This window comes from Myxocyprinus asiaticus, chromosome 29 (assembly GCF_019703515.2).
Source record: "Myxocyprinus asiaticus isolate MX2 ecotype Aquarium Trade chromosome 29, UBuf_Myxa_2, whole genome shotgun sequence".
NCBI classification, from domain to species: Eukaryota; Metazoa; Chordata; class Actinopteri; order Cypriniformes; family Catostomidae; genus Myxocyprinus; species Myxocyprinus asiaticus.
In genome coordinates, this window is record NC_059372.1 from 16,001,662 (window position 1) to 16,145,840 (window position 144,179).

A 144,179-nucleotide genomic window follows, 5' to 3' on the forward strand; every position below is an offset into this window, starting at 1 on the left:
CAAAATTCATTACCCAAAAGCATAGTTTCTGCCCATCTCTCCAAATTTACCTCAGACAGGTTCTTTCCATCTCCTGTGGGTCTCTCTCCCTGCTGCCACCGCTGAAGGAACCATCGGAGTTGCAGAGTGAGCAGCACTAGGCTATCCTGATTACATCCTTCATTCCTGAGATGAATTCTGGGATGAACAGTATTTCCTTCACCTGGACGTTCCTGTTTTGCTTGATTCTTTGTGTCCTTCTCTTCAATCGCACAATTTAAAGTCTTTTCTAGATCAGGTTCAGTGCGCTCTGAGGCGAAGTTTGACAGTACCTCCAACTTTTCTACAAGAACACCCAACTGGGCCTGTAGCACCTCTAGTCCATTGGTTAAGGGACTCAACATGGGGTCCAAAAGCCATTGATGTGTATTGCACTGAGGATCCATCTCTGTTTTGCTTAGGTAGAGGGCATCGGGTGTGGTCTTATGGGTAAATGTAGGTGAGAAGCCATTTTTTGCCAGGCCTGTCAGGAACTGGATGTTTGATCTGACAAGCATTGCCTGGTCGTGTATGGCCAGTAGAACCCCTAGGTCCATCACACCAAGTGTGCATCCTGCCTTTGCTTTCATTTCTTCCTCCCCACTGTGAGAGGACAGCTCCTGCTCTACTGTTGGGTCACTGTCCCCATCGATCGGCCCCTCTCTGTGCATGTGGCTGATAGAAGAGTTCTGTGAATGTTTTTGATTCACCTGAATATTAGTTTGTGTAGCCACCCCTTCTGAATTCTCAAGATGTCCACCTCTAATCGGCTGTTCCATCTCCCACTGCTCTCCTAATCCTTCACTTGCTCCCTTCATGGACTCTTCTTCCTCCAGGCTTCCTCCTCCTCTCTCTCGCAGTTCACTCATCTCTGCCCGCAGCCCGCGGTTCTCCACCTCTAGCTCCACAATTCGTCGACTCAGCAGTGTGGCTTCTTCTTCAACCAGACGCAAGTGAACCTTGACCTCTGCTTCTCGGGTGTGGGAAGAGTTCATAGTGCCTTCTGCGATCTGGGTTTCATCCACCTCACCATAAAGCAGATGATATTTGGCAAGCTCCTCCTGCATTGTCTCACTCTCCATGGCAATCTTGGTCAGCTTCTTGCACATGAGCGCTGACTCCTCTTTGGCAAAGTGGAGCTGGCATTTCAAATCAGCACTGTCATCCTGAAAATGGGTAAATATATGTAAAAATTAAAATTCTGTCATTATTCACTCAACCTCATGTCACTCAAAACCTGAAGAATCTTCAAGCAGCCTTTTTAAATACTAAGTGAATAGTGACTAAGGACTGTCAAGCTCCAGAAAGCACAAATAGTTTGGACATCAAATGTCATTGGTCTCACAAGTCTTGTGAACAATCATTATTATGTCAAACCTATGCCATGTTTCATTTGGGGGCTACATATTAGGGCTTATCACACTTGAACTTGTTAACCTTGGGAAATCTTGGGTTATCTTGTTTTAAATACACTGTTCATACTTTACCCTGGGTTTGGAATTAATCCTGGGTATTCAGGTTCCAAGGTTTCACTCTGTGTATTTGTAAATCCTGCAATAACATTCTTATTTGCATATTTATGAGGACAATAACAATGATTGGAAAAATACAGCTCGAGACGGGCCTGCAACCTGCGTTAAAGAGAGAGTTCAGTTCACCCAAAAAATGAAAATTCTCTCATTATTTACTCTCCCTCATGAAATCCCAGATATGTATGACTTTCTTCTGCTGAACACAAAGATTTTTAGAAGAATATTTCAGCTCTGTAGGTCCTTACAATGCAAGTGAATGGGTACCAACATTTTGAAGCTCCAAAAGCACGTAAATGCAGCATAAAAGTAATCCATGAGACTCCAGTAGTTAAATCCATATCTTCAGAAGCGATATTACAGGTGTGGGTGAGAATCAATCAATCTCCACTTTCACTTTCACTTTTCACATTCTTCTTCTTTTGTTTTTGGCAATTCGCATTCTTCGTGCATATCACCACCAACTGGGCAGGGAGGAGAATGTAAAGTAAAAAATTACTTAAATACTGAACTCTATCTCACCCACACCTATCATATCACTTCTGAAGATATACTGTAGAATAAACCACTGGAGTCTTATGGATTACTTTTACAATGCCTTTATGTGCTATTGGAGCTTCAAAATCTTGGTACACATTCACTTGCATTGCGACAACCTACAGAGCTGAGATCTTCTCCTAAAAATCTTTGTGTTCAGCAGCAGAAATAAAGTCGTACACATCTGGGATGGCATGAAGGTGAGTAAATGATGAGAGAATTTTCATTTTTGGGTAAACTATCCCTTTTATAACTGCTTATCAAAGGAACTGCTTATTTGTGGAAATGTCACCAAACAAATCCGCTCTGTTTATCTTTCGTCTTCTGAAACATACTACAGAAACACATGCAAAAGGAGTACTGTCTCTTCATAACATGTTTCTGCGACTACAAAGCTGGTGAACATTAAATGAGGTAAGCATTAAAGCATTAAATGATTGGTTGTCTGTTGCTAAACAACTTTCTGTAACAATTTAACACCACATCATTTTGCACTGTACACCTTTGGCACAGCAAAAGCATTGCTAACCTTGCTCTGGGGCCATAACACAGGGTTAAAAGCAGTGCTAAGCCCCTTTCAAAATTACAAGTGTGAAGCGTTGTTTTACCCGGGGTTAAAAGTTGGGCTTAAAAAGACAATAACCCAGGGTAAAAGCACAGCTGCATGAGTTATTTATTTAATTGAATGTTGAATGAGGGAATGTTGACTTAAATTTCAGTTTGTTCATCACACAAAGCTATTGTATGTCTTCAGAAGACATGGAATAAAGTGCATATGTTGTATATAGACTACTTTTGTGGTGCTTTTTGGAGCTTGACAGTTCCATAGGTGTTCCACAGAGAAAATAACAGCATAAGGCTTGGAATGTCATGAGATTATGTAAACATTATCTAATAATATTTGGTAAAATATTACTTTAAGTAGATCATTTCCAACTGACCTGTGGAGAGAGCTTCTTTTCACTTTTGCTGGACGTTGATCTCAAACTTCTCCTCTTTAAAGAATTCTGTGAATGCACCACATCCATAATACGTCTAAAACATTTTAGCAGCTTATAATGTATATACAATTTGGCAAATTATATTGCATAGGTTGGCCATTGCTCTAAAATTCTGTCCTCCAATGGTCATGAGTGTTCATTTGTGTTACATTCATCACAGTTTGTTATTTTCCATTCTACCTTTGTCCAATGTGTTCCAAAATGAACTGAAAATACTTGACTGTAAGGAAAGCATGCACCTAGTAAACACACTCAATCATACTCATTTAGTTAGGTGGCAAGAACCCCAACTCCATTTCTACATCAAACATCCATACTGCTCTAAGTATGTCAAGAATGTTGACTAGTTCAGACTCTTGGTCTGCTGATCTGTCTAAGGGCTCGCAGAGGCTTAACCCCATAAAAGCACAAAGATGAGTAGAATGTAGACTATAATATTTTCTTCAAATGTTATAAAAATAAGTTCAGTAACAAGACTGAACTTACAGCCATAAAAAAAACAAACAAAAAAAACATTTGATTTACACAACAAACATACTATCCTTGCATATACTAAACTATACTTGCAATTTGCTTTTTTTGTTAAGATTAGTGGGTTCAACTAAAACAATTGTTTAATTATTTACAGCCTTGCACAAAACATTGGGTAAGAGTGACTACAATTTGATATGGACGAGTAACAAGTGTTCAGCTTGCATGTGGCTCATCATGTTTCAGGTGGTGTGAGGCTCACACGAGGCCTTGATAATCTGGTTGTAGCTGATTTGTTCGGTGGGAGAGGATCAGGAATGGTCAACAGCTGTCCTGAGCTGAGCTGCTAGGATCCACCTCTAAGCACTGAATCCTGGATTAAAATGCATGCGTGCTGTTTTTAAGGACCTACAGGCCTTCATAGCCAATATGGGCAGACTTTTTGCTTACTGTATGTTGGTGTAGTGGTGCCAGTCTCTCCCTTTTATTAATATTTTTTAAATAGAGGTAGCAGCTCAAAAATGTAAATTGTAAAAAGATAAAGAGTCAAATGGATGGGGGGGGGGGGGGGGCGGTGAACTATCCCTTTAAGAGGTTGGACTTCAGGTAATAAAGGTTTTAAGCACACCAGGATTTTCAGTATCTAGCAAGTGTTTTTTGACATGTAGGCCTATGTGGTAACTGCTCATGATGACACAATTTTAAGCATGTGATAACTAAATTGGTTGGACAAGGATCTTTCCTTCTGACATATTTATAGTAACATTGCCACTCTCTTTTCATCCTTGTATTTCAATTGCCCCACTTTTTTTTTTTCCTCTGTTCTCCCCCTCACTGCATCCACAAGTGAGAATGACAGCTGTAGTTTGAATTCAGACCCTTAGATCAAATGCCCTTCCCTGGCAGTCAGCTGTTGGTTACACCCACTACACAGTCAGGGTAAAGGTCAGTCTGTCATCCTAACTGCATCATGAAATTAAAGTGTCTTGGCAACAGAACCACAAGCATAGCAGTAAAGTGATATACTGTAAGAACAGGTATAAAGTATAATGACACAAAGACTAGTGTAATAAAAATAAAGGGTCAAGCCAATTTATGCTCAAATAAGACATTAGTATTAAAGAATTAGTCCACTCAAAAAAGAAAATTCTGTTATCATTTACTCACCCCGTATTATTATTTCACACCCACATGAGTTTCTTTCTTTTAAAGAACACAAAAGGAAATGCTAGCAGGGAAATATTAGGTCTCAGTCACCTTTCACTTTCATTACGTCTTTTGTAATACAATGAAAGTAAATGGTGACTGAGGTTGTTAGTGCCTCATATTTCCCTGCCAGCATTTCCTTTTGTATTCCATGGAAGAAAGAAATTCAAACAGGTTAATAACATACCCCTTAGAGGACAGGGCAGGAATTGTTTTAGAAATAGCTTTGCGTTACCTCGCAATAACTTTTGTGTTCCCTTGCGATAGTTTGCGCTCTTTTGCTATACGTTCTGTGTGCCTTCGCAATAGTTTTGCGTTACCATGGTTTTACTAAAATAACCATATTTTAACCTTGACATTCATAGTAAAACCATAGTAATAATACAGAAAAACAAACTATGGTAATAAAAAATCATAATTTTGTGGTTATTTTGATTTTACCTCAAATACCATGGTATTTGTAGTAAAACTATAGTTACTATATTAGGATATTATATGGATATAGTACACTGTAATTACACCATGGTTTCCGCCAAAAAAAAAAAAAAAAAGTAACTTAACTTACTTTTCTACTATAATTTTTCTATAGTAAAACAATTGTTTCAGTCAAAAAAAATTATAAATATGTAAATAAAAAATTATAAAAACAAAACAAAACAGTTAGCCAACAACAACCATGGTTACTACAATATTACTATAGAAAAAACATGTGGTTACTACAGCCTACAATATTGTTAGAAATTTATTATTTTTTAACATTATTAAATGCATTAGGTATCATTAACTAACAATGAACAACATATTTTTACAGTATTTATTCATCTTTGTTAATGTAAGTTAATCAAAATAAAAAAAATTTCTTGTGATATTCTTGAAATCATATTAATAAATGCTGTAAGTATTATTCATTGCTAGTTCATGTTAACTAATGTTGTTTACTAATGTTAACAAATGTAACCTAATTTTAAAGCGTTAGCACAATATTACTATAGTAAAACCATAGTTAAACTATGGTATTTGTTTAGTAAAACCATGATACCCACAAAATTATTTTTATTACCAAAGTTTTCATTTTCCTGGATTATCACTATGGTTTCACTACGAATATCACGGTTAAAATATGATCACAGTAGTAAAACCATGTGTGGGAAAACTTATTGCAAGGGCACACAGAACTATTTGAGAAAAAACTTCTGCCCTGTTCTCTAAGGGGCTCCATTATAACATGTAATTGATGACAAAAAAATTTTTTTTTGGGTGAACTATCCCTTTCCTTTCATGCAAAAGGCAGTACTGCTGAAGGAAACACTGCACAACTGTATAAATAAATCAGTGTTAGGCTGCGGTTTGGCTATGGTTAAGTGGTAGATTCTATGTAAAGAGCAGGTTTTGTGATTGTACCTCACGTGATTTATCCATCTCTGTCTGCAGGACTTGTTTGGCCACCTCCAAATCCTGTAGCCGTTCACGCAGCTCCTCATTTTCCCACTCCAGTCGAGAATTTTTCTTTTGAATGCTCTCTAGTTCACTATGCAGACGAAGGGAGACGCTTTTTGCCACCTGGGAATGCAAGATTCACATAATTTAATGTGTCCATGCTTACTGTCCTCTATAAACATTTTTAATGTTTTACCCTTTCACATGTGCAAAGTTAAGTATGACATTAAATGTATTCCCGTTAATACTACGGTATGTAGAGTCGCATGGCGCCATGCGAGGGTCGGAAGTGTGAACGACGAGCTCTGTGCACTTAGCTAGTTTTTAATTCTTTTTGTATCGTAAACCGGTGAGATTCAATACACCCTGTTACATAACTGTTCTAAGAAGTCAACATGTCAAAGAATTCAAAATCCTCTGGCTCTGGAGATATTAAAAGACACTTACGTGCTCAAGCTGATACCTCAGACAGGCCCGCAGACCAGGGACTCAGTTTGGTTGGTGCGGCAGATGAAATTCAGCGGCAACTGGTGAGCATGTCTGTAATGCTGACGAAAGTCGTAGCGTACCTGGAGGATCTTGCTGTAATACGTCGATCAATTATGGCAATGGAGACGAAATTCTCTGAGTTGGTTACAAGAATCGGAGACGTCGAGAATCATCTGAGTTATCTGGAGTCATCGGAGAGGGAATTAGCTGCTAATCCGCTAGCGATCAAGATAGACTTGGAACGCGTTTGGGAAAAACTGGAGGATTCGTAATTGGTGAAACAACGTCCGAATTGTTGGAATTCCTGAGCATGAAGAAGGTGGAGATATGGTGAAATTCCTAAACGAGCTCTTCCCAAGTATGCTCGACATAACAGGCCATAAGCTGGAAATCAAGCAAGGCATAGATCGAGGCATAGGCGAGGGATAATGGAAGGCTTTCTTGGAAAATCCACAGCATTTTCTTGTTCCCAGACTTTGCGAATTCGACAAGAGAGAAATGTGTGATCGATTCAAGGAATGCAAGAAACTCTTATATCAATGGAAGATCACTTTTGCACTGATGTTACCGGCCAAATTGAGAATGGATACTAAGAATGGCCACAAAATATTTGCAAGCACACAGCAAGCGATGTCTTTCATAAAATCGATGGATTGAGGAAGTCATGGTGTGTTTCTCACATTGCCTCCAAGTGAGCTTGTCTCACTGAACATACACTTGACTGTCTGAAGAAGCTGGGCGCCTTTTTTGTTTGTTTTTGTGCTGGTTCCGCCTTGCGGCTGGAGTTTGTTTTGTGGAATAACACTCCTTCAGGACAGTTATGGATGAATCTGCACGTGCCTTGTGTTTACGCCTCCTATTGGCTGGAGTTTGTTTTGTGGAGTATTTTTTGCAGGACATTGGAAGGATTAGGTCATCTACTTCATTCATGAACAGCCGGCTCACTGAACATTCATTTGACTGTCTGAAGAAACTGAACAGATTTTTTTTGGGGGGGGGGTTGTTTTTGTATTTTTGTGCTGGTTCCACCTAGCGGCTGGAGCTTGTTTTGTGGAGGAACACACCTTCGATACAGTTTTGTGAATGAATCTACACTTCTTTGTGTTTATTCTGCCTATTGGATGGAGTTTATTTATAGATTATTTTCTGTTATGTAATTCTGTCTCACAAAATTTGTACAGAAGCACCGGACTTGAGCAATCAGATGGCAAAGTTGTCACGGGGTCTCTCGTAGGCGTACATGGACTTTTTGAATTTAGAGGGATGGACGCCGGTTAGCGCTGTCGTGCGTGGGGTTAATGCGCACGTTTTTCTTTTTTCTGTTTATTTTATTCTGGGGGAAGTTCAGGGGTAAACTGTTGCACCAATGTGGAATGTGGTCTTTATAATTTTATTTTAACACACAATCTAATTTTTTTTAATATGTCTAAATGTCAAATGTTAATATGAGTGGATTATCTCTCTCCACGTGGAATGTGAATGGGTTGGGGCCCCCATAAAAAGGAAGGTTATTTATTTTCTTAAACGTAAGAAATATGATATAGTGTTTCTTCAAGAAACAAATCTTTCCCTGTAGGAAGCTGAACAATTTGGGAAGATATGGGGTGGACATGTTTTCTTTAGTGCTGGCTCAAGTAAGAGCAGGGGAGTCATTACATTGATAAGTAAACATCTACAATTCAAATGTCTCAAACAGATTAAAGATAAATTAGGAAGAGTCATTATTGTTTTTAGCAGACATTCAGGGGCAAAGGTTGATTTTGGCTAATATTTACGCACCTAACGTTGATGATCAGGGCATTTTTTTTATCTTGAAGGGATGTTGCAAGCCGCTGGCACCCCTCATGATATAATATTAGGAGGAGACTTTAATCTTTTAACTCAGTACTTGATCATTTTGTAGCAAAAGTGTGTAAGCCCACTAGAGCAACAATGACGCTTCACAGGATGTGTAAAAACCTTGGTCTTACAGATATTTGGAAACTTTTGAACCCATCTGACAGAGACTATAATTTTTTACATCAGTCCATAAGATCTATTCTAGAATAGATTTAATATATATCTAAGTCCCTCATTTCATCTGTTGTGGATTGCTCAATTTGAAACATTTTAGTCTCAGATTACGCCCTGGTGAGTTTAGAGGTGTTGCCACATACGGAGAAAAAGAAATCATATAATTGGCGCTTTAATGTATCCCTTTTGCAAAATCTTGAATTCCAACAAATGTTAAAGGCTGAAATTAATGTTTATATGGAGACTAACTGGTCCTCAGTATCCTCTGTGGGCGTGGCTTGTGAGGCACTTAAGGCGGTTCTTAGGGGTCAGATCATACAGTATGCCTCATTCATCAAAAAGTCCAAAGCACAAGAACTTGTGGAGTTGGAAGGGAATATTAAAAGTGCCGAGGCAGAGCTGAAGCACCGAATGTCGTCTGATGGCCTCAGAGAATTGACCCGATTGAAATACAGATATAATACTATTTTTTGCAAAAGGTGGAGTTTTGGCTATTCAGGGCAAGACAGTCATACTTTGAGTCGGGTGACAAAGCAGGGAAGTTTTTGGCTAGATATATAAAGCAGAGAGAGTCTTTTTCTACCATTCCCTCAGTTGATATTAATAATGCTTTTAAAGAATTCTATCTTGATCTTTATAGTTCCAGGTCTTTGTCTACTGATGAAGATATTAGAAACTTTGTGGAACCATTCGAACTCCCTAAAATGACAACTGAGCAAAAAAATTATCTTGATTCTGAGATAAACTTGGAGGAGCTTGACGAGGTAATTAAGACCCTGCCTACAGGCAAGGCTCCGGGGCCAGATGGCTTTGCCGCTTAATTTTTTAGATCTTATGCTACAGAATTGGCTCCACTTTTGCAAGATGTTATATGGAATCATTAAAGAATGGAAAGCTTCCACCAACCATGACACAAGCCCGGATCAGTCTGATACTTAAAAAGGACAAAGATCCAAGCGAGTGTAAAAGTTACCGTCTAATTTCCCTGATCCAGCTAGATGTAAAAATATTGTTAAAAATGTTGGCTAACTGATTGAGTAAAGTTATGACATCTCTTATATATATATATAGATCAGATGGGGTTTATTCGGGGCCATAGCTCTTCTGATAACATTAGGCGTTTCATCAATATCATGTGGTCAGTGGTGAATGATCAGACTCCGGTCGCTGCCATCTCACTTGACGCCGAAAAGGCATCTGATATGGTAGAATGGGATTATCTTTTAAAGATTTTGGAAATATAAGGGTTCAGGAATACTTTTATTGGATGGATTAAGTTACTTTATAGACACCCGGTAGCAGCGGTACAAACAAATGGATTAATTTCAGATTATTTTAATCTGGATAGGGGCACCTGGTAGGGTTGCCCCCTTTCCCCATTATTGTTCTGTCTTGCTCTGGAACCATTAGCAGCCATGATAAGAAGGGAAGATGATTTTCCAGGGGTTGTGGCAGGAGGTGTGGCGCATAAGCTTTTCTTTATGCTGATGATATTTTATTATTCGTCTCCAACCCCACTAGATCTATGCCTTGCCTTCACAGAATTATTAATACCTTTTCTAAATTCTTAGGATACAGATTCAATTGGTGTAAATCCGAAGCTTTGGATCTGATAGTGTAATGCCCAGTAACAGCTTTTTAGCCGGGCGCCTTTCAGTGGCCCAAACAGGGCATTATGTATTTGGGCATTTTATTCCCAGCACATTTGTCTGATTTAGTTAATTTTGACCCCTTAATAAAGGTTAATGTTATTAAAATGAATTGTATTCCAAACTTCAACTACCTGCTACAATCTCGCCCTGTAGATATCCCCCTCTCTTATTTCAAACAATTTGATAGCATAGCGAAGTCCTTAATTTGGAATGGTAAGCGTCCAAGGTTACATTTCAATAATTTACATAGGCCGCTTGACAAAGGTGGGCTAGGCCTACCCAAGATTTTGTTTTATTAATATGCATTCGGTCTCAGACATTTAGCTCATTGGTCTCTTCCACCTGAGAGAGCCCCTCCCTGGTTTTGTATTGAACAATAAGTTCTTGTCCCTATTTTGCCATTGCAATTCTATCAAACTAATCGGAGAAATTTGGTTACACCCCGTTTGCACTTGGTGTGGACAAAAGTGTCCAGAGTGTTTAATTCAGACATTTATTTAAATGTTGCCTCGAGCATATGGCTGAACCCCAAATTATGTATTAACAAGTCCCCTTTTTGCTGGTCAGAGTGGATTGTGACGTGGGGTTACTACACTCGGTGACCTATATGAGAGTGGAGTGTTGAGATCCTTTCAAAATTTGGTTCAATTTTTTGGGATTCCCAGATCTCAGTTCTATAAGTATTTACAGCTGTGCCACCTGCTCTGTACTGTTTTTGGGAGTGGTTTACACCCCCCAATTGTGACGGTTAAATGTTGATTCTGTTTGTTTGTGTTTTGTTTTTTTAATAGTTGAATCAATAAAAAAATGTTAATCACAAAATAAAAAATGCTACGGTATATATATATTAAGTAAAGGAAAAAGGTTCCATTTACAGACAAAAATAAATAAAAATAAATAAATACAAAAATCTATAAACATTTTTAAAAGAACATTTCAAATGTTTCTGTTGCTGCTAAGAGCTGTTGGTTGTAATGTTGGATGTGCAGATCTGGGGTTGTTGTAAGGTAATAGTTCAGGATTTATAAGGTGGGTTTGTCTATGATCCCTCTCCTTTCCTATCACCATTATGCCCTTGAACAAGGCACTCATCCCCAGATTGCTCAAGGGGTTACTAACAATTGCCAACAATGCCTAGGGAAATCGTTTAGAGTGCATGTAATTATGCCATGGCATTCGTGGCATTTCTGTGCTTTTCTTTTTTATAGCTCAGGACAAAACATAGTAATCAGTCTCAATATTGCCTTGTAGCAGTAGCCCCTGAAACTCAGGATTCTCTGAAGAGAAGAGAAGAGAAGAGGTGACATTAAATAAGATGCTCTTACATATCAGATTGCAGGACACTTCTTTGGGGGTTGCTAAAGACTAAATAACTTGAGGGAATGTTGATGCAGATGCTGAATGGTGATGGGCACACACACACTGGCCCAGTTTGTGAAAGGAGGGTATCTATTTCCCTTACATGCCTTTAAAATAGACTGGTCATGGACGTGCCCACAGCACATACAAGCAGCTGTGCTCTGACACATCCCCTGATACTGGTACAGTCCTTGACACATATACTGTACACATGCAAATACACAATTTCATTCAACGTATTTCTGTATCTTTTGTGTAAAATGTTATGTTTCTACACAATAGTAATTAAGGACTTATGCTGCATGTTCATACTGAATAAACAAGGACACCAAAGGGAATTCTTTTCATAGAATGGGGGCAGATTTAAAAAGAAAATGGGCATTTTATGTGGGTTGCCCTGCTGTGCAGATTGGTAACGTTCATTCAGGAACCTCTTTCTCTGATTGGCTGAGGAGTTTAAACCAAAAATGCTTATGCTGTGAGTGGCCCGCCACAAACTGAGCTACATGGATTGCCTGCCAAACAGAACACTGAGGGTTTTCCCCCCATTTTACCAGTAAAGTCAGCTGGACTAGTTCCAGAAATAAAACCTCTCAACACACACTTAGATGTCAGACTATAAAACAAAATCTGAGCTTGTGCCTCTGAAATGATGTTTTACCAGTCCAGTACTCGATTTGGCTCACAAACCACAGTGGTAGTATTACACAACACCTCTGAGTGCATACTGAATCATAAAAACAGAGAGAATTGACTCATATAATGACTTACTATGCAACATTTAACTGGTACTAAGCGGTAAACAATTCTGATAAACATCCTGTACTGATGAATTCCATGGACTGCATCCAAATCCCTAACAGTGGGATTTTTCCTGTACACGCGCCACTGTAGCGGTTGTTCTGTAGCTTAATTGTATCCACATCATGAAGAAAACATTTATTTAATTAAACTCTGAATGTCAATGGCAAGTTGAAGTGGTATGCTTTGTCATTTTATCTGAAATGAAGAATTCTCTCACACAAATATACTCAAGACCAGCAAACCAACAGCGAAAATGCTTCCTCACCCTAATATCATGTTCTAGCGTCCTGATAAGCTCCCCATCCACCTGCCCTGTCTGGGCTACTCGAAGGCTGCGTCTCTCTGCTTTCCTGAGCCGGTACTGAAGGATACGGCAGGCCTTGTTGGCTTGTTCCAGCTGCTGCCTGAGCTCCTGCAGCTGGTACACATCCTCCTCCATGTACATGTCCCTCATCTCCAGCATCTCTGAGCGGAGCTCTACCATCTCATCCTAAGAAGGCAAACAAGCAGGCGTTTAATACAAATTCTGTCATCATTCACTCACTCATATGTTGTTCCAAACCAGTTTGACATTCTTTCCTCAATGTAAAGAATAAAATAATGTAAAGTGTTACCCGTGCTTTTTGACTCAAAATTACATACAAATACCAATTTTATTTATTTATTTATTTACTTAGTTATTGCTTTTTTGGAATATACATTTCGCATACAAAGACTAGGCTACATGGAATTAATTGCAATCATTCCAATGAAAGATCCAATTAATACAAATTATCCTAATTGAACAATCAATAAACCTCACCTTTAAATATTCATTTTCCGATCTTAAGTCGTCAATCTCTCTCAACAGATCCTCATGCATCCCATCAGAAAAGTCTGCAAACGCGCTGATGTTCAAGCGACTGTCAAAGGACGCGTACGACCTCTGGTCTCCAGGAGAGATGCTTCCCTCTCCAAAGCCAAGCCCGGGGGACAACGTGGCACCGATCACACCATCTTCGTCTCTGTGGTCGGATATTTGCTCAGTTGAGTCGTCCATCCTCTCTTCGTCGGCTCCCCTGTGACTGGACTCTGGCTCATCAAATTGTGCATTAGTGGAATGCTTATGCTCGTCCGATGCGTCGGAGATCTCAGAGCTGCTGTCCGTGGAAGACGGTTTCCCGGTAGCACAGCCGGAGTCTTTACTCAAATCATCGGATGTGATGCTTGCATCCGATAGTTTTCTTCTCCCGGACGATTCACTACTGCGATTCAATCGGCATGGTGACTGACTGGGTTTTTCTGGGCGTTTTCTCGGCTCTGGTTTCATCTCCTTGTGCCCATCTTTTGGTGCGCGGTGCATGTTTGGCGTGCCAGACGAGCCACGCTTGGATTCCTTTGAATGAGCCTCCTTAGATTTGCTCTGCGATGGTTCAGGGTTGGTTTTGGAGAAAGCGCTCGCCTGAGGTTCTTTAGAACTAATCTGTTGCACATTACGCCGGTGGATTTGTCTTGACTGCTGGTGGCTGCTCCCGTCTCCACAGTCTTTATCCTGCCCGTCCCGTCTGTGATGGGATGAGCGTGCATAAGACGCAGGATTGGCCTCAACTTTTGTCTTTGTCATTGTTGGCACTCAAAGACGACAAACCGATAAGAGAGCTCAGATTTCCTCTCGTATACCTTTCATTATGTATAATTTAAAATAAATAAATAAATAAATAAATAATGCTTTTTTTGGGAAAAAGATTACAAGTAAAGTTTGTAATCCCAGTGATTAAATGAATGATGCAGTAGAATCCTCTAACCTAACGAATCATCTAGCGTTTGGGTAAGATGAGGTAAAGTTAAGATAAATCTGGATAAAGCTGCTAACCCATTGGTTGAGTGAGAATATCTACTGTGTGTGGCCATACGCTTTAAAAGCTTCAAAGTCTCCGCCCCGAAAACGGAAGCTCTCTTCTTCACTCCCTCTCTCTGTTGCATGCGTATAATCCATTACAGTGGTACCAAATAAATGTTTTAAGAGAATAGCATAAGGAAGTATTTACAGAGGTCCTGCTTATAACATCCTGCATGTGGAATGTTAAAATATCTGAGGGTACTTTGTCTTCTTTAATTTATACGTAGCCTCTGTATGATATCACCAACATTTTGTATTTACGAATGATAATGATGTCAGTAATAGTCTCTAAATGTTTACTAATACAATCTAATGATATAAGATAACTGATAGGACATTTGATTTGTATATGATAGTTAAATATCTTCTCTATTCTATTCTAGTGTGTTTCAAAAGGAAAAAAGTTCACAACTCCAACTCCTCAATGGCACAGTACTACAGTACCTTAGAAACTTAAAGGATCATTATATTTTTCTGCCATCTAGTGGCTTTAAAGAAATGTTGCGGGTTTAATACAAGTTAAAGGGATAGTTCACCCAAAAATGTAAAACATCTCATCATTAACTCACCCTCATGCCAGCCCAGATGTGTATGACTTTCTTTCTTCTGCTGAACACACAAACAAAGATTTTTAGATTTTTTTTTTATCTCTGTAGGTCCATACAATGCAAGTGAAAGTGACCATTTACTTTGAAGGCCCAAAAAGCACATAAAGGCAGCATAAAAGTAATCAATAAGACTTCAGTAGTTTAATCCATGTTTTCTGCAGTGATCCAAATGGTATCTAGTGCTCTGCGCATGCGTCAAGCAGTAGGAAGTGTAATCGAGCTCGAAAATCATGATCGTGCCAGGAGACGGTAATAGCAAAATGTACAGTAAAAAGGAATTACATTTTGGTCGGTTCTCACCCAAAATTGATGGATTTAACTACTGGAGTAATATGGATTACTTTTATGCTGCCTTTATGTGTTTTCTGGAGCTTAAAGGTTTTGGTAACAATTCACTTGCACTGTATGGACCAACAAAGATGAAATATTCTTCTAAATATCTTTATTTGTGTTCTGCAGAAGAAAGTCATATCTGGGATGAAAATATAATGAGAGAATTTTTATTTTTGGGTGAACTATTCCTTTAAGTTCAATTGACAGCATTTGTGGCATAATATTGATTACTACCAAAATAATTTCGACTCATCCCTTCTTTTCTTAAAAAAAAGAAGCAAAAATCAAGGTTACAATGAGGTCTTTACAATGTAAGTAAATGGGGCCAATTTTTGGAGGATTTAAAGGCAGAAATGTTATGCGCTTTTTTTAATTTATTTTTTTTATCCCATTTTCTCCCCAGTTTGGAATGCCCAGTTCCCACTACTTAGTAGGTTCTCATGGTGGCGTGGTTACTCACCTCAATCCGGGTGGAGGAGGACAAGTCTCAGTTGCCTTGGATTCTGAGACAGTCAATTCGTGCATCTTATCACGTGGCTCTTTGTGCATGACAAAGACTCCCAGCATGTGGAGGCTCATGCTACTCTCCGCGATCCACGCACAACTTACCACGTGCCCCACTGAGAGCGAGAACCATTAATCGCGACCACGAGGAGGTTACCCCATATGACTCTACCCTCCCTAGTAACTGGGCCAATTTGGATGCTTAGGAGACCTGGGTGGAGTCGCAACTCCAGGTGTGGTAGTCAGTGTCAATACTCGCTGAGCTACCCAGGCCCCCCTCAGAAATGTTATGCTTAACATTTTAGAAAAGCACTTTTATTAATTCTTCTGTTAAAACTTGTGTATTATTTGAGCTGTGAATTTGCTAAATTGTAGTTTTTGTGGCAGACTATTCAATTACCAGGTTCGCAGGGTTGGTGTTGTCGTCATGGTAACGAAGTTGTTATATTAAGTTTTGTTATTTTTTTTTTTTTTTTTTTTAGAGGGACAAGTCATTATGCTACAAATGCTGTCGATTGAGCTTAAAGGAATAGTTCACCCAAAAATGAAAATCTCATCATTTACTCACCCTCGTGCCATACCAGATTTGTATGACTTTCTTTCTTCTGCAGAACACAAACAAAGATTTATAGAAGAATATCTCCGCTCTGTAGGTCCATACAATGCAAGTGAACAGAGACCAGAACTCCAAAAGCTCCAAAAAGGAGATAAAGTCAGCATTAAAGTAATTCATAAGACTCCATTGGTTTAATCAATATCTTCTGAAGTGATCCAGTAGGTTTTGAGTGAGAACAGACCAAAATATAACTCCTTTTTCACTGTAGATCTTGACAGCAGTCTCCATAGGCATGATCATGATTTCAAGCTCGATTACACTTCCTAGTGCTTGACGCATGCGCAGACCGCTAGATGGCGCTGTAGGAAGTGTAATCGAGCTTGAAATCTTGATTGCCAAGGTGACTGATGTCAAGGGCTGCATTCCACTTCACTTTTAACATCCACTCGCTAACTCCCCTAAGCACTTCCCCTCTGGGGAATCTTCGCCACCATTTAGGAAGTCCGTTCCACTTTCTTAAGTGAGCGAGGGAAGTTTCTGTTGACAGACCCTCAACCCCTCGATTTTGACTGAGGGGGCGAGCCTACTCTGATGTACACTTCAGGCTGCTCCATATCTCACAATGCAACCCGAGTGTAACATGGCAGCAGATTGCACTTCATCAACCCCACCCCCACACAACTCTAATGTTTGATGGAAGTGAAGTTAGGTCAATTAAGCAATTTAGAAAAGTTATATTGAGATTTAACAGCATAATACTTGTAGCTACCTTAAACTGTTTACCACACCGTTATAGCCTGTGTTCATTGTTATGTTAACATTTTCGTTTGTGTAAATCTTGATTAATCCTTTATAACAATTCATTCTAATGATAAAAAAAATTAAAAAAATTAAATATACGAGGTTTATACAGAAGCCTCTGAAATCAATCTCCGAAAACATTGTTTTCTCAGGTGCAAAAATCACTAAATAATTCCACAAATTGACATCAGCCTTCAACATGCTCCAAGTGATCAAGGGTTAAAGGTGTTCCAGTTAAACCCACTGCACGTCTTCCGCCAGTAGTGGACACTTGCGCAACGTAAGCAGTGACGTACATCCGAGTCCATGAGATGGAGTGAAGTTTGCAAGGGAAGGGGATACAAATTTGAAATGGAACACAGCCAAGATGTTCAGTGAAAAAGGAGTTATATTTTGGTCTGTTCTCTCTCAAAACCAACTGGATCGCTTCAGATGACATTGATTTAACCACTGGAGTCTTATGGATTACTTTTATGCTGACTTTATATGCTTTTGGAGTTCTGGCCATGATTCACTTGCATTGTATGGACCTACAGAACTGAAATATTATTTTAAAATTCTTCGTTTGTGTTGAAAAAAGAAAGTCATACACATCTGGGATGCATGAGAGAATTTTCATTTTTAAGGTGATCTAACCCTTTAACCAAAGTCCATTTCAAAGCAAGTCAGTTCACTCGCCGTCCATCTTTGGGACACTCCTGGGCAGGCTGGGCAGCTATTTTCTATATAAACAAGCTATATAAAAGTACAGCTCATATCTACTTGTATTGGGAAAGACCGAAATCTCCAAAACGGTTGGTCAACATTACGATTAAAGAAAATATTACAAAATGTAAAATATGGGGGGTATTCCAGAAAGCAGTTTAAGCGATTTACCTGGGTAAATGTACACAAAGTGGATAATCTCAACTTTCGGTTCCAATACGAGGTAACTTTCAGGGTATGTTAGTAGCCATAGCAACTTACTCTCTGAACATAACCTGCTCCTGAGTAGTCCGCCGCATTTCCGGTGGATGGAAGGGGTCTCCCCGGTCCCCTGGCGGATGGCCGCGGCTGATCCGTTGGGGTGTATGGTAGTGACGAGAACTCTACCACGGTGCATCCCTCCTCCTGCCCGGGTTGCGGCACCAGTGTAACGGGATTAGAGGGATAAGGAGGAGGCGAGAACCAGCTTAATAATATAAATAATGACACACACACACACACACACACACGCGCGTCTATGTGTTTTCTGTTATGTTCACTTCTTTTATGTCATTAAAGTTATGTTTACTGCTCAGCCAGTTCCCGCCTCCTCCTTGCCCATCCTTACCCGTTACACTGGTGCCAAAACCCATGAAAGAAGAGGGATGTGCTGTCGTGGAGTCTTCGCCACTGCCGTCCACCAGGGGAGGATCCGCAGACCATCCACCAGGGGACGGAGGAGTCGCTGTCGGCCGTAGGATGAACCGCTGCCATTTGCCAGGAAGGGGAGGAGCCGTTCCATCTGCCAGGGATCGTGGACTCTGTGCCATCTGCCAGGGGAGTGGCTGTCGTCCACCAGAGGGTGGAGTGGCTGAAGACCAGGCGATGGCGTGTCCAGGGACCAGCGAGCAAGTTTCTTTCTCTTTCTCTTCCTCTCGCTCTTTCCCTCTCCCTCCTCTTGTCTCTCCCAGGGATCTAGAGAGGCGGGGAAGACCTGCCAGCAGAAGAACGTCCGGAAGGGCAACACCTCCCCTCCAGGAAGGGAGGGGAGGGGAGTACGTCATGCCAGAGGTTTCCCCAGCCTGAATCGGGTGGTGGAGGTGTGTGACGAGGAGGAGGGCAAGGCCAGGCCATGCACGGCCGGCGCTGAGTCACCTAATCAGCTGGGAGGGGGATAAAGACGAGCCGGTGGCACAGTTCTCAAGAGAGAGAGACACACGCGGCTGCTGTGTGTGTGTGTCTATGTGTTTCATGTTATGTTCAGTTCTTTTATGTCATTAAAGTTATGTTGACTGTTTTGCAGGTTCCCGCCTCCTCCTTCCCCATCCTTACCAAAGGATCATACTTATCACACACCAAATAAGAAAAGGACATAATGGTCACATAACTCTGTGGGCCTCCCATCATTCCCCACCTCTGTTACAGCAGATCTTCATCTTATGAATAATCATGCATGTCCTACCGATAAACATTAAATTCAATCTATGAAAAATGATGACAACTGTGGGAGGTCCTACAACTGAAATAAGGTCTATTAATGCAATGACACCTTCAGCAACTGTATAAAATTAAAGGTGATATGATTCTGAGTTTTCAGAAACCCCAATGTTAAACTAGGTATATCAAATGGTATTAAAATAAAGGAAATCCATTCAGTTCACCTGCCATACAGTAAAATAAAATGAGCACGCATAGAACATGGTAAATACCAGTCAAATTAATCTTAAAATAAAATATATAGTAAACCTATAGCCTATTATCATAATATTAATATAATATGAATGTTAGTAGTTATAATGAAGTTCAGTGCAAACAAATAACATAACGGTCGACCTGTTAAACATTAATGTAGGCGAGAGAGGTCTAATATTAGTGTTGAATTAAGCTTTTACATGTACGGTAAAACTTTATAGTTTTATTAATTTAAAAATTCACGCAATGATTCAGTATACTTTGTCAAGCAAACTTTCAGTCCTAAAGCAATCCAGCTCCTATCGCTATTACGAGTGAAGATGAAGTAATGCTCGTTTGTAGCCATTAAAACTTCATGTTCCGTGTCACTGAAATATGGCGCGCCTTTCTTCTTAGAGTCAGTTTCCATGGTGACTTGAGACTTCGAGTCGATCTGTTGAGAATGCCTCTCTGAGTTTACCGTGAACGCGCACAAACTCTTGGGTTTCAAACTCATGGTTGAGTGAACTAACCCCGCGCAGGTGTTCTGGAACACACATACTGCGAGTAAGCAAGTTTTGGGGTTAATCAACTGAGAGTTCAGTGTTTATGTCACGGTAAGTGCTATGTAAGATTGACAACAAGCGTTTCAAATGGGTGCTGCAGTCCAAATTCAAAATATTGGAGAGTTGTCTGCCCCGCCCCAGACTCGAAGCTCATGCGGGTTGCCAGAACGTTGACACGCAAATGAACCAACTCAGCATCCGTTTTAAAGGATTTCTGGGCTTTAAGCTGTCTCCATCTTCCAAAGGCATCTCCAGTATTTATCCTGTTTTACTACACCTCTGGTCATGGTGGTTTTTAGACGGATGGCGAGGCTTTTTATGTCGGGTGGAATCTGTTATCTCTGATCCAGTTCGTTTGTTAGCTTCCATGGCTGCAGTAGGCAGTGTTGTTTGCCTGCAAATTTGTTCAAATCTGGCAACCCGGCGGTGTCGAAATACTATTGGTGATTGGGCAGTGGGCGGGATCACACAGGCCAAAACATAAACAGAAATTCCGGCCGGGAATGGAAGCTTCAAAGTAGAATATAGTGGCTGTAGCATTGCTAACTGTGAAGCCAGTATTTCAGCTTAGTATGTTTCCTAATTCTCTAATGACATACACTATATTGCCAAAAGTATTCGCTCATCTGCCTTTAGACGCATATGAACTTAAGTGACATCCCATTCTTAATCCATAGGGTTTAATATGACGTCGGTCCACCCTTTGCAGCTATAACAGCTTCAACTCTTCTGGGAAGGCTTTCCACAAGGCTTAGGAGTGTGTTTATGGGAATTTTTGACCATTCTTCCAGAAGCGCATTTGTGAGGTCAGACACTGATGTTGGACGAGAAGGCCTGGCTCGCAGTCTTCGCTCTAATTCATCCCAAAGGTGCTCTGTCGGGTTGAGGTCAGGACTCTGTGCAGGCCAGTCAAGTTCTTCCACACCAAACTCGCTCATCCATGTCTTTATGGACCTTGCTTTGTGCACTGGTGCGCAGTCATGTTGGAACAGGAAGGGGCCATCCCCAAACTGTTCCCACAAAGTTGGGAGCATGGAATTGTCCAAAATCTCTTGGTATGCTGAAGCATTCAGAGTTCCTTTCACTGGAACTAAGGGGCCAAGCCCAGCTCCTGAAAAACAACCCCACACCATAATCCCCCCTCCACCAAACTTCACAGTTGGCACAAAGCAGTCAGACAAGTACCGTTCTCCTGGCAACCGCCAAACCCAGACTCGTCCATCAGATTGCCAGATGGAGAAGCGTGATTCGTCACTCCAGAGAACACGTCTCCACTGCTCTAGAGTCCAGTGGTGGCGTGCTTTACACCACTGCATCCGACGCTTTGCGTTGCACTTGGTGATGTATGGCTTGGATGCAGCTGCTCGGCCATGGAAACCCATTCCATGAAGCTCTCTACGCACTGTTCTTGAGCTAATCTGAAGGCCACATGAACTTTGGAGGTCTGTAGTGATTGAAGTTGGCGACCTCTGTGCACTATGCGCCTCAGCATCCGCTGACCCCGCTCTGTCATTTTACGTGGCCTACCACTTCGTGGCTGAGTTGCTGTCATTCCCAATCGCTTCCACTTTGTTATAATACCACAGACAGTTGACTGTGGAATATTTAGTAGCGAGGAAATTTCACGGCTGGACTTGTTGCACAGGTGGCATCCTATCACAGTACCACGCTGGAATTCACTGAGCTCCTGAGAGCGGCCCATTCTTTCACAATGTTTGTAGAAGCAGTCTGCATGCCTAGGTGCTTCATTTTATACACCTGTGGCCATGGAAGTGATTGGAACACCTGAATTCAATTATATGGATGGGTGAGCGAATACTTTTGGCAATATATATATATATATATATATATATATATATATATATATATATATATACACACACATATATATATATATATATATATATATATATATATATATATATATATACACACACACACAGATAATATATATATATATATATATATATATGTATATATGTATATAAATATAAATATAATATATATATATATATATATATATATATATATATATATATATATATATATATATATTGTATATTGTGTATTCTATATATACTTTTTTCTTTTCAATATTTATCTATTTTTTATTCAATTTTAATTATTTTTTAAAGTCTTGTTGCTGTTTTTGTATTGTTGTACACTGGAAGCTCCTGTCACCAAGACAAATTCCTTGTATGTGTCAGCATTCTTGCCAATAAAGCTGATTCTGATTCTGATTCTGATTTATATATCTTCACCGTAACCCACCCCTTCCAGAGGTTAATATCGTGCGTTCACAGAGGGGTTATTCTTTGACAATAGGTTACTTCTCCTGTCAATCAACAGTCATCCCGCCCCTCTGCGCTTTGGACCCTTCCACAGCCCTCCAATCCCATCTGTCCTCCCGTCCAGGCGAAATGTTTCCGCCCCTGTGTCAGTCTACCCAAACTGGGCGCTTGTTATTTGTCCCACCGGAGAAAGGAGTGATCGAGCTTTACGTTATTAAAAGGTAACGCAACACATGTATGTTATACAGCCTGCCGCGCGAGATTGAGGCCACAAGGCGCGTTATTTTGTGCCGTGTGGTATGTTTTAATGCGATCCAACGGGTTGTTAAGCAATATGCGTGTTTGTTATTGGCCAAGGCTAGCGGCTAACCGCGGGTCAAAACAGCTCGAGCCACATACTGCGTGCCTGCCGTCCTGAGTGGATCTAGTTTTGGAGATGCCGAGCGAGTCAAGTTATTCATAGTGTCAGTTTGGTTTGTATATCTAACAGGGCACAACCTGCATGTCAGCTTGCCCTCATGCACGGATGGTTAGGCTAGGCTATGATATGTCAGTGTACCTGGCCAGTACACTGGCTAGTGTTTTGTTATATTCATAGGTGCGTGGTTACCGCGTTCATTTGGTCACGAGCTGAGCAATGAGATCTTTAAAGTGACTGATATGTTCATCTTGAGAAATATGTGGATTAATTGAATTAACAAAAAAAAAAAAAAAAAAAAAAATTGTTTCTTAATTTGCTGGTTTGTCTCCCATAATTGCAACACATTTTGCTGTTCTAATACTACTTGTTTAGTGAAAGTGTTTAACTTTTCAGTCTGCAACATGCAAATGAATGTCACAGTTTCAACTTGGGGATCTCAAACATTGCTATTGTTGCTATTAAATCTATTACTTCTTCTAAGCACCACTTTTGGGTATCCAGAAAACTTCAATTCTGAAAAGCAGCTACTCATATGGTTGTCATAAAGGCACTATAGAGCACAGCAGTTCCCACCCACTTTTTGAGCAGTCTGGGGTTCCAGTATTTTTCCTCATTTATTTCTTCCATATTCTTTTCTTCTAAGCCTTGAACCAATCCAGCCAGTCCTAATGTGATTTACATTATAAACTGATTTAAAGAAAAAAACAATAGAAAATCTGACAAAAAGATAAAGGTGCAAGATTGCGTACTTACCGCCTTTCACAAGGGCACAAACTACAATCCCATGAAGCATTGCGAATTACGGAATTGTATAAAAAACAATAGAAATATATAAAACTAATTATTTTAGGTTGCTGATTATAAGTATAGAAACAATATATCTTTGGTTTACTGCAAAATATTCTGATATCTATTAGGGATGGGCATTTTGCTCATTTTGTATTCTCGAGTAATCTGACTAATTACTTGGCAATGTCATGTATATAACTGTATATATAATAACATGTCTGACAAACATGGCTGCTGCATTGTGCCTTGTTGTTCCAGTGTATCATTTATTCATTATTATAGGCTGTTATAAAATAATCTGTTACAAAATGTACAAAAGATTGCATAATCAAAATATAATGCATCTTATTTTGTCATTATGTGAAGATTCGCTGCCCAATTCAATGAAAGAATGTGCACAACGCTCGTCTGTCTGTTCTTACTTCAGGTTACCGTAGTAATCTTAGTAAGCGCGCACGTTTTTTTTTTTTTTGTGACTGTCAAATCGCGGTTGGCTTAACAGGAGAGTCATAACCATTGCGTTTTTTAATATGCATGTTAAGTTGAAGTTCAGTTTTGAAGACGCTGCATTCTGTTCCATTTAGCTGTGCTCTGTCTAGCGATTTGAAACACTCGCAGTGCGTTGAGTCCACTGCCACATGCCTTGTGTGTGTGTGTGTGTGTGTGTGTGTGTCCAAGTCCAAGTGTTCGCTCTTGTGAGGAAAGCTTTGATGCTCCATATTGTTGTTGCTGTGATGATTCATGAAGCATTCCATTCAGCTCAGAGAGTCTGAATTTCCACCTTTCAACTGGGGAAAGTGCAATGAAATGACACATTATGTCGGACTTCTTACTTGGAAGCATGTTCGGAAATCTTCAACTCCCATTTCGTCAAGATGTGTTACGTCACCCAGGGCAGGGAGGTTTACAGTCAGTGACAAACATTCACTTTTATTAAATAATATCCATTAACGAGTCAAAGTTCTTACATTAAAGCAGGGTTCCCCAATTAGTTTTCACCAAGGGTCAAATTCTGTCAACAATACATGTCAGGGGCCATGGCCGTCAATGTAATGACAGTTTTTTTGTGCTGCTATTATTATTTTTACTATTGTTGTTTTTATTATTAAAAGAGTCAAAATATTATTTTATTTTTTAAGAGAAAAATATTCATTTTCTTTTTATTAGTTCTTTTTCTCAGTATAAGTAGCCTGTTTTATTTAGTCAAACAATTATGAACATTTTGTTTATATACAGATACACAACACTACACAACTTTGCCTGCTGAAAAAAACCAAGAAAAACTTAAATGAACAATCTGTATCTCCATGTCCTTCATACGAGTCTGTTCCTGCTCATCTCCAAACGGGATCTCCTGCACTCTCCCTAATTGCAGGTTCAATTATTAGACCTATTAGCATTAATATTGTTATTGTTATTGTTACTTAAGGATAATATAATTTCAATGAAGAAATGACCGTGAGCACATATTTTCTTATAAATTATTTTTAATATTAGCCTATATTATATAATATGCATCATATTGTTTTCTGTACAATGTTATTCTTAATGTGCACTATTCCATGTGTATTTGTATCACAGTACCTTGTATTATATTATCCAGGCATTAATCCAGACATTATAAAAAAAGTATTTGGCTCCAGGAGTCCGTTTGTAATATACAGGTGCAGCTCAATAAATTAGAATGTCGTGGAAAAGTTCATTTATTTCAGTAATTCAACTCAAATTGTGAAACTCGTGTATTAAATAAATTCATTGCACACAGACTGAAGTAGTTTAAGTCTTTGGTTCTTTTAATTGTGATGATTTTAGCTCACATTTAACAAAAACCCACCAATTCACTATCTCAAAAAATTAGAATATGGTGACATGCCAATCAGCTAATCAACTCAAAACACCTGCAAAGGTTTCCTGAGCCTTCAAAATGGTCTCTCAGTTTGGTTCACTAGGCTACACAATCATGGGGAAGACTGCTGATCTGACAGTTGTCCAGAAGACAATCATTGACACCCTTCACAAGGAGGGTAAGCCACAAACATTCATTGCCAAAAAAGCTGGCTGTTCACAGAGTGCTGTATCCAAGCATGTTAACAGAAAGTTGAGTGGAAGGAAAAAGTGTGGAAGAAAAAGATGCACAACCAACCGAGAGAACCGCAGCCTTATGATTGTCAAGCAAAATCGATTCAAGAATTTGGGTGAACTTCACAAGGAATGGACTGAGGCTGGGGTCAAGGCATCAAGAGCCACCACACACAGACGTGTCAAGGAATTTGGCTACAGTTGTCGTATTCCTCTTTGTTAAGCCACTCCTGAACCACAGACAACGTCAAAGGCGTCTTACCTGGGCTAAGGAGAAGAAGAACTGGACTGTTGCCCAGTGTTCCAAAGTCCTCTTTTCAGATGAGAGCAAGTTTTGTATTTCATTTGGAAACCAAGGTCCTAGAGTCTGGAGGAAGGGTGGAGAAGCTCATAGCCCAAGTTGCTTGAAGTCCAGTGTTAAGTTTCCACAGTCTGTGATGATTTGGGGTGCAGTGTCATCTGCTGGTGTTGGTCCATTGTGTTTTTTAAAAAGCAAAGTCACTGCACCCGTTTACCAAGAAATTTTGGAGCACTTCATGCTTCCTTCTGCTGACCATCTTTTTAAAGATGCTGATTTCATTTTCCAGCAGGATTTGGCACCTGCCCACACTGCCAAAAGCACCAAAAGTTGGTTAAATGACCATGGTGTTGGTGTGCTTGACTGGCCAGCAAACTCACCAGACCTGAACCCCATAGAGAATCTATGGGGTATTGTCAAGAGGAAAATGAGAAACAAGAGACCAAAAAATGCAGATGAGCTGAAGGCCACTGTCAAAGAAACCTGGGCTTCCATACCACCTCAGCAGTGCCACAAACTGATCACCTCCATGCCATGCCGAATTGAGGCAGTAATTAAAGCAAAAGGAGCCCCTACCAAGTATTGAGTACATATACAGTAAATGAACATACTTTCCAGAAGGCCAACAATTCACTAAAAATGTTTTTTTTATTGGTCTTATGATGTATTCTAATTTTTTGAGATAGTGAATTGGTGGGTTTTTGTTAAATGTGAGCCAAAATCATCACAATTAAAAGAACCAAAGACTTAAACTACATCAGTCTGTGTGCATTGAATTTATTTAATACACGAGTTTCACAATTTGAGTTGAATTACTGAAATAAATGAACTTTTCCACGACATTCTAATTTATTGAGATGCACCTTTACTCGTAGCAAAATACGTGTGCAAATATAAATAGGACGTATATTTATGCAACAGCGCTCTTTAATCATCTCACTCGCATAAAAACATTGATTATATACTCAGACTGCATCAACACAATGGAAAGAACATAATGAAACAATTATGCCTCATTAGGTAAATAAATGCTTTAACAGCATTCAATATATTAATCTCTATCACTGGCTACTGGGCAGGGTAGGAGAGTATAAATGTTTGTAGAATAGCAACAGCACCGCCTACTGTACAGGGGTGAAATAATTTTTCATTTTTATTTTTTACGCACTCTGTGTATAGACCTTTCGTCGGAAGTTTGTTTCATATAATCATCATGGATTTGGTGTGAACAGGCCTTTGGCGCGGGCCAAACATTTGGGCCCGCCTATTGAGGAACACCTGCATTAAAGGATAATAAAATGGGTTTAGCAAATCTTTTGCAGAGACACTGTTAATTACACTCTTTTGTTTATTGTAACGATAGCATTGCAGCGTCATATATCCGTTTGTTTGCTGAGACTTCTCTGACAATCAATGTACCCCTCAAAATCACAATGTAATCAATCTCAAAATTAAAAATAAGCTCCCTCTTTGACACGTTTGTGTTTAGTTGTCAGGTAATTATCACTGAATTTCAAATTAAGTGAAAAGTCACATCATGTGTGATCACCATCGATTATCGTTTTCATGATCGATCATTGCTGCCACGTCCGAGTACTCATGCCCATCCCTAACATCTATACATATATACACTATATGTAGTTTGAGGGTGTAGGGAGATGGACCCTTTTCACAGATCTGTATTATCTTTTTATATTTCCAATATTTAGTGTAAATTTATAATATTGTACTTTGTATTATATCACCCTGGAATAAGTTTTAAAAAATCAGTTACCACAGCTGCAATGAGACATCTAACACAGCTGCTGAGGGAGTGACAGAAAATTTGGCCTATTTCTCTCTTCTTACTGCTGTTATCCAGTGCTGTATATTTTTATCTTCTTTTGCAAAGCTGTGAAAGCGTAATCATTGATTTTTCCTTTTGCTGTTGGAGCAAACGTGTAAGCAAAAATTAAAATAGCCGTGGTCCCCCATTCACTGCCATTCAAGTTTACCCTGCTATGTGTCTACTTCCGCTCTCCAACCCGGATATGTGAAAAGGGTCCATTGTGTCATTCACAGTGCGTCATGGAAGTGGGTGGTCGCTGCTGGACTTGTTTGGTGGGCTTTATTGGCTGTGGTTCTCTGACTGGTGGATCTTTCTCAGCTGGACCATGGGTAGTGTAGTTGTCCACCCAGAATTCCACTATTAAACACGATTTTTAAACAATGAAGTTGAAATAACATGGACTGATGGCTTCAACAAAGGCATAAACCATTGATGAACAACCTCAGAGCTCAAGGTAGGCCTGTCTTTAAAGGTTTATAGGTTATTTTTGAAAATCAGTTCATCTATGGAAAAAATGAATGGGATTTTTACATCCGGAACTAGACTGTGGCGTTCTATAGACATGTAGTTTCATTTTCCAGTGAGCTGTAAGACTAGTTTTCTCATTTCACTGTTCCAATAATAGCCCATTAGGGCTGTCAAATTAAAATTCAAAATTCAAATATTGTCGAATTTAAGAAAAAAATGCACATTCGAATGCTAAAACTGTGTATTTGAATTTTGGATGTGTGCTAGGGCTGCAACTAACGATTATTTTGATAATCGATTAATCTACGATAATAATCTAATACGATTATTAGACCGATTATTCGCCTATTCTGCGATTATTGCAAAGATTAATCATTAGCTCTTAACTGATTATTCAGCTTGTGCCCCGACTTAAAAGGTTGTATTAAACGTGCTTACTAACAATAAAGAGGACAAAATCATCTTTTAAAAATACCTCTAAATGACAGTCACTGAATTAAAGGGAAAAGTATACTTTTTATTAAGTTTAATTCAGTAAAGAAATTCACTGCAAAAAATCCTATTGTTATCAAGTGTTTTGCCTTGTTTTCCATTTAAAATTGTATAAAAATCCTTAAAAAAGATAAATTTACTTGAGAAGCAACATATAAGATATTTAGACTTGCTTTAAGAGAATGTATCTTAAATATAAGTGTATTTTGTAGGCAGATACTGTTTACTGCTCATTTCCTTAGCTTTAGCATTCAGGATTCAAGGTCTCTTTGTTCCGATCCAAAGCCATCGGTCAGTCATAACTGTCTCTTCACTCATTTTGGCTGAGCTACCTTGAATATGTTTAGGTACAAAACAGCTAGGGCTACGTGCTGCTCAGCCAGCCCAGATGAGATTTTCTCTGAGGGCAATTTACCACAAATTTGAATTTGTGATAGCTGTCACCTTGTTAAGTGTCTGCTTTGCCATTCCTAGTTCCAAATTATTTGCATGGGTGTTCCCCTCTGTTAAATTGCCAATACTTTTTGAAACTGCTGTGCATTTTGTTGTTCAACTGCTGTATAAGTTACGATCTTAAGAGGAGCTTGAAGACATTTTAAAGACTTGTATTCTTGTTTCTGTTTGTGTGTGCTACTAGGACGTTCGCATCATTAATGTAAAGATACTAGTAGGGCTGCCCCCGACCAAAGATTTTCCTAGTCGACTAGTAGTCGTTAGTTTAAGCCATTAGTCGACTAGTTGTAGCACGGTTATGATATGAATTGAATTACTTGAATATATATTTTTAGGGGGGCATCAGAAAATGGTTTGAGTTCCAGGGCTAAGAAAGAATGTTATAAGTAGCATTACTAACACTGTTCTACATTACAGAGAAATACTAAACATTATAAATACTGTCTGAACATTTTGTTAATTTATAGAGATAAATGCACATTAGTGTTGTGCCGACAGACGATGAACTCGGGTATCGATGATGGTCAAAGTGATCAACAGTAGCTGATGCCTTTGATGATGTCAAGACGATATTTGGCTCATTTTCCCATTAATGTATTAAATTATTATTATTATTAGGCTATTATTATTATCAAATTAATATTACAAATAATTTGCCCATAGAGACACTTTATTATATTTATTATATTATTAAGAACCGATGACAGAAAAGCCATCTATGCGCTTGTATGACACGCTGATATGGAGGCGTGCAGTCTCGTGGAACACGCGCATGTAAAAGGTTCTCGCTCTTTCTTTGTTTCTGTCTTCCGAATGTTTTTTTTTTTTTTTTTTTTTTTTTTGCAAAAACAGTATCATCTAGTGCTGCAAATTACCTTAGCTCAGGAGGTGTTTTGAGTTCAGTTCGCTTTATTTCCACAGAGCAGATTATTGTGAGCACAACTCGGCAGCCTATACATCTGTGATTATAACATGTTCACCTTGAACCATTTTTATTTTAATTGCTTTTTCGTTTCGTTTGGATTGCGATTTGAATTTAGAAATGTATTTGATTTAAGTTTTTCGTTTTTTAAATACATTTATTTTCAATGCAAAATCACTAAAGCAAGAATATTCACTGATCCCTCAGCCAGGGGGTTGTCGATGTAGTTAGATACTGCGATTTATATATATATATATATATATATATATATATATATATATATATATATATATATATATCGTGAAGGAGGGAACAAAACAAATTTATTCACACACATGATGCATTTTCCCGGACAATGAAATACCTGACTGTTAGAGATAAAGTAGGTTCTTTGCCAGAGAGATGTTGCCCTTCACAACTGTTGTAAAGCCATCTTTCAAAAAGTTGAACAACACACATTTTAATTGCACTTAATTTTTGTTAAAATAAATAAAAAATAAAGTTAAAAGTTTGAAGTCAAGGTGTCTTGCTTTATTGTGTAGGCTTAACCCTAACCCTGCTTAACGAAATTTACCCCATATTACCACCTAGCATGCAACCAGCGGTAATACCGGTGTTCGTCAGTTTGGTGAACATAATTAATTACCTGACATAATTACTTCATGGACCAGCCGTGTAAACGATCATGTCTGTCCATCACTGAGTGTGTGACTTCGCTACTTTCTGTGGAGTTTTTTTTTTTTCTGCGACCAACCGACCAATCAAAACTTGGTCGACCGAGACTTTTCTCATCGACTAACGTTTGGTCAACGTTTGGGCAGCCTTAGATACTAGGGACCAGTGTTGGGTAACGTTACTTTTAAAAGTAACTCTTTAGAATATTGTTACTCCTTAAAAAGTGACTTAATTAAAAAGTAATTTTTTATGGAAAGTAATGTTACTTTTGCGTTACTTTTTTCTCGCAGCCACTTTCTCTTCTGCCCTACTATGCATTCCATACAAATAAGCCATGTATTGCATACAAGAGACATTACAGGTCATGCTAGCTACTGTACAACACTCGTGTCAAAACAACATAGTAAACAAACAGATATTTAGAAAGTAGGCCTTCACGTCATATTTATAATAAAGAATCAAAAACATGAATATGCATGATTTGTTTTTCCATCAAAATGGCAGCCAATATGAATTATGAAGAATAACCACTGTCTTACCTAAAGCAGCAAAGTCCAACACCTGAACCTGCATCATATATTTCATCATGGGCCGAGCCCATCGACAATGTCAGAGTCAACTTGAGATGTTCTTCAGAAGTCAGGATAAAATTCAGTGGGGAATGCCAGTCTATCATGTTCCTGGAATAAGTCTGATGTATAAATAAATATTTTTCACTTAAGTCATCTCAGTGCACACTGTTTTGAATTGATCCACGGTGCGTACAGACGGCACAACGTCAAAGGTGCATTTTGATACAACTTGAATAGAATCGTTTTTAATGCTACCAAAATGTCATAAAAACGGTTAGTTTCATGAATCAAACTACTTGTTTATTATAAAACAAAAACGTAGAATATTTTTTGAAACTAAGACGTTTTCTTTGCGTACACAATCGATGTAGAATGTTGTTTGGAGTCACTGATCCAGAGTCTTTTCTCATCTCATTCTCCCAGTTACGGGGAGCTGTAACATGGAGCAGTTCGGCTGCATAAGTTAGTAAATTGAGTGAGTATTTCACCCTGTATATCATGTTGTGGCCAGTGGAAGACTAGTTTTAAAATCTCTCTGCCTAAACGCATTTACTGATTTTTTTTTTTTAATGCAGTGTGTATTAATTCATGAATCAACCGCATTTCACTCAACCAAATGTTGACCTCATATTACTCTAAAACACGAAATGCACATGCACGTTAGTGAGTTGATTGACAGGCGATGTCTGTATCTAAAAGGTGATTGGCTCTTTTACCTGCAAGGCGGGACTTCCTTTCTACATCCGTTGACTGTTGGGTGTTAGAGCTTCTTGGTTGGGCATTTCAGTTTCTCCCATTCATTTAAATAGAAGTGACTCATCTCTGCTAAATAGTCTCTGGCCTCACACTCTATAGAACTACAATGCCCATCATGCACTACGTCTCCTCCCCGAAGTTTGCACACTTTTACTCCTGATTTCTCACAATACAGGGACAGTAGATGTGTACAAAAGCAACGCTTTTTTGTTTGTAGTGATCAACCAATATGGGTTTTTTTAATGGCCGATGCCGATATCCATAGAGCAGGGTGGCCGATAGGCCAATATAATGCCGATATATCACACAATTGAATATAGTAAATAACATAAACATAGAATTGCTAAATAATGAATAAACTCTTATTTAGCACAATATTTACTCAATTTCACACAAAACTTATAATATAAAATGATATTGTATTTTAAATGGTAGATAGTTTCTTCTGATTTCTGTTTAGTAATCACATTTAATAATTTATTTGCATGTAAAGAAATTGTTAACATATTAGGAAGAAGGAAATAACAGTACACATAGTAGTCCAGCAACCATGGATGGCATGTGCACATTAACAATCAAATGTTCTAAAAAAAAATACAGAATGAAACCAATTGCACATACAGTGCATAGTGAATATGACATTTACTTATAGCACACGTGAAGTGCTTTTACTTTGAAGTTGCACTCACAGGCTCGTGTGGATCCAGCGCAAGCAGCAATCTCCTGACAGTTTAAACAGACTGGATCACCTGCTTGGATTGTCAAGGACTGACCATCATGATTTGTGAATCATAAGGAACTTTTGATCCTGATCCTGAGGTTTTGATTCTGGCTGATGGAATGAGACTTATACACTGAATGCACAATTATTAGGCAAATTGTATTCCTCAGGATTAATTTTATTGTTGAACAAAAACAATGCTCTCAGTCAATCCAAAATGTTATTGAACCTCAAACCTGAATGTTAAACAAAGGAAAAGTGAGTTTTGTCTTTCTCAGGGGAATATATAAGTTTGCACAATTATTAGGCAACTATTAGTGTGCACAATTATTAAGCAACTAAATTAAAAAAAGAAATTCACCCAACTCAATTGTTTATTCTCAATTTTTAGAGTAAGTGCAACAAATAAGTAACACAAAATGACAATTAAGGGTACGTTTACACGACAACGATGTACTAAAAATGGAAAAGTTTTTCCTTTGAGTTTTTGAAAAGTTTTGCATATAGATGACATCATTGTCAAAATGATCCCCGTTCACACGGATCCACGAAAACAACTAAAAACACTGTATTATGCATGCCAGGCCAGTAGTTGGCGATGTCATTTTGTAAAGAAACACTACGCACCTGCACACTTAAGCATTCTTCCACAGAGCGCTGAATACAAACAATGAAGATGGTGAAAGCATCGAGCAATTTTGTCTGGATGGACGATGAGGTTGCTTTATTACTACAGTTACTTTGCTGGAGAAGCGTCAATAAACTCAAAATCTTGAGCAGCACAAACACAGTCCTGTAGTCCGCCATTGTAGTTTTGAATGTCTTGTGTGTTGTTTTGAAGTACTCGCGTGCATGCCTATAGACTATTCAATAAACTCTGCTCATTTTTACCATCATTTTGTCTCTGCCTTATTCTGTATTACCCCTGCTGACTCTTGGGCTGGTAGGAGAGTAAGTTAACATAAGCTGTTGATGTTGACTGGTTTTGGATATCAGACAGAACTCTGATATATGAATATCTTCTGACGGAGAGAGAGGTCTTGTGTACACTGGGTCTAACATGCATTTTCACTGCCTCATGTTTTCATATTCTAAGCATATCATTGAATACTGTACATGGCATCACGTCTGTCTTTAGGCTATATACATAAGCGGTGGGTGAATGAATTGCAGGGTAAAGGTACATCAAATAAAATTAAGTAAATAAATAAATAACATTTAAAATACAAATACATTTTCCCCATCTGAATCCATACATTAATTTCAAGATTTTCAAATTGCAGGTCCTACTGTACAATGTTCATACTCCATACAAAACACTCCAAATGAATAAATTGTTGATTATTGTTATTTGCACAGACACCAGTATTCATACTGATATTTATACATCTCAAATTGATGCCTATCAATCCATCATTCTTTATATAACACGTAATACGCGTGCGCATGACAACATCGTTTTCACAAATTCACGTTTTTGTATATTTACACGGAGACGATTATGGCATCGTTTTAAAAAACTTGCACTTTGAAACCTGTTTTCAGAAGTTTGCGTTTTCAGGCCCCAAAACGCCATTGTCATGTAAATGAACAGCAAAACGCATAAAAAGTTTTCCGTTTTTAGTTGAAAACGTTGTCGTGTAAACGGCCCCAAATAACATTTTTGGCCTTTCAAAAATATTCAGTGACCTATATAGCCACCCTTCTTTTCAATAACTGCCATGAGCCTTCCATCCATGGAGTTTCTTGATCTATTCACGATCAACTTTCACTGAAGCAGCAACCACAGCCTCCCAAATGCTGTTCGGAGAGGTGTATTGTCTTCCCTCACTGTAAATCTCACATTTGAGAAGGGCCCACAAGTTCTCAATAAGATTTAAGTCAGGTGAGGAAGGGGGCAAAGTCAGTATTTGGGCATCTTTGAGGCCCTTGCTGGCTAGCCAAGCAGTGGAGTACTTTGATGCATGTGATGGAGCATTGTCCTGCATAAAAATCATGGCCTTCTTGAATGCTGAGGACGTCTTCCTGTACCACTGCTTGAAGAAAGTACTTACCAGAAACTGGCAGTAGGTTTGGGAGTTGAGTTTCAGTCCATTTTCAACTCAAAGATCCAACTACCTCATCCTTAATGATAGCAGCCCATACCAGTACCCCTCCTCCACCTTGCTGGTGCCTTACTCTAAGTGGTGCCCTGTGTCCATTAGTGATCCAGCCACGGGCCCATCCATCTGGTCCATCTAGGGTCACTCTCTTTTCGTCCATAAAACCTTCAGGTATTTCTTTGCCCATTTCTTGATGCTTCAACTTGTGAATCTTATTCAGTGGTGGTCGTGTTTCAGCCTTCTTGACTGTGGCCATGTCTCTGAGCACTTGACACCTTGTACTTCTGGACACTCCAGGTAGGTTGCAGCTCTGGAATATGGTGGCACTGGAGGATAATGGGTTCCTGGTAGCTTCCCATTTAATTCTTCTCAAATCTTTTGCAGTTAATTTGCGCCTTTTCTTCTCTGTGCGTTTTTTGCGCCCCAGTTGAATATTCACAACAAAATGTTTGATTGTCCAATGGTCACGCATCAATAGCTTAGCTATTTCAAGAGTGTTGCATCCATCTGAAAGGCATTTTACAATTTTTGACTTTTCAGTGCCAGTTAAATCTCTTTTTTGGCCCAGTTTACCTGAGGTAATGAAGCTGCCTAATAATTATGCACACCTTGATATAAGTTGTTACCCTCCCTCATTACACAGATATATATCACCTATTGAATCCAATAAGTATTCAAGTTTATATGGTTTGGAGTTGGAAAATTTGTATGGAAATAATGATAAGATCAGAATACTCACTTGCCTAATAATTGTGCACGCAGTGTATGTCTGCAGAACAAAAATGGTCTTTTTCCCAATCAGTGGGCGTTTTCAAACCATTGAGATTCCCTACTTTAATTGGATAGTTTAAAAACAACCATCCTGGTTTGGAAATGCCCACTGATTAATACACTGCGATTTCCTACTTTCATTGGATAGTTTAGAAATGCCCACAGATTTGAAAACACCCATTACTGTTCTGCAGAGACCTATACTTGGATGGAATATGCGCTTCAGAGGAAGATATTAGATGAGTGCTTGACAGGAAGAAAACGCTGGATTTTCGTGAGGTTCGTTAATTACATCTGTTTAAACTAGATATCTGCATATTTGCAGATGGTAAATAATGGAAGTTTTATTGATATTTGCCTTTAATCATTAGAAAAGTGACAGGGAACTGTTGAGTAGAGACTGTTAGAATACGTGCTTCAGAGGAAGATTTATGAGTGTTCCAAAGGATGCTGGATCTGCTGAAGTTGTGTGAGGTTGGTTTATTACATGTTTACACGAGATATGTGCATATTTGCAGACAGTATATGTTAAAAGTTACAGGGAACTGTTAAGGAGTGAGAGGGAGTATGAAACAGGTGAGCACTTTAACATTGAGCTCAAACGCATCTGCCGTGGCTCTGATATGCAGAACGTTTAAATGACACTGTGTTGCACACCGGTCTATTATTGTAGATGGCACATAACAACAAAATGAACCGTGACTGTCGTTTACATGTCTCAGTTGCTTCACATGCAAGCAAGTGATTCTCAGCACCCTCATGAAACAAATCGGCCAAACGGAAAAATGTATGGGCCGATGACGATAATTAAAAAATTCCGAATATATATATATATCGGTCGACCTTATTTTTTTGCAAGAAGTGTTTATATTTATTGAATATTCATTTTCAGCAAGAAGTGTATACATAATTAAATGTTTATAATTAAAATTATTTGTTGCATTGCTTTGGGAAGATCTTGAATTTCTTCAGGAGCGTTTATAATAATAATAATAATAATAATAATAATAATAATGATCAACAGCATACCAGACTGAAATGTGGCATAATGTGATATTTAGCATTATGGAAAGATGATTTAAAACCAAGTATATTTTTTTAATTTTTTTTTTTATTGGACTATTGTCAAGTTCCAAATAAAGATAAAGTTATGTAAGAGGAAGTATTTGGAAGTATTTAATTCACTGACTGAATTATCCAAATATAGGCAGTACAGTATGTTTATTTACTATATTAACCAATTTGTATTGATTTTCCAAAAAAATGAATATATCGTGATGTATATTGTTATCATGATATAAAATTACTCATATCATGATATAAGATTTTGCTCATATCGCCCACCCCTAGTTCAAAGGTTGAACATAAATTCTACATTTCAAGGAATCGATTACTGACTACTGTTAGAGTACTCGACTACAAATTTAATCAAAATACCCATCCCTAAAAGAGATACCCTTAAGGAATTAAGCTCATATAGTAAAGCGATACAGTAAGTTGCTGTAATGACCCTTGTATGATGACATCCTCTCTCTCTCTCTCATTTGCTATGAGCTTCCATTGGCCATTTTAGGATTAGCTTGGTCGGACACTCATTAGATGTGCCAAGCACAGCTGTTTAAGGACTGCAGTGAGGTGATTGTGTGATTGGATTCATTCTGTATGTTGCATAAGGGGGTGGAGGGAGTGTGGACCAGCATAGGCATAATAGTCTCCTTTATGTTAATGATTATGGCACCCGGCTGTAGGTCTTGATCTTTAATTATCAAACATTCAACCTAAACAAACATTTTCTCAGCTGTTGGTTTTCTGGTTTCATTTACAGAATGCATTCAGGCTCCTGCCTTTAAGAAACGATGCCTTCTGATTGACATCAACAGTACTATCTGTCCATCATGAACAGCGAAGAAGAGTTCTATGATGCTGAGACAGGTACATAATGAAGATTAAGTTAATATGATGTAACCAAAGACAAATATATGCAAGTTACTCTCTTACAATAGAGCACAACAGTCATGGTTTGGAAGTAAAAATGGCATTCATTTTCTCCATAGACTATTTTTAAACAATAATTTATAAACCTTTAAAGACAGACCTAATGTGAGCTCTGAGGTTGTTAATAGATGATATATATTTTTGTTGCAGCCATCAGTCCACATTATTTCAAGTTCATTTAAAAAAACTTTTTTGCCTCAAATCAAAGCTTGTAATGTTGTGATTCACTTCAAAGCTGGTTGATTTGGTTCGGTTCATGGCTTTTTTTTTTGTGAATGGGAAAAATACTTCCGGAACCAAGACACTGTTGTGCTCTATTGCTGCAGTATATAGTATGTATACTATGCATAGTATGCAAATGATGAACAATTGTTTTTGATGATAGACTAGATAACAAGATGATAACTGAATGGCTCTCATTGAGTTAAACTTACACTGGTGACCAAAAGTTTGGGATAATGTACAAATTTTGCTGTTTCAGAAGGAAATTGGTACTTTAATTCACCAAAGTGGCATTAAACTGATCACAAAGTATAGTCAGGACATTACTGATGTGAACAGCACCATCATTTATCATTTATCAAATCTAGACAGGCCCCGTTTCCAGCAGCCATCACTCCACCACCTTATCCTTGAGCAATCATGCTAAATTGCTAATTTGATACTAGAAAATCACTTGCCATTATATCAAACACAGCTGAAAGCTATTTGGTCCATTAAATGAAGCATAACATTGTCTTTGTGTTTGTTTTTGAGTTGCCACAGTATGCAATAGACTGGCATGTCTTAAGGTCAATATTAGGTTAACAAAATGGCAAAAAAGAAACCGCTTTGTCTAGAAACGCATCAGTTAATCATTGTTTTGAGGAATGAAGGCTATACAATGCTTGAAATTTCATACAAAGCTGTACACTACAGTCTTCAAAGACAAAGGACAACTGGCTCTAACAAGGACAGAAAGAGATGTGGAAGGCCAGATGTACAACTAAACAAGAGGATAAGTACATCAGAGTCTTTAGTTTGAGAAATATGAATGAATGAATGAATGAATGAATGAACGTTACATTTATATAGCGCTTTTCTGATACTAAACTCAAAGCGCTTTACACAGTGAACAGGGGACTCTCCTCAACCACCACCAGTGTGCAGCATCCACCTGGATGATGCGACGGCAGCCATAGTGCGCCAGTACGCTCACCACACACCAGCTATTGGTGGAAAGGAGAGAGTGGAGTGATAGAGCCAATTAATGAATGGGGATTATTAATAGAATAGACGTGTAGGAAACAGTATGTGAGCTAGGATTAAACTGTCCTTATTCTACATCATTATTATGTAAGGAAATTTATAATGGAATTAGTCATGTTCAACAACCATTATAAGATAATAACTAGATTATTTGTCTGAATAAAATTCTCCACCATTAAAATGGTAATACAACATCTCGTTGTATCCGCTCACAATTTAAATAGAAACTTTAATAAGGGAATTATGATTAATTCAATTAATGGAGTAATATTATTCTCATGGCTTATTGAAAATAAATATCACACATATTTTAGGTATAGCTTTGAAGCGAAGTCTTTTAAAAACAGGGATTAGACTATTTATCAAAATATACCACAGTCAAATTATCTTTGAATACAGACAAACTTTATTGCTCTTCTAAACATAAAACTAATCTAACACATACAACATGAAACAGGTTGGTGAGTAGTGACAGAATGTGAAATAAATGATCAATACAGAGACATTGAACTTTATGGAGTCTGTTGACAATGCCTTAAGAACCATTTATCCTTCTTTGAGTCTAAATCGATTTGAAATCGGATTACCCAAAGTATTTAACTAATACACCAACACTTTGAGCAAAAGTCTGGAGACGTACTTGCGTGTCGTTGTGTTTCCTTGTGTTGTTTGATTCTTTGGCATTTGAAGAAAGTTTGTTCCGTCGATGTTTTGGACCTCTGTTAGATCGGGATATCTGTTGTGTCGATGGATGACTCCCATTGGGTGTGTGAACCGTAGAGCAGAGAGTGAGAGGCTTCCTCGGGACTTTGTGTCCCGAGTCTTCCTTGGACTCTACATGGCACGGAGGATCTGGAAGAAGCAAGAGAGCTGAAGAAGAGAGACCGTTGCAAGAGAGAGTTCAAGAGAGTTCTAAGAGCCAGTTCTTTCTTGGTAGGGAAGTTTTGAACTGAAATTGGCCGCACCCCAAAGGTGTCCTGAGCCAATCAGAAGTGGCTATTCAAAGTCACATGATCAACTGGTCTGTCCTTTTCAAAGCTGATTTACAATCCTTTGTGTGGAGGATTCTTACACTTCTTCCCGCTCAAAATAGTGAATATTTAATCATGAACTTTTATTTCTTGAAAACGGTGCAAGAGACATAACATTCATTGTCATCAACATTCTCTACGTAAACAAGCAAGCATTTACATACTAAATATGACATTCTTTCATGAATATTATACGTGTAAGTAACAAAACATGAAACCCTGATTACCAATCATACTGGTTAATTCATTGGTTTTACAACATGGATAATACATTACAAGTTATGAGAAACCTGATTGTCGGGGTATATTATCAGGTTAAGCCTTGAATAGTTACCATTCTTAGTAGAATGAGATGAATAAAACAAGATTGAAGATTATAATCATCGATTTATCAGTTATAAGTGATTACAAATCACAACACATATTTTAAAAGGTACATCAGGCTATAATCATTAATTTGTCAGTTATAAATCACAGGTTATATAAAACATACATGATACATAAGATATATCTAAGGTAATTACTGGTGATTAATACAGTTTATTGGCAGCAATTTTGAGACCGTTGTCTATTAAAACTGTGAGAGTGGGATCCATGCGGTCTCTGCTGAGCTTAGAGAGAATGTCTTTGGAATGTGCAGATGGGGAGAGGAGGTGTCCCGGGGGAGAAACAAATGTCACTGTTTTAGGTCTATGTTGATTTCGGGCCTTGGACTGTCTTCACGAGTCTCCGTTTCCTGATATGGCCGCGGATTTATGCATTAAGGTCACAAGGTGTTACTTGGCCATTTGGTCTTACAGAGGGTTTGAGTTTGTGGAACAAAGAAGGGTCTTCTTTATTGGTTAGCTTTGTCATTACAAACCCTAGTTTGAGATTAAGCAGGCATGGGAGAGACGGTCTCCTTCAGCAATTTAGGTGCCATGGATTGGTTTTTATGACTCTCTAATGGCTCGGTGGGGGATCTCTCTGAACTGTGGAATGTGGTGTTGTGTTCATTTGATGGCTTTGTTCATGGATAATCCTACAGACGCCTCACATGTCCTCAGCTGAAAGCTTCATTGAATTCTACCCGCTCAACACCAGTTTCATGTACAACAGTAAAGAGAAGACACAGGGGTGCAGGCCTTATGGGAAGAATTGCAAAGAAAAAGCCACTTGGAACAGAAAAACAAAAAGAAAAGGTTAGAGTGGGCAAAGAAACACAGACATTTGACAACAGATAATTGGAAAAGAGTGTTATGAATCTTAACCCCATTGAGCTTTTGTGGGATCAGCTAGACTGTGAGGTGCATGAGAAGTGCCCGACAACACAGCCACATCTATGGCAAGTGCTACAGGAAGCGTGGGGTGAAATGTCACCTGAGTATCTGGACAAGCTGACAGCTAGAATGCCAAGGATCTGCAAAGCTGTCATTGCTGCACGTGGAGGATTTTTTGATGAGAACACTTTGAAGTAGTTTAAGAAGTTCTGAACATTTTTTTCAAATTGTAATAGTAATTTTTCACATTATTAATGTCCTGACTATACATTTTGTTCAGTTGAATGCCACTCTGGTGAATAAAAGTTAAAAAAAATTTCCATAAGAGCAAAATCTGTACATTATTCCAAACTTCTGGCCGCCAGTGTACATCTAGGTAAGGTCATATGAAAACTTTGTAGCATACTCATTTTTGAAATGTTTATCGTGGAATAATGCCTAATGTTTACTATTTTTTTAAAAAGAGTAGGCAGTATGCAGTGCATACTGTTCAGTGTTCAGGAGGTGGTTCAAAACACAATCATTCTCGCCTCTTTAATGGCCAAATCTATCCTTCTGTCTCAGGTTTGGAATCAGACGACTCATGTGAAGTCAGCTTTAAAGATGCCTGCGTCTACACGAACAAGCAGACAGCAAATGGCAAAGTGCTGTCTGAGAATGGAGTATGGCAGAGACGGTAAGGTGACCGAATAATTCGTAATAATATCATAAAATAAAAATATCATAAATATATGTGTAATGTGTTTGTTTCTGTGTGTTCAGAACTACTCTGCCAGCACCCATGTTCTCCAGGAATGACTTCAGTGTGTGGGGCTTCCTGAAGAAATGCATTGGAATGGTGAGTGCACGAAAGAAGCTTTTTGAAAATGGCTTAGTGAGAGTGCACAGTGACAAAACTCTAAAAGAGACATATAATTTAGATTATAATCTTGTTGTCCACCTGCCAAGACATTTTGTTTATCTTCTCTCTGGGAATCCTTTATCTTTATAGGAGCTGTCCAAGATAACAATGCCTATTGTTTTCAATGAACCGCTGAGCTTCTTGCAGAGAATTACGGAGTATATGGAACATGCATACCTCATCCATAAAGCTTGTACACTTTCAGACTCTATAGAGCGTATGCAGGTTCGTGCCTCCTTTATATTTGTCTCTCACATGTGTACATGCGGTATACACTCACTTAGCACTTTATTAGAAACACCTGTACACCTATTTATTCATGCGATTATCTAATCAGCCAATCAGGTGGCAGCAGTGCAATGCATAGAATCATGTAGGTACGGATCAACCATCAGAATGGGGAAAAAATTTGATCTCATTGATTTTGACAGTGGCATGATTGTTGGTGCCAGACAGGCTGGTTTGAGTATTACTGTAACTGCTGATCACCAGGGATTTTCATGCACAACAGTCTCTTGAGTTTACTCAAAATAGTGCCTGAAACAAAAACATGTTGGACCATGTGCATCCCTTCATAGCTACAATTTACAATTTTCTTCTGTGGCCTCCCCAGTCACCGGATCTGAATCCAATAGAACATCTTTGGGATGTGGTAGAACGGTAGATTCACAGCATGAATGTGCACAAATCTGACAAATCTGCAGAAATTGCATGATGCAAACATGTCAAAATCTCAAAGGAATGTCTCCATCTTGTGGAATCCATGCCACGAAGAATTGAGGCTATTTTGAGAGCAAAGGGAGGCCCTACCATGTATTAGTATAGTGTTCCTAATAAAGTGCTCAGTGAGTGTATATGAGATTCAAATATCAAATGCTAATTTGACCATTGCTTCTCATTTGTCAGCTTGTTGCCACATTCGCCGTTTCTGCTGTTGCATCACAATGGGACAGAACTGGAAAACCTTTTAACCCTTTATTAGGAGAGACCTATGAACTCACAAGGTAATGCATTCAGAGACAATGGCTGTGCATTCATTTACAATTTGGTTAAAAACACTACTAAATCACATTTTATGTAAATATTAATTTGCACCAAGTCATTCATTTTACCATTGAGCGGTTATCTCTGTGTTTAGGGAGGATGAGGGTTATCGAATGGTCTCAGAACAGGTGAGTCACCATCCACCAATCAGCACCTTCTACGCAGAGTCGCTCAATCAGGACTTCACATTTCAAGGCTCCATCTACCCTAAACTAAAATTCTGGGGAAAGAGTGTGGAGGCAGAACCTAAAGGCACCATGACACTTGAGCTGTCCAAGTGAGTTTCATTTATGTGACATTACTTAGCACAGTGTGCTCAATTTGATGAATTTTAAGAGACACTGATACCCTTACACAATTGGACCCTTGAACAATATACAAAACTGTAGGTTGTTCCTAGGGGACTTTCTTAGCCCCAACTGCCCCAAGTTGCTTTGGAAAAACAGCAGCTGCTAAATCTATAGCATCGTGGAATGTCCACTCATTATTGCACGTGGTATTACAACATGATTTATGTGTGTATGGAAAAGTTTTTAGGTATGAATTATGTATGAAATCACTAATCTTTTCTTGCAGGCACAGAGAGGCTTACACATGGACAAATCCAATGTGTTGTGTGCATAATGTTATCCTGGGTAAACTGTGGATTGAGCAGTATGGAACAGTGGAAATCGTCAACCACAGGTATTGCATCTCTTTCTTTCCTATTTGTTGTCCTATCTGTTGACCTGTGCTTTCACTCTGTAATGTTTTCCAGCATTCATAGATAAATCTGTTTTCCTTGGCGAATATCATGAAGAGATGTCAGGGTCATATTTTACCCCAAAAACAAAAGGAAAATAAAATAATAATACTTTGTATAAAGTAAAAGACTGTTTTGAAGATCATTTCGATTTTTTGCATGTGACGTGATTAAACACATTTTCCCCCCAAATTCTCATTACTGTAATGCCAAAAAATGCACTGCCTGGCCAAAAAAAAAGTTGTATACTCTAATATTTAGTTGGACCACCTTTAGCTTTGATTACAGCACACATTTGTTGTGGTATGGTTTCAACAACCATATGCAATGTCACAACATTTATTTCCGTCCAGAGTTGCATTAATTTTTGGCTGAGATCTTGTTTTGACGGGAGAGTTGAACCACTCCGTAAGGTCTTCTACAACACATCTCAAAGACTGGGGTTAAGGTCAGGACACTCTGGTGGCCAATTCATGTGTGAAAATGATTCCTTATGCTCCATGCTGGGATAACCTGGCCATTCAGTACATTCAGGTAATCAGCTGGCTTAATTTTATTGCTGCATAATGTTGCTGAGCCTAGACCTGACCAGTTGAAGCAACCCCAGATCATAACACTGTCTCTAGAGGCTTGTACAGTGGGCACTATGCATGAGGGGTGCATCTCTTCATGCACTTCCCTTCTTACCCTGAAGCACCCATCACTTGGAATAGGGTAAATCTGGACTCATCAGACCACATGACCGTTTTCCATTGCTCCACAGTCCAATCTTTATGCTCCCTAGCAAATTGAAGTCATTTTTTCCAATTAGTCTCACTAACAAGTGGCTTTCTTGTGGCCACACAGCTGTTTAGTCCCAATCCTGTAAGTTCCCGTTGCATTGTGTGTGTGGAAATTCTGTTACTTTCACTATTAAACAAAGCCGTGAGTTCTACTGTCGATTTTTTTTACGATGTGACTTCACCAAGCATTTTAGTGATCTCTGATCACGATTATTCAAGAATTTTTCTGACCACATCTCTTCTGCGAAGCTGACGGTTCACCGCTATCCTTCCAGATTTTAATAATGCGTTGGACATTTCTTAACCCAATTCCAATGATTTCAGCAATCGTTTTCATTGCTTGATGCAGGCCAATAATTTGCCCCTTCTGAAACACAGAAATATTTTTTCCACGACCACACGATACATTTTCCGACATGGTTTTTAAGAAATGAGAAGCTACACACTGCATCAGTTAGGGTTAAAAGAATTGTTGCCAGCTGAAACATATTTATCAATGCAATAATGATCCAATCACAGGCTCTTAATTATCTGCTTATTTAAATCCAAACGGCGACTTTTTTTTTGGCCAGGCAGTGAACGTTGCAATCCTATTAATGAAAATAATCCTGTCCTGTCCTAGTTAAAATAACATATATATTTTTTCACATTACAGTAATGTGTAACCTTATTTTGCATTTCAGTAGCAGGGTTCGTACAAGGTACTTGAATTTGGCTTTTTCAAATTTAAGTCCTGGAAAACCCTTGAAAGTGGCCATTTTTACCAAGAGGTGCTTAAAAAGTGCTTGAATTATAGAAAATCGTTAAATACGTTGCTTAAATCATTTAATAAATTAAATATATTTATTTATTTTCGGAAAACCATGATGACACGCCCATGAAATTGTCAATTGCCTAACAAAAATCCTTGTCCCCTTCATCTGGTATAACACTTCTATGACATTTCAAGTTATTTGTGTTTATTTTGTACTAATTTTTAATACAAGCATTGGTTCAAGTCTGAACAAGGGTGCAAAAAAGCAAAACAAAATTATTATTAATAATTTAAAAATAATCCCTTGATTTCATGGCATTGGTGTTACCAGTGTTTTTTTTTTTTTTTTTTTTTTTTAATGTTTAAAAAAATAAATAATTTAATACAAAAATTTGTGGCAAAGAATTTTTAAGGTCAAAGTTCAGAGGCTGCTTAAATATGCATATATTATATTTTTTGTGTATAGTGATTTTTCCCAGCATGTTAAAAAGTTATTAATTCACATTTTAACTCGCATGTAATATTTTCACAAAAACAAATTGGTGTTGTACCCCATTGAACCCTCAAAAGTTGGTGGTGTAACCCATTTAACCCTCATTAGTGTTAACTTGCTTTGTTCGTGAAACAAAATTAAATAATAAAAGAAAGAACAACAGCTAATTTGTTTGAATAAAAATAATGTCAACATGTTACAAAATGTTTACCCTCAGCGTTTATGGGCAAAAACTGAACTGAACAGAAAATTGCAATGTTTTGTAAGTTGGAAAGTCAAATTTTTTTGAGAATGACCCATTTGCAATTTTGGTCAGTTCCTCACATAAATCTGTTATATGACTTTAGAAAACATGGAACTTAGCACATGAGTCATATGGACTACTGTTAATGGACCCAGTTATTCACTTTTGTTGGAAAGCAAAGTTCGTTTTAAGGGAGTACACTACAATTGCACATAAATTTAGTCATGAATGAACCATGAATTGTTACTGTGAGAATATGTAGTTAAAGATGTACATAGATATATGTTGTACTTGTAATAAGTGGTGTTAAAATATTTTTCATTTAAAATGAACAAATAAAGAATTTGAATCTCGAGCATAGTACTTGAAAACAACTAAAAATGTGCTTGAAGAGTCCTTGAAATTCCTTGAATTTAACTTTGAAGCATCTGTACGAACCCTGCAGTAGGCTGCTGACAGGTGGATGGATTTGATTTCTTATTTTTGTCTTTTGAGGCGAAATATGACCCGGTATTTCTTGACAGTTTTTATGAGATTCACACTTATTGTGTTTAGAGCCAGATTATCCAGATGAAAACTCGGCAGGGGCCAAACTTTTTATTGCAAGTAACATGTTACTTAAAAAACACCTTTAACACTGCATTTATTCATATTAAATAGTCACAGTGTATACTGTATATTTAATTCTAATTTCTTTAAGGTCTGGCTATAAATTCCTTCATAAGATCTGGCTGAAGAACAAACATGACTTATACTCTTAATTAACAAATACATTTCGATCAAATTTTCTTAAAAAAAAAAAAAACATTTTAACATTTTAGGGCTGTTGTTTACAAATTATTAAAACTGAGGAGAAACATTTAGATCTGCCAGAGCTCTCTCACAATATCAACCCACATATGAAAACAATGGTCATATAAAAATGTCATGTTTACTTAAGAATGCATTTAAATTTAATTTTCTTTTTGGAAAAAAGGAAATAAAATGTCTATTCTTCCATTTTCTCTATAAAGTATCATCCTGTTCAGTGAGGAAAAAATTAGTCATGCAAATATTGTGAATTTGCACACAGTAGCCAGTGCAGGAGCCAGATTTTTTTGTGCAGATAATCATTGGCAAAAGAAGAACTAACTGTAGATGCTGTTTGTGATTGAGAGGGCTGACTCACAGATGTATAGAACCAAATATAATCAGAATATTTGCAGGTTCAGTTTCACGTTCTCATTTTTTTCCCCAAGCCCTACAGACCCTGAACAGATGAGACACGATAGTTTGACACTTCAAGAATAGTGAATAAAAGCAAACTTTTCAGCACATTTTCTTTGAACATTCAGTTTTCATAATCGATTTCTCTTTTATTGCCTAAGATGTGCCAATGTGCTGACAATATTTCTGTAACAACTGCGGTGATCTTATCTTTTTTTACATCTGTAGATTTGACCGCACTCCACACAAACAACCATTTTTATATAAATACATTTGATTGAAAAAGACGCTATCAAATGCTCACCTAAATGGTGTAATCCATGTTTAGCAAACAGTGTAATTAAACTATTGCCAGAAAAGCTTAAACGCACGCTCTTGTGTGCACAACTGATAATAAATGAGTGCTGTTGCACGTGCCAATGAGCGCTGTTAAACTCACCGCTGATTACTGAGGCTCGCGCCTATGTACGCTGAGTTTTGCACAGAGAGCGCTCTTGTATTTCAGATGGCGAGACAATTTGATCAAAAATCAGTCGGAGGGCCTGACAAAGATGATTGGCGGGCAAAATCCGGCCCGCTAGTTGACTAGTCCTGGTTTAGAGGGTTTATCATACTGTATACAGTGCAATTTGTCAGGCATTTTTGCAGATCCAATTTTATTCAATGTTTTGTGCCTTCTTTTTCCTGAGACACTTTCTTTCTGTTCATTTTAGCACTGGGGACAAGTGTGTGCTGAATTTTAAGCCATGTGGCATGTTTGGCAAAGAGCTGCATAGAGTAGAGGGATATATCCAGGACAAGAGGTGAGCAGTCATTCGTATCAAATGCCATCTGGCTCACAGCCTATAGAGTTCACACTGCATATATTATTCAGTCTTGTCTCTATAACTCTAAATGCATCTGAAATTTAATTTACTGTAGACCTACACATTATATGTTTGTGTCTGTTGATTTATTTGTCCATAGTGTTTTGATTTTTTTCTGGATTTGATGCTTGTGTTTGTGGCTAATTTTTTTTTTGGATGTATTTCAGTAAAAAGAAACATCTGGTTATCTTTGGGAAGTGGACCGAGTGTTTGTACAGCATTGAGCCAAAAGTCTACGAAGCCAACAAGAAAGCAGAGAAGAAAAGTGGAGGAGATTCCAAGAAACACAAGCAGGTGAAAGACATTCGTCATTTATCTCTTACTGCATTTCTGTTCTGTTTTCACATGGAATTTCAAAAAGGCTCTCACACATCCTCAAATAGAGTTCCACTTCTTTCCACGACAGTAGACAGCTTGTAAACATTCTATACCAACGGTTCTATACCAGTGCTATATAAACAGAAAATGTTTCAGGATCTTTGCTGTTGGATAGCACAGCCGAAGTGAGTTCTTTTCATCACTCTCTGTAACTTTGAACTGGTGTTATGGTTTTTATATCACTATTCAAACATACCACACTTTCAGATCCCTAATTGTTTATATATACAGTTGCAATCAAATTTTTCAACCCCCCTGACCAGCAATACATTCTGGTGATGTGAATTAAAACACATCAAAACCTCAGTTAACAAAGTAAGTTTTTAATACACATTTGAGTGATTTTGAAAACAAAGTGTTCAGTTTACCCAAATTTTAAAATAAAAAATAACTAATTCTCTCCACAAATGTCATGTCAAAAATATTCAACCCCCAAAGTCAATCATTTGTGGAGCATCCTTTATCCTTAATAACATCAAATAAATGTTTCAGGTAAGTGTTCTCAGGCTTCGGACACCTCTATTAGAATTTTTAAACATTTCTCATGAGCAAAAGCTTCCAGATCATTGACATTCTTCGGTTTCTGTGCTGCCACTGCTTCCTTGAAATCCCAACAAAGGTTTGCAATGGGATTTTAAAGATGGACTGAAAGGGCCATTTAAGGACATTCCACGACCTATCCCGGAACCAGATTTTGGACAACTTGGATGTATCCTTGGTGTTATTGTCTTGCTGGAACGTCCAGTGATCACCGAGCTTCAATTTACACACTGAAGGCATCACATTTTTCATGCCAAAATGGCCTGATACCTGAAAGAATCCATGGTGTCAATCACATGGTCAGGATAGCCGTTTCCTGCAGCCGCAAAACACCCCCATAACAGGACTGACCCAGCTTAATGATTGACTGTGGGGATGGTGTCATTCTTGTCATCACCTTGTCATCTTACTCCAGACGTACTGCTGACCCATGGGTCTAAAACTCATTTTCAGTTTAGTGTCATACATCTATAAAACCTTCTTCTAGGACTCCACAGGTCTTTCCTAATTACTTCTTGAATATTCAAGTCAACATTTCCCTTGGTGAAGTTTTGCTTTCTTCCACACCCCAAGAAGGTTTCTGTTGTACCATATTTAAAAAATATATAAGAATGGTGCTGCCAACTTTGTCTATTAGAAATTGAAGTGCCTCGGAAATGTACTTTTAGCCATGACCTTTCTTGTGTAATGAAATAATCTCCTCTATTAGCTTTTGAGACAGCTTATTTCTAATTGCATTTTTTGCATAGAAATACATTTTTGCTTACAATGCTAAACTAAATTTTAAAACATAATTAAGTGCCATTGCAGATTGATGACTTAATTTTGTTTTAAAGCAATTACTTGTGTAGCCTTACATATTTAAGAAACAGCTACATGCAGTAGGGGTTGAATAACTATGACATGGCTGTATTTTTAAATAATCCTGCTATTTAGAAATATTAGGTTATATATTCACACTATGACTTCGAATGTGTCACTCAACTGAAAAACACCACTGTTCAGAAGTTTGGGGTCACTTGCCTGTTTGGGGTCATTTTTTTTATCTGAAGGCGTATGCTTAAATGTTTGAAATTAGTTTTGTAGACAAAAATATAAATGTGCCAACATATTAATTTATTTAATTATAAAACTAAAATTTTATTTAAAAAAAAAAGTTTTTGAAATTGATAACTTGGACCGAATAATTAAGAAAAGCAGCCAGTAAGTGCCCAGCATATGTGGGAACTCCTTCAGTACTGTTTAAAAATCATCCCAGGGTGATACCTCAAGAAATTGGTTGAGAAAATGTCAAGAGTACATTTCTGCAAAATCTGTTCAAAGTGTGGCCACTTTGAAGATGCTAAAATATAACATAGTTTTGATTTATTTTGGATTTTTTTAGTCACAACATTATTCCCATATTTCCATTTCTATTATTCCATAGTTGTGATAACTTTACTATTATTCTAAAACGAGAAAAAAATAAAGAATGAGTAAGTGACCCTAAACTTTTGAACGGTAGTGTAGATGTAAAGTTTAAAAATTCTGGGTCATCAGAAAAGCTTACCTTTGTAAATCCTTACTGTCTTGGGGGGGGGGGTTGAATAATTTCGATTGCAACTGTGTATATATATATATATATATATATATATATATATATATATATATATATATAGACACACACACACACACACACACACTCACCGGCAGTGTTGGGGTAACACGTTACAAGTAATGTTCGTTATGTAATCAGATTACATTTTAGAGTAACGAGTAAAGCAATGTTTTTTTTTATTTTTTTTAGACCATAATATTGGAGTTACTTTTTAAATAAAGTAACACGTTGCTTTTGTACACATCTACTTTCCCTGTATTGCGAGAAATCAGGTGTAAAAGTGTGCAAACTTTGGGGAGGAGACATAGCGCATGATGGGCATTGTAGTTCTGTAGAGTGTGAGGACAGAGACTATTTAGCAGAGATGAGTCACTTCTATTTAAATGAATGGGAGAAATTAGAACGCCCAACCAAGAAGCTCTAACACCCAACAGTCAATGGATGTAGAAAGAAGTCCCATCTTGCAGGTAAAAGAGCCAATCACCTTTTAGATACAGACATCGCCTGTCAATCAACTTGCTAACGCACATTAGCTATACAAGCCAGGAAATTTGCGTGTTTTAGCGTAATATGAGGTCAACGTTCAGTTGAGTGAAATGCAATTGATTCATGTGTTAATACACACTGCATTAAAAAAAATCAGTAAACGCATTTAGGCAGAGGGATTAAAAGACTAGTCTTCCACTGGCCACGACATGATATACAGGGTGAAATACTCACTCAATTCACTGACTTATGCAGCTGAACTTCTCCATGTTACAGCTCCCCGTAACTGGGAGAATGAGATGAGAAAAGACTCTTGATCAGTGGCTCCGAGCAATGTTCTACATCGATTGTGTACGCAGAGAAAATGTCTTGGTTTCTAAAAAGATACTACATGTTTGTTTTATAATAAACAAGAAGTTTGATTCATGAAACAAACCATTTTTATGACATTTTGGTAGCATTAAAAACAATTCCGTTCAAGTTGTATCAACATGCACCTTTGAAGATGTATGCGATCAACAAGTTGCGTCAGTATGCACCGTGGATCAACTCAAAACAAGCATGCACTAAGATGACTTAAGTGAAAAATATTATTTTATTATTAGACACATTCCTTGAACATGTTAGGCTGGCATTCCCCACTGAATTTTATCCTGACTTTTGAAAAACATCTTATGTTGACTCTGACATTGTCGATGGGCTCGGCACATGATGACATATATGATGCAGGTTCAAGTGTTGGACTTGGCTGCTTTAGGACAGACAGTGGTTATTCTTCATTATTCATATTGGCTGCCATGTTGATGGGAAAACAAATCATGCATATTGCTGTTATTGATTCTTTACTATAAATATGACGTGAAGGCCTACTTTCTAAATATCTGTTTGTTTACTACAGTTGAAGTCAGAAGTTTACATACACTTAGGTTGAAGTCATTAAACCTAATTTTTTAACCACTCCACAGATTTCATAATAGCAAACTATTGTTTTGTGCATGACATGAGTCATTTTTCACTTTGAATTGACTATATCACAATTCCAGTGGGTCAGAAGTAGGGCTGCAACTAACAATTATTTTGATAATCGATTAATCTAACGATTATTAAAACGATTATTCGACTATTCTGTGATTTATTGCAATGATTAATCATTAGCTCTTAACCAATAATTCAGCTTGTGCCCCGACTTAAAAGGTTGTATTAAACGTGCTTACTAACAATAAAGAGGACAAAATCATCTTTTAAAAATACCTCTAAATGACATTCACTGAATCAAAGAAAAAAAAACTTTTTATTAAGTTTAATTCAGTAAAGAAATTCACTGCAAAAAATCCTATCACCTGTGTTTTTGTCTTGTTTTCCATTGAAAATTGTCTAAATATCCTTAAAACAAGATACATTTACTTAATATATAAGATATTTAGACTTGCTTTAAGAGAATGTATCTTAAATATAAGTGTATTTTGTATATAACTGTATTTTTGGTTATTACTGTGGTTTTACTTGGTTATACTTCTGCAAGTGCAGTAAAGACAAAATATGCTTATGTTCAAGATTTATTCCCTAAAAGCAAGTCTATATATCTTATATGCTGCTTCTCAGGTGAATGCATCTTTATTTAAAGGATTTTCAGATATTTAAAAATATTTTTATTTTTAATATTACATTCAACATTCTCCGATAACAATTTTTTTCTTCTGCAGTATAGCTGCTAAAGAAAATGCATGTTGTTTTAAAGGAAGTTTAGATATTTATATGGGAAAACAAGCCAAAACAAAGACAAATCAAAAACGTATTTTTTGCAGTGTATAATGGGGCAAAGACTACCCTCTCTCACCTTTCTGTTCACTTTAATCTATCTTTAACTAAAACAAAAAACAAATTCTCTCGTATTAACAAAGCTATGTATTGCCAGTTTTCTTCACAAAAAGAATTGCACAATGAAATTATGATTCAATAAGTCGCGAGCCATCACATTATAATCTAGCTGCATTACATCCCCGTGAGCGAGGCGTGAGCAGCACATTTTCATTTCGGCGCCCATTTTAACAGATGACACTGTTTACACAGCAAGCATGGGTCGCAAGGTGAAGCATCCCAGATGCGGCAGTGAGCGGATTGTTTCACCGTTGAGCCTATTTTTGCTGCGTGGCTCACACTGAGTTCAGCGGCTCTGGGTGCAGTACAACACTAAAATAATAAGGGGATTATTGAAAAGACACAAAAGCAAATCAAAATGATTCAAACCGAACCTATAGTACACTACAATTTATATATCTGCATGCAAGTAAACTCAATAAAATAATTAATAAACTGCCGGACTTTTTGCTATTCTTTGTATATAGGTGTACAGTTTAGCCACAATATTAACCAATCACAACCAAGTGTGCTGATTAAGATGAAATGCAAATGAATGTCCGCTGTTGTACTTGCTGTTGAATAACCTCGGCTTATTACGACCTTATTAAAGAAAACATTTGGTGAAAGACCCCATAGATAACTTTATTTTGTGCGCAGAGGGGCTGCTGTTCCTCGCGGAAGAGACGCCGGTGAATGCGACCGCCCCGCTCACGGAGGATGTGTGAACCCAGTAAGCGTGTGTGCACGAGGGACGATCATTCCCACGATAGTGTGTGCATCAGCCGGGTGCAGTTTCAATCTTTCCCCAGATCGGGACATTCGTACAACTTATAGAAGAGGCGCTCACCTGGAGTTTGTAGTTATTTACATGATCTGCTTCTTTATTATTTGAACTTTTAATAAAGCTATAACACATTAAATATAGCTGCATTTAAGATGTAATGCCGGGGTGTTTCCTTTAGAGCTCTGGCTCTGCTTATTCCACAACGAGAGTGCCTCTGTATTTACTTATTTGGTATTTTTGTATAATTCCGTCATACTTTGCGATCTACATCACCTGAAGATGTTTGGAAAGTTTAGAGTGCATCTGGACTGTGAACTGTGTAATTCTTCCTCTCCTCAGTCAGGCACGAACTGCTGTGCTGCTTTCGCGCGTCATCATTAGAGTTTAATGTGATCTCATGTTACGTTAAATGAGATCAAACAACTATTCGACAACGAACATTTTTGTCGACAATTTTTTTTTTTTTTTTGGTCGACGTTGTCGATAACGTTGACTAATAATTTCAGCCCTAGTCAGAAGTTTACATACACTAAGTTAACTGTGCCTTTAAGCAGCTTGGAAAATTCCAGAAAATGATGTCAAGCCTTTAAGCAATTAGCTTCTGATAGGCTGATTGGAGTAAACTGGAGGTGTACCTGTGGATGTATTTTAAGGCCTACCTTCAAACTCAGTGCCTCTTTGCTTGACATCATGGGAAAATCAAACGAAATCAGCCAAGACCTCAGAAAAACAATTGTGGACCTCCACAAGTCTGGTTTGTCCTTGGGAGCAATTTCCAAATGCCTGAAGGTACCACGTTCATCTGTACTAACAATAGTACATAAGTATAGACACCATGGGACCACGCAGCCATCATACCGCTCAGGAAGGAGACGCATTCCATCTCCTAGAGATGAATGTAGTTTGGTGCGAAAAGTGCAAATCAATCCCAGAACAACAGCAAAGGACCTTGTGAATATGCTGGAGGAAACAGGTAGACAAGTATCTATATCCACAGTAAAACAAGTCCTATATCGACAGAACCTGAAAGGCTGCTCAGCAAGGAAGATGCCACTGCTCCAAAACTGCCATGAAAAAGCCAGACTACAATTTGCAAGTGCAGATGGGGACAAAGATCTTACTTTTTGGAGAAATGTCCTCTGCTCTGATTAAACAAAAATTGAACTATTTGGCCATAATGACCATCGTTATGTTTGAAGGAAAAAGGGTGAGGCTTGTAAGCTGAAGAACACCATCCCAACCGTGAAGCATGGGGGTGGCAGCATCATGTTGTGGGGTTGCTTTGCTGCAGGAAGGACTGGTGCACTTCACAAAATAGATGGCATCATGAGGAAGGAAATTTATTTGGATATATTGAAGCAACATCTCAAGACATCAGCCAGGAAGCTCGGTCGCAAATGGGTCTTCCAAATGGACAATGACCCCAAGCATACCTCCAAAGTTGTGGCAAAATGGCTTAAGGACAACAAAGTCAAGGTATTCGAGTGGCCATCACAAAGCCTCAATCCGATAGAAAATTTGTGTGCAGAACTGAAAAAGCATGTGTGAGCAAGGAGGCCTACAAACCTGACTCAGTTACACCAGTTCTGTCTGGAGGAATGAGCCAAAATTCCAGCAACTTATTTTGAGAAGCTTGTGGAAGGCTGCTCAAAATGTTTGACCCAAGTTAAACAATTTAAAGGCAATGCTACCAAATAGTAACAAAGCGTACATAAACTTCTGACCCATTGGGAATGTGATTAATGTAATAAAAGCTGAAATAAATCATTCTCTCTACTGTTATTCTGACATTTCACATTCTTAAAATAAAGACAGTGATCCTAACTGACCTAAGACCGGGAAGGTTTTGTATGATTAAATGTCAGGAATTGTGAAAAGCTGAGTTTAAATGTATTTGGCTAAGGTGTATGTAAACTTCTGACTTCAACTGTATATACACAGACTAATATATATATATATATATATATATATATATATATATATATATATATATATATATATATATATATATATATATATGTTTATTGTTACACCAACTAATATATATATATATTAGTTTTCTTTGATGTTTCAGATCCCAAAATAGCTTGTTTTTTTTAAAGAGTTCTGTTGAAAACTTACATTTCCATTAATTTATCAGGTCATGCGTTTACTTAAAAAAAAAAATAAAAAAAAAATCACTTTGTTTTTGTTTCTCTGTTTAAGATCTCTTTTGATCTTTTTTTTTATTGTTTACAATTACATTTTTGAAGGTCCCTTGAGGTTTGTAGTCCCAATATAATGTGTCTTTGAAAGAATTTTCTATCTTCTAGAATTTCCTCTTCTAGGAATTTATCACATAGGATGTTTACCTGGAAATCACTTTGTTTTGTTGCTGTGTTTTGTATTAACATGCAATTTCAGTGAGAGGTCAAGGTAAAGACAAGGGGTTTAGCAATGTAGCTCACAACCTACTGTCTACAGTAACCAAGTCACAGATTTCATCATAGTAGAGTTTATAGTTTAGATCACATCAGTCTATTTTCCTAGAGGACTGGCTTCCTGATCTTGCTGGATCTGTAATATTTAAAGGGATAGTTCACCCAAAAATTAAAATTATCTCATTTATTCACCCTTATGCCATCCCAGATGTGTATGATTTTCTATTTTCTATTTTCTGCAGAATACATTTAGAATATTTCGCTCTGTAGGTCCATACAATTCATGTGAATGTGTATTAAAAGTTTGAAGCTCCAAAAGCACAAAGGCAGCATAAAAGTAATCCATAAGGCTCCGGTGGCTAAATCCATATCTTCTAAAGTTATATTATAAGTGTGGGTAAGAAACAGATCAATATTTAAGTCCTTTTTTACTTTCAATCTTCACTTTCATGCTTTTTATGTTTTTGGCAATTCACATTCTTTGTGTATGTCGCCACCTACTGGGCAGAGAGGGTAATTATAGTAAAACATGACTTAAATATTGATCTGTTTCTCACCCACACCTATCATATCACTTCAGAAGACATGGATTTAACCACTGGAGTCTTATGGCTTACTTTTATGCTGCATTTATGTGTTTTTTGACATTCCGAATTTCGGTACCCATTCATCTTGCATTGCATGAACCTGCAGAGCTGAGATATTCTTCCAAATATCTTTGTGTTTAGCAGAAGAAAGAAAGTCATACACATCTGGGATGGCATGAGGGTTAGTAAATGATGAGACAATTTAAATTTTTGGGTGAATGTATCCTTTAACAGTCCTTATTTGAACACTTGACAAGGCATTAATTGTAGTATATGTATGTGTGTGATTAGGAGCAGAGCCCAGGCGGTGATGATGCAGACGAGATGCCAAATGTCCAGGAAACAGTCTCTATGATTCCAGGCAGCACTTTGCTGTGGAGAGGAGCCCCTCGACCACCACACTCCACACAGGTAACCCAAAACAAATCTCTCTCACATTTTCACTTCTAGGCCATGTTTACACCTGGAATTAACATCTGTTTTGAGTGATCCAAACACATGTTGTCAGCCAAGACAGATTGGTTTTATTAGTTGTCTCAAATGCATCTCATGTGACCAATCAATATAACTTTTTCTAACATTTTAATTATTATAATTTTTTTTTTTTTGGTCCACTTGTGATTGGATCACCTGAGAATGATGTTAATACCATGTGTAAGCAGGGCTGTTCACATATAGACACTTCAGCTTGATGTTCTTTGTCCTTTTTTCTTTGTTTCTGTTTAGATGTATAATTTTACCAGCTTTGCCATGACACTCAATGAGCTGGAGCCTGGTATGGTTGGAGTCTTGGCACCAACAGACTGTCGTCTTCGACCTGACATCAGAGCTATGGAGAATGGTGATATAGGTATGGAAAACTATCTCTCTGACACACATACCTTCTGGCCTGTTCTTTTACCATCTGTCCAACAAGTTAGTTCCTGGATGGTGCTCCACTTATTTGTACCCCTAAATTTAGAACATGCTCTTAAATTCTAGACACTGCAAGTCAAGAGAAGGAGAGATTGGAAGAGAAGCAGAGAGCTGCTAGAAGAGAGCGTGCTAAAGACGAGGAAGAGTGGTCCACCAGGTGCATTTTGTTTTTTTATCTAGCGCACAACCTTGGCCACACACGTTTACAGTGGACTTGGTTCTGGAAGTGTATTTCCCGTTCATTTTCTCCATAGCCATTTCAAACTAACAAGTTCAGACATCACAAATCACAATGTTACAACTAGGGATGTGCAAGACTAGTCGACTAAACAGTTCTGATGCTGCTAGTCGACACTGGAATAACTATTATTATATTATTTAATCACATCTACACAAACATACACTCACTGAGCACTTTAATAGGAACACTATGGTCATAATAAAGTACGCAACGTGATCTTCTGCTATTGTAGCCCATCTGCCTCAATGTTTGACGTGTTGTGCATTCTGAGATGCTATTCTGCTCACTACAATTGTACAGAGTGGGTATCTGAGTTATCGTAGCCTTTCTGTCAGCTCGAACCAGTCTGGCCATTCTCTGTTGATCTCTCTCATCAACAAGGCATTTCCACCGCAGAACTGCTGCTCACTGGATGTTTTTTGTTTTTGGCACCACTCTGAGTAAACTCCAGAGACTGTTGTGTGTGAAAATCCTAGGAGATCAGCAGTTACAGAAATACTCAAACCAGCCCGTCTGGCACCAACAATCATGCCACTGTCGAAATAACTGAGATCACATTTTCCCCCATTCTTATGGTTGATGTGAACATTAACTGAAGCTCCTGACCTGTATCTGTGATGATTTTATGCATTGCACTGTTGCCACAAGATTGGTTGATTAAATAATCAAATGAATAAGTAGGTGTTCCTAATATAGTGCTAAGTGAGTGTACTGCATATATATATATATATATATATATATATATATATATATATATATATATATATATATATATATATATACAGTTGTGCTCAAAAGTTTGCATACCCTGGCAGAAATTGTGAAATTTTGGCATTGATTTTGAAATATGACTGATCATGCAAAAAAACTGTCTTTTATTTAAGGATAGTGATCATATGAAGCCATTTATTATCACATATGATTCAAGGAGCACAATACTTGTTGACCCCTCTCCAACAGAGCGCTTATGGTTGTTACTATAAAGCTTTATTTTGGTCTCGTCACTCCAAATTACAGTGTGCCAGAAGCTGTGAGGCGTGTCAAGGTGTTGTCGGGCATATTGTAACCGGGCTTTTTTGTGGCATTGGCTTCTTTCTGGCAGCTCGACCATGCAGCTCATTTTTGTTCAAGTATCGTCGTATTGTGCTCCTTGAAACAACCACACCGTCTTTTTCCAGAGCAGCCTGTGTTTCTCCTGAGGTTACCTGTGGGTTTTTCTTTGTATCCCGAACAATTCTTCTGGCAGTTGTGGCTGAAATCTTTCTTGGTCTGTCTGACCTTGGCTTGGTAGCAAGTAATCCCTGAATTTTCCACTTCTTAATAAGTGATTGAACAGTACTGACTGGCATTTTCAAGGCTTTGGATATCTTTTTATATCCTTTTCCATCTTTATAAAGTTCCATTACCTTGTTAAGCAGGTCTTTTGACAGTTCTTTTCTGCTCCCCATGGCTCAGTATCTAGCCTGCTCAGTGCATCCACGTGAGAGCTAACAAACTCATTGACTATTTATACACAGACACTAATTGCAATTTTAAAAGCCACAGGTGTGGGAAATTAACCTTTAATTGCCATTTAAACCTGTGTGTGTCACCTTGTGTGTCTGTAACAAGGCCAAACATTCATGGGTATGTAAACTTTTGATCAGGGCCATTTGGGTGATTTCTGTTACCATTATGATTTAAAAAGGAGCCAAACAACTATGTGATAATAAATGGCTTCATATGATCACTATCATTAAATAAAAGACAGTTTTTTTTTTTGCATGATCAGTCATATTTTCAAAATCAATGCCAAAATTTCACAATTTCTGCCAGGGTATGCAAACTTTTGAGCACAACTGTATCTAGATATATAGATTAGCAAATCTGCAGAGTTGCATGTTAAGTGCGAACTGCTCCGTGGAAATAAAGTAGGGCCCAACTGATATGGGATTTTTTAGAACGATACTGATTTTAGAGGGGAAAAATTAACAGATACCGATATGGTGGCTGATATAACTCATTTTTGAGCTGGAATGAAAACAGACATTTTCTATGTGGATTGTGCACCGATTTGACTATATAAAGGTACTCAGAAGGCTGCTTACTTAAATATTTTTATCAAAGAATATTTTACATTATTATTATTCATTGTCAACAAATAATAGAAATGAACACTGAGAAAATAAAGAGTAAATAAAAATACAATAAATAGCTAAATAAACACACTATGTAACACAATTTTTGTTCCTGGGTAGTAAGTGTTATTTCCTAATTGCTTATGCCTCAAAAGTATAGAAAATGGCTATTATTCCCCACAAACTTTGCTTTTGTGACCAGGACAGTGTTATTTTTAAATGTACCTATTCCAATGAGAAAATGGGCGAATTTGTGTCTTTTCGTTCACATAAAGTCATAAAGAAAAAAACAACATATGAATCCAAATTAACATGTATTTATGCTAAAGTAACACAAAAATGACTACAAAAGATTTAGAAATGAGTAGTTTTTCGAGATTTACATTATACTGTAAATCACTTTCACGAATCAGCCCCCAAATGTACTCATCATACTTCAAGGCATCCAGCAAGATCTTGATGCTGTTGTAATCCTCTTTGAGGTGCGCCGAGTGAGCCAGGGGAAGAGACGGGTACTTGTTACCATTATGGAGCAGCACGGCTTTGGGGCTCCTGGATGAGCTGTCAATGAAGAGGCGCCACTCATTCTGGTTACAGGCGATTCCGATTGCCTCGAACAGACTGGTCACATTGTAGCAGAAGCAGAGCCCATCTTGACGGGTGAAGAAGCTGGAAAAAGGTTGGTGACGCTTCCTCTGATCTGCGACTTGCACACTTTCAACCAACAAGTTCCACTGCTTGAGCCTAGACGTCAAAAGCTCGGCATTGGACTTGGTGAGACCAAGATCTCTAATCAAGTCGTTGAGGTCTTTTTGGTTGGGGTAGTATGGGTTTCTCTCCTCAGCTCCACCTCTGAAATTGTCATCTGGATATACAACGTCTTCCTCACCCTCTAATTTGCTGCTCTCTTCTAAAGACGGCTGCTCTTTCGCCGGAGACAGTGTGGCACCCTGGCGATGGATGAAGGAAGGTCCGGATACGTGATAGCATGTGCATTCTTGCCAGTCCGACGTTTGGAAGGGTCCACCATGCAGAAGTAGCAGATAGCGAACTTCATGGCTCCCTTTTCCCCTCTGTACCTTCCTACAAAAATACATTTATTTCATCCACGACTAATGTGTAAGAGATTCTCGCAACATTTTTCATATGATATATTTTTTCAATAACATTTTAAAATTAAAAACTTTTACAATTTTAAAAATTAACTAATATTATAACATAAATTTCTGAGCAACAATTGTCCATCTTACCTTCCAGAGTTTTTTTTGCAGTGCTCACAGGTGAAATGAGGTGCCCAGGGTTTGTCTTGATCCCCGACAGGCATGCCGAAAAATGCTTTGTAGGCCTCACCCATCTTAGCAGATGCTTCCACGGAGTACTTTTTCGCTCTTATCTTGATAAATTGGCCGCAGACAAAGCAAAATGCGTCTGCCGGATGCTTGCATCCTCTTGATGCCATCTCAGAAAAATGCAGATATGTATCCACTTAGGCAGCTGGAACTAAGCTGAACTGGTGGGCTAAGGCCCCTGTATTTATACTACTATTTATGTTATTGGAAAGTTCTAGAAGTTACTCCAAGTTTACTCAGCACTGAATCTATCTGGAATGTTCTGGAAAATAGGTACATTTCAAAATATCACTGTCCTGGTCACAAAAGCAAAGTTTGTGGGGAATAATAGCCATTTTCTATACTTTTGAGGAATAAGCAATTAGGAAATAACACTTACTACCCAGGAACCAAAAAAAATTAAAAATTGTTACACGGTGACACCAGTACTGTATGTTCAGTATCAGTCAGTTGCTGACCATTTAAATAAAGAATAAATTAAAATTATAATACCGATAATATCGGCCAACTGATAAATCGGTCGGGCACTAAAATAAAGCAAATAATATCCGAGCATCTCCTGAGATGGTCTGAGGTCATTTGCAGAACTTTCACAGACGACACGTTTCTTGATAACTCTTTGCATGCATGTGTTCCATGAGACATGCTTGTGCTGCATGCCTCTGAACAAACAGCACATCATAGACATGCATCAGCGTCTTTACTGTCGCCTGTTCTTAAAAATATAATAAAGTGTGTTTCTTCAAGTGTCAGTCTATTATCTATAAGCATTTCTAGTCATCTGTCACGACCGAGACATCTTAAAGGTCACCCGCAAAAATGATCCACATCTGTGCATGATATAGGCTACCCGCATTTGGCAGGTGCTAATACCCTGGGCTACTATTAAATATATTTGTCAATTTCCTAGCTCCATGGTTTGGTCATTTCCCGATATTGTCGATCATCGTCTTTCAATGAGTGTCGCAGTCGGTATCAAGATATTTGTCAGTTGCCCAGCCTTATTGTTGGCTAACATTATCTGCATAAACTCTGGTGGCCAGCAAAAAATCCCCACTATAGAGATTCCCATTTTCACTGTAAGGCCGAATTCTTCTCTGATTGGTGGATTTCTCTTCAAGATTGTGGGTAGTGTAGTACCTCAAAAGGGAATTCAGCAAACATGAAAAAAAAAAAAAAAAATTAAATACAAAGTTGAAATGGCACTGACTTAAGGCTACAGAAACATGTACTATCATTTAAGAGCCTTTGAATGCCAGGTCTGCCTTGAAAGGTGTTTCTCTTTGAAGATTGTGAATTGTATATTTACATCTGTAACTACTGTTTTGCTTGATACTTGATGCTTTTCAAACTGTCTTGAGTCAGTTATGCTGATCCAAAATTGGCCTTCCACTTTTCAGATGGTTCCAGCAAGGCAGTAATCCTTACACTGGAGCTGCAGACTGGATCTACAAGGGTGGCTACTTTGACAGGAAGTACTCTGGTCTTCCAGACATCTACTGATTTGGTTTGGAAGACAGAGAGAGGCTTGAGATTCGTCCTTTTCTGTCCTTAACTCAATCCATATCATCTCTCTTTACTAAACTCCTTTCATATTTATTTTTCTTCTTCAAAATGTGAGATTCAATTGAACGGTTATCAGACAAAGCCTCTCCACACCTTGTACTCCCCACTAGAATCTGGAAATTTAGTGTTTGTGAGAATTTATTTATTTTGAGAGGTAGGGAATGCCTTACAAAATGATTCACATTTTTTTTTCAAGTACTTATTTTTTTATTTCCATTTTTGATTTATGTATGTACAGAATGTTAGATTAAAAGATAAACATTCTGTGCAAACCTAAATATGTGTACAGAAATTATTAGGTTAAATGTACGTTCTTACCTACCTTTCCATGTGTCTTGCTAGCTACACTCAGGTGTTCATTTTATGGGTACAAGTGGTTAGAGATGGCAGCACTCCCGTGCCATAAGTGAAGATGGCCGATTTTGTGTGAATTTTGAACTGTGAGGCTGCTCTGAACATATTAGAAGAGCATTATTTTTTCCTAATATTTTTATCTATATTATTACTATATTTATATTATATCTCTATTATTTGATAATTTTTTTTTTTTTTTTTTTTGGTCCAGGAATGTGACCTCTATTATGGTAGACAGGAAGTGCAGGTGGGTAAATCTCACAAAGATATGTCCAGATATATTTTGCATTGTGACATACATTTCATGACAATTAAGATAATTTTACCCCTAAATTTTCATTACTGTAATGTGAAGAAATCTCATTACTGAAATACAGCAAAAATGAATACTACCATGATTTAAATGTCTTTTAAAATACTTGAAATGTCTTTTTTCATAACAATACTAAGAATTTAGAGGAGGGGGAAATATACTTAATTTTCATGAAAATAATGTCTCAACGCAAATGCAATTCTTAATGGTCCTAAGAGAAACTAAATCCTTTTTTTTTTTTAGGGTAAAATATGACCTGGACATATTCTTGGCAGTTTTGAGTACCTGAGAAGGAAACAAAGTTGATTTTTCCATGTCATCCCCTATTTTCACAGACATATATCTCATTAATAAGTCCCTCAGGCCAAATTCTCATGGTCTCCGTGGTACAGGGGAGTTTACTAAAACAAATATTCTCATTCCTCACATTTAAAAATGTTTTAGTTCAGTTTTGTTTTTGTTTGACAGACAAAAATGAAAGCTGCTTATGACAAATGTTTACCTGGTAAAAAAGTGGGTGTTTTTATCATAGAAAAACTGCTCTTATAAAAAAAAATATATGTATACTATTAGAACCTGCCATCGATATTTTGAGTTTGTATATGGTTGCCAAAGCGACTCTCCTCTTGTAGAAACTAAAGCCATATAACTTGTCAGGACTGCAGTGTCGTGTTAAACAAGTGATACATCCTGGTGTACAAAAAAGTTGAATGAAATGGAGATCGGTGCTAATCTTTTTATGTTTGTTTCAGCTCTTATGGCTCACGAATGTCAAGATATGTCACCTTAGCCCACATATATACACATGTACCAAAAAATGCTCAGTTGATAATGGAATGTGCTTAATTGCTCACAAGCTTTGTGTTATCCAGCAAGTTTCATTTGGCAAGACAACAGCAACATGTAAGGACTTCAAACTTCATATTCTTCAAACATACAAATCAAAGACAAGAGATGTCTTCAGAGGATTGTAAAAAACACTACTGTCTTTTATTTCAAAACTTTAAACAATACTGTGATTTTAAATCTCAGAAGCTATGCAAACATTGATTGGAATGTCTGTTCGTCTATGAATTGTTTGTGTTTATGTAAAATACTTTGTTTGGCACAAAGGTGTCGAGCATGTTAGGACTTGTACTGGTGGTTTTACACGGTTTTGTTGGCTGTTTTGCACAGCTTTTGTATTTCCCTTTAGCCTGAAGTTTGATGGAGAGACAACATTTTGTGTAACTGCAAAGACAACACTGTTATCAAATTTTTAGCTTATTGTCGACCATCTACACGTAATGGGAGCTCATCATCTGTTGTGTAGCACAAGAGTATTTCAATTTATAAAGTAATATGTTCCATGTAGTGCATACAATTGCAAAAGCCAAGCTTCAGACCATGTCATAAGTTAGAGGAAAGAGATAACTATGAATTATCCCTCTGTATATTTTATACAATATATTCTGGCATGTCTAAACATAAATTAGTTAGTCTCACTATCAATGCTTACTAGCAATTCTCTAGAAATAGCTTACCATAATATTCCACCAGCTGCTAACTTGACTTTTAATGCCCTTAAAATAATGAGACATTAAAGAAAAAAAAAGAAGAAAAAAAAACTGTACACGCATCCCCAATTGCCTCATGATTTTGTGCCATCTTTGTCCATTGTTGCTGTAGCAATCACATCATGTTAATGTAAAAGTAAACCTGGTCACATTAAATGCAACTATGTAAAGCAAACGTACACTCAGAAATGTATGTCGATTTCAAGTGATTCTGTCGGTGTTCTTATTGAGCTGTTGTTGTTGGTTGTGACACTAGGGATTGTTTCTATTGTGAAACTACTTCAAAGATATTGTAGATGCCCAAATGATGACACTGTGGTGCTATGCTGGCTTTACATAATTGTACATGATATATTGTGACTTTCTACTGCATTTGTAAAGATCATGTGAATCATCACAATATGTGACAGAAATGCACATAAGCTTTCTTATGAATCTGCTCATGTGTGAACTAGCAATATTAATGATATATTATGTGAGACCTCACAGATTGAATAAACTTCAGATTGCTTTTTATGTCTTTTAAAGTCAAATGAAGGGAATTGACAAATCATTTGGAAGAAGCTAAGCTTCCTTGATATGTAAGTTTGTGAATTATCTTTTGTCCTGCATTAATTTGACCTAAAATGTGAACTGATCTTTATCAAAGTCAATGCCATTGATAAAGAGGATCTGATTAAACATTAAAAAACACACCCTTTCTGTCTTTATTGAGCAGTGTTGCTTTTATTTTTTTTAATTTTTAATTTTTATTTTTTTGACTATGCATATGAACCTTTAATAACCAGCTCAATGAGGGAGTTCATCAGATGATCTAAATTAGTGAGATGAGATATAAGGTTTCAGCGTCCTTGCCTATAAAACACAGTCTTTTGCTATTCTAGAGTAAAAATTTAAGTGATAAGGGTGGATTACCCTGATTGAATATTATTTTTGATAACCTTAGAAAAATTACTCATGAGGCAAACTATTAAAAGGGTATCAAATTTCTGTTTAAAGGGATAGTTCACCCAAAATAAAAATTATCTCGTCATTTACTCATCATGCCATCCCTGATGTGTATGACTTTCTTCTGCAGAACACAAATGAAGATTTTTAGAAGAATTTCTCAGCTCTGTAGGTCCATTCAATGCAAGTGAATGGTGACCAAAACTTTGAAGAAATAAAAATAATCTATACGACTCCAGTGGTTTAATTATGTCTTATGAAGCAATGCAGTCACTTTGGGTGAGAAACGCATCAATATTTAAATCCGTGTTTTACTATAAATCTCCACTTTAAGAATGTGAAAGTGGAGATTTATAGTAAAAAGGACTGAAATATTGATCTGTTTTTCACCCACACCTTTTATATTGCTTCTGAAGATATGGATTTAACCACTGAAGTCTTATGGATTACTTTTATGGTGCCTTTATGTGATTTTTAGAGCTTGAAAGGTCTGGTCACCATTCACGTGTATTGTATGGACCTACAGAGCTGAGATACTTTTCTAAAAATCTTCGTTTGTGTTCAGCTGAAGAAAGAAAGTAATACACATCTGGAATGTCATGAGGGTGAGTAAATGAGAGAAGTTTTTTTTTTTTTGGTGAACTATCCCTTTAAGACAGTCGTATAAATCCAAGGTCAGACAAACATTGTGCAAGTAAAGGATATTCCTCTACCTACGTTTTCTAGCTAAATACACTCAATATGTAGACTGGTAATAGTTATTTGCCCAGCAGCATCGAGTGATTTGATCCATAAGCAATGTTAAGTGAAACGTCCTCTTTTAAGACCGCAACATTTCATCTCACAGCTCTAGTAAAAAGGTTCCTGTTCACTTCGTTCTGTCATGATGACTCACGTTCATAGTGTGGGCTTTAAATAGCTAATTGACATGTACAACCACCAATCAGAGCGAAAGGGGAATGACCCTCCACCAATCGAACGCAAGTCCCGCCTCTTTCTGGTCATAGTGGGTGGTCGACACCAAATAGTGAATTCACAGAATCTGACTAGAAATAGAGAGAAATGTAAGTTTTATACTTGTCATATTCCACAACCATCAGACTAAGTCGTCAATACTGCATTTTTAGTCCCGTAATGAAGAGGTCAGCCTTTTTAGGCATGAGTCTTTTATGTTTTAAATGGTGTTTATTAAATGCTAGCAGTGTTAGCTTCGGGTTTAGCTACTGATCTGATAGTGCCTGATTTAACAAAGATAGATCAATAACTAACTTTTTTATAATGACTTATTGATGAAGATACCTCGGTGTGATCTGTGCCTTTCATTTAAGACATTGAAGTAGGCAGCAGACCGATGCATCACTGGCTGGGCGGCTTATCCAAGCTTGGCTGAAAGTGATGCTCTGTAATAAGGATGCTGACCTTTTGTCTTTGCCACTGTGGTGACTATGTGTAAAGTCTATGGTTAATTATTATCCATTTCCACAGCAAATCACTGCCATGAAGCCAGCCGGGTTGATACTACTTTCACTACTGCACTGTATTGCACATGCCAGATTAACCTCCTGTTAATTATAGATTTATACGATAAAGTTCTATTTGTTAACATTAGTTAATACATTTGGTATCATGAACTAACAATGAGCAATATTTTTAACAGCATTCAATAATCCTGGTTAATGTTAATTTATAAATGTCCATTGATTATGTACATAATGCTTTAACCAGTGTTAAAGAATGCAATGTATTATTGTTAGTATATTTTGAAATGAACATGAACTAAGATTAATAAGTGTAGTTTCATTAATGTAGTTACCTAATCTTAGCATATACAACCTTTTCGTAAAGTGCTACCAATTTACCATAGTTCCTACCAAAAAACAAACAAACTGAAGTACTCCAGTAAAACTGAAGTAACATGGTATTAAATACCACTATCATAAATATATTTGTTCTGCATTTTCGCTACTGAAGTACTGCAATCTTCTGACCTAGTATCAATATATTTTACTGTATGTTTTCTTTGTCCCTGCAGATGTCGTCTGGCGCACTATTCCCTAGCTTGGTGTCTGGATCCCGGGGCTCATCGAGCAAGTACCTGGTTGAGTTCAGAGCTGGGAAAATGACCCTGAAGGGCAGCACTGTGACCCCAGATAAGCGCAAAGGACTTGTGTACATCCAGCAGACAGATGACTCCCTCATTCACTTCTGTTGGAAGGACAGATCCACTGGCAATGTGGAGGATGTTAGTATTGGCTCAAATAAACATAGCTGTCTCTGTTTTGAGTGATGATCTATACAGTATTGCATGCAAGCCATGCTCACTGACTATTTGGGTATATTGTTAGGTCTGTATTGTGTTGTTTCCCAATCTTGAAGCGATAATTTAAATTCTCTCATAATTCACTTACCCTCATGCAATACCAGATGTGTATGACTTTCTTTCTTTTGCAGAACACTAGAAGAATATCTCAGCTCTGTAGGTCCATAAAATGCAAGTGAATAGTGTTCAGAACTTTGAAGGTCCAAAAAGCAGCATAAAAGTAATTTATATGACTCTAGTGGTTAAAATCATGTCTTCAGAAGCGATATGATAGGTGTGGGTGAGAAACAGATCATTATTAAGTCCTTTTGTACTATAAATTCTCCTCCCCGCCCAGTAGGTGGCGATATGCACAAAGAATACGAATTGCCAAAAACAAAAGAAGAATGTGAAAGTGAAAGTGAAGATTTATAGTAAAAAAGGACATAAATATTAATCTTTTTCTCACCCACACCTATCATATCGCTTTTAAAGATATGGATTTAACCACTGATGTAGTATGGATTACTTTTATGCTGCCAATGTTCTTTTTGGAGCTTCAAAGTTCTGGCCACCATTCACTTGCATTGTATGGATCTATAAAGATGAGATATTCTTCTAAACATCTTTGTTTGTGTTCTGCAGAAGAAAAAATACACACATCTGGGATGGCGTGAGGGTTAGTAAATGATGAGAGAATTTTAATTTTTGGCTGAACTATCCCTTTAAGGACCAAATACATTTCATGGGTCATGTCATTTTTTAGACCACAGTTGAGGTCCAAAGCAAACAGTTCTCCCTTTTATTGTAATGTTGATGTTTAAAAATGTGTTTTTAAATGTTGATATTGTCATTTTTTTAAAGGACTTGATCATTTTCCCTGATGACTGTGAATTCAAAAAGGTTAATCAATGCACCACTGGCCGTGTGTTTGTGCTTAAATTTAAAGCTGGCTCCAAAAGGCTCTTCTTTTGGTTGCAGGTATGACATGTTTAGTCTGTTCATTTGTTAACCTAGAACCTTCTGCTTCTGAATTTGCAGATGCAAAATGTGAACATAGTAAATTAAACCACATCATCTAAAATATATCTGATATCCCATCCTGTACCTTTCAGGAGCCTAAGACAGATAAAGATGAGGAATACTGCAGGAAAGTGAATGAATACCTCAACAACCCACCAGTGCCTGGTGCCCTAGGGAGTGGAAGCGGTAGTAGTCATGAGCTGTCTGCTCTTGGAGGTGTTCACAAAGTTTCATTGTCCACTACACTGGTTCCCTAGCAGACTGACTAAATAAGAAAAAATTCCATTTAGCTTTCATTCCTTTAGCCATCACATAAATTCGCACTAATGTAGGAAAGGAGATTTAAAAAAAAGGAGGACAGTTTCATGTATTGAGAATTAGGGCTCATCTTTTTTTGGCACATTTGAAATCTCTCTGTATCACTACTGCCACTTTAACATTGTCCTACAGGAGAAGGTGGCCTTCAGAGTCTTCTTGGTAATATGAGTCACAACCAACTGTTGCAGCTAATTGGACCAACTGGACTTGGTGGACTAGGTGAGATCCTGTTTTATTTATATTTATGGTAATCAGAATGCAAATAAATAATCTACTTTCTAAATATGCTCTTGGGTAAACCTGAAGTCCATAAAAGTAAAAAAAAAAAAATTTAATTATCAGAGTAAAATTTTTAGCATTTATCCTATCTGTAGGGGGTCTGGGAGCTCTGGCAGGACCAGGCCTGGCCAGCCTGTTGGGAAGTGGAGTTCCAGCTACCAGCAGCTCGTCTTCTAGGTACTACCCAGTAATAACCTACGTGTTTGGATATGGGACATCGTATTGAATGAGATGAGAAATTAAGGATTTTCTTTTTTATTTATCATTAGCTCTCGTAGTCAGTCCACTGCTGTCACTCCGTCATCCAACTCAGCCACCATACGGCTGGGCTCCTCCCAGGTTCCGACCACACCCACAACCCCATCTGCAACAGTTGCAGCCTCACCCACAGCCACCACACCTGCAGGCCCTGCTGGCTCTGCTGGGGCCACCAGCCCAACCCAGCCCATCCAGCTGAGTGACCTGCAGGGCATCCTGGCAACAATGAATGTGCCTGCAACAGGGCAAGGAGGTAAGGTGTTCCTTGTATGTTTTATTTAGCCTTTAAAGGGATGGTTCACCCAAAAATGAAAATTCTGTCATCATTTACTCACCCTTATGTTGTTCCAAACTCCTATTACTTTCTTTATTCCATACAACACAAAAAGAAGTTACGTAAAATGACATCCTCAGTCACCATTCACTTTCGTTGCGTCTTTTTTCCATACAATAAATGTGAATAGTGACTGAGGCTCTCCTTTTGTGTTCCACGGAAAAAAGTCATACAGGTTTGAAACAACATAGGGGTGAGTAAATGATGACAGAATTTTCATTTTTGAGTAAACTATCCCTTTAAGCTATTTGTGTATACAAATTGGGCTTGAGTTAATGTTGCTGAAATGCCATCTTTTTGTGCAGTGGACCTCGCAAGTGTTTTAACCCCCGAGATCATGGCACCAATTCTTGCTAACTCAGAAGTCCAGCAGAGGCTGCTGCCATACCTCCCATCCGGAGAATCCCTCCCTCAAAGCACAGAAGAACTCCAAAACACTCTTACCTCACCACAGTTTCAGCAGGTTTGACTATTGCATGTTTAGTGAACTCTGTTCCAAGCACAAGTGAAATTTGTTAGGAAATCTGCACTTGTTTTCTTTTGTAACCTCTTGAGACCTGAGTGTGACTGCTTTGTGCATTTTCCATTCCATTCTTTTGATTTGTAATTAGTAGCCCCTAAAATACAAGCACAATTTATATATATATATTTGCATATAGCAAAGCAAAAATACAATGTCCACGCTTGTGGATGTGGTGCCGTTACATAAGCTGTATGATTTTTTGTGTAATTTTTTGATGTGTAAAATGTGTTTAAATTGAATTATAGTTTTACATCTAAAAATGTTCATCACGCTTGCTCTTTTGTGTAGGCCATGAGTATGTTCAGCAGTGCACTTGCATCAGGGCAGTTGGGGCCTCTGATGAATCAGTTTGGATTGCCCGAAGAAGCTGTAGATGCGGCCAATAAAGGAGGTCAGTGTACTTTATCTGTAAACACACCGATCTGGATCATTCCAGCCAAAACATTACCTAAACACACTTTATATTCTCTCACATGCAGATATACGTTTCTGTTTTTCCAGCATCCTTCTAAATCAGTAGTTCATTCAGAATGACCTTAAAAGGACAAAACTTGGGGTGATGTACTCCTTAAACACCTCGACTGTGGAGATTTATGTGTTGTTGTCTATAGTGGTTTTCAAACTGGGGTCTGGGGACCCCCAGGGGGCCGCAAGTGGGTGCGTGGAAAATTTCAGGGAAAGAAAAAAGTAAAAAACTATTTTACAAATTTGACACTATTGCTATTTCAGTTTAATCTAAATGCTGCTCTTGAAAAGCCCTGGTCTATATAACCAAGGTTCTAAAAAAAGAAAAGACTATACTAGATAGTTAGATAGGATAAAAGGATTTTTCTATGCATGTCTTTTTTTTTTTTTTTTTTTTTTATAGATGTGGAAGCATTCGCAAAGGCCATGGAAGGCGAAGGCAAGTCAGACCCAGAGGAAGACAAGAAAGATGACGAGGAGGACATGAGTTTGGATTAGGAAACTCTCCATTTGAGCTTCCTCCATCATCTTCTTTGTTACCCTAGAGCTTCCATAATGTCATGTTGTCAAACTAACTTTCATGTTTAAGGTGGTGTAAATTTATGTTAAAATACTTCTGCCGCCCAGTTTAATGTGTAGAGACAACTATAAGTAAGCCAGTCATAGGTTTATTTCCCCAAAGAGTGTAAACACTGTGGCACTGTGTTTGTTTGAGTGGCTCGACATGCCACATTGGCTGAGCCAGACGTTGACTAGTTTTGGGCGGGATTACCTAGGTTCAGGAAACTGTCATTATTATTGCAATTATGTTTGGTGCTGCTAGTGGCACACCTTTAATTAGTTTTCTTTGTATGCTGTGGAAGCCTTCTCCAAATAAAGAGACTTGAATCGACATGTAAATCACTTTTTGGTGTATAAAGTGTGACAATCTTTCATGACACAAAGAACAATTATAAACATTTTTATAAATATAAAGTCCGAAGAATATATGACAAAATCACAGCATCTACACAGCACAAAAGATAGGACTCTGTGCAAACTAACACACAAGTCTCTGACATATTGTTACAACAGGACATACTTAAAAAAAAAAAACAAAGTTATTTGGAAGAGATTTAGAGACGCAAACACACCCACAAAAAAAAGTAATCATGCAGAATTTCACAGGATTCTCTCACAGTGCTTCTACCGTTCTAGATCTTCAAAGGCTTCCATGGAAGTATCACAGGGGTAAATGTATTTCAATACATCAAAGTTTTCCATCCTCATCTACACCAAAATTCATATTAAGCTGTTAAGTAAAATGTTCAAAGTGATTAAAGTGGTGATGTGGAAAATGGTATAGCAGCATTACAAATGTAATAGAAAAGGCACTTCATTTGTGAAGATTTATACCAAGGAAAAATGAAGTGTGATTACCCATAATTCTCTCTGATTCAATTATCCTCTCACAGCTGATAATTTGCAATCTAAAATATGAGCAAAGGAGCAAATGCAACACACAGAATCAGATCCATCACATTTAAAAGACCACCACTAGATGGTAGTTGTGTGCTTCAGCTACCAAAAAATAAACAGGCAAATTAGTCAACAGCTTCTCCAGGAGTGAAATGGCTGATAGTCATAAATCAAATTATGCTGCTGAAATCAGATGTAAAAAATAAATGTTGCATAGTGATTGATTAATTAGTAATGCTCCATAATATGATACTGTCCAGGTTCAGAGTAAACACAGAACACTCCTAAGGATTGCAGGATTTTAGAGAAAAAGATAAGACAACATTGTATGAACACCAACTAGAAAGATTCATACATGTTAGCTCATATTCAACACTGCACAACACAAAAACAGACTAACTGTTCATTGTCATGGAGGTGATCCTCTGTGAACAAACAGCAGAATATACATGTGGAGTAATTTGTCAAATCTACAGTTTGCAACACGTGCTTAATCCACTTTGCACATAAAGATATATAGTACACAATAGGGCCGTACAAATTAAACACATTTCATTACTGTAATTGGCACAGTTGTGCATAAATAAAGTCTTAAAATTATAAACTTTCGAGATTCAAGACATTGAAAACACTTGCATCTATAATGAAGACAACTGGTAAACAGTTCAGTTTCTCTAAACATTTGACAAACAGCTGAAAATGGCACTCACAATTTCAACAGTACCTAAAAAACCTCCTTAACATTCCACCTTAATCCACTCATTCCACTGTGAAATCACAGTCTATAGTTGGCAAATGTTAAACAACTGGGAGAAAAACAATAAGCACAACCACAGGAGCACGATTAATGTGCCTGTTAAATGTCATCTCTAACATAGAGTGCCTGGATGGATACACATCGGAATGCCACACATACCCCAAATCGCCACTCAAGCCATAAAAAATAACCATTCAAGAGTCATAAAAAATATAACATTCCGTTTCCATAAGTTATAATATGTAATAAAACTAATGTCATCCATAAATAACATATTACATAAATAATGCATCAATACAACGCTTAAAAAATATTTGAAAAATTAACGTTTGACAAATGTTTGCTGTATTAAAAAAAATTACATGGTATAAAAACTTAAAAGGTTAAAAAATTCTGTCATCATTTACTCACCATTATGTTGTTCATAAACCATATGACTTTCTTCTATGGAACACAAAAGTAGATATTAGGCAGAATAACATCCTCAATCACCATTCCCTTTCATTGCATTTTTTTTTTTCCTATACAATGAAAGTGAATAATGACTGAGGCTAACATTCTCCCTAAAATCTCCTTTCAATGTTCCACATTAGAAGCCAGATTTGGGACAACATGAGGGTTATTAAATAATGACACAATCTTGAACTATCAGTTCACCCAAACTCAGTGCTTGAAGTAAGCCTCTCTCTAAACACCTGTATGATTTATACAGTCAGTTTCATGAAGAAGTAAACAAGTGTTCTGAGACCACTAGACATAGCAGTGAGAAAACTAATAATCTGGGATTTGTTGAATTGATAAATAATACAAAAAAACTTCCAGAATCACCTCAGCTCAGAATCACATCTCTGTGCTCTAAGGGCACCTCATGAGGGTCCACTCAAGTTTAGACCTGCTGTACCAGTCTGCGATAGTGAGGCATGACCTTGCTGTCGGGGAGGTACAGTGCCATCTCCATGGCAACCAGAACAGCAAACTCTAGGGAAATCAACTCTTTGCTATTTATTCGGAAGCGCTCCTCCAACCTCTGCTCAGTGTCAGGTAGAATGAAATTCAGAAGGAAAGGGTAGAGAAAGAAAGAGAGAAAGTCAGTTCATAAATAATTTTAAAATATGTATGCCTAAGACATGATAGATATGTTTTGAAATCAGTCCAGGTAAGTTAATTCATTAAGCAGCAGAATTACACTTAAAATACTCAATTTAAATCTAAAAAAAAGTTTACTCAATTTAAGCTTAATTTTTTATACTATTCTTAATAGTTTTAATTAAGTTACCATTACTCTCTAAACCCTAAAGGTTTCATTAATAAAAACATTTAAGTGGTCCTGATTAAACATTACTTGGAATGTCACATTTTGGAATCATAACTCAAATATATATATGCTCTTTAAATGTTGGCTTCGAGTACTACCAACTCAACATTATCAAGTACAAAATTGCGGCTGTGTGGGATACCCATAAGCCCTTGCGTTTGAATTATGTACAGTATGTTTGGTCAAAACAAGGGAACTTATGTAGAAATATAATAATTGTTATTAAAAATGTATTTAGTTTTAATTCTTATGACTATTGTTGTTGTTTTGTTGTAGCTGTTTGATAGTTGTGATTTGTGTAAAGTCACTATTAGGGTGATTAGTGTTACCTCTGGTGAACTTGGAGCCTTATAATTTTAGGTCATTCTTCTCTAATCAATTGTACTTTACAAAAGTGCAAAGTTATGTGCACTAAGAAGTACTAAAGAGATTTCCCTTATAAAGATGTGCTATAACTCAATTTAAATAAATAAAAAATATATATACTTTATTCACAGATGAGTTAAGTTTACTTGTAACTAGTTAACTATACTTAAATAATTAAGTTAATTTTACTTGAGCCGAATGAGTGTTTTTACTTAGAAAAAGCATGCAAACCGATTGCCTTCAAAAATCTAAGGTCAACTAATTACGCGATAAGTACAGTGAAATATATTAAGACAATGAGGATTACATTACTCAGCACTTTGATATATAATATATCATGGTACAAAATGTTCACCATATTTATACACCATAGTATATTAATAGTACTTCAATGTATTCTTCAAAGAATACCAAAAACATGGTATTTTCATGGTATTTGTCCAAAAAAAAACATGGTAGTTCCATGTATCTGCTATACGTTAACCGAAACATGCCCCACTACTTACATCAATCAGTTGCTTGACTTCTTGTTTCTTGAGATCACTGCTAATCTTGGCAGCCAGTAAAACGCAGGCAGCAGACACCAGCTTTCTGTTGTGCTTGTTCAGTCGTCCCTGCAGAACCAGCTTCTCAAAGTAAACATAGGCCATTGCTATGGTAACTGGCTGTAGGCCACACTCTTCACTCACCGATCGCATCTCCCTTTTCAAACTGTAACATGCACGTTAAAGGGAAGAAAGAGATCATTGGGAACAATTTCCAACATTCAAGCAAAAAATTTGAAAGGAATAGTTCACCCAAAAAATTACAATTCTCTCAACATTTACACCCTCATTGCCATCCCAGATGTGTACGACTTTCTTTCTTCAGCTGAACACAAACAAAAACTTTTAGGAGAATATTTCAGCTCTGTAGGTCCAGACAATACAAGTGAATGGTGACTAGGGCTGCAACTAACAATTATTTTGATAACCGATTAATCTAACGATTATTAGAATGATTATTCGAATATTATTGCAGCGATTAATCATTAGCTCTATAATCATAACCGATTATTCAGCTTGTGCCCGACTTAAAAGGTTGTATTAAATGTGCTTACTAACAATAAAGAGGACAAATCATCTTTTAAAAATACCTCTAAATGACATTCACTGAATTAAAGGGGGAAAAAAATACTTTATTACGTTTAATTCAGTAAAGAAATTCACTGCAAAAAAATCCTATCAAGTGTTTTTATCTTGTTTTCCATTTAAAATGGTCTAAAAAATCCTTAAAACAAGATACATTTACTTGAGAAGCAACATTTAAGATATTTAGACTTGCTTTAAGAGAATGTATCTTAAATATAAGTGTATTTTGTATTTTTTTTTTACTTGGTTATATTTCCGCGAGTGCAGTAAAGACAAAATATACTTATATTCAAGATCTATTCTCTAAAAGCAAGTCTAAATATCTTATATGCTGCTTCTCAGGTGAATGCATATTTTTTTAAAGGATTTTTAGATATTTATATTGGAAAACAAGCCAAAAAAAAAAAATAATAATAATTAAAACCGTTTTTTTTGTTGTAGTGTATAATGGGGCGAAGAATACCCTCTCTCACCTTTCTGTTCACTTCAATCCATCTTTAACTCACAAAAAAACGAACTCTCTCTTATTAATAAAGCTGTGTATTGCCAATTTTCTTCATGATAAGAAATGCACAGAGACACATATATTATGATTCAATAAGTCATGAGCCATCATGTTATAATCTAGCTGCATTAAGCGTGCGTGCTGGAGGGATGAGCGTCCCTGTGACAGAGTGCAGTTTCAATCCCTCCCCCTTAGATCGGGACATTCATGCAACTTATAGATGAGGCGCTGACCGCACAGAGAAATGCCAGTTTCAGAGTTTGTAGTTATTTACATGATCTGCTTCTATATTATTTGAACTTTAATAAAGTTATAACGCATTAAGTATAACTGCATTTAAATGTAATGCTGGGGTGTTTCCTTTAAAGACACTCGACACGCAAGTTTTGCTTCAGTGGAGCGGCAACTCCACTTATTCCACAACAAGAGTGCTTCTGTATTTACTTATTTTATATTTTTACATTATAATTCCCTCAAATTTTGTGATCTACACCTGAAGCTGTTTGGAAGGTTTGGAGTGCATCTGGACTGTGAGCTGTGTTTTCTTCCTCTCCTCAGTCAGGTACGAACTGCAGTGCTGCTCTCACACGTCATCATTAGAGTTTAATGTGATCTCATGTTACTTTAAATTAGATCAAACGACTATTCGACAACTAAAATTGTCGAATTAGTTTTTATTGTCACTGTCGATAATGTCGACTAATCGTTTCAGCCCTAATGGTGACCAAAACTTAGAAGCAGACCAAAACTTAGAAGCAGAAAAAAACAAATCACATAAAGGCCACATAAAAGCAATCCATTAAACTCCAGTCATTAAATCCATGTCTTCAGAAGCAATATGATAAGTATGGGTGAAAAACAGATACATTTTTAAGTAATATTTCACTATAAATCTTCACTTTCACATTCTTTTATTTTTAGCGATTCACATTTTTTGTGCATATTGTCACCTACTGGGCAGGAGGAGAATTTATAGTAAAAAAGGACTTAAAGGGGTCATGACATGAGGAATAAAATTGTCCTTGCTCTTTTGACATATAAGAGGTCATTGTACAATAAAAACATAATGTACGTTTCAGAACTGAAAACTTCCTTCTTAATATAAAAAGAGAATTTATTTAAACCAAGCTGCAAAAATGGCTAGTTTGGAATTTGTGGAACTTGTGATGTCACAAAGACCAAATACATCTGCATATGACTGCCTCTTCAGCAAGACATCAATGCCTATTTTTTCGTCATTGCCCCTTGGAAAACACTGGTGCTGAGTCAGTCACACAGGTGAAGAGGAGAGAGATTGGCCTGTCATGGAAAACTCATCCAAAGGGGACTTATACAGGACACTTTCATGTGCCTTTCTGGATTTAAATGTTTTTCGACATAAATGTGCACGGCTTCAACCGCTTTTAAAAGACACAACGTCAAGTTATAACTCTAAAAGGATCCCCTATTGTGTTTCATGGACCGTTTTTGCACCCATCTGTGCTATTTTTAATTATTGGTCTTTTGTAAATTTGCACTCGATGGACGTCTTTGATCATTTCGATGCATTTCCGGCGATGTGCACCACATTTTAAGAGCGGTACAACCACAACTTTTAAAAACGCGTCTCATTCTACTGCTGCCACTGACTGGAACCACATGCCATTCTGTGTGTAAACACACTGGGAAAATGTAAGATGTGAAGGCCAGCATATCTCTGCTTTGGCCTGTTGAAGCACCCAACATCACTGTGGATTGAATAATGTATGCGTATTCAGAAGACTTCAGCATGGATTGCTTGTGAAACAGTTAAAATATGATTCAAGCTTTGCAAAGGAACTCTTATTGAAAGATGGGGCAGTTTAAATTGGACTACTTGACAAAAAACCGTAAGTATCCAATTTTATTCACAAATGTTTTAAATGTCATGACTGTTTGATCATTTATGCTGTGCTTGAGTGAACAGTTTGATACATTCAGATGAAATGTGAAGAGTTGTGTGTTAAATATGTCATGACCCTTTTAAATATGAATAGTTTCTTACCAACTGCTATCAAATCACTTCTGAAGACATGGATTTAAGCACTGGAGTCAGATGGATTACTTTAATGCTGCCTTTATATGCTTTTTGAACATTTAAAATGTTGGTACCCATTCACTTGCATTGTGAGGACCTACAGAGCTGAAATATTCTTAAAAAACCATTGTGTTCAGCAGAAGAAAGTAAGTTATCCATCTGGGACGGCATGAGGGTGAGTAAATGATGAGAGAATTTTCATTTTTGGGTAAACTATTCATTTAAAGCACATTCTAATTTACTTTAATTCACCCAAATAAATGTTTCATAATACTAACTCTATTCTCTTCCATTAAAATGACTTTACCTTCTAATCTTGCTAAGGGTCAGTTTTATGTGTGGAAACTTCTCCTTGAATGTCTCGTTCATGTCCTTCTTCAAGTCAGATGGTTTCACATATTCAATAACTGTTGTCTGGAGGACACAAGGAAACTCTTATTGCAGATGCCATAAAATAACATATGACATTTTTTTGTGGTGACTGAAATTCATGAGGGCACACAGCATTCAAATTTGCTTTGCTTACTTTAACCCCTAAAGTCTAATCAGTTGTGATTTATGATATAAGATATCATGCCTCTTGCCTTTAGCTGTTAGACCACTAAGCCAAACAGGCCTATCATATGACATGCTGATGATATCTGATGTAGGTCATAAGCTGGGTTCAAAGATTACTAAGTAGTTCAGAAACACTAAAATGTTGTACTGCAAAGCAGATGTCCTTCCAAAGCATTTTCATGGGCATGCATGAGGTTAGAGTTTTGGTTAATACTGCACAAGCAGGGATCTTACCACATAGGACGCAAATATCAAGACCCGTTTATGCTTCCCACAAGGCCACTGGGGGTCACTCAGTAAGTTGGGGTCATAGTCTGAAAGCTCATCCACACCTACCAAGAGTTACAAACAACATTAAACATACAGGTGTACCAAGAGTAGCTTGCAAGGTATGTCGATGCACACAAATACACTGACATGTCAAATGTACAGAAGTAGTTCCTGTAGTTGAATTGGTAAAGCATGGCACTATGAACAACAAGGTCATGGGCTTGATTCCCAGGGAACACACACAATGATATAATTAATTGCTTTGTATAAAAGTATCAAATGAACATACTGTATATAAAAAATAAAGTAATAAGTAGGTAAGGTGTGTATGGAATTATGAGACTAGTTAACACACCAGCGTCTTGCCCAATGGTGCTGTTGATACGTGAGGGGGTGAAGCTCTTCTGGGTGTTGATGCGGTTTCGAGACATGGGGGTCTGGGCTGTACTGGGATCAGATGGGCCACTGCTCTTTTGCCTGACCAAGGCATTAGTTGGGAGAAGGAAGCGGGCGTATGATACTGTCTGCAACACATAAACATCCACAACATCAATCAGAGAGAGAGAGAGAGAGAGAGAGAGAGAGAGAGAGAGAGAGAGAGACAGGGCTATAAGTGTAAACACAAACAAATACATTGTGAAAACACGCACACAGTGACCTGGTACTGCATGTTTCACAATCATGCTTTAAAAACAGAAAATTGGGATAACACATACCTCTATAAAAAAGCAAACAACTAGGAAGGTTTCTAAGGTACATAAGTACAACTTTTGCTCCCTCTTCTCTGAGGAAGATCTCATCTTACCTTTCCAAAGTCCACCTCCACTCCCTCCAGCCCAGGGACCATATCTCCTCCCCCACCAGAAGAGTGCCTCTGTCTCTGGGCTTCTAGTTTTGAGTCACTACAGTAGGTATATAAATCATTAATAGTCAAAATTTAACAACATTTTGCTCCGCTTACATAATCTCTTCCATTCAATATTGAGATAAAGACTCCTACGTCTTGTTGCTGTTTGCCTGATTTAAATGTCACCCCTAAGAAGTCTATTAATACACCAATATTAGGCTGCAGTTGACTGTCTGTGGACTGGCGTGTTTGTAAATAAGCCATTTTATTAAAGTTTAATATAAACTGACGCAAACATGTGTTCGGTGTGAATGACCCTTGTAAACCTGTGCTATATGGATGTCTTTGAATGTTGCTTTTCAGTGTCACGTACAGAAGCGCTACCATTTCAGGTTACAAAGAACATCAACTTTTAAAAGCTCTCGAGACATCTGCGTTTTGTTCTATCCACCTTTTTCCTGAACGAAGAAGTGTTCCACAATAGAGCACAACAGTGCCCACCCACTTATTCAGTCGTCTATGTTCCGGCAAGAATTTTTCCCATTGACTTTTCATAAAATCCTTCATAAAACTGTTGTAAGCCATGAACCAAACCAACCAGCTCCGAGGTGAATCACAACATCAAAAACTTTGTTTTGAGCCAATAAAATATTTGAAAAATGGACAAAAAGAAAAAGGTACAAGACTGTGTACTTACTGTCTTTCATGAGGGCACGGACTTCAATCCCATGAAGCATTGTGAATGATGTCATTGAATAAAAAACTATGGGAATATATCCACCTTTTTCCTGAACGCAGAAGTTTTCAATTTCCGGTCTCCAGTGTTTTCACCCGCATCAGCCTTTATTCTTAGCAAGTAAAGTATTACATTTGTAGAAGTTATCAAAAAACACGTGACTCTATAGTGCCAATACTTCACAGTGTCGAGATGACCGTTTTTTTGTTTTTTTTTCAGTGCCTCACCTGAGTATGTAGATGGCATGAAGCAATGGTCTGAGGTTAGTTACGTTGATATTATTAACTACTTCAACTGCAGCCAACAACTGCACAAGTTGAGCATGAAATACATTTTTACTCCAAATAACACTTAAATGGTTGTTGTTCTCCGTCTGAATCGCTCATTTCAGTTAGTTTTACATTGCGTCTCAAGACCAGAAACAGAAAATAGGCAATTACAATCATCAAAGTGCTCAGTGGTTGCTCAGGCTTCAATAACAGCATATACCATTGATGAACAACCTCGGAGCTCAAGGTAGGTCTGTCTTTACAGGTTTGTGAGTTATCGTTGAAAATCAGTTAATCTATGGAAAACATTAATGGGATTTTTACTTCTGGAACCAGCCTGTTGAGCCCTTTTCTTTACAGAAGCTTTATGTTTTCAGGTCTCCAGTGCTTTCACTCGCATTGGTGTATGTTTTTAGCAGATAATGTGATGCTTAGCATACTAAATTTGTACAAATTGCTAAATAAAACATGTGGCTCCATAGTGCCGATTCATTACGGAGTCGCATTGACCTTTTGACAGTGCCTCACGCGAGTGGTTTGATAACATGAAGTGATGACCCAAGTTGAGTAAGGTTGATATCATTAACTACGAGTTATGACAGCCAACAACTACACAAGTTGAGCCTGAACTAATTTTTCTTCCAACTAATACTTAAAATGTTTGTTGTTCTCCATCTGGATTGCTCGTTTCGATAGTTTAGTGCAAGGACACGTTCGGTCACAGGACGCCTTCTTGTGTTCATAAACAGCTAGACGCAGCACAGCGGAATGAACCAAAACCCAGGTGTCTCGTGGGGCGTTTGGAAAAGTTCAACTGTTTTCAACTTGACACAATCATAAAAACACGACGCTCATCTTAACGCCACTGGAAAAACAGAGAGACGCATCGCAACATTCAAAGTTGCCTATTTAGCACGTTTACATAGAAAAACAATTTTAAACATCAGAGACGGACACAAGAATGTGTTCTGTTTGAACAGCCCCTTAGTGTTTGTCATACAGAATCATTGTTTTAAAAATGACGCAAGTCACACTGACTAGAAATAAAGATTGTTATTTATCCTTATTTCTATAAATGATGAGATTGCCCTGTGTATGACAGGTGGACAAATCACTGTGATCTTTCGACTAGTAAACCAAAATCTCATTACAGTGACAAGTTTTTATTACTCACCTAATAAGCCGGCACAAAGCTGAACAATGGATTACACATATAATTTATGTACACAAATAAAGTAGACCTAAAGCTTCCATTAAACACATTGTGAGATGAACTAAAGCCCAAGAAAATCAGTGCAAGTTTGATCACTAGAAATCCAGCTTTGTGGAAAATCCGTCGATGCATTTACCATTACAAATCCTCTAATCTTTTTATTTTTAATAGTCCAAGCTCAATACTGAACAGTTGATTTGTCCATCTTGTGTATGGATTTGCATGATATGTAATGAATGTTTGGCTGACTGTGGTGGCTCTGTACCTGATGTGATAGCTCTCTCCATAGGGCAATACAGAGAAAGCAGCACACAGGGATCTCTTGGCACAGATCAGCACAACCCTGCAGGACACAGATGGCAAGTGCACACAGAAAAGACAACATCAGTCAGGTGCTGAACCACACACGTTGACATCAAACCAGCACATAACTACAGTGTGCACCAGCCACGCATGTTTGCATAACACAAGTACACATATGGGTCACAACAGCATGCAAAACAAAACAAAAACACAAATGAGAGATCTTATGTACTGGACTGAAGTTGGTGACAAGATCAATCCATTTAGATCCTCCAGAAATAATTCAATATTCAATAAGATCAATATTTAAATCCTTTTTTGCCATAATTCTCTACTTTTACATTCTTCTTCTTTTGTTGTTTTTGGCAATTCACATTATTTGTGCATATCACCACCTACTGGGCAGGGAGGAGAATTTATAGTAAAAAAGGACTTAAAGGGGTCATGAAATGGAGTATCAAATTCTCCTTGATATTTAGACATATAAGAGGTAACTGTACTATAACAACAAGCTGTACATTTCAGAACTCAAAACTTCCTCCCTAGTCTAAAAAGAGCATTTATAATTGACACCCTGCTAAAACGTCTGGTTTTGAAATCTGTCTGTTCGTGACGTCATGACACATTGCTCATTTGTATTTATACATCCCACAACATGCGCCATCGCACCCTTGGCCCCGTCCACTGGCGCGCAGTTCAAGTAAAGAGAGCAGGCCTTCCATGGCTAACTATTCCTAACATAACAACTAAGACTGTGACTGTTATTAATTATTTTGTATATAAACATGAACTATACAGACTCTTTGACTGCTGTCATGTATCTCACCGCTTTTAAAAGACGCAGTGTCAAGTTACAACTCTGAAAGGGAGAAGCAATTCTCTTTCATTCAGCTGCTGACTGCGTTCCTTTGAGCACAAATGCATCATGGACACGTTCTTTCGCCCATCTGCGCTATTTTTAATTGTTGGTGTATATAAACATAGAACGTCTTTGACGATGGACGTCTTTGACTGTTTCGGTGTGTTTCCGGCGATGTGTGCCTCAATGCACCTTCAGTATGTGCGTGTGTAATTTCACCGTGGTTTGGACAATGATGTTTTCCTTTTTTTTGGCTCATGTCAGTGTTGATTGTTTGTGAACCGTCATAATACGATTCCAGCTTTGCAAAGGAACTGTTATTGAAGGATGGGGCTGTTAAAAACACTTCAAAAACATAAGTAAACCATTTCATTCATGAATATTTAAAATGTTATGACTATTTGATAGTTTATGGTGCTGAGTGTTAACAGTTGTGCTTGAGATTAACAGTTTGATATATTCAGATGCAAGGTGTTGGATGATTTATAACACTGAAGGGTGTGTACATTCTCTTCTGATTGAGTTTTCTGAATTTGAGGGGCTGCATGATGTTAGCCAATCATAACAGTGGGCATTTATGCTGAAGTTTTAAGGAGGCGTTCAGGACAAAATAGAGCGTTTCAGACAGAGGGCCAAAAACAGGGTGGAAAATGATCATATATTACTAAATTGTGACTGTTTGGGTGCAAAAAAAAAACTTTGATAACATTATCACTTGAACTTAGGGAAGATAATACAATTATTTAAAAAAATACCACTTCATGACACCTTTAAATATTGATATTTTTTTCACCCACATCTATCATCTGAAGACATGGATTTAACCAATGCAGTCATATGGATTACTTTTATGCTGCCTTTATATGCTTTTTGGACCTTCAAAAGTTCTGGTCACTACTCGCATTGTATGGACCTACAGCAAGAAGAAAGTCATACACATCTAGGATGACATAAGGGTGAGTAAATGTGAGAATTGTATTTTGGGGGCGGCAGGGTGCCAACTATCTGTATAAAGTATAAAGCAATTTCGTACATGCAGTCTTGCTTGTGTGATATTGCTTATATGGGCTATTAAAACTAAGTCCTAATATTGTCAATTAAAACCAGTAAGCAGCTTTTTATTTTTTAAATAAAATATATCATAGTAGATTAGTCTAATGTGAATGGCATGATCGCAAGTCCAAACTGTGATTACAATGAACCCGGTCACACATCCAGGGGGTTTAACGACCTTACAAATGACAGGTAAGCAGCTTGTGCTCAATGGGGTTGATGTGCACACATTACACACTGCTGATGTCATTCACTGGGAGCGAACGTAAATGTGAGTCAAGGCACGATTTAACGGTTGATGATGTAATCTGAAGGCAGGAGGTAAAACTGTTTTGCCTTATAGAGAAGATCATATCTTTTCTCCTCAAATTGGCATGCACAATTCCCAATGCGCTTGAAGTCCTCATGGTGGTGTAGTGACTCGCCTCAATCTGGGTGGCGGAGGATGAATCTCAGTTGCGTCTGAGACAGTCAATCCGCGCATCTTAATCTAGCGTGTGTGGAGCTCACGCCATTCTCCGCGGCATCCAAGCACAACTCACCACGCGCCCCACCGAGAGCGAGAACCACATTATAGCGACCACGAGGAGGTTAACCCAACATAACTCTACCCACCCTAGCAACCAGGCCAATTGGTAGCTTATGAAGCCTGACTGAAGTCACTCAGCACGCCCTGGATTCGAACTTGCGACTCAAGGTGTGGTAGACAGCGTCTTTACTTGCCGAGCTACCCAGGCCCGAGAAGATCATATCTTGAGTACTTCACTGATAAAGGGTACAAAAGTAAAAAACACAGAAAGACAAGGAGAGCCAATTGTGTTTGTAGCACACAATAAGGAGGAGAGCACAGTATGTGAAGTTTACTGGAGGAGGAAACTAAATTAGTTAGCGAGAATGAAATCAAGGAAGACGAAGAGCACTTATGGAGGCATTTATCTTACGTAAGAGAGTTGCATTACATTTTAAAGGATTTGTGAAGGTGCAGTTCTATTTTCAGAAGATGCCACTGCTATTTAATGTTTCATTTAAGATTGATTTAATCCAACCCAGTTGCTCCCCGAGTACGCAGCCACATCTATCCCCCCTTCGTCTATCTGAAAATCTAAGTGAGTTAGCCCTGCGAGTACTTATGCCAGTTATTAAGTTAGTAAGGGAACCACTGAGTCTGTCTGAAGCTGCAGATTTTCACTTAGTGAGAAGCTCACTCCAGTTATATAACAAAGAAATTTACTGCTTGAGGAAACGGTCCAGCATCCACTAACCAAGCATACATTTACTCTATTCACTCTATTTGACTTGTTTCCAATATACTTCTAAGAATTAGCAGGGATCATCTGTAACTTTCTGAATGCCATTGGCAAAATTGCTGATATGAACATCTAAGCACCCTAACATTGATCGTGAACGTACAGACTGCTCATCCAATAGACTAAATCAAAGAGAGAAAAAAAAAATCAGTGATTCCAGATCAATATCACACCCGGAGGCTCACCTGCTACCTCGCGTATCATACTGTCTCATGTTCTTGATGAAGTGCACCTTCTTGGAAACCTTTGGCCCCGGGGACCCAGACAGGTTACGAGTCCTGAGACAAAACCATAATAACATAAAGAGGTAAATATGTCGATGTCATGAAATACTGGACATGTTCAGCGGTGTGAAATGCTATACTTCATCTAAAACTATTTTTCTCTTTCTTTATTTTTCCCTTTGTGTCATTTTATTTATTATGTTCATTTATCACACCAATGGACCATTTAATGAACTAGTGAATGCAAAAAGGTGATTAAAAAAAACAAACAGAAAAAATTAAATATTTCAAAGGAAAAAAAAAAGTGTATAAAATGTACAATAAAACAGTACATTGTTCTTTTATTATGGTTTCCATGGACTACAAATAAATTTTAAATGAACATTTAAAATATTTAGATTTATACATGTTATATTATTCTAAAAAGATACACTGTCAGCTTAACACAAAATACATATTTTCCATATAATATTTGTGTCATTTATTTTGACTTTAGTACAATGACGATTATATTATATATTATATCTTAGGAAGGGGATCATGATATTTGGGGGTCCTTGGCATCAAAGAGTTTGAAAATCCTTAATCTAAAATATACAATTTTCCTTTCACTTAAACATTCATATAAATATTAATCTAAAATCTTGAATTTGATTAAATAAAAAAAGCTCATGGACATGTTATGAGTCAACCACCCACCTTCATTATAAGTTGCTGTCATAACAGTTATTGTATATCACTTATTTTAGAATGCAAGGACTTTCTCGTTTTGAGTGATGGATTAAACTGGAGGGGAAAAAATCTAGGGCTAAACTACAGGGCTAAAGGCTAAATCCCTTTGGCCCTTGACTATAAATTAAGACTTAAAGAGATAATTCACCAAAAATGAAAATTCTCTCTTCATTTACTCACCTTCAATCCATCCCAGATGTGTATGACTTTCTTCTGTTGAACACAAACGAAGATTTTTAGAAGAATATCTCAGCTCTGTAGGTCCATATAATGCAATTGAATGGTGACAGAAATTTTGAAGCTCCATAAAGCACATAAATGCATCAGAAAAGTAATCCATATGACTCCAGTGGTTTAATCCATGTCTTCTGAAGCGATCCAATCCATTTTGGGTGAGAACAGACTAAAATATAACTCCTTTTTCACTTTACATCTTGCCATTGCAGTCTCTAGGCACATCATGACTTCAAGCTCGATTACACTTCCTAGTGCCATCTATCTTAAAATCATGATAACCAAAGAGACTGCTGATGTCAAGATTAATAGTAAAAAGGAGTTACATTTTGGTCTTTTATGCTGCATTTATGTGCCTTTTGGTTAGTCAAAGTTTTGGTCACCATTTACTTGCATTGCATGGCCAACAGAATGGAGATATTCTTCTAAAAATCTTTGTGTTCTGGAGAAGAAAGAAAGTCAAACACATCTGTGATGGCCATACTCCCCAGTTCAACATCAGTCAATCAACAGATCTTACATAAGAGATGAGAGGGAACAGAGGAGTAGAGAGTTGAAAGGAGAGATAGAGAGAGTGAAAGAAGACAAACAGGAAATTGTGTGGCACACTTCATATGAGCAACATCACCTACAGGAAAAACAAAGCTTGCTGTGACTGGTTGACAGCCTTTGGGGTATTAGCTTAGTTAGACTGACTCAGCAGTGTCTTTAATAAAACTGCTGTCAGTTATCTGTAAACCTTCTGGCAACCCTATGGGTCATCCCTAATCACATCACATGTTGCTACAGATACAAATGCAATGAATGTTAATTTATAGGCAAATGAATGAGGCAACCGGGATGGGCAGGTCACTCACACAACAGATAGCTGTCAATCATTTTATATTACTCTTTATGATTTATTTACTTTATTTATACTTTATCACCGAGGTAACACAGACAAGACTGCTTTGCTTAGGTCTTTAAATGTGTGTATTAAAGTGAAAATCTAGAGCTTAAAGAGATAGTTCATCCAAAAATGAAAATGCTCTCTTCATTTACTCACCCTCATGCAATTCCAGATGTGTATGACTTTCTTTCTTCTGCTGAACACAAATATCTCTTCTGCTGAACTAATGTCTCAGCTCTTTAGGTCCATACAATGCAAGTGAATGGTGGCCAGAAATTTAAAAGGTCCAAAAAACACATAAAGGCAGCATAAAAGTAATCCATAAAATTCCAGTGGTTTAATCCATGTCTTTTTTTGGAGCGATATAATAGGTGTGGGTGAGAAACAGATCAACATTTAAGTCCTTTTTTACTATAAAATTTCCTCCCTACCCAGTAGGTGGCAATATGCACGAAACATGCGACCAGCAAAAAACAAAAGAAGAATGTGAAAGTGAAAGTGGATATTTACAATAAAAAGAAAGACTTAAATATTGATCCGCTTATCACCCACACCTATCATATCGTTTTGGAGATATGGATTAAACCAGTGGAGTCATATGGATTACTTTTATGCTGCCTTTATATGCTTTTTTGACCTTCAAATTTCTGGCCGCTCATTCACTTGCATTGTATTGACTTATAGAGCTGAAATATTCTTCTAAAAATCTTTGTGTTCAGCAGAAGAAAGAAAGTCATACACATCTGGGATGACATGGGGGTGAGTAAATGATGAGAGAATTTTCATTTTTGGGTGAACTATCCCTTTAAACGTGCGAATCATAATAGGTTGCATGTCGCAGAAATATTTGCTGTCATGCTTATGCTTGCAAAACAACACCTTCAAAGATGAAAATGAAAGTTGCATTTAAAAAGGCGGAAGTTGGTCTTTTCACTTATAAATGTACGTTTTTTCCCCTCAGCTTGTACTATACACCGTATATAACAATGCTTCAGTGTAAAAATAGAGTGCAAACATTTGTCACAACGATACTACCTACAGTTAGGACTTCCCTTAACCACTCGTCACAAGCCAGATTCGTTATAAGCTTTGAGAAGAAACATACAGTATATGAGCTATAATGTTCAAGAATAGACCAATAAGTATTCATTGCGGCAGATAACAGCTGTACAAAGGAAGACTGCATCATCCCTGCATTCAAAGATTTACTATACACGTGTTACAAACAGATTAATGCATGTATGTTATCCCAGCCATGGAGTAAATGTGTAGTCTCATTGTTTGGCAACCTGCGTGACGTTACGAAATTCCGGCGTGTAATTACAAGACCCACCTTTGTCGGGGATCAGGCAAGGGGTTAGAGCCCAGGAACTGGCTGGGCGATTTGCTGGATCCTAAAAGGGGATTCAACGGTCCAGAGGTCGGTGAAAGCGGGGGTCCCTGTACTGACAAAGGATCTGCTCTTCCATCCTCCGTGAAAACGTCGCTATTCCCTATATTAAATTGAAGAGGAGCAGGGCAGGTGTTAGTCCACGGGAAAGGGGTAGCAGCTCCTCCGCTGATGGAGGATGACACTTGGGTGAAGGTTCCGTAGCTGCTGGTTGTGGACAGAGGGGGACCCGTCGCCGCTGTCGCTCCGACATCTACACACCGGTTCTCGGCTTCCCTGGGGCTAACGATTCCGCTGCTTAGATTGAAAACCGGTCGTCCGTCCAAAGATATGTTGTTGAGAAATAACAGGGCCGCTTGTCTCCGACGGGAGTCCCGGCTTTTTCGCAGGTGTTCTTTGTGTGGTTTCGCTGAATTAGTACTTGGACAATCACTATAACCGCAGGCTGCGGCCGCCATTCTACTGTGAACAGACTAAAAGCCGACGAAGCTTTCAAACCGGGCGGAGGAGTTGGCCACGCCTACTGATACTTTATTGGTTCAAATTCCTGACAGATGCATATAAATGAATCTCTGCCGCAGCGGATTGGACGAAAGGCTTTTGGTTCGTAAATTTGTACAATAATTTGGAGAAAATTATACGAGGATTCACTTATGTCTATCACAAATGGATCTACAAAATGCCCAGATAGTGTCAGATTTTCAAGACAATTACAAAATAATAGAATAAAATATATTTATATATATTTTGATGTCTTATTTTTCATATATCAAATAAAATATGCAACAAATCAGGACATACAGTCTAGAACAGGATTCATTACGTTCACACTGAAATTTCCTGAGACGCAACTGGCTGTCAAAAGCACATTAAGCTACACATAACACATAAGATGCACATAAGCTACACTTATTGAGTCTAATGCACAACTTACATAATTTCAGTAGTAGACCCAAATGACAATATTCATATCATACTGTTCATGTGTTGTACTTGCTATAGTTTATTTCATGTTGTTTCTTCATCAAAGAAATAACGTATAATATGTATGTGTACACACATTTGGAATACTGATAAATCACCATTGTTGTTAATTCATTGTTGGACAGAAAATCAACATGATATAGTATGATATTTGTATGAATAGAGTACTCCTCTTGTAATAAAGAAAGAAATTGATATCCTGTAATAGTAAACTTATATAGATATTAAATAATCATAAAAATATAATTTATGGAAGTGCAACATTCTTACATACCTACACTGTTAAACATTTTCCCGTAAAAAAACAGTAAAGAACTGGCAGCAGGGTTGCCAGCAAGTTACTGTAAAATTAACAGTATATTGCTGTAGCTGAAATTTACAGTTTGCTACTGTTTTTGCAAATACAGCATAAAGCTGTTATTTTACTACCTTTACAGTAAAATACTGATAAAAGGATTAGCAGTTAATTACTGTTTATTTGCACTTTTTCACAAGAGGTATATTTGCAGGATTTTACTGTAAACTACAGTAAAAATACACCACATGCTACTGTATAAGCTATTGAGTAATGGACTGCTAGCAAAAAGGACCTCAGTGTGTTTACTTTTTTTCTAAACCTTGTGATTTAATAAATTATTCCTTAGTCTTGCAATAAAAAATACCATGTTTTAATAGTGTATAAATGTAGCCTTTGAAATAGTGACTTAAACTTTTAAGACAAATAATACAGCTTCAAAGTGTCTTTTCAAAACGTCTCTCTTTATTTGCAAAACCCCATTCTCGCAAAACATCTGTACAAAATTATAAGGCAATTGGTAAAACAAAGCCCAAAGCTGATTTGGGTAAATAAACTTACATTTCAGCCATATAAATAATAAATACATATTATAACAAATAATAACAAATCTCTGTCTGTCCAAACACTGAACTCTGGACACAAACACTCAGTAAAAAACTGAGAAAGTGGCTGAATGAATGACTAAAACAGTGTGTGTGAGTGTGTGTGTGTGTGTGAGATAGTGTTCGTATGTGAGTGTTTGTGTGAGTTTGTGTGTTGAGTGTGTGTGTGTGTGTGTGTGAGAGAGAGTGTTTTTGTGAGTTTGTGTGTACTGAGTGTGTGTGTGTGAGAGAGTGTTTGTGTGTGTGTGTGAGAGTGCTTGTGTGAGTTTGTGTGTGTTTAGTGTGTGTGAGAGTGTTTGTGTGAGTTTGTGTGTTGAGAGTGTGTGTGTGTGAGATAGTGTTCGTATGTGAGTGTTTGTCTGAGTTTGTGTGTGTTGAGTGTGTGTGTGTGTGTGTGTGAGAGATAGTGTTCGTATGTGAGTGTTTGTGTGAGTTTATGTGTGTTGAGTGTGTGTGTGTGTTGAGTGTGTGTGTGTGTGTGTGTGTGTGTGTGAGATAGTGTTCGTATGTGAGTGTTTGTGTGAGTTTGTGTGTGTTGAGTGTGTGTGTGTGAGAGAGTGTTTTTGTGAGTTTGTGTGTACTGAGTGTGTGTGTGTGAGAGAGTGTTTGTGTGTGTGTGTGTGTGTGTTGAGTGTGTGTGAGAGTGTTTGTGTGAGTTTGTGTGTGTTGAGAGTGTGTGTGTGTGAGATGGTGTTCGTATGTGAGTGTTTGTGTGAGTTTGAGTGAGTTGAGTGAGTGTGTGTGTGTGTGTGTGTGTGTGTGTGAATGACTGGGTTCACTGACTTATATAAAGTCCCACTCAAAGTCCATTAGTTTCTTTAGTTGACTGGAGACACGAGGGTTGACTGATGTCATCTCTTTCTGGGCGACTTTCCCCGTACGCTTTGACAGGACTTTGCCTCGTCCAGCCTTGGTGCCTCTCTCAGGATTTATCCCGATGAAACGCCTGAAAAACAAATGTGTGTATTCATAATTAGTGTCAGGAGAGCTTTCTTAAAGGAATAGATCACCCAAATATAAAAATTCAATCATCATTTACTCACCTTAATGCCATGCCAGATGTGTATGATTTTCTATCATCATCAGAACACAAACGAAGATTTTTAGAAGAAAATCAGGGCTCTGATGTGCTTACAATGCAAGGGAATGGGTGCTAAAACTATGAAGTTAAAAAAAAACACATAAAAGCAGCAAGAAAGTAATCCAAATGACTCCAGTGGTTTAATAAATGTCTTCTGAAGTGATATCATCGGTTTTAGTTGAGAACAGACCAAAATGTAGCTCCTTTTTCAATGTACATCTTGCCATTGCAGCTTATAGGCATGATCGATTTCAAGCTTGATTACACTTCCTTGTGTCATCTAGTGGTTCTACCCATGCATCAAGCACTAGGAAGTTTCATCAAGCTTGAAATCATGATCGCCAAGGAGACTGCTGATTTATTCAAGATTTATAATAAAAAAGGAGTTACATTTTGGTATGTCCTCACCCAAAACTGATGAGATTGCTTCAGAAGACATTTAATAAATCATTGGAGTTGTTTGAATTGCTTTTCTGTGTTTTTTGAACTTCATAGTTTTGGCACCCATTCACTTGCACTGTATGCTCCTCAGAGCTTGGATTTCTTCTAAAAATCTTAATTTGTGTTCTGCTGAAGAAACAAAAAATTCATATATATTTGGGATGGTATCAAGGTGAGTAAATGCTGAGAGAATTTTCATTTTGGGGTGAACAATTTCTTTAACAAGCTCCAGCAATCAGATCTTTTAGGCAGTTGTACATGACTAGTGAAATGAAACAGGAGCAACACATGGTCCTCAAAATGCCCACATCACATAGTCACAGCTGAAGGATGTAAGCATCTAACCTTTGAATGAATTCCAGTGTGCATGCAGCATCATCTTGGTACTGAAGATTGAAGGTGTAGTAAGTACAAAAGACAGCAGCAAGCCCAGACAGAAAAGTTGGCTGGATGCCTCACAATTGATGTGCCCCTCAAGGCTGATCATCCAGTGGTGAATACATCTTCCTGGTGTTTCACCTGAAACTTTACAAAGAAATCCCATATCAGCATTGACATAAAAAATTTATAAATTTTCCATTGTCACATTGCAAATGAACGCAAGGGAAACTGAAATATTTTACCCATTCACAGATGAGCCCTGTCATTTCAGCACGCTACAGAGACAACAATGGAACATTATTTAAATAAAATGTGCAATGTTGTTTGAAGGCTGCACTTCGCAGAATAAAAAGAAGTTACGTTTTATGAATCTCACCCTGTAATATGGAAGATCCATTTCAGAAATCCAGCTGCACTCGGTGTCACAGTTACAGTTGGTTTCCCACTGAAACAAGTGTTTAAAAAGTTAGATACAATTCCAGTATCACCAATGTTTTCAGATTAAAAGAGAAGGAATATCATGCATCCCTGCATAAAACTTAACATTATCAGCTATACAGCTGCATTTCCCAAAAGCGTTGTATACTTCGACTTCGTCGTAAGTAGATTGTAGAAATTATTGTCACCAATGGTTTCTACAACCTATTTAAGCTTACAACGCTTTTGCGATTTGCAGCCCAGATCTGAACGTTAAAGTTGTTAACGTTATCTGACCACACTGACCGCTTGAGTGAGGTGTTTCTGCACTGTTTTGTGTGTCAGCTCAGACTCCAATCTCAAATCTGACATGCAAGTTAACCCAAAACCAGTGCATTATTCAATCTGACAACAAATCACTTAAAGAAAACAATTTTAGTAAAAGAAACAAAGATCTTGGGCTTAAATACAGAAATATAACGTTACAAACAGCTTATTTAGTTGATATTGGGATCTGATGGCAGGTAGGCTACCAAAATCATTATCACAGCACAATATGAGTTGAACATAAATGTAATGTTTTATGGCTATGCTAAAAAGCAAAGCAAAAGGGTACTCACCTATTAATTCAGAAGATGAAGATGGGTGAAAAAATCACCCCTTAAACACGTGTGGGCTCACTGTAGTCTTGTGTTCCCAAAATGTAATGCAAAAAATACTGTAAAGTACTGTTTTCTTTCCTTTGAGCAATTAATACTGTAAAATACGGTAATATTACGTCTAAGTCATTTAACCAACCAAAACAGTAACAGTAATGTACTGCATTTAAAAATAACAGGATTATACTGTTGATATTTTGAAGTAAATTAACAGCAATTTTTAAGAGTGTAGGGCCTCTAATGACCCTATACACTTTTGGTGCTAAATTCTTTTATTTATTTTTGCAATTTTGGCATTCTTTTTTTTTTTTTTTTACACTATATATAAAAGAGAGATTGAGGAATACTAAAGAGGTGTGGGCACAACTCCAAAAAGTGGATGAGGTACAGGGGCTGGAATGAGGTCCTGGGTCACTAAAGACCTGATGTATGCATTTAAAGGGTTAAATACATTATAAAGAGGGATTTAAAAAGTATATCACTTCAAATGCATGTCTCTACTGCATGTTAACTATGTATGTATGTATGAATAATTTATTTATTTTATTAAAATGTATATGTCCTCAAATAACAACATAGTTTACCAAGATATGTTTAAGAAAGTGTTTTGCAAGCAAAATGTATTTTAACTCACGTTTGGCTCTATACATGAACTAATTAAAGACTAATTTTCTCAAATGTGCTATGGCTTTAGTGCATCTATTAATTTCTGTTTAGAAATGTCTCCTCTAGTTGTATCATCAGTGTAATATTTGACATGACACTGCTCTCTCTATCGCCACATGATGCTGTAAATTCCATCATTATGTTGGTCAGCATCTCTGTGGTCAAATCTATTATATAAATATTCAGTAGACTATGACATTTAAGAAAGCTTGTTGGATAATTAAAGAGAATAAAAAGAAAAGAAGTGGGGAAGGGGAAAAACTATTTCTGGTATATTTGATTTGATCAAATGTTAAGCAGCAGGATCATCAATAAAATGTTCTTGATAGCCTAGCAATAATATTTCACAGAATGACATGTAAACCTATGGTTTATCATGTTGTGTGAATAGGTGTATATCCCCAAATTTATAAGCATGGGTTTGGAGTAATGTGACCAGGGGCGTAGCAGTCATTTTAAAAGTGGGGGGACACTGTCAGTAGGTGGCTCGCACAGATCCAACACTTACAATGCAGTATTTATATATTATAGTATATATTAATATGCAAGTATGATATAAGTATTATAGTAATATATACGTATTATTTACTTTTAATATCTGTAGTATTTTAAAGAATCAAGTATTGCAAAATAATTGAAAATTTTCACAAAATTAGCTGCAAAAATAAAGGGCATCTTGTGGAGCACTTGCTTCTGTTTCACACATGACAAAAAATCCTCTCCATAGAATTGGTGGGAAGTTAGTCAGACCGGTGGCGCCCCGGCCTGAATCGGGCAGGGGAGGAGTGTGACGAGGAGGAGGGTGTGGCTGTGCCGTGATAGTGCACGGCCGATGCTGAATCAGTTGATCAGCGGGAGAGCAAGATAAAGGGAAGCCGGAGATGCCAGTTCGAGAGAGAGAGAGAGACGCACGAGGCCAGGCTGCATGTGTGTCTGTGTTTGTTTATGTTTTATGTTGTTTTAAGTTAATTTTTATCATTAAACCTTTATGTTGACTGTTCATCCATTTCCCACCTCCTTCTTGCCCATCCTTATACTGTTACAGTGTGCTTAAAAGGAGGATTGTCGGGGCCTGGGTAGCTCAGTGAGTATTGACACTGACTATCACCCCTTGAGTCACAACCAAGTTGGCCCGGTTGCTAGGGAGGGAAGAGTCACATGGGGTAACCTCCTCGTAGTCATGATTAATGGTTCTCGCTCTCAATGGGGCGCGTGGTAAGTTGTGCGTGGATCATGGAGGGTAGCCTGAGCCTCCACATGCGGAGTCTCTGCGGTGTTATGCACAGTGAGCCACGTGATAAGATGCACGGATTGGCGGTCTCAGAAGCGGAGTCCTCCACCACCTGGAGTGAGGTGAGTAACCATGCCATCATGAGTACCTACTAAGTAGTGGAAATTGGGCATTCCAAATTGGGAGAAAAAGTTTTTTTTTTTTCTGCAGTGCATTTCACGTAATCCTGCCAATCAAGAATGATATGCCGATAAATAACTCTCATTTGTGTGTTCCTCATCTCTAGATTATTCATTTAGATCAAAATCAATGCTGATAAAAAATCTGGATAAAAGAGCATTGTTGAAAGCAACTTTGTAGAAATGAACAGAGCCGCTTGATTAGATTAGACTGTCTGAATGACGGCCTAAGTGTTGTTTCGGCTCATGACACTCACCTGTGATTGGCTGGATGGTCGCTCAATCAGCCCAAAGAAACAAAACGCAAAGAATGTTGTATACAAATCCATAATTTGGACTCGGTATGGGGGGGGTTGTAGGTGCTTGTTTTGATTATTGGGGTCTGCTTTTTGAAATATTGCAATTTTTAAGCCTTCAATTAATAAAGTAAAAATGTAAGTTTTACTGAAATCATTGTGACATGAATGTTTTCCCCTTCTTCACTGCTATTAAGCTAATTTCCACATGAGTGCAGTATACATAAAATACAATTCAATGGTTGTGAAAAACTACCACCAGGAGCACATTTTAGTTATTTGTGTGTAAAATGTGGCTGTTTACAATAATACTACTACTATATATTTTATTTTTAATCTATGGATGATTTAGTTTTAATTATTTTTAACATTATAAACACAACAAAATACACTTTTTAATTGAATGCTTGGTCAGGTCAGTAAACACACAATTTAACTTTTTATTTATTTTTCAGATAAAGAACATGGCTAAAGTTAGACTTGTTTCTATTTGTAGTCGACAGCATCAGTCGACTCTACAGTGTAAGGCGACGTCTTTTAGCGTGTCTACAGTCAAATCCAGCATTAATCAGAGTGAACATACAAGCTGTGCTGAAGTGTCCCAGCTAGCACCAACATGGTAACACATTACAAAATGGACATATACGTAATGGTTATGCCAAAAAGTGAAACAGGTTTCTGATACAATGGACTTAGCAATAACATGATATCAGTCAGCATAGCACAAACCAAATGATTACCGGTAATCAACTTCTCTTTCCATCCACCAGCCCAATAATCAGTTAATGCAAAAAATGTGCTTAGTCATTTGAGTTGTACACTAGTGAAAGAAAGAGAAAGAAATAAAAGAAAGAAAAAGAGAAAGAAAGAAAAAAGAGAAAGAGAGAAAGAAAAAAGAAAGAAAAAGAGAAAGTAATAATAATAATAATAATTGTTTTGACCAGTTAAAATACCTATATAATTTCATCATCTGTAATCAGTTGGTAGATTAAATTGTCACATGAAACAGTAGGCTTAAAGATGTATTGATGTGAGAAATAACCACAAAAAGACACAAAAAAATTATTAATGTAAATGGAAAACAGAATATAAAAAGAATAGATAAAGAGACAGAGAATACTGCATGGATTTGTTCATATGCATCAAATCTCTAATTCACAATTCAAAAATTATTATTGCACCAGATTGTGTAAATCACATGAAACAGCATAATCATAACGCTGATAACGTTTTATGAATTATATGTACACATATGCTATATGGTTTTTCTTCCCTTTAAACTTCACATAATAAACCCACTCATAATTTAAACTCATGTTTGTTACCTTGTTTGAAATACTGTTGTATTACCATTTTCACTTCCATATTACAGGCATAAAATAAACCAGTTTGATCAGGATTCTTTGTCCTTGAGATAAAACATCATTCAATCCTTTTTAAAGTTGCATTCAGTCATTTTTCAGCATCAGACCCAGTATTTCAAGTATGATACAAATGTCCTTTGAGAACATTTGTAAAAACTGAAAAAAAGCATTTTACAGTGATATGTGTTTCCTTGAAAAGTGAGCAGAAATGTCCACTGAAAAGAGACTTTGATGATGTAATTGTGAGTTTTTGAAAACTCAAAACAAGTTTTTTCTTACAAAGCAAGGAGTTTTGAGAATAAACGTCTTGTTTGTCCTTGAAGGTAATACAATTTGTGCTTAAAAATGCCTGTTGGTGTTATCTCTTCAATAAATATTTTCAGAATATGAACCATAGACATTTTTAAATGAATTTTTCATTCACGAAATGTAAAGATAATAGCTGTTGAAGATCGGAATTCACCTTTCAGATGCTGAATTTCCAAATGTAAGTAATTTGATTAAGGCCTTTAACAAGACATCTTACCATTTTATTTGTACTTAGAGTATCACAACCTCAGAACCCAATAAATTACTAGTGACTGGATTCAGTAATTACTGTTTAGGGCAGCTGCCACAAGTGGTTTGAAATGGTTTTTACCTTATTAGGAAGTGTTTGAGCACCTTCACTGTCAATGGACCACACAGATATGTTGTTTTTTTGATCATACGTTGTTAACACAGCCCACACTTTGTTGTCTCTGGGGTTCTTTCATAAATTTGCTCGAAACTGCCTGTTGAATGGCCTCCTACATAATCTCCTAACCCTCTGACACAATAACCTGTAGTAATGGCTAATGTCACCGCAAGGTGGCCCTTTTTTAGACACTAGCGCATCGCGCCACATGCCTCCACAGATGAAAAGTGTCAGTAAGGGGTCATGTGGAGATCTGACAGGCTCAACGTTTTCCCCTCCCCCGCCTCGTTTCCTATACATCTACTACAACTCCACCAAATAAAGCTGGAGAGGACAGACTCTCCACGCTTGTGCTTTACATCCTATACTTGAAGAAGGTAAACAGCTTATCAAACTGAGAATCCCCTGTGTTCAGACTGTTGTCTCATACTCCATCACTTCCTTGGGTGTGCCTAGACAGCGATACTGAATCTTTGGTGTGACTGGAGCTGCACTCTCCAGCACCAAAATTGTCTTTCGCAGTCTGCGATCAATGAAGTGGGCGTCCCATGCTGGGTACTGCTTCCTGGGCAGGTCGATGCGAATCACCGGGCCCTCTGTCCTTGGGGTGAGGTTAGGTGCTGGAGTTCGTGGTCCCACAACAGGCCGCACTTTAAACACATCTCCACCATCTCCTCCCAATACTGACTCTCCTCCTTTAGTCCTCTGCAGTGTCCGTGGAGGGCTGCTCACTGCATCCAGAGGAGGTGCTGAGGTGGGTGAAGAAATACAAGGGTCTGAAACAGCACCCACCTGCACCCCACAAAATCCAATATAGGCCGCAGACACAGGGCCATCTGGGTGCAGCAGGCTGTAGTAGACAAACATAAAAAATGTCCCCAGGGCGTAGCTACAGGCCACCACGCACACAACCACCACAGCATAAAAGTCTGAGGTGCGTGGACTGCGGTAAATATACCACACGGCAGTGAGGGCCACATTTTCAACCAGCACTATGAGGCTGTAAAGGAGCAGACGGCAGCGCGTGGGGCCCTCACGGACACTGAACCAGCAAAATATGTACACAACGCCCACCATCATGTTGTAGATAATCTCCTCCCACTTAGACATGCAGAAGTCCGTCTCACCCTGGATGATCCAGAAAGTCATGGCGCACCAGTGTGCCACGATAAAAATGCCAAAGTAGAGCTGGAAGATGGAGGCAAAGAGGGCAAAGGCCATCGCACGTGCTCCTACAGTGAACAGGTGCCACAGCATGTGCACCACCACGGCTTTATACGACATGGGAAGCTTGTCGTCACGAGAGTCCCGTAATGCCTTCTGATAAGATGCCATCATCCAGCCCAGAGATACCAGAGAGGCAGATGCAGACAGACCTGGAGTGACAGAAAGACAATAGAGACAAATATGGAGTCAGTACGTAATTATTGTTTTAGGTCTTTAATTATACTGTAATTGCATTACATTGCTGGAAAAAAATATAAAACTTCGTTTAAGGATGGTTAGATGATATCAGGGAGGATTTTAAGTGTGTGGGTGAACTAGAAAAAGTTTATGTCTCAGAGAAATCTAATGACTTTTTTTTCCTCATTTTTCTCATTGTTTCCCCTAGACAGCAATTAAAAATGAAATACAATTCAGATAAAATACAATAAAATTATATACATTTAAATAAAATAAAATTGATAGTACTGTACATTTTATTAATTTTTAATATATTTAAATTTTATTTTTATATTAAAATGTAATAAATAAAGCAGAACAATGAATTAATTTAAATTCATTTAGTTTAAATCATGTTACTTAAATTTTCTGCTACTCACGATTCAAATTTCTGGAGATTCATTCTAGATGTTACAAACTGTGCTTAGATTTGTCAAGATATCGAAGTTTGCAATCAGAAATTTCAGTACTGTTACGCTGGGTACTTGGAATGGAAGAGAGGAGACTTAGGAGTAGATTCTTTAAATCTTTTAATAACAAATCGCTGGAGTGGAACAAACAATAAAACATAACATCATAACATAACACAACGTAACACTTCAAGGACTGAACATGGATGAACAAAACAGGAGGGTATTTATACAAACAAGGGCAGATGATGCAATGGAGGACAGGTGAGGATGATAGGGAACAGATGGAAGTGATGAGGGCTGTGAATTCTGGAAAATGTAGTCAGGGGGAAAACTTCCAAATAAGTGTCCTTGAAAAACATGAGGGAGGGAGACTGTGACATTACCCCCCCCCCTCAAAAGGGCGACTCCTGGCACCCAAAGATGGATTAGGAGGGTAGGGTGATGCAGAAGGAGGATACAAGGAGGACGATCAGGAGGCCTGGGGGTTGGCTTCCAGGCTGGGAATAGATCTGGAGGCGGAACCACTGGAGGAGGAGACTCAAGGGAAGAGGGCGGAGCTGTGGAGGGCCCAAGAGGCGGAGCCATGGGGCGGAGTCATGAGGCGGAGCCATGAGAGGCGGAGCCATGAGAGGCTCAAAGGGTGGAGTCATGGAAGGTGGAGCCGTGACAGGCTTGAGGGGCGGAGCTGTGGAAGGCGGAGCCGTAAAAGACTTGAGGGGCGGAGCCAGGGAACTTGGTGCCCGGAGAGTAGCCGACGGCTCGAAGGGCCAGTGTGGAGCCGAAGGTTTGGAGGACTGAGGTGGAGCCGTAGGGAAGGAGGTCCCCGGTGAAGCCGGAGGCTTGGAGTGACGAAGCGTAGCTGGAGGATCGGAGAGCCGAGGCAGAGCCAGGTCACTGACCGACCAAGGCGGAGCTGGAGGGACGAGGGACCCCGGAGAAGCCGATTGGCTGAAGGACCACGGTGGAGCCGAAGGGACATAGAGCAGAGGTGAGACTGAGGGAACGAATGACCAAGGTGGAGTCCAGGGCTCGGAGGGTCTAGGCGGAGTCGGAGGGTTTGAGGTTCCCCTTGACCATGGTTTCGCAGGGGGCTACAGGCTCTGGGACGGTTGGGGCTACAGGCTCTCGGACGGTCGGGGCTACAGGCGTGGGCGCTGGCTCGTTAACCGTGGCAGGCATGGGCGCTGGCTCGTTAACCGTGGCAGGCGTCGAGGGAGGAGCCATGGCAGGCTCCAAGGGAGGAGCCGTGGAAGGCTTCGGGGCATCCACTGTGGGAGGAGACTCAAAGTCCTCATCCTCCACACCCACAGTGAAAGGTGAGCCGCAAAGTTGCAAAGCCACCTCCATGAACTCGAGCAGCATCCAGTGAGGATCCGCCAGAGGCATTAGCTCCTTTAGTGCACTATTAAGACCAGCCCTGAAGAAAACCTCCAGAGAGTGGTCATTAAAGTGCACTAAATTCACCAGTTGTAAAAACTCACAGATGTGATCCTCAACTGGACGGTCCCCTTGCTCGAGGAGGAGGAGCCTGATGCCATCGGGTATCTCCATCTTGTTCAGGTCAGTCCTTCTGTTACGCTGGGTACTTGGAGTGGAAGAGAGGAGACGTAGGAGTAGATTCTTTAAATCTTTTAATAGCAATCAATGGAGTGGAACAAACGCTGGAGTGGAACAAACAATAAAACTTAACATCATAACGCAACCCTTCAAGGACTGAACATGGATGAACAAAACAGGAAGGTATTTATACAAACAAGGGCAGATGATGGAATGGAGGATAGGTAAGGATGATAGGGAACAGATGGACGTGATGAGGGCTGTGAATTCTGGGAAATGTAGTCAGGGGAAAACTTCAAAATAAGAGTCCTTGAAAAACATGAGGGAGGCAGACTGACAAGTATGAACTCAAGCATTTTGGATAAAAATTGTCAAGACCAAATTATCAAATGTATGCTATTAACATTTATTTTATACTGTATTCTATACTCTTAATGTATACCAACAACTGTCTCTTGAATTACTGTGTAAGGACTTAAAGGAGAAACGTCTGACACAAAGTTGATACTTCAGTGCAGTAGATCTGGAAAATCCATAAAGTCTCCTGAGCTATGAAAGAGCAACCACTGAACAATACAATTTTTCTCTGGGCTGATTCCATGAACTTTTCAGGTCAGTTTGAAATCAAGTTCTACCAATGTATAATAATTCAGATGAGTAAATAATATATAAAGAATGACAGTACATTTCACCATCCTGCTCAGAAAATGAAATTGTCTTTGGGTGCTGTAAAGAGTGTAGAAGCTCTCATGAATATTTGATCAGGTTCCTGTCTGGCCATTCATTAGCTGACCCATTTAGTCAGGAGAAGTCAAAACTGAGAATCTCTCCTAATCAGTAGGAATATAATCATTATTTAGTTCTCCAGCCGTCACTTGTAAGTTTGATTAAATATTATAATAAAAATATGTTTTTTAGAAGTTAAAAGTATGATTTACCTTATAGTTAAAGGTGAAAATGTATATTATTCTTGGCAAGTCAATAAAAATACTTTTAAGGTAACCTTTTGTTAAAATTACGGTGAAAAACAAAATTTAGGCATTCCTAGAAGTCCCTCTGTGACCCATCACATTTGATTATATTTTATTGAAATAGTTATGTTTCTTCTTATTTTTGATATCAGTTTATGTTGTTTAGTTAATGTTTTTGCTTTATTTTAGTATCAGACTGATGGTGTTTTTTGTTTGGGTGAGTGACGCTGTCCACTGTTTTTACATATTTATTGGCCATTGCTCATGGAAGAGCCTCTCTTGATGAAATTGAAGTCATCATGTGGGCTTTTGATTTCCACCAGTGTTACTATGATGGGTAACAGTATATTTAAAAGTTCAATGCAGATTTATGTAGTTCCAGTAGGTCTCTATATTAAAATTATATAGATTAATGATATATGCATTAATGGTAAAATATGCAGGCACCAAAATGACATCCAATAATGTCTGAAACATGGTCACTGTATTTTTTATGGTGTGTTTCAGGCAAATTTAACAGGATTTTTTTTTTTTTTACAGTAACAAGAACGTCTCTTGGTATCGTGCTGACTCTTACATCATTTCTATAGCAACCGATGTAGATGAATACTGCACTGCATTGTCTGAACAAATAGATCATATTTCATCACTTGCAAAATGGCAGTGGGAATAGTCAATCGACTAATGGATTTGTGAGCAGTGTGAACAAAGGAGAAACCTCACACTGAAAAAGTGCAGGTTAGGACAGAGCAAAAGGACACACTCTTGCACTAATGTCTGTACTCTGTACACTGCTGACTATAAGGTGGATGTTTACCTTGGGCATCTTCTGAGACTTGGGTATGCCTTGCAGTGGAATCAAATTTTTTATTTTTTTTTAAGCTTTCCACAGGTTCATTTTTATCTGTGTGGAACAAAATGTGCTCAGCAGTCTTACTGAAGGTAATATGAGTAAGGCTGTCACTGTATAAATACCACTTTAGTCAGAATGGTATAGAAAAAAAGAGGGATGTCAGATCAAATGATAGCCCTTCAACGGAGATCATATCCTTCAGTTAACTATCTCTGGGTGTTCTTCAGAGTCACAGTTTCCTCTTTGACATTTGGATAAAATTCCTCAGGGAACATTGTCAGTGGCTGCAATTGTTCCCATGGAGCTGTACTAATGCAGCAGTGAGTTTTTGCTGCTCTGTAATCAAAGGCACCTGTCAGGTGGGTTTGTAACTATCACATATCCTGTATATTCATGACAGATCCAAAGACAGACTGGAGAAATGAAACTACAATTAAAGATGATTTTAAATGTCACCATTATACAGTATATAATGAAACTGACATGCAACCACTAATGTGGTAATTTTCTAAATCATCATTTGAATACTGTAATTTCATGTTAATTGTTTTATTGCTTTAATTTATTCATTGCAATTTTGGAGTGTATTCTTCCTGGAGATAATGGAACAAATCCTTAACTACAGACTGCTGATGTAGTGGTTAATCATTAACAAAACTACTCAAATATTAATCTTATTAAAATGGTTAGTCTGACCTAAAATATGTATGCAACCAATTTACTTCCAAATTCGATCACACATATCACTTCCTTGGTATTTACCAGCTAATTTGCAGTTAGGTTGAAAATGAGCTGCTATGCAGTCTCCTGCTGTGAAATTACACTCTAAACATTAATGATGGCCATTTGAATTTCTAAACAAATCCTATTGTGCCACATTCAAATTAGATGTAATACAAAAAACACAATAAAAGGCACAGAATACTTTATCCTCTGGTTGGGTGCATTGCAATATGACTAATTGGGTGACTGATGTAATATAATATAAACAAACAGCACAGGCCCAACCAATTTCTATCATGCTCTGATTGAGACAAATTTAATCAAAGATGTGCAAAGTGACTGACCCTGCAAGGGAAGGACCTGACTGGTCTGGATCATTATGCTGAGTTGCAGAACAAGCTGTGGGGCGCTCTTCAGGAAGGTCTCCAGCAGCCTCAGCATGCTGATGTCAGCATTCTCGAACATCATACGCCAGTAAAAGTGTCTGTGTTCATGGTCCCCACGCCAGCGGCTTTGCACGCCCAGATATAAAGCATGGACATATCTGAGGGACAGCCAGAGAAGAAGAAGGGTTAGCGGATAGTGGATTGCAGGAATGGGGAGCATTAAAATCAACATGAAACGGCATTCATAACCCTTTTTACTTCCGTACTGTGGCATAGTGAAACAGAATATTCAACAAGAAAAGAAAATTAGGTGGGACATGATTTCATCCATCGGGATAGAGCGCAGCAGTCAGGTTTCGAAAGCAAAATCCCATTCATTGAATTGGTTTTTAACGATAACTTAGAAACCTATAAAGACTGACTTACCATGAACTCAGAGGATGTTAATCAACAGGATATGCCTCTGTTTAAGCCATCTGTTTGTGTTATTTCAGCTTCACTGTTTAAAAAATGTGTTTAATAGCAGAATTCCTGGTGAACAACTACACTACCCATGATTCAGTATAGAAAGATCCACCAATCATAGAACCGCGGACAACAAAGCATGCCAAAGGAGCTCTGAAGCGACCGGCCACACACGTGACGCACTGGCCGGATTCGAAATGGCATACTACCATACTACTCTTACTATTTCTGCCATAGAATAGAAATATGAGAATGGTGCTAGCAATGCCAAGATCATGGGTTCGATTCCCAGGGAACACACAAACTGACATGAAATGTGTACTTTGAATGCACTGTAAGTTGCTTTGAATAAAAGCATCTGCCAAATGCATAAATGGAAATATGGCAGAAGTACACATTTCTACCTTTGTCTTATTTTCAGATTTTTAAAATACTTTTTTGCATCAAATGAAAGTTTGTAATGTTGTGATTCACCTCAGAGCTCGTGTGTTTGGTTCATGGCTCAGAACGAAGGATGAAGGATTTTATGAAATCCCTACAGAAGAAATGAATGGGAAAAAATACTTCCAGAACCAAGCAGGCTAAAAAAATGGGCGGGCAATGTTGTGTACTATTTCTTAGATCGTGAAAAGTCGGCAGTTCATACCAGAATGAAGCCCAAACTGAATGAGAGTTTACAGTCAGTTGTGTAGGACTACTTTTTAATGGGGTCATGGAGACTCAAGTCAATTTCACTATTGAGAGCATCTCAACTCACTCAGTGGAAACACTTTGTTTTCAAATCTATCGTTATTTACTATTATTGGTGTAACCTTCATTACATTAACTAGCATGAAATTACTGCATTGACAATTGGCAAGATTTTAGAAAGACTGCATTGCTTACAATAGCTGCCTTAAACAATGCCTAAATACCTGGCTTCAACATTATTTTCCACACGTCCATGGCCTAGATGATGTCAGCCGAAAAGAAAAGTTGTTTCATAGGTGGAACAAGGTATTACATTTTGATGATTACGAAGACAAACATCCTTTATCTTTGGAATATTATGCACTGATGAATTATGCACAATTAGACCAGGAATGTGTATTAAAAAAAGGAAACAGGGTCAAATTTGATTTCACTTTGACATGAAAGTGTATCAAAGAAAGCCAAAGATGTAAGATAAGCTAGAAATGACCTCTTGATTCTTTTTAATAGAGATCATCAGACCTTTAGTTATATCTACCACTTTTATTATGAACCGTTTGAAATGCTGAATGTCACAATTCTCTTTGAAGCGAGTCTGTAGGAGAAGACATAGAGTCTGTCCATTGTGACTGCAACCATTTGAAATATGCAGTGTACCTGGTCTGAGTGCTCCAACATGTCATGTTCTGTCCTCAACACTACAGTCTACAGGCTGTCAAAGATGTTTTGTGAGACACACCAAGGTCTTTGCATGTGAGGTAACATGGATATCAGAGAGCATTTGTTCACAAGAGGAATCACTATCTTTCACTTTCATTATTTCTCATTACTATTTTGTGATGTATGACCCCAAGACTACACTGTATATCTTGTTAGATGGATGTAAGAATGGATGTAAAGTATTCCTTTATTGAAGGGTGGCATAGCCATTTTAAAAGATATGAAGCAAAAAAAAATCGATTAATTTTATAAGAAGCTGCAGCTGTGCTTTGAAACATTTTTATGTGAGCTCCTTGAAAAATCTGACTTTTCATGAGAGTTAATTTGTTTCTTTTGACAAGAAGTGCCATGATATTTCAGTCTGTCTCAAGGGTACTGAGAGTAATAGGAGTGCTCGCTAGATGGCAGGAGATTGGCAGAATGAATCACCCTGACTTGATGAGGTCTATAAAATTGCTCCACATCCTTCTCACAACTTGCTGTGCGATTACAAAAGCAGCCCCTAAAAGAAAAATCAAGCAACACAGAGCTTGGGAGAATGGCTGTCAACGAGTGTGCTTCATATTTGACAAGTGACTCAGACTCTTGCTTTTAAATGAGCAAAGGGTGTGTTTCCAATGAGGCAAAAAAAAAAAAAAGCCACTCTTTTTGCTTGTAAATTTCCATCCTTCAGGGCACGATATGCTATTAGACTAAATCAAACCTTTGAACGTTGAGCATGAAACTCTGTTTTTCTTCTTGTACAAGGTGAAAGTCTACAAAACAGGCACACAGCTCCAAGGCTGAGGAGAGATCCTTACACAAACACCAACGATTGGCAGGCTAACCATCAGTATCCATGGTGACAATTGACAAACATTACAATTGACAGGCTTGGCCCATTATTTTGCTTAAGGGTGCTGTATAAGCGATTTAAGCCGTTTTGGAACTTTCACCAGATAGCCGTTGATTAGCCACGCAACTTCTTTCCAAAACACAGGCACACTTGGAGACCATTGTTTGAGAGCAGATGGAGGGCAGGGGTACCTCAGAGCGATGCGCCATCCGGCCATGAGTGTCTCATGGGAGCAGGACACCTTACTGGTACTTATACCAGCATATATGGGCTGCCCTGTGAACGCACACGATGATTGACAAGCAGAATCAAAGGATCTGACCGCAGCCCGCAGACATTTTCTGGATGTCATTTAATTTAAAAAATCACTTACAGCAGCATAACATAAACCGACAGGAAACAATCATCTGCTAAGCCTGCATTTCACATTAAAAGACTTTGTGTGGCTTCTATTTAAAGGACTTTTCAGTCCACCTTATCGAATAAAGCGGAGTAGTCTCGTGATGAAGACCTCACTGTAGAGAGTTTTTGCCTACATCAAAAAGTCCTTGTCATTCTGTTCTCAGTTCAGTTCGGACTATTCTGTCATAGACTTGGATTTATCATGTGTATTTAACCGCAATATGTTTTATTTTAATTTTTTTAATGTTTTTATTTTATTTTTTGTCCAAATCGGGAAATGATGAATACAGCAAAAGTGATTCATCATAATGAGGCAATAACATGAGAAGTGCTACAATACAAAGTTTCAATTGCTCAGAGATGTAGTAGGCAGGAAGGTGAGAGACAGTGGTGAAAGAATCGAGTAAGATTTCTTTTTTGAGTAAGAAAGAAGACAGTTGTAGGATTGGGATTAGAGATCACGAAAGAGATGCTTCTTTAGATGTTTCTTGAAAGCAGTTACAGAATTAGCTGCTCCCGTGGAATTCGGAAGGTCGTTCCACCAATGAGGAACAGTGGAAGTGAAAGTCAGAGAAAGTGATTTTGTGCCTCTGTGAGATGGCACCACAAGACGTTGTTCACCATCCGATCGCAAGCTTCTGGAGGGCACAAAGACTTGAAGTACTGAGTTTAGAATAGATATATTAGTTAAGTTACATTATAATATATCGATATTTTAGATCCCCTAATGCAACCCTAACCCTAAACCTAACACTTATAAACAATGTAAAACATGTATCAGGCAGGTAAACGTAACTGCAATAATTTTATTTAAAATAAATTATAATATGGATATTTTGGAACACCTAACCCCACCCCTGCACCAAAACTTCTCTCATCATTTACTCACTCTCATGCCAACCCAGATGTGTATGACTTTATTTCTTCTGCAGAACACAAACAAAGGTTTTTAGAAGAATATCTCAGCTCTGTTGATCTTTACAATGCAAGTGAATAGTGACCAGACCTTTGAAGCTCCAAAAGTCACATAAAGGCAGAATATGAGCATATAAAGGCACTATAAAGGCGGTTTTACATGGGACGCGGTGGGCGGCAGGCTTTGCTTGTGATCTTGCCACCTCTCTTGTATACAGGCGTTTTCCATTTACATGAGAGTCCCCTACTGTTTCAGTTCCAATAATGCTAGTGAGCGCTAAGATGCTGTGTCTCTGAGGTGATTACTGTAAATATTGTTTTCCATGTCTCAGGTGAGTTCTGCATTTATTTTAACAAGTGGTTAACAAAATAGACTTTGTTATTTAATATTTTTATTGGCAAATTCGTATACATATTATAAATACCTTAAATAACATTTAAATAACAAAAATCACATCAAGTGCTACATTTAGGTTTGTGTTCTAAAGTTCAGGAGTACTACACTCTCCTCCATGATGTTTTTGACTATGTAAAAGCTACATGCAATTTGATTGGTTGTGAAAAAATCCCCTCTGATTCTCGTGACCGAGCTTGGAAAGCGGCACGGCTTCAACTGCCTCCTCCGTTTTGCCGCCTGCCGCCTCTTTCTCACTGAAAATGAATAGGGAGCATGTGGTGACTGCGTACCAAGTAAAACCGCCTTAAATCTCCACTTTCACTTTCACATTCTTTCACATTGAAAGTGAAAGTGGAGATTTATGATAAAAAAGGACTTAAGTATTGATCTGTTTCTCACCCACACCTATCATATCGCTTCTTAAGGTATGGATTTAAACACCAGTCTTATTGATTACTTTTATGCTGCCTTTATATGCTTTTTGAGTTTCAAAGTTCTGGCTACCATTCACTTGCATTGTGTGGACCTACAGAGTTGAAATATTCTTCTAAAAATCTTTGTTTGTGTTTTGCAGAAGAAAGAAAATTATACACATCTGAGATGGTATGAGGGTGAGTAAATGATGACAGAATTTTCCTTTTTGGGTGAACTATCCCTTTCACAAGCAGATACACGTACAGTCACAATCATTTATTCCCAAAATTAAATAAATAAATAAAAACACTACAGAAGTATTCCAAACGACTCCTGCATTTAAAGTCCTCCAAAGTCACACAAAAACTCTGTGTGAGGAACAGAGTAAAACTTGAGGTTTTAATTGCTAAATATCTTCCTCTCTGTGAAGGCAGTTCAATCTGCCCTCAGCTAATAAATAGCTTAGTTCCTGAAAGTCAGATAAATATCTGATCAGCCCTCCTCTCTCTCCTAAATTACAACACTACAATCACACCCTTGAGAATGACAGCGAATGTGTGGAAGAAAGAAAGAAAGAAAGAAAGAGAAAGAAATGCATTAATGTTTTGAAACAGACTGGCAGCGGGTTAGAATCAGATTGTCAATCATTTAATTGCAAAGCAAAGCCCTACTGTGGTGCTTATGAGACACTGCATCATTCCCTGTGTTAAGGTGTGTCGCAGGTGGTGATGACAGAGTTAGAAAAATGGAAATGCTTTTTATTTCCTATCATCATATACTTTTATATCATCATATCATTTTATATATGTCTCTCTCTCTCTTTCGTTCCTCTATAGGAACTTTAACAAAAAATGTAATAGCTTTTTGAAGCATTATCCTAATTATGATCATATGCACAGGGCCAATGAACATGATCATTCTTGTAATCTTTACCAGGGTCTAATTACTTTTTATCTCTTCCATTCAGATTTTTAAATTAAAATGACCTCTGTGCATTTTACTCTGTTTAGGGAGTGTGGCATGCAATATCTTAACATAGAAAACAGACTAAAAACAGTTTTTATCAAGCAGGGGTCTAAAAATCTCAAAATAAACCTTCCCTGCCTGTTCCTTTGAATTTCAGTCAACTGCAGTAATGCTCGCAACTGTCGTCCTCACCAGCTTTAATTGTCAAGCTATTTAAATAAGCACTATTTTGACATTTGCTTCATCAAACTGGTCAAACTTGGTGATTTTGTGAATATACAGTACAGTATACTGTTCTTCTGCAAACCAATGATGGTTAAATGTTATTTCATCTCTAAACTTCTTTCAAAAACAAAATATAACTGGAGTTTGAAATTTTATGTCAAGTAAATAAGTCAGTTTAGACATGTAGGAATAAAGTAACAAAATGTGATGCATTAATTCAAGTGTGATATTCTGTCTCTTATGGCTAATACGACATTGAGGAATGTAAAGGCGGTGAGCATTTGAGAAAATGCCACTCTTGTATTTGCAACACATACAAACACATTAGGTTTTCGGACATGGTCTTTCATTCAACAGAGTATTTGTATTTAATTCATCCTGTCAGTACTCAGTGCATTGCTCAAACGTTCATATCAGCCATACTCACAAACATGCACAAACCCAAGTCACACTAAAATCCACACTGTCTACAGCTTCCTCCAGTTTATCAAGCACACAGTAACCACAGCTTAAGTTTTATTAGGTTTCTTCCTTTTCTCATCACAGTTAATCCCGGTGCATCCCCTCTCAAGAATTTGTCTCAAGTAGGCATTAAGCTGTTTGGCCAACAGCTACACACATCCTCCTCTCCCCTCGAATATATCCTCCTCGGTAGAATTTAACTTTGATATCCACTGGGTAAATTATTCACACAATGCCTGTAAATTATCGCATTGTAACAGATGAGATTTTTTTCATAAATTGGTGCATTTCGCCCTCCCTCATATTCATCCTCATGAATATTCAACTCTGTTTGAGTTTCAGCCCAGCTGGAAAAGTCTTAAGTACTGGATTTATTTATAGCACTTTTAAAAGGTAATAAAGATGTTAAACACACTGCTGGCATGCTCAATAGGGTACTGCATCTGGTAAAACTTTCCACTGAAGGAAAGACCCAATGACAGTTATTCTGCATGCTGTTATATTAACCCCTGAATCAAAACCTGCCAGATAGATTTAATTTTTCTGGCTGAATAGGATGTCACCTCATGTGAGTAATGGAGTAATTTACCAGCTAAATTATACTGAGTGAACAAGCAAATGCATAGTGAAGTAATCTCTTTTGCTGTTGTCATTCTCTCTGGTGATAAAGGTGACATATATCTTGAAATACAGCATAAACTCATGCATGCAGCAGGCAATGTCTTATATGTAAACAAATAAGACTTTATAAGGCGATGAATCTCTTGCAGGCCCCACAGTAAGATATTGCGACACTGCTCAGAGATAGAGGACGTCTCTCTCAACACAGCCTGTTTAAAAGTGTGTTTTCAACGCCGGTGGTAGTGACTGATCCTAATTGATCTTGCTCATCTAAAGCTGGAGGGAAGATGGAACTGAAACCAACTTTGAATACTATTATGATGCTAGTGATACTTTGTAATACAGCACTTTTCATACCACTGTCTCCTAAGATGATTCGCTTATGTTTTCCTCTCTTGTAAGTCGCTTTGGATAAAAGCGTCTGCCAAATGAATAAATGTAATGTAAATGTAAACTGTAAGTGTACCAGGTCAGAGTTACTTCAAAGGAATAGTTCACACAAAGATGAAAATTTTCTGACCCTAAAGAAGTGCTCAAGAATGCACAAAGGACGTCAAGATTTTCATTAAAATAAACATTTTGGGTTGTTTCTCACAAAAACCAATCATATGCCTTCAGAAGTCTTGGAATATGATGCCTGAGCCGCATGAACTACTTTTATGATACTTTGATGTTTTTTAAGTGAGTATCAATCAACTGCTATTTTATGAAAAATATGTGCTATTTATTAAAAAGAATGAACAACATTATTAATGAATATTCTTTAAATGCATCCTTTCGTGTTTCACACAAGAAAGAAATTCATACAGTCTTGGAACGACATCAAGGTGAGTTCATTATGACAGAATTGTCATTTTGGGGGGAAATATTCTTAACTCTGCCTTCTCAGAGGTTACTCTCAAATAGGTAAATCTAATTACAAAATGTTTAAAGGGATAGTTCACCCAAAAATTAAAAGTGTCTCACCATTTACTCACTCTTATGCCATCCCAGATGTGTATGACTTTCTTCTGCTGAACACAAACAAAGATTGTTAGAAGAATATCTCAGCTCTGTTGGTCCATACAATGCAAGTGAATGGTGAACAGACCTGTGAAGCTCCAAAAATCACATAAAGGCCACATAAAAGTAATCCATAAGGCTCCAGTGGTTAAATCGATATCTTCAGAAGCGATATGATAGGTGTGGGTCAGAAACAGATGAATACTTAAGTCCTTTTTACTATAAATCTCCACTTTCACTTTCATATTCTTTCACATTTTGAAAGTGAAAGTGGAGATTTATGGTAAAAAATGACTTAAATATTGATCTGTTTCTCACCCACACCTATCATATCACTTCTGAAGATATCGATTTAACCACTGGAGCCTTATGGATTACTTTTATGTGCTTTTTATGTGCTTTTTTGCTTGTTTAGTGTTTACTTGCTTGTTTTGTTTACTGGGGGGGTTACCTGCCCCCATCCCCCCCGGAATCTATGCCCCTGACTGCAGGTAAACACTACAGCTATAATCCCTCTAATGCAGGGATGTGACAAGACCAGTGCCGGTGGCAGCTTTAATGGCATTACTGCTAATTCCAATCAAACAAAGACAGAGAGCCTGGAAAGCTCTACTCTAAAGCTTTTAAGCAAAGTCTCTGCCAGAGAGTACTGAAAGGTGAAGAAGAGAAGAAAATCAATGTGTTTTTATTGCAGGTCAAACAGAGGTAACATGAAAATGGTGAAATGTTGTGCTAAAAAGGTGCTATTCTTAGCAATGCTAGATAGACGAACAAAGAGAGAGCACAAAATATTTCATTAAACACCAAGCTTCTGTGCCAGTGATGTTTTCCTTTAGTTGCGCTGAAAATATTACGAGTTAATTATATATTCATTGGTACATAGCTCAGCAGGGCTTTGGCTAAATTCTCAAGGCTAATTTGTGAATGAAATGGGCTAATGGTTCAGTTTATTCAAATGAGATGACAATTGTTTCCCCCCTTTATTTTTTGCTGGCTGGCTTTGAATCAGTGATACCCTCATCCTCTTTCTGAAAACGGTAAATGTGTAAAATTGTTTATTATGGTTAAATGACATTAAAGGAATCATTTACCCACAAATAAAATTATTGTCATCATTTAGGCACCCATATGTCTTTCCCATATGACTAACACAAAATGAGCTATTTATAAAGTAGCAAATTGTCCAAGCTGCTATTTTCCATACAATGAATGTGAATAATGATCACAGCAGCAAGCAAGATTTTGCCTGTTCCTCACACAAAGCCAGCGTATGGCTTCAAAAGACTTGAAATATGGCACATAATTCATTTGAACTACTTTCATTATGATTTTATACAGTATTTTTGTCCTTTTTGGAGCTTTACATCCCTTGGTTGCCCTCCACTTTAATGATATGGAATAGAGAGCAGTTCAGACATTCTGCTAAACTTCTCCTTTGGTGTTCTATGAAAGAAAGAAAGTCATACAGGTTTGAAATGACATAAGGGTGAGTAACTTGCACTCTTACAATGTAAAAATCAGAAAAAGTAACATTTTCAGGAAAAGGTCAGAAAAGGGGATCCTTTCCAAATAGACAAAGGAAATCGGAAATCCACAAATCAAAAGGTCACAAGTAAGGGCTGAAGAAAAGTATGAGTGACAGACAGAGAATGATACACAGACAGCATGAAGAGGACAGTGTGCATGTGTTGTGACAGAAGCACAAACCAAGTTTGATCGAAATGATTGACAGGTCTGTGATATCAATGGCTGCAAACATCATTAACCATGCATTACCCTGTGGGTCAGCCAGCAGCAGTTACAATCCAGTCACATAGAAGCTCAGCCCTGTCATTTCTGATCAACACAAAAGACGGGCACTTTGCTGCCTTTATGTTTACAACCACAATTATGCAGCACTTGCCTCTAATATGTGTGGGTGTATTTCTATTGATTTATATGTGAGTGTATTAAACTTTAGTCCCCAAATGGCCACAATTTTAACTGCAAATTTCTTCCAGACATTATTATGGAAATTGCTTTGTGTGTTGTGAAGTTCTGTCTGTCAGCAATCAAGATGTTTAAGAAATGGCAACACTAGCTGCACTGAGTAAAAGCCTGAAAGGGAACTGGTTTAACAAGAATGCTTAACACCATTTCAGAAACAGTAATCAAGAATTTAAAATGCTAAAGGTAACACTTTACAATAAGTTTCCATTTGTGAACATTAGTTAAAAACATTAGCTAACATGAACTAACAAAGAACAATAATTTTACAGCATTTATTAATCTTGGTTATTTTAATTTAAACATAATTTGTAATACATTTTTAACCCTTATATTGTGTTCCGGTCAAAACTGACCAATTAACTTTTTTTGGGAGGGGATTTCATCTAGTTGGAATAAAATTCTATGACTTTGTTCACACAGGGCATCTGAACACACACAAGATAATTTTCATAAAATTTTATTGGTTTTAGTTCCCTTTGTTACACGTGGTGTTCCCGGCCATTGGAAATGAATGGATTAGACTACAAAATACAGAAATATTAGGTGTTCAGGAGCGTCCCAATCCTGTAGATGAGGACATACAACCCCAATTCCAAAAAAGTTGGGACAGTAAGCAAAATGACAATAAAAACAAAAAGGAGAAATTTGCTAATTATTTTCACCCTTTGCTATATTGAAAGAACTACAACTAAACATTTTATGATGTTTTACCTTGTGAATTTCATTGTTTTTTTATTTTTTTATGTACAGTCATTTCAAATCAGATGATTGCAACACACTCCAAAAACGTTGGGACAGTCGAGTGTTTAACACTGTGAAACGTCACCATTACTTCTAATAACACGTTTTAAGCATTTAGGCACTGAAGACACAAGTTTGTTAAGTTTAAAAAGAGGAATTTTCCCCCATTCATTCATTATGCAGGTCTTCAGCTGCACAATTGTACAGGGTCTTCCTTGCCGTATTGTGCGCTTCATAATGTGCCACACATTCTCAATTGGAGATGGTCAGGACTGCAGGCAGGCCAATCTAGCATCTGCACTCTCTGCTTATTCCGCCAGTATGTGGTTTGAAGTTGTCCAGCTGAAAATGCCGGGACGTCCCTGGAAAAGATGGTGCTGGATGGCAGTATATGTTGCTCCAAAATTTATACATATCTGTCTGCATTAATGGTGCCCTCACAGATGTGCGAGTTGCTCATGCCATGGGCACTGACACACCCCTGGCCCATACAGACACTGGCTTTTATTCCTGACATGATAACAGCTTGGATGATCATTTTCCCCTTTGGCCCGGAGAACACGACGGCTGTTTTTCAAAAACTATTTGAAATGTGGACTCATCGGACCAAAAAGGTTTACTAAAGTTATCCCAAGCCCATGTTCATGATATCAATTACAGATGAATTATATTATTTAAGACAGCGATGTCTGAGGGATCAGAGATCACGAGCATTCAGAAGTGGTTTTCGTCTTGCCCTTTACGCACAGAGATTTGACCAGATTCCTTGAATCTTTTAACTATATTGTGCACTGTAGAGGGTGAACGCCCAAAATCCTTTTAATTTGTCTTTGGGGAACATTGTTCTGAAAGTGCTGGATTATTTGCTGAAGCATTTGTTGGCAAATTGACAAGTCTTGAATGATCCTTGCTCTTGAAGAACTAGGCTGTTTTTGAAGGATCCTTATATACTATAACATGATTGCCTCACCTGTTTAACATCTCCTGTTTCATATCGCCATGTTATTTTAAATTTTTCACATCGCCTTGTTATTTTAACCTGTCAGATTGTTATTAGTCTTAAATTGCTCCTGTCTAAACTTTTTTGGAGTGTGTTACAATCATCTGATTTGAAATTACTGTACATGAAAGAAAAAAAACAATGAAATTCACAGGGTAAAACATCATATAATGTGTAGTTGTAGTGTTTTCAATTTTGCAAATATAATATAGAAATCACTACTTTTTGTTTTATTAGTATTTTTCATACTGTCTCAACTTTTTTGGAATTGGGGTGGTATGTGGATGTGTGTTTGCACACATAAAGTCCTCGGACATGTGCGCGCACGCACACACACACACACACACACACACACACACACACACACAAACATGTTGGTACTCCTATCTTTATGAGGACTCTCCATTTTATACTGTACAAACTATATATTCTACCCCCTTACCCTACACCTACCCCTAAACCTAACACAGAAACCTTTTGGCATTTTTACATTTTCAAAAAAATACTTGTTTAGTATGTTTTAAAGCTGTTTGAATTACGAGGACACTAGGGGTGTCCTCATAAACCACATTTATAGCATAATACCCTCGTAATTACTAGGGTGTAACCTAAAAACCAAAAACTCATAAACCACAAAAACCAACTCACACACATTATTGAACACCCTTTTGTGCATCATCTTTCCATGTGCACTCTGAGGAATATTTCAAGATCTACTTATATTATGTTGTGTTTGGGTTTGTTTGAATCGGGATAGTCTGCTGTAAGTTAGGATATGCCATTGTCTATGTTATATGTGTGTTTCTGGAAGATATAAGAAAAAATGTGACAAAATACACTCCTGTTTGTGTGTCTGTGTGAATTTCATTCACTAATACTCACTGCAGTTAGGCCTCTGAGTGAAACAAATTTGTTCATTGCGTTTTACTAACCGAGACATTTCCAACGATATATAACACATGGTTATCTCATCTTTTTATGTTTTTACCAACTCTGAATATACTGTAATTGTTGTGTAACAAATTGCTAATTCTGAGAACAAAACAGTTCTAATTTTTCAGCAAATTAAAAAGCATTTTTAAGAATTGGTAGGATCAGCTTTATATAGATTGTAAAGTCCAGATTCTAAACTTTAAAATGACACCTATTTTGTTTAGATCAAGCAAGTTGTAGTCTGGTTATTAATTTATTACAAAAACGTATTATTATAATTAACTATTTACTATTAACTATTATTAATATTAGTGCCCCCCACCAGACTGATATATGCTCAGTTCAATTAATCCTTCTATCAATAATCATAATTACTTAAAAAGAAGTTGACAAAAAGATCTAATGCAATATATTGGGATAGTATATGCAATATGAGAGATTTATTAACAATCTGTGTTGGTCGGTCATTTTTGACCGGGAACACAAAAGGTGTTAGCACAGACAAACACAACACAAGCGTTAAAATCAAAAGTTGTATATGTTCACATCTGTTGATGAACTAAGAACTAACTATGAACTAACATGAACTAACAATGAACAATTGTATTTTTTATTAACTAACATGAACAAAGATTTATAAATGCTGTAAAAAAAGATATTGTTTATTGTTAGTTCATGATACCTAATGCATCAACTAATGTTAATGAATGGAACATTATTGTTAAGTGTTACCATGTCAAAATCAAGGATAAGAACGAATTTAGCAATTTATAAAAACTTAAACTAAAAAAGAATTACATTTCCAGTCAGTCATAGCTATGCTGAAATTAAACCATTGTCAATGATAAGTAATATGAAAAAGAGAAAATTCAATTTGGCAACTACTGTACACTGCTCTAAAGACAAAAGGATTTCAGAGTGTGCATATAAGGCGATTTCTGGTGGACAGATTGAATGAGTGGATGAGTGGAGGAGTCTCTCCGGGAGATTATTGACCCAGAATCTTGGGAGAGGTGGAGGAGGAGGAGGAGCCTGGAACCAAATGGCTTGGAGATAATGATGAACTGGCATGGGACAACAGGAAATACAAAGCAGTGATACTAAGAAGGATGATCCCTTTTTCTCACTCTAACTGCAATAAGTCATCAGTGATTCAAACATGCTGTACTCTATAACAGCAGTGAGGTTTTTAGTATAATGCACCCCCTTCGCTTGTTTTCTTTGATATATGAGAGACTATGCTGAATTCAAATCAATTTGTGCAAAACTATATTAAATTCGACTGCCTGAGTTGATCAAACCATTCATAATGGATTTTTTGTCATTCTTACTACACTGTAAAAAATGCTAATATGCAATTGTTACCTTATTTATATTAAAATCAGTGATTTTTTTCCCCCCAGTTTTTTTTAAATGTTACCACAGGAAAAAAATTTTAGGTTACATTTTTTTTTTTTCAGTGTGCTTCATGTGGAAACTGGTTTTATTTGAGCCTAAATGTTATTTGATCTGACTAAATAAACCTGACAAACTAGGATATACCAATGAAAATAATTTGTATGGGTTTAAGAAGAAATAGCTTTTTACGGTAACAATAGCAGGTTACCACTTGAATGATGTGGCCACGAAAAGGCTCCCAGATTATGCCTTGATGTGGGTGTTCCGCTTTTGTCGGAGAGAGGGCACGCCACAGGAACACACAGAATGACAGAAAAATTGAGGGAATTAATGAACTGCTGATGTCGCGCCATGGAATTTACGACGGATTGGTAATTTCTGTTTAATTGGTGTAAACGGACATACCTCCAGACCTGTGCCAGCTGAAAAATGTGCACGATGCTTTGGATGAGCCACACACAGGCTCTGCAGCAGGTCTGAGCGCTGCTCCGGGTTCCGGTGACCACAGAAGAGCGGCCAGCGCCCTGCTGATCGCTGTCCTTGGTGCTGAACTGGCTCTCCGCATTGGACGCCGCCACCATAGCAGCTGCAGCCGTGCCGCTTCCGTTCGAATCCAAGTAATCGAACACGAACCATCGGAAACTGAGCACCTGCACCACTATAGACGGAAATATGATGAAAACGAGTGTCAATGCGAACCACCAGTAGTCCCGCCTGAGATAGTAGTCGGCAGACAGCCACAGGTCTGAAGCCCCGTCCGAAAAAAAGACCAAGAGGGCGCAGAGGGTGCAGCAGCAGTCCAGGAGGGAATACTCCTTCCCGACGGGACGGCACTGCGGCGAGCGTTTCTCCAGACCTGGGAGGCACGTTGGCGGAATGTCATTCTGCACAGAAACGGCTGTACCGTCTGATTTCGCGGCCATGTTTGTTGTAGAAAAGAGAGTAGGTATAAAAGAGAGACGAGAGGGATGGGGGTCGCATGTCTGTGTGGGAGGAACGAGGGAGGGAGTAAAAGAGGGTTGGGACGACAACGGTTCTCGTTATTCCTTGTTTGAACATCATAACCTGTTTGTCCTCTTGAAAGCAATTTACTCTGAATGTCAATAACATTACAGGCACGTTTAGAGTTTTATTCAAACGCCTATTTGCTGATACACCGTAGAATTGCTGAAACGACACGATGCCTGCAGATTCAGACTGGACAAGGTAGTGCCTACTTTTGCCTATATTTAGTTGTCCCCATAATGGCTAAATTATGTCATAATGCACCCTTGAGGTGCAAATGCATTGAATTGACAGCACACTTTCAGCACATTGAGTACCTACTACACAAATGTTTGTTTCTAAACATAAAAACAACACTGAAACCCCTTTTAAGATGACTCTACTCATTTGATTGAGTAAACTCGTTCCCTCAATTGAATTGTGTAATGGAGTCTCCAAATCTTAAGTTGACTTATCTGTTCATATATAATTAACTTAACTAGATTCGCTATTTAGATATGGTTGTTTCTACTGTTGTTAATAATTGTAATTAAATTGATTCAATTTTAGATCAAACAATAGCACAGCTTATATAAAGATCATAACTGATAGGTCAGTCATTAAATAAACTTAATTCTCCAGAGAAATGCATATACCTGTAATTTGCACAAGCACAAAGAGAATTAAGAGTCAATAGGGTTCAACTTGACCATATGGAACACAGATCACCCAAATGGTGGCTTCACACAAAACAACTATTTGCAACAAAGCATGATAAATAATACTACAAAAGAGCTAAAACCTCTATAAATTCTTAATTACAACTATTTAAATGCCCCCATAGCTTCCCTTTGACCAAAAAATAATGAATAAAGTGCAACACATTATGGGTGTTCCCCATTACCTCAATTTTGTACTCAAAAGTTTGAGTTATTAACACTTAAAATCTATGGATTTTCAAGATAAATAAGTTCAGTGAACTTAAATATTTGAGTTATGAACCCAAAACCTGACATTTCAAGTAATACTTAATTAAGACAACTTGATATTTCCAGTAATGACAACTTTAGGGATCACAGTGAAGAGTAGAGTAAGATAGAAAATGTAAAATCATCATTTGTAGATTAATGACACCAACCTATAGGGCTGGATTTAGTAGAAAAATAAAATAATAATTGGCATACTAAATAAACTTTGAACGGTTGCGTCATTTAATTGCTCAAACAATAAATGTCCAAAAGAAGGACACACCATTCTATTTAGCGAGTTTGGCTACTCCATTAAAGGAATGTTTTGGGTTCAATACAAGTCAATCTCATTCGACAGCATTTGTGGCATAATGCTGATTACTACAAAAATGTATTTAGACTTGTCCCTCCATTTCTTTAAAAACAAAACGAGCTTACAGTGAGACACTTACAATGGAAGTGAACGTGGCCAAGTTTTGGAGGGTTTAAACACAGAAATGTGAAGCCTATAATTTTATAAAAGCACTTTCATTATTTCTTCTGTTAAAACTTGTGTATTATTTGAGCTGTAAATTTGTTTAAATTTACAGTCATTTTAGGGTTTGTTGACATTACATCATCATGGCAACGAAGTTGTAAAATTGGCTCTAACTTTACTCAGAAAAGGTTAATAAGTTTATCACACTAAAATTATGTTAACATGCATATTGTTCAAGTCTTATGGATATACTTTTGTAAAAGCGAGTATAATAATGATAAAAATTTAATTCCATTATAAGTGCCTCACTCGAACCTCGATTTTTGCTTTTTTTTAAAGAATAGGAGGACCGAGTCAAAATAAATTATTGTGGTACTCAACATTATGCCACAAATGCTGTCGATTGACCTTAACTTGTATTGAACCCGGAACATTCCTTTAATTTCAGTGAAGACAAAACATAATGCTGCTCCATACAATGGCATTCTATGGCATTGTGTGCTTCCAACTTTGCTGCAACAGTTTGGGGAGCGCCTTTTCTATTCCAGTATGACAATGCCCCTGTGCACAAAGCGAGATCCATAAAGATGGTTTGCTGCATCTGTTGTGAAAAAAACTTGGCTGGCCTGCACAAAGCCCAGACCTGAACATCTGTGGGGTGAATTGGAACATCAACATCTGTGAGCCAGGCCCCATCACCCAACAACAGTGTCTGACCTCACTGATGCTCTTGTGTCTGACTGGATGCAAATCCTTTTAGCCATGTTACTACAGCAAATTATAGTGGAAAGCTTTCTCAGAAGAATGGAAGCTGTAACTGCAGCAAAGGGGGAATTGATGCCTATGATTTTGAAATTAAATATTCATCAAGTAGGCTACAAGTGGTGTCCAAAAACGTTTGGCAACATAGGCCGCAATTTACTAAAGGTTTGCGTATATAAAAACGTGCAAACAAGACAACATGCGCAAAAAGGTGCAAGCTGATCTACTAACATAGTATACTGAGGGTTGAGTCTTTCAGACGTGCAAAATAGCGCGTCCTGTCCTTTTCTGCGTGTTTCCCTTGATGAATATGTCATTTTAGGCGTTCCTCCATTCGCATGCAAAATACAGGGTGGTGTCAATGCAAAAAGAGAAATTAGCTCTCTAAATAAAATTATTTATTAAGCCTGAAAGTCATTACGGATTTGAAAATTGCGAGAGGTATTTAATATGATTGAAAGGCAGGCATACATTTTATTCGGGTACGCCAACACACTCACGGCGAAATCGTCAGGATTCGTACGACTTTTCTAAATTTGGCTAATTCGTATGATATCGTGCGACTGCACTCGTTTGAATTCCAACTAACAAAATGCTGGTGCAGAAGCACATGTCAAGTTAAAGTACTTTTCCTCAAAAGTAAAAACTGTGTTTTGCAAATTTGAAGTCACTTTGTTCTACCACCAATTCACCCCAGAATCCCGATCAGCTGCTCATTGCAAAAAGTGAGCTGCACCTGAACCAATGCCGGTTAGAGGCAACTCTTCTACTGACCCTCCACCTGTATTTTTGGGCGAGGTTTTATTATATGCAATTTTTCTTTAGTTCTTCTTCTTATGTCTTGCCACCTTCTCTTAATGTCTGCAGTTGTTCTTTTCATTTACCCACTAGGTTGAATTTGTTTGTAATTTTGTCCCATATTGTATTATTTTGTGTTATATTTAAAGTATTTTTTTCTGTTACTCTCCGGTGTGTTTATTCGCCTCTTTGACTAAGATCTCCAACGCTACTGTTTCGAATTTCATTTTCTGTTTATGGTCACTTGTTTGTTCCAAACCTGTCATGGCATTTGGTACAATTACCACATGCAAAAACTCCCTTAAAATATGGGTGTGTCTAAATTATTTGCACGTGTGGCTATTTGTGCAATTATTGTTAGTACATCACCCGCAATATGCCCACGATGCGCACACGCAATTTGAAAGTTTGCACAAGCAAATTAGCACCCGTTATTTGAGACCTTAGTAAATCGGGGCCATAATGTATATATAAAAACATGTTGTAAGTGGACCTTCACCAAAAACAAGTTGGGCAATGGTAATAAATTATCCAAATTATAGTGCATCACTTTATAATTTAATATTTCTCAGCACAACAGGTATAACTCATAATGTCTCAAACAATTCAACAAAGAAACAATAAAAACCTTGTCAGTTATGGCTGTGTCCATAAACCCCACTTAGGCTGGCTGTAATAAACTGACCTCAGTAGTAGGCTAGAAGACTACTGAATTTTACAGCATTCTCCATCTAAGTGAAAATAGAGAGCCATCCGCCGGTGCTTGATAGACTGACATATTACTGCTCAACCTTCCAAAGCCTTTGACAGAGGACAGAGAAGTTTTTGTGCTAGTTCTGACATCTACTGGTAAAAGTAAGGATGTGAGCTCAACCATTGCTCTGACAGCAGCTTGGAAATGTGAAAGACTTGTGAGTTAGAAGCAGGCTGGCTTTAAATTGGTACCGTCTGGCCTTAAAAGTGTAAATGGGACAAAAGATTTACAAATTCACAAGTTATATTGCAAGTGTGAGCAAGACAGATATGTAGAGAAAACAAAGAACATGATGATTTACTAGAATGCAAAGACAGATCTACACAATATGTCAAGAGAAACTGCTGATGGCCTGCACAAGTTCACAACCTTAAAAATGGGTTAGCATCCCTAGCCAGAGAGCCTTTCTACCTAACTAAGGGAAAGACAGTTTCAGGTTGGATATTTGACGGATATTTTTGTCAAACCTCAATAGCTTTCAAACCAGTTGACCAAATAAGTGTCATGATGTTGGAAAAACGGCACACAACATTGCACAGGTCTTATTTTCATGATTCGGACATTAATTCGCTTTCCAAAGCTAATAAACGTGAAAATGTGAGCAGCATTCCGTATTTCTACTTGAATTAGTTAGAGAGCGTAAACAAAGTACAAACTTTTTTACATCTGAATTTCAATAGCTCCTTGGTCATGTGATCTATTGACCTCAAGGTTCAAAATGTCCACTGACTACCCTTGTATACTGCACACCCTTTAGTTTGTCAATTTTCGTCTTGCATGGTTTTATCTGAATTTTTTTAACTTTCTAATTTCAATAGCTCCTTGGTCATGTGACCTACTGACCTCAAACAAGGGTCAGAATGTCCACTGTCAGTCTTTGGGCCACTTCCATCATTGGAAGTTATGCAGGTGCATATAAATCAGGCCCGGTTCCAGATCAAAATCACTGATGGTGCTTCTGAAAATAGTGGGGGTGCTCTGTATAAAGTGGAGATGTATCATAATTACACATTTTTTAATAGATTAAATCATGTTTAAATGCTACTTAAACAACGTAAAGAAAAGTTAGTTTTTTTATTGTACAAAACATTTATTGCTTCGGGGGGTTTTTTTCCCCATGATCTGTCGCTGAAAATGACGGCAAAATTCTGCGCCTGCAGATTAGGACATACTGATTTGCAAAATCATACACGTTTACAGGTTTTGATGCAGCATTTTGTGCATTCACAAAATGCAAGGATTTTTGTGTGTTTGCTGGTATTCAAGAAAATCTGCTTGCCAATTTACAGTATTAGTCTTACATATTCAATTGAGCAGGGGTGTGCAATTATTTTGGTACTGGGGCCACATCAGCTGTTCAGTAGAACATGGAACAGAGAAGATAAAAAGTTCTGTATAGTTTTATCTTTTAAGCCCAGACATGCACTCAATGAATGATGCACAATTTTCTCAAGTGTATACTGATGGGACCATTCTGCGATTGCTTGAAGTTTTGCCGCTATACTTTCTATCATGTGTTAGTAAAACTGAATAAAATTATTAATTGATTATTTTACCATACTTCAATGCAGTGGTAATTTAGTATTCAATTTAACACTTTACATTAGGAGTCTGGTTTATAAGTAAAATAAAATATTCGGGAAAGAGATTCTAAAAGCTTATTTTAATGTTGGCCGCAAAGTGGACCCATTTACTTGTTTTATTCTCAGAACTTTATCAACCTGTTTACACGCTCATGGGTCATGATGTGGGTCTTGTCAATGTTTGGCACCCCATTCAGCACACAACTGAGTAAAACAGGCTGCATGACACTGATAAATGATTACTGCCTGAGTAACATTCACATACAGGTGTGAGGGACTTCAGCATTTTACAAATAACACAAAGAATAAATATATTCCTCTCTCACTCTGTTTTACTCGCGTGTCCCCTCCCTGCACCATTGAGCATTAAGTTGTTGTTTGTGTTTTGCAGAGAGAAAGCGCATGCACTCACATGTATGGTTGCCAGATTGCATAAATTAAGTATGTCATAAGGCGAAATATTTCCAATTTATGCAAGTATAAATCTCTGATTGGTGTTTTGCATCTGTTATCCGGCAACCCTGAGCATATTAAAAGTTTGTGGATGCGCGATAGGTCCAAAAGCCAGATAAATGAAAGATCTAATAAAAAAACATTCATGATAAATCGACCCACGGGCAGTAGATTGCCCTGGTCTGCAACTGAGGGTGCTCTAAGTTTCGTTTGAGGGTAGAACCAGGACTGATATAAATGGAGGTTTACATGGAGACAAGAAAGACTGCATCGTCACATTCTCGGTAAAGAAAGAAGATTTTATTACCATCTCTACAATATAAAACACAGCAACAAGTGAATGATTTACTTATTATTTTACTATAAATGCTGATGTTAGAAAACTATCCAACATTGGCACATAATTCTGCTGTACATCCTGTGGTTGTGTGATAGTTTATAAGCCCATATCACTAAATTCTGGTATTATAACCTTATAGTTATTTACACTGCGGTCAATGGAAGCGTAACATTCGCCGGAAATGCCGCTTCTTACTTCCGCGTTGCAAAATAAGAGACGTTCCTACGCCAAGTTCGTACATGGGAAGTTCGACTTGGGAGTACAAAATCCTGAGAACGGGAGGACGCAGTACGGTCATTCTGCATTTGGAACAGCAGCGTACTTGACGTCACCATCTCAGCTGGTCTTGGCTATACTGCCTGCTCCGGTTATCTTCATTGTAATGTATATTTACAATAAAATGAAATATGGTATAAATCACAACCGTACCTCTTTTTTTAATATGTATATATATATATATATATATATATATATATATATATATATATATATATATATATATATTCTGAGTGTTCCTAGATCTGTAGCCTACATATAAAAAGCCAGTGGCGGGAAAAAGGTTGATGTTGTGGATGTTAGTGAATTAATGAATGAGGAGAAACCAAATTAGACAAAAAGCATCAAAATGGATCAGACCCAGATTGCCATTGGTATGCTTTATAAAGAAGCTAAAGTGGAGGCTGCTCAACTGAGGAGGCAAATCTGTCAAAGAAGAGCCAGGATGCGATGGAGAGGAGACGTGCAATATTAGCATGTCTCTCTAGCTTTGTATGTTTGTCTAATCATTATGCTTTTTTGTTAACCTGTCTACGCATTTATATGTAGACTTCACAACTTGCTTGGTACACCTAGATAAAAAATAAAATAAATAAATAATAATAATAAAAAAAAATTAACCTCAGCAAGGTTATAATGTTAACATTTATTGCAGGGCTGTTGTATTAGACTACATCAGATTTATAATAAACTGGCAAATACAGGGGAAGTTTGACAGTTAATAATATTGAAATGGATTAGCCTACATTCCACATACATACCTGCCGTTTGTCTTCTTGGTACTCAAACATCAAGAGGTTGATACTCAGTCCGACAGGCTTTGTACAGTTAGGTGCACAAACATCACTATACATTAATGCAAGAAGTACCTGTACCTCATCTGTGTCACGTATATCATTAGTCATTAACCAGGCCAGACTTCAACACAAAGAGGACATTTCACGTCTATGGCTGCGTCCTCCGGAGGTCGCGTTTGTCGGCCGCATACGTCATCGAGGATGTCTTGTTTCAGAAAAGCGAGTAGGACACTCCGAATGCAGCCTTCGAATGCGACCTTCTTTCACGGGAATTCGGAAGATGCATGAGGCGTATCCTTCATGGGCACTCACAACCCATAATTCTTTGCTTCAACGGAAATGTCTAAAAAATAAATAATAATAACGCCAATTTGCCCGTAAATATGATGTTCAAACGCAAGTAATGTTAATTCCCAAGTTGAAGTACCTCAGTAGATGGGTGCAGAATATATCATATGTATAACTATATTATATATAATTAAAATAAAGTATTAGACTAAAAGTACACCTGTAAAATCTTTACATCATTAGAACTCTCCTAAAATGTACCTCATACATTCCCTTCTGGGACTTTGTTCCCTTCTCAGTCAAAGCACTGGCAGAGTGGCGTGCTGTCATAGCAACCATGTTACGTTCCGTTTCCGTTTGTCCTACGAAGGCCGTCTCGTTTAAACGAGGCTTATTTAAAGGAGGACGCTCGGTATACTGCAGCATTCAAAGGACGCGTCCTACCTAGCACGCAGCCTTCGAAACGAGACACAGCCTATGATACAGTAATCATGTAGTACAGTAACTGTTTGACTCAGAACCAGGGAAGACAGGTGTGCTCTTATACTGCCTATCAAGCAATGAAAGAAATAGAAACCTTCTCAAGCATATGCAAGTACCTGACCAAACAGGTCAGATGTTAGAGGGAAATTTAATTCTGGTAGACTTCAACCATTCATATCAGACAATATATTTAGAATACAGTTGAATACATATTAAATAGTAAAAACACATAAATAAGCAATAAATACATAATAAATATAATAACAATTAATAAACTGTGTTAAAAATTTCAGTCTTTGTCCTCTGGCCATGAGGCATTCCACTGTGCTGCAGGTGCCATCTATGGGTGCCACATCAGGATTCTTCCTCCTGCAGAGCCACAGAAGAAATGTTACATAAACAGAAAACTTTTCCCTTCAGTGCTACTGCAGGGCATCTGTGATGCCAAGGGCACATTTATGGATGTGTACATTTGCAATCCAGGATCTGTACATGATGCTACATTGAGAAGTTGCTGATAATAAATGTCTATATATATATATATATATATATATATATATATATATATATATATATATATATATATATATATATTTACAGTGCATCCGGAAAGTATTCACAGCGCTTCACTTTTTCCACATTTTGTTATGTTACAGCCTTATTCCAAAATGGATTAAATTAATTATTTTCCCTCAAAATTCTACAAACAATACCCCATAATGACAACGTGAAAGAAGTTTGTTTGAAATCTTTGCAAATTTATTAAAAATAAAAAACGAAAAAAATCACATGTACATAAGTATTCACAGCCTTTGCCATGACACTCAAAATTGAGCTCAGGTGCATCCTGTTTCCACTGATCATCCTTGAGATGTTTCTACAACTTGACTGGAGTCCACCTGTGGTAAATTCAGTTGATTGGACATTATTTGGAAAGGCACACACCTGTGTATATAAGGTCCCACAGTTAACAGTGCATGTCAGAGCACAAACCAAGCCATGAAGTCCAAGGGATTATCTGTAGACCTCCGAGACAGGATTGTATCGAGGCACAGATCTGGGGAAGGGTACAGAAAAATGTCTGCAGCATTGAAGGTCCCAATGAGCACAGTGGCCTCCATCATCTGTAAATGGAAGAAGTTTGGAACCACCAGGACTCTTCCTAGAGCTGGCCACCTGGCCAAACTGAGCGATCGGGGGAGAAGGGCCTTAGACAGGGAGGTGACCAAGAACCCGATGGTCACTCTGACAGAGCTCCAGCATTTCTGTGTGGAGAGAGGAGAAACTTCCAGAAGAACAACCATCTCTGCAGCACTCCACCAATCAGGCCTGTATGGTAGAGTGGCCAGACGGAAGCCACTCCTCAGTAAAAGGCACATGACAGCCCGCCTGGAGGACTCTCAGACCATGAGAAACAAAATTCTCTGGTCTGATGAAACAAAGATTGAACTCTTTGGCCTGAATGGCAAGCGGCATGTCTGGAGGAAACCAGGCACCGCTCATCACCTGGCCAATACCATCCCTACAGTGAAGCATGGTGGTGGCAGCATCATGCTGTGAGGATGTTTTTCAGCGGCAGGAACTGGGAGACTAGTCAGGATCGAGGGAAGGATGAATGCAGCAATGTACAGAGACATCCTTGATGAAAACCTGCTCCAGAGCGCTCTGGACCTCGGACTGGGGTGAAGGTTCATCTTCCAACAGGACAACGACCCTAAGCACACAGCCAAGATAACAAAGGAGTGGCTCCGGGACAACTCTATGAATGTCCTTGAGTGGCCCATCCAGAGCCCAGACTTGAAACCGATTGAACATCTCTGGAGAGATTTGAAAATGGCTGTGCACCGACGCTCCCCATCCAACCTGATGGAGCTTGAGTGGTCCTGCAAAGAAGAATGGGAGAATCTGCCCACAAATTGGTGTGCCAAGCTTGTAGCATCATACTCAAAAAGACTTGAGGCTGTAACTGGTGCCAAAGGTGCTTCAACAAAGTATTGAGCAAAGGCTGTGAATACTTATGTACATGTGTTTATTTATTTATTTATTTATTTATTTATTTTTAATAAATTTGCAAAGATTTCAAACAAACTTCTTTCACATTGTCATTATGGGGTATTGTTTGTAGAATTTTGAGGAAAATAATGAATTTAATCAATTTTGGAATAAGGCTGTAAAGTGAAGCGCTGTGAATACTTTCCGGATGTACTGTATATGCAACTGTATATATATATATATATAATCAAAATTATTCAACCCCCCTGACCAGCAATACATTCTGGTGATGTGAATTAAAACCCATCAAAACCTCAGTAAACAGTCAAAGTAAGTTTTTAATACACATTTGTGTGATTTTGAGAACAAAGAGTTCAGTTTACCCAAATTTTAAAATAAAAAATAACTAATTCTCTCCACAAATGTCATGTCAAAAATATTCAAGCCCCAAAATCAATCATTTGTGGAGCAACCTTATCCTTAATAACAGCAAATAAATGTTTCAGGTAAGTGTTCTCAGGCTTCAGACACCTCTCTATTAGAATTTTTACACATTTCTCATGAGCAAAAGCTTCCAGATCATTGACATTCTTTGGTTTCTGTGCTGCCACTGCTTCCTTGAAATCCCAACAAAGGTTTGCAATGGGATTTTAATGATGGACTGAAAGGGCCATTTAAGAACATTCCACGACCTATCCCTGAACCAGATTTTGGACAACTTGGATGTATCCTTGGTGTTATTGTCTTGCTGGAACGTCCAGTGACACCGAGCTTCAATTTACACACTGAAGGCATCACATTTTTCATGCCAAAATGGCCTGATACCTGAAAGAATCCATGGTGTCAATCACATAGTCAGGATAGCCGTTTCCTGCAGCCGCAAAACACCCCCATAACAGGACTGACCCACCTCCATGCTTGACTGTGGGGATGGTGTCGTTCTTGTCATCACCTTGTCATCTTACTCCAGACGTACTGCTGACCCATGGGTCTAAAACTCATTTTCAGTTTAGTGTCATACGTCTATAAAACCTTCTTCCAGGGTGTGGCACATCTTGAGCCTGATATGCCCTCACGATGGCATCAATGACCCAGTGGGCGATCCTCTGTTTGGAGACAGCGCTTCCTTTCCGCTGTCCACCAAAGCAGACAAAGAGCTGCTCGGAGCTTCTAAAGCTCTGCGTGCGATCCAAATACGCCCCATCCAAGGGCCAGACGTGGAGATTCCAGAGGTCTGGTAGCGGGTGCCAAATGGTGCCCCGTCCCGTGTCGCGAGGAGTATGAGATCCGAGAACCATGTCTGGGTGGGCCAGTAGGGTGCTGCTAGGATGACCTGCTCCTCATCCTCCCTGACCATGCACAGGGTCTGTGCAAGTAGGCTCACTGGTGGAAACACATACTTGTGTAGTCAAGGGGGCCAGCTGTGTGCCAGTGCGTCTATACCGAGGGGTGCCTCGGTCAGGGCATACCAAAGCGGGCAATGGGAGGATTCCCGGGAAGCAAACAGGTCTACCTGTGCTCGACCGAATCGGCTCCAAATCAGCTGGACCACCTGGGGGTGGAGTCTTCACTCTCCTCTGAGCGTAACCTGTCATGACAGTGCGTCCGCCGTGGTGTTGAGGTCGCCCGGGATGTGAGTGGCTCGCAGCGACTTGAGGCGCAGGCGACATGCAACGGGAGCATATACCACCTTGACGGTTGATGTAAGCTACCGTTGCTATGTTGTCCATCCGGACCAACACGTGCTTGCCCTGGATATCAATGACCGGAACCTCCGCAGGGCGAGCAGTACTGCCAACAACTCTAGGCAGTAGATGTGCCAACACAGCCGCAGGCCAGTCCAGTAGCTGGTGGCTGTGTGCCCGTTGCATATGGTGCCCCAGCCCATCTTGGAGGCGTCTGTTGTAACCACGACACACCTGAAGTTCTGCTCTAGCATGTATCTAGCGTATGACACTAAACTGAAAATGACCACCAGGGTGGACATCGCCTGCCCGAGAGACCGCACCATGACCTTTGTCGCCCGGAGAGCGAGGTCGGTTGCCGAGCGCAGTTTCTGCATCAATCCCGGGTCAGAACTACCCTCGAGCAGATTTTAGTGCCTTGGCTTGGTGTACTTGCAGGAGAGCCATGGCGTGCAGGGCGGAGGCGGCTTGTCCAGCGGCACCGTAGGCCCTAGTCACCAGGGATGACATAAACCTACAGGCCCTGGATGGGCTCTGCGGACACAAGTGCACCACGAGTGCCTTATCCACCTGAGGGATCACCGAATACCCCCTGGCCACTCCATCATCGAGGGTAGTGAGAGCGGGGGAGCTGAAAGACCAGGACTGGGCAGTAAAAGGTGCCTCCCACGATCTTGTCAGTTCCTCACGCGCTTCCGGAAAGAAAGGAACCAGGGCGGGGCGTGGCTGTGGGCAGCGCCATGAGCCCAGGAACCAATCATTGAGCCGCAAGGGTTCAGGGGAGAGTGGAGGGTCCACTCTAGCCCGACGCTCACAGCCGCCCGGGAAAGCATGTCTGTCATTTCCATGTCGGCCTGAGACTGGGCGACCATTACCGAAGGAGGAAGCCCAGCCGAAGCCTCTGCGTCCGACTGGACGAGCCCGCTCTCCGATGCTGCGTTCAATAACTCATCGTCTTCCCGGGCTCCAAACAAGAGGTTGAACTCGCCCTGAGACGAGCCGGCGGTCTCGTCCGAGCGCCCGACTGGGGCAAGCGAGCGTGCTGGGGAATGGGAGGTCTGTGGGGGGATACCCAGCGGAGGTGGTCCCATTGATGTCCCCAAATCGCCCCTAGTGCTAACCGACGTGGCCTCAATCCCGTAGTAGAAGGACCGGTGCGGGGAGCCGCTGGGGTGGCTTGCTTTCTTACGAAAGCAAGCCGCAACCGCAATGTTGCAATGGTCAAGTTCTCGCAATAAGGACATGACCCATCCACGAACGATGTATCCACGTGGGCAGCAACCAGACACATAAGACAGCGATTGTGGCCGTCAGAAGCGGAGAGATAACGACCGCAACCAGGAATAACACACAAACGGAAAGGCATCTTTAAAAAGACATTCCATGTGTGCCGCTCTTTTTGTGAATGAAAATATGCTTTTTAAGAATACGCTCTCTTTTTCGCTCTGCCGAAGCGCCCAGGGGCGTTCTCTTCACTCCACGGGTTCAGAGGGGGAGAATCCAGAATCCCGTAAATCCAGCAGTTTTGAGGTGCGTCTTTGGAGGGAATTGAATTCAGTGCACTGAATACAACAGCTCGGCTCCGAAGAGAAAATTTGAATGAGTGGTTGCATACCAACTCCTTTTATACCCGTATGCCCAGGGGAGTGACATGCAAATTCCACTCGCTGGTTCCCATTGGCCTTTTTAAAAAAAAGCAGAGGTGTTTGGGCCACCCAAGAGTGACCCCTAGTGTCACTACATCGACACAACATCGAGTGAGTGACAGATAGGGAACTAATTTCACATGATATTCAATGAGTAACCTTCAATAACCTTTATTAATAATTAGTGGAAAGTGCCTAACAATTCAAATATGTCATGTTAATCAATGAAGATTATCATGAATAGTGGGTTTACAGAGAACTTTGACTGATTAAAATATATTGTGTATTGATGTGATTTCAGAAAATAGCTATAGGCTAGGTCTACGTGTTTTAATGTAAATGACAGGTGGTTACAAATATGTAGTTTTATTATTTTTAATGGGTTTTTTTTTCTTCAAAAAATAAATACATTTATGACAAGCTGTCTATTGGAAAACAGAAGTAACCTTTGATTATTTATGGGCATTAATGTTTAATCAGTAGTATCCCAATTATATACACTGCTTTTTAATGCTGGTTGAACAAAGGTTTATGGACATATCGTTAAAATCTGGAACCCTTCTGACAATTAAACAGCGGAATGATTAGGTCCTGAAAAACACATGCATTTGGCAGACACCTTTATCCAAAGCAACTTTGAGGGATACATTTTTTAATCAGTATGTGTGTTCTTTGAGAATTGAACCCATGACCTTGGCGGTGCTATACAGTACAACCACGCTCTGCACTGTAGTAGACACAGTAATGCATGGACATACCAGAAGACATCTTTCTTAAGTCAGGGACTTCTAGTGGCCTTGTTTAAAGCTAAATGTATTCAAGCATTTCAACCAGTTCATATTTCTGCTGGTCAAAACTGTTCAACCACATTGTTAATGATGAAGGTGACAAGCAAAATATTAAATAAATAAAAGTTATGTTGTTCTGCCTTGATGTTTTGTTTTATATAAAATTCGTAATAAAATTAAAAAAAGTTATTGTGAGGACTGCCTCAATGATTAATTTAGGCTACAGATATTATCTTTAATAAAACCTTAAAGGAATAGTTCACCCAAAAATGAAAATTCTCTCATCATTTACTCACCCTCATGCCATCCCAGACGTGTATGACTTTCTTTCTTCTGCAGAACACAAATAATATTTCAGCACTGTAGGTCCATACAGTGCAAGTGAATGGTGACCAAAACTTTGAAGCTCCTAAAAGCACAAAGGCAGCATAAAAGTAATCCATAAAACTGCAGTGTTTTAATCCATGTCTTCTGAAGCAATTCCTTTTTCACTGTATATTGTGCAATTGAAGTCTCTAGAAAAGTGTAATCAAGCTTAGAATCATGTTCGCCACAGAGACGGTCTGTTTCCACCCAATGGTAATGGATCGCTACAGAAGACATGGATTAAACAACTGGAGTCTTATGGATTACCTTTATGATGCCTTTATGTGCTTAAAAGTTTTGGTCACCACTCACTTGCATTGAATGGACCAACAGAGCTGAGAAATTATTCTAAAAATCTTTGTTTGTGTTCTGCAGAAGACAAAGTCATACACATCTGGGATAACATGACAGTGAGTAAGTGATGAGAGAATTTTCATTTTTGGGTGAACTATTCCTTTAAGTTGTTTCTGAATAACTGATCAAATTTTTTATTATTACAATTGTATATATTTTGTTTATAAGGTTATCATTTAAGCTATTATTTGTTAATTAATAAATAGTACATTTTATGATGCAAAAAAATAAAATAATACAATCTTCTATACACATTTTGTTAATTACTTTAGTAAAATACATAGATTATTTATTCACTCTCTGCATGCCGCTTTTAGTTCTCTAATGTAACAAACCTGAAGAAGAACAAGCAGTTAATTTATGTATTCTTTATATTCTTTGATCCCCTTCAGTCAAGAGTTTAATTAAAATATGGTTAAAAACCTGAAGTGGGAAGAGATGGAGCGTGGCATAAGGAGCATCTATCAAGAATTTTAATACCATCTGGCAAACACTTCACACAAAACAGACAAAAACAGATGTTTCTGAGATCCTTTACTCCAATTGGTTCCTTGTAAGCTGGCCACATGACGAAAGATAAAAAAAAAATCACTCTCAACAGCCTCAATTCCACCACAGACACAAAGTGATAAAACTAATAAATCAACAGTTTCCTGAAATCCCCACCCCTTCCCTACTGTCTCAACTCTCAACAACATTTGACATACAGATTTATTTTTTTATTTTTTTTCTGGGAAGATTCCTTTCTTCAGTAGAAGCCATTATAACATATTGTCAGACCACTCAGGAGAAAAATAGCTAAATGGTTTCCAATAATATTATAGAGGCACATAAGAATTTAAATATCATTCAGACTGTACTGTGTCAATAAGTATCAATATAGAAAAATGTTGTATTATATTAAAATATACAGAAATAATGTTATTGTCTGCATGTATGTGCAAGTTTTAATTGCAACAGTAACACATTTTGTTTTTATTTATTTATTTATTTTTTTGGTGTATTGTATACATTACTCCATAAATACTCTTTATATTAAGGTTCATAGATTTTAGACAGCTTTGTTATTATAATAATAATTAAATACTTAGCATATGCAATTTTAATATACAATTTGCATAACCAAAGCAGAAGTAGCCTGTATTTACAAAACATATGAACAACAATAAATAGAAATAATAAATAAGTGATATTCTGGTATAAACAATACCAACACTGGTATTAACAACACATGCAATACAGAAATAAACATAAGCAAATAATAAGACAGTAAACAATGCAAAGTGTCAAAAATGGGGAACAAATGCTGTAAAAAAAAATTACAAATAAAATAAAAATAAAAAAACCTTTTGCCCATGTGAGGTGTTGATGGTCTTGTATGTTGTACAATATATGCATCTTATCACTCAATTTAGAATCTGGCAGATGAAGAGAAATAAACAGTTTTAACCAGATAAAATCATCTATGTTTATACTACTGTACTTAATTGCAACTATCTAACTAATGGCCAAATATTCAAAGAAAACCTCTAATCCATACACAGTGGAATGGGACTTACAACAACCACTCCTTTTTCTTGTGAAGCAGCTGCCTCTTCCTCCACGCCACATTCTCTCTCCTTTTTCAATGACCTCTTGCGCTGATCTTCTAAGTACAAACTGGAGTTGGTCGGCACACAGAATTCACGGAAACACCGCTTGAAGTTTTCATCCAGGAAGGCATAGAGAACAGGGTTTAAACTACTGTTAGCATAGCCCAGAGCAATACAGAAGTGCATGGCTGCCACAGTGACCTGGCTGCCTCCAAGATCCACCTTTCCCAAGGCCTGGATCAGAGCCAAGACCTGCACTGGCATCCAGCACAGCACAAAGGCAGCTACCACAGACAGTACCATATAGGTGATTCTCCTCAGGTTCCGGTCTTTCTCTCTTGAGCCTGAGAGGAGACGTACACTGCGTAGGCGTCGCACCATCAACCCATAGCAGCCACTTATGATTGCCACAGGAATCAAAAAAGAGCAGAGGAACACGCTAGTCGCGAACACAGGCTCCCAGTGTCCTCTTGGGTCAGGCAGGACCACTATGCACTCAACACCTGCAGAGAAGTAAGTTGAGTTAGGGAATGAATTGAAAAAGGTGTTTTAAAGTAGTACCATGATTTACTACGAATCATGAGTGGCCTGATGAAATGGAGAGCAACATCTTCTTAGAAGGGAGCACAAGAGAGAAGAGGGATATGGTTTATCTAATAATTTTGTTCACCCAAAAATAAAAATTCTCTCATCATTTACTCACCCTCATGCCATCCCAGATTTGAAAGACTTTCTTTCTTCTGCTGAACACAAACAAAGATTTTTAGAAAAATATCTCAGCTCTGTTGGTCCATTCAGTTGAAGTGAATGGTGAACAAAATTTTTAATCCCAAAAAGCATACAAAGGCAGCATAAAAGTAATCCATACGACTCCAGTGGTTAAATTCATGCCTTCAAAAGCTATATAAGTGTGGGTGAGAAACAGATCAATATTTAAGTTCTTTTTTACTATGAATGTCCACTTTCACTCTCTTCTCTCCTAAGAATTCTTCTTTTGTTTTTGGTGATGCGCATTCTTTGTGCATATCGCTGCCTACTGGGCAGGGAGGAGAATTTATAGTAAAAATAGGACTTACAATGTATCTGTTTCTCACCCACACCTATCGCTTCTGAAGACATGGATAAAACCACTGGAGTCATAAAATTACTTTTACGCTGCCTTTATATGCTTCTTGGAGCTTCAAAGTACTGGTCACCATTCACTTGCATTGTATGGGTCAACAGTGCTGAGATATTCTCCTAAAAATCTTGTTTTGTGTTCAGCGGAAGAAAAAAGTCATACACATCTGGGATGGCATGAGGGTAAATGATGGGAGAATTTTTATTTTTGTTTGAACTATCCCTTTAAAAAAGTTTTATATTTAAAGAAATTAACAGTAGGGTACAATGGGCTAAAGCAAGACAAAGTGAGTCAAAATACTTATTTGTCATTTTCAGTTTTGGTCAAGGTGATTTAATCAAAAGTGTTTCAATAACTGTCCAATACGTGAAAGGATAGTATTTGGGGTAAAAAAAAAAAAAAAAAAAGCCCCCATAAAACAAAGTGTGGGGTAAAATGCCCCCTCGTCACCTTATAAAAAATGTAATCTGTTATTTTTTTCCATTCACACAAATTATGTTGCTCCATCAATATTCAGTAAAAAGATTTGTTTTTTCCAATCTTGATATACTTTGTGACCTGAAAAAAAAAATATATATATATAATAAAAAAAATAAAAAAAATTCCTTAAAGGAATATTCCCGGTTTAATACAAGATAAGCTCAATCAACAGCATTTGTGGCATAATGTTGATTACCACAAAAAATAATTTTGACTCATCCCTCCTTTTAAAGGCAGCAATGTGAAGCATATAATTTTATAAAAAATCTTACATTCATACTTCTGTTAGAACTTGTCTATTATTTGAGCTGTCAAGTTGCTTAGATTGTTGTTTTTTAAAAGTTTAGTGTTTTAGGGTTTACAGTGTTATGTCATAAAATTGGATATAAATGTACACAGTAAAGGTAAGCGATTTTATCACACTAAAATCATGTTCACACGAATTTTGTTTACATCTTGTGGCTATACTTTTGAAACAGTGAGTATTTTAACGTTTACGGATCTGCCCCATTCACTTCTATTGTAAATGCCTCACTGTAGGTTTTTTCTTTTTTTTTCTTTTCACCCAATTTGGAATGCCCAATTCCCAGTGCGCTTTTTAAGTCCTCATGGTTGCGTAGTGATTCGCCTCAATCAGGGTGGCGGAGGATGACTCCCAGTTGCCTCCGCGTCTGAGAAAATCAACCCCCGCATCTTATCACATGGCTTGTTGAGTGCGTTGCCACAGAGACATAGCGCGTGTGGAGGCTTCACGCCATTCACCGCGGCATCCATGCTCAACTCACCATGCGCCCCACCGAGAACGAACCACATTATAGTGACCACGAGGAGGTTACCCCATGTGACTCTACCCTCCCTAGCAACCGGGCCAATTTAGTTGCTTAGGAGACCCGGCTGGAGTCACTCAGCACAACCTGGGATTCGAACTAGCGAACTCCAGGGGTGGTAGCCAACGTCTTTTACCACTGAGCTACCCAGGCCCCTAGTTTTTGCTTTTTTGAAGTAAAAGAAGGAACAAGCCAAAATATTTGTTTTGTGTAATCAACATGATGCCACAAATGCTGTCGACTGAGCTTAACTTATATTAAATCCAGAATATTCCTTTAAGGGTTGCCTTAAGACCCATTGTACCCTACTTTTGACAAATATGCGTTTCCGATAATGTTCTCACATGAGATGAAGGCTTCAGTCATATTCAGTCCTAGTCAACGCCATCTTATTCTATATAAGGGCTGTCCCCGCTCAAAGTGGCTGCCAAATTAAAATCACATGACCAGTTGAAAACGACTCCCTATTTTCAGACACTTTTGGTTGTGAAATATATTCATCACTGCAGACAAATATGCATGAAAATTGGGTATTTCTACAATAGCATTGGTAACCAAGCATCATCGCCAACAGGTATCAGTATCAATTCCAAGAACACTGTTGTACATAAACAAAAAGGTACTTAGTACACCATTAAGTTATATATTATCATTGTAGGCACAACTGTCTAAGTAGAAGATGTCTAAAAAAAAACACAAACCTTACAGAAATGACAAAAAATTTATACAAATGAAAAAAAAAATTGGACTGACCATCACGAATGATGAAATGAACAAAATGGATCTTGTATGCTTCAGAATGGTGGGCTGAGGCAGTAAAATAGCTACGAGAGAGCATGACTACCATTAGCGTCCTCCTCCACCTGACCCATGATCATGACAGGCAATCCTACGGCTGATGCCAACACCCACACAACCACGTTAAACAGCTTGGCCCGGAGCGGGGTGCGAACTGACAGGGAGCGCACAGGGTGGCAGACTGCTATGTAGCGATCCACGCTCATTATGGTCAGGGTGAAGATACTTGTGAACATGTTGTAGTAGTCAATGGCCACCACAGCCTTGCAAAGAGCCAGACCGAAGGGCCAGAAACCAAGGAGGACATCCGTGCCTTGGAAGGGAAGAGTGGCCAGCACTAGTGCATCAGCCAGGGCCAGGTTAAAGATGTAAATGTTGGTGGCTGTTTCCATCTTCGTGAACCTGTGGCATGTACAAAATCACTCATCAAAAAATGTCATCATTACAGAACATTTTTTGGGAAAAAAACATGTTAGTAACGAAAATAATGCAAAGAGAGTAGTTACTTTGTGTTTACAGGTATGAAGGCAAATCCAAGGATAATCTTTATAAATAAAATTATTTTTTGAGCCAAGTAAAAATTTAAAATTTGTCATTATGTCATTCTAGAAAATACAATGAAATTATTCTGTGAAGACCAGTGCAATTGCATGATCTGTTCACACCTTCACATATTTACAGAAAATGGTATTCATAGCCCTAACGAATGGAAAAGATATTGCAATTGTGCAATATCTTTTGAACTTTGACACACAGTATTGTCTTATTGATCATCTGCCACTTTTTGGAATGTCATGCCATATGACGACATATCGACAAATATAAGCGCAAGCAAGAGCATCATTCAAAAAGCAAATGACAATGATTAAAGCTAGATCTTCAGTATTACAAGCCTTGTAACTATGAATATTGAATCTAAATTTAATCACTCATCTTTATCCCCAAATAAGCAGTTTATACACAGTTTAATCTAAGCATAAATTGGATCTTTCTGGATATGAAGAGAAGACTGTGGCAGTGATGTGCTGACTCCTCGTTAAAAATTCTTACAGCCCTCAAGAGGTAGTTTGACACTTTTCAGTCCAAATTCAATGAAGCTGAAAAATAAGCTATGGTCTTTGAAGGTAAAGAAATATCTGCAGGCGGTGCTAGGCAACCAGCCTAGCAACAGGTTTTAAAATAGGCCCATAGGACTATATATTACCACGTCTGTGAGTAATGACCATACATACACATGAATGCATGAACACACACATTATAAAACACAGCATAAAGACAAAGACACATTCACTTTTCCCTGTATAGCATGTGCGTTTTATACACACCAGAATCATAAACTAACTTTGAGGATGCTTCAATTTAAAAAAGACCCTTATGTGACACAGCAATTCTATTTTCTGACTCTTAATTATGAGGCAGATATGCCCGTACATTAGATCAGCATGGAATTCCTTCATAATTATACCTTCAACGAAACAGTCATGAGAGGGGGCGAGACAAAATGACTACATCGTTGTGCCTGTCATCCTAAAGCAAACACGCAGGCAAAGAGTGTGAGTTGGTAAATTAGGAGGACATTTTGCCTTACTTTCATAAAATCTGCATGAATCTGAAAAATGTATTCTACTTTACTGTAAAAATCATTGCGTATTTTGCTTATCTGAACTTTATGGATTCTGTAAATGTGTTCATTAAAGCTGTCTTAGCTCCTGTCTAGGAGGGTTGGGAAATAACCAAATGTTTATTTAGCAATGTAATAAACATGCAGGCGTGCAGTTTTGAGACTGGCAGACACAATCTACAATGGTAACTGTGGATAGTGAGAGCAAGAAAAGAAAAATTATGTCACTTCAAGCCAATATTTCATCATGTTAATATACAGTTCCATCTGCTGTACAAGAACATGTTGAGTGCTTTAATTAAAAGTATGAATCACACAGTGCATAAAAATTTATCTGTGGAAAAAGCTCATTGATTTCCAGTCTTCATCTTACAGCAAATACTACACAAATGAATAGAAATATATCTCTAAGAAGTGAGCTAAGGATGAAGAATATATGTTTGAATGTATGTAACAAAATCTAAATCGCCTACAATGGAGCACTAACCATATTTAAAAGTTTAAAAAAAAAATGTCTCCCCTTTTCTCCCCAATTTGGAATGCCCAATTCTCAATGCGCTCTAAGTCCTCGTGGTGGCATAGTGACTCGCCTTAATCCAGGTGGCAGAGGACGACTCTCAGTTGCCTCTGCGTCTGAGACAGTCAATCCGCACATCTTATCACGTCGCTTGTAGAGCGCGTTACTGCGGAGACGTAGCGCGTGTGGAGGCTTCACGCTATTCCCTGCGGCATCCACGCACAACTCACCATGCGCCTCACCGAGAGCGAGAACCACATTATGGCGACCACAAGGAGGTTACCTCAAGTGACTCTACCCTCTCTAGCAACCGGGCCAAATTTAGCTGCTTAGGAGACCTGGCTGGAGTCACTCAACACACCGTGGGTTCGATCTCGCGACACCAGGGGTGGTAGTCAGCGTCTTTAATCGCTGAGCCCAGGCCCCCTATTTAAAAGTAATTTAAGGAATAGTTCACTCAAAAGTTAAAATTATTTTATTATTTCCTGACCGTCGTGCCATCACAGATGTGTATGACTTTCTGTGTTCTGCAGAACACAAAGATTTTTAGAAGGATATCTAATCTCTGTTGGTCCTTATGATGCAAGTGAATGTTGACCAAAATATTGAAGCTCCAACAAGCATGTAAAGGCAGCATAAAAGTAATCCATAAGACTCCTGTGGTTTAATCCATGTCTTCTGATGCGATCCAATCATTTTGCATGAGAAGAGACCAAAATATAACTCCTATTTCACTATAAACCTTGACATCAGCAGTTTTCTTGGCGATCCTGATTTCCAGCTCATTTACACTTCCTAGCACCATCTAGCACTCTGCACATGCATCAAGCACTATAAAGTTTAATCGAGCTTGAAATCATGATCGTAAGACCACAATGGCAAGATGTACATTGCAAAAAGGAGTTACCTTTTGGTTGGTTTTCACACAAAACCAATTGGATCGCTTCAGAAGACGGATTAAAACACTGGAGTTTTATGGATTACTTTTATTCTGCCTTTATGTGCTTTTTGGAGCTTCAACGTTTTGGTCACCATTCACTTGCATTGTATGGACCTACAGAGCTGAAATATTCTTCTAAAAATCTTCGTTTGTATTTTGCAGAAGAAAGTCATACACATCTGGGATGTCATGAGGGTGAGTAAATAATGAGATAATTTTTATTTTTGGGTGAACTATCCCTATAAGGTATTTTTGTGTTTGTTTTACCTTGAAAATAACCCTACTCAATGTACATACTTCTTGCATGTATTTCTTCTCTACATATCACTCAATATAGTGAATTCCCTCTAGCACACACACTCAATATGCTCAATATGACCTCCAGCAGTTG

The 144,179-nt window shown here is 38.1% G+C and overlaps 6 protein-coding genes across 12 annotated transcripts in view; 2 read left to right on the forward strand and 4 right to left on the reverse strand.

Moving 5' to 3' along the window:
- LOC127420120 (protein SOGA1-like) overlaps window positions 1-14,119 on the reverse strand; it is a 22,962-nt gene extending 8,843 nt beyond the window's left edge. Inside the window, exons 1-5 of the mRNA XM_051662127.1 lie at window positions 13,319-14,119; window positions 12,782-13,006; window positions 6,164-6,322; window positions 3,026-3,091; window positions 51-1,184 (exon numbers count right to left, since the gene is read on the reverse strand). Of these exons, the coding sequence (XP_051518087.1) occupies window positions 51-1,184; window positions 3,026-3,091; window positions 6,164-6,322; window positions 12,782-13,006; window positions 13,319-14,119 (2,385 nt within the window). The remainder of the gene's footprint in view (window positions 1-50; window positions 1,185-3,025; window positions 3,092-6,163; window positions 6,323-12,781; window positions 13,007-13,318) is intronic.
- An 8,386-nt stretch (window positions 14,120-22,505) lies between these two features.
- LOC127420266 (oxysterol-binding protein-related protein 2-like) lies at window positions 22,506-66,077 on the forward strand. 4 transcript variants are annotated; one of them, XR_007893786.1, is made up of 15 exons: window positions 22,506-22,630; window positions 37,582-37,688; window positions 41,854-41,965; window positions 42,052-42,127; window positions 42,281-42,415; window positions 43,097-43,194; window positions 43,329-43,511; window positions 43,811-43,918; window positions 48,169-48,258; window positions 48,489-48,615; window positions 57,265-57,384; window positions 57,700-57,823; window positions 57,955-58,045; window positions 62,996-63,762; window positions 64,072-66,077. XR_007893786.1 is itself a non-coding variant. In XM_051662356.1 (14 exons), the coding sequence occupies exons 2-14, from the start codon at window positions 37,652-37,654 to the stop codon at window positions 63,096-63,098; spliced, it is 1,404 nt and encodes a 467-aa protein (XP_051518316.1). In that variant the 5' UTR covers window positions 22,506-22,630; window positions 37,582-37,651; the 3' UTR covers window positions 63,099-66,077. The 4 variants fall into 4 exon arrangements, 2 of the variants coding, with proteins under 2 accessions (XP_051518316.1, XP_051518317.1); XR_007893787.1 differs by lacking the exons at window positions 62,996-63,762; window positions 64,072-66,077 and adding exons at window positions 60,729-60,925; window positions 61,163-62,988; XM_051662356.1 differs by having other exon boundaries at window positions 62,996-66,077.
- A 1,242-nt stretch (window positions 66,078-67,319) lies between these two features.
- On the forward strand, window positions 67,320-72,734 carry LOC127420254 (proteasomal ubiquitin receptor ADRM1-like). Of its 2 annotated transcripts, XM_051662335.1 has the most exons (10): window positions 67,320-67,396; window positions 68,365-68,574; window positions 69,496-69,612; window positions 69,747-69,870; window positions 70,105-70,191; window positions 70,347-70,428; window positions 70,521-70,762; window positions 71,149-71,306; window positions 71,655-71,757; window positions 72,235-72,734. In XM_051662335.1, exons 2-10 carry the CDS (start codon window positions 68,365-68,367, stop codon window positions 72,327-72,329), a joined length of 1,218 nt encoding a protein of 405 aa, XP_051518295.1. In that variant the 5' UTR covers window positions 67,320-67,396; the 3' UTR covers window positions 72,330-72,734. The 2 variants fall into 2 exon arrangements, with proteins under 2 accessions (XP_051518295.1, XP_051518293.1); XM_051662333.1 differs by lacking the exon at window positions 72,235-72,734 and having other exon boundaries at window positions 71,655-72,227.
- On the reverse strand, window positions 72,727-90,983 carry LOC127420253 (CDK5 and ABL1 enzyme substrate 2-like). 3 transcript variants are annotated; one of them, XM_051662330.1, is made up of 9 exons: window positions 90,246-90,983; window positions 87,019-87,111; window positions 83,577-83,654; window positions 81,052-81,148; window positions 80,602-80,770; window positions 80,211-80,308; window positions 79,726-79,832; window positions 76,234-76,438; window positions 72,727-75,073 (listed from the first exon to the last, which is right to left on the reverse strand). In XM_051662330.1, exons 1-9 carry the CDS (start codon window positions 90,758-90,760, stop codon window positions 74,933-74,935), a joined length of 1,503 nt encoding a protein of 500 aa, XP_051518290.1. In that variant the 5' UTR covers window positions 90,761-90,983; the 3' UTR covers window positions 72,727-74,932. The 3 variants fall into 3 exon arrangements, with proteins under 3 accessions (XP_051518290.1, XP_051518292.1, XP_051518291.1); XM_051662332.1 differs by lacking the exon at window positions 87,019-87,111; XM_051662331.1 differs by lacking the exon at window positions 83,577-83,654.
- A 6,978-nt stretch (window positions 90,984-97,961) lies between these two features.
- LOC127420117 (XK-related protein 7-like) lies at window positions 97,962-121,021 on the reverse strand. The gene is made up of 3 exons (XM_051662117.1): window positions 120,504-121,021; window positions 105,882-106,081; window positions 97,962-100,953 (listed from the first exon to the last, which is right to left on the reverse strand). Exons 1-3 carry the CDS (start codon window positions 121,019-121,021, stop codon window positions 99,989-99,991), a joined length of 1,683 nt encoding a protein of 560 aa, XP_051518077.1. The 3' UTR covers window positions 97,962-99,988.
- Window positions 121,022-137,093: 16,072 nt separating this feature from the next.
- Window positions 137,094-144,179, reverse strand: part of LOC127420113 (delta-type opioid receptor-like) — a 7,551-nt gene continuing 465 nt past the window's right edge. The window contains exons 3-4 of the mRNA XM_051662114.1: window positions 140,754-141,112; window positions 137,094-137,988 (exon numbers count right to left, since the gene is read on the reverse strand). Of these exons, the coding sequence (XP_051518074.1) occupies window positions 137,423-137,988; window positions 140,754-141,112 (925 nt within the window). The 3' untranslated portion in view covers window positions 137,094-137,422. The remainder of the gene's footprint in view (window positions 137,989-140,753; window positions 141,113-144,179) is intronic.

Excerpts from the sequence above, each read along its gene's own strand:
- LOC127420254 (XM_051662333.1), top strand. The coding sequence starts at position 68,365 with ATGTCGTCTGGCGCACTATTCCCTAGCTTGGTGTCTGGATCCCGGGGC. Across the intron at positions 70,192-70,346 it reads AACTGGACTTGGTGGACTAG|GGGGTCTGGGAGCTCTGGCA; the intron begins GTGAGATCCTGT and ends TCCTATCTGTAG. Across the intron at positions 70,763-71,148 it reads GCCTGCAACAGGGCAAGGAG|TGGACCTCGCAAGTGTTTTA; the intron begins GTAAGGTGTTCC and ends CTTTTTGTGCAG.
- LOC127420266 (XM_051662356.1), top strand. The coding sequence starts at position 37,652 with ATGAACAGCGAAGAAGAGTTCTATGATGCTGAGACAG. Across the intron at positions 43,195-43,328 it reads GAGACCTATGAACTCACAAG|GGAGGATGAGGGTTATCGAA; the intron begins GTAATGCATTCA and ends CTCTGTGTTTAG. Across the intron at positions 57,385-57,699 it reads GACCACCACACTCCACACAG|ATGTATAATTTTACCAGCTT; the intron begins GTAACCCAAAAC and ends GTTTCTGTTTAG.
- LOC127420253 (XM_051662330.1), bottom strand. The coding sequence starts at position 90,760 with ATGGCGGCCGCAGCCTGCGGTTATAGTGATTGTCCAAGTACTAATTCA. Across the intron at positions 83,655-87,018 it reads TATGATACGCGAGGTAGCAG|GGTTGTGCTGATCTGTGCCA; the intron begins GTGAGCCTCCGG and ends TGTGTCCTGCAG. Across the intron at positions 76,439-79,725 it reads ACCCTTAGCAAGATTAGAAG|TTTGAAAAGGGAGATGCGAT; the intron begins GTAAAGTCATTT and ends TGCATGTTACAG.
- LOC127420117 (XM_051662117.1), bottom strand. The coding sequence starts at position 121,021 with ATGGCCGCGAAATCAGACGGTACAGCCGTTTCTGTGCAGAATGACATT. Across the intron at positions 106,082-120,503 it reads CAGCTGGCACAGGTCTGGAG|ATATGTCCATGCTTTATATC; the intron begins GTATGTCCGTTT and ends GCTGTCCCTCAG. Across the intron at positions 100,954-105,881 it reads TCAGGTCCTTCCCTTGCAGG|GTCTGTCTGCATCTGCCTCT; the intron begins GTCAGTCACTTT and ends CTGTCACTCCAG.